This window comes from Sceloporus occidentalis, unplaced genomic scaffold (genome assembly GCF_023333645.1).
Source record: "Sceloporus occidentalis isolate IW3139 unplaced genomic scaffold, rSceOcc1.0.p SCAF_1, whole genome shotgun sequence".
Classification (NCBI taxonomy): domain Eukaryota; kingdom Metazoa; phylum Chordata; class Lepidosauria; order Squamata; family Phrynosomatidae; genus Sceloporus; species Sceloporus occidentalis.
In genome coordinates, this window is record NW_028316981.1 from 97,084,051 (window position 1) to 97,187,106 (window position 103,056).

The 103,056-nt window shown below is 40.4% G+C and overlaps 3 protein-coding genes and 1 pseudogene across 16 annotated transcripts; all 4 read right to left on the minus strand.

Annotated features, from left to right (window-relative positions):
* Positions 1–305: 305 nt before the first annotated feature.
* CUNH5orf24 (chromosome unknown C5orf24 homolog) lies at positions 306–21,605 on the minus strand. Of its 10 annotated transcripts, none has more exons than XM_089529848.1 (3): positions 21,345–21,605; positions 7,155–7,213; positions 307–4,885 (listed from the first exon to the last, which is right to left on the minus strand). In XM_089529848.1, exon 3 carries the CDS (start codon positions 4,880–4,882, stop codon positions 4,316–4,318), a length of 567 nt encoding a protein of 188 aa, XP_089385974.1. In that variant the 5' UTR covers positions 4,883–4,885; positions 7,155–7,213; positions 21,345–21,605; the 3' UTR covers positions 307–4,315. The 10 variants fall into 10 exon arrangements, with proteins under 10 accessions (XP_089386047.1, XP_089385963.1, XP_089386036.1 ...); XM_089529866.1 differs by having other exon boundaries at positions 7,155–7,252; XM_089529885.1 differs by lacking the exon at positions 21,345–21,605 and adding an exon at positions 20,143–20,820.
* A 2,694-nt stretch (positions 21,606–24,299) lies between these two features.
* LOC149321861 (uncharacterized) lies at positions 24,300–25,234 on the minus strand (annotated as a pseudogene).
* Positions 25,235–39,953: 14,719 nt separating this feature from the next.
* On the minus strand, positions 39,954–86,072 carry DDX46 (DEAD-box helicase 46). Of its 3 annotated transcripts, none has more exons than XM_089529943.1 (24): positions 85,955–86,072; positions 81,777–81,809; positions 80,462–80,650; positions 79,847–79,987; positions 76,221–76,317; positions 75,441–75,606; positions 74,569–74,720; positions 74,265–74,378; positions 73,525–73,690; positions 71,598–71,718; positions 70,931–71,106; positions 68,726–68,847; positions 68,360–68,438; positions 65,938–66,020; positions 62,684–62,848; positions 61,490–61,652; positions 61,199–61,392; positions 60,064–60,201; positions 57,263–57,412; positions 56,683–56,859; positions 48,693–48,911; positions 47,870–48,014; positions 42,093–42,166; positions 39,954–41,791 (listed from the first exon to the last, which is right to left on the minus strand). In XM_089529943.1, exons 1-24 carry the CDS (start codon positions 85,969–85,971, stop codon positions 41,744–41,746), a joined length of 3,129 nt encoding a protein of 1,042 aa, XP_089386069.1. In that variant the 5' UTR covers positions 85,972–86,072; the 3' UTR covers positions 39,954–41,743. The 3 variants fall into 3 exon arrangements, with proteins under 3 accessions (XP_089386069.1, XP_089386076.1, XP_089386061.1); XM_089529935.1 differs by having other exon boundaries at positions 39,955–41,791; positions 56,659–56,859; XM_089529950.1 differs by lacking the exon at positions 81,777–81,809 and having other exon boundaries at positions 56,659–56,859.
* A 2,411-nt stretch (positions 86,073–88,483) lies between these two features.
* On the minus strand, positions 88,484–102,718 carry CAMLG (calcium modulating ligand). 3 transcript variants are annotated; one of them, XR_016281739.1, is made up of 5 exons: positions 102,380–102,718; positions 98,684–99,135; positions 95,410–95,475; positions 92,583–92,697; positions 91,782–91,817 (listed from the first exon to the last, which is right to left on the minus strand). XR_016281739.1 is itself a non-coding variant. In XM_089530010.1 (4 exons), exons 1-4 carry the CDS (start codon positions 102,573–102,575, stop codon positions 91,626–91,628), a joined length of 906 nt encoding a protein of 301 aa, XP_089386136.1. In that variant the 5' UTR covers positions 102,576–102,718; the 3' UTR covers positions 88,484–91,625. The 3 variants fall into 3 exon arrangements, 2 of the variants coding, with proteins under 2 accessions (XP_089386136.1, XP_089386147.1); XM_089530010.1 differs by lacking the exon at positions 92,583–92,697 and having other exon boundaries at positions 88,484–91,817; XM_089530021.1 differs by lacking the exons at positions 92,583–92,697; positions 95,410–95,475 and having other exon boundaries at positions 88,484–91,817.
* Positions 102,719–103,056: the final 338 nt, after the last annotated feature.

The window sequence follows — 103,056 nt, forward strand, 5'->3', positions numbered from 1 at the left end:
TGGTGGTCACTTTCAGTCTGCTTTAAGAGGTCACACATGATACAGGAGTAGAAGAATAGCAGTGTTGGAAAGGATTTTGGTGGTGGCTGTGGCTGGAAAAGAGTAATACTATTGTATATCCGTCAGATGGGGGATAAACCAGAGAAAATAAATTAAATATATTTTTAAAAACTTTTTATAGATAGTAAAATCAGGAAAACAGGAAATTAGTATCTACATCATTTAACTGGTAAAAGAACAGGCAATTGTTTCTCTTCTCTCATGCAAAATGTTACTTGGAATCCAACAATCATATAAGAATATAAAACATGATAAAGTACTTGGTGTTTAGAGCAATTGCTTTATTAATAAATATACATCCATATGATGACGTAAATACAGATCATGAACACTACTCCATTCCCATACAGACAATTGCACACGAGTAGCTGAAGTTCATGGATTTAACATATACAGTATCTAATCAGACTTTTTACAGCAGAAGACAAGGTGTTGATATTTAATGAGCAATTGTTTCCACCAAAAATAACCCATTTCATGGGAAACACAAATTGTGGAAGAATAAAATATGGATGTGACCCATTTAAGGATAAATTTCTTAAAATTTAATAATGTTACTAACTTTCAAGAGGAAACTGATTTATACACTGCAGATTCTAAATGAGATACCTATTTGGAAACAAATTAAAAGGAAATGCTGCTTTAGTGTTTTCTGATGTGTATAATGATGTTTGAACTATGTTAAATATATTTATAATAAAAAGTATGTGAGTACAGGCAGAAATCAAAAGCTTTGACTGCAAGTAACTGTTTTGTATTCAGTAAGTTGCATTATACTTTACTGTACATACAGGAATGAAAAGGAGAATGACAACTTATGAAATACAGTAGGACTAAAGTTATTTCTACCACTCTGCCTTTCAAAGCCCTTCAAAATGTAAAATAATAATGTTCTGATATTAACTGCCTTCTGCACTGTAGATCAGGGAATTTTTCATCCCATATAACTCACTTTGCTTTGTTTGGGTTTGTTAAAGACTAAAAGAAATCTGAAATATAATAAAATTGATCCACTGCAAAACAATGCTGGATGTATCCTGACTAGTGACATTTAATATTAAGAAAACTGCAATACAAGAAAGAATCTAGGTTCATTGAAAGAAACTGCCAGTCTTTTTAAAAAGTGCTATTTTCAAACTAGTTAGTCCCTTTTGTGATTAAACTTTTACCAATGGCTGTGTCAAGATTATGAAAGTATCCAGTGCAAGACTTCAAAAATAATAGTTAGAAGTTATCTGGTTTGATAAGTTTACGTAAATTTCATTAGAAAGTGATTCATAATTTCTGTAGGTGTTTAATGTAGAGGCTTCAGTATTAATGCTTATGCTAAATGCTTTATCAAAAGATGAAATAAAAAAGCTATATTTAATCAAAGTAAAGCAAACCACAAGTCTGACATGTAGATTTTCTGAACCGTGCCAATACACATCAACAATCCTAGTTTATGAAGAGCAGAGCAGAGGTGAAGTATATAATATAAAATTATCATTTTGCTTTACAAATCATGTATTAATACTACAAGGAGAAAGGACATTCCTCCTCCCACTGCTCAATAATATCAAAGTATAAGACCTAACATGCTGTTTCAGTGTTTGTCATGACAAGAGACAGTGTTACAAAAAAAGAATAGCACAATGTATTCTGACTATATACAGGAGTAGCAAAAATATTTGAATATACCATTCAAACATCCCAGGTCCTTGATTTCTTTTCCCTCCTCCCCCACCCCCAACAGCATGGCACTTGTAAACCACAATAGAAGATAAAATGAACTGGAATCAGGAAATGCCCAACAGTGTTCTTCTGGCCTCAATAACAAAATCCAGGGTGTTAAACTGCCCTTGAGAGAAATGGGAAAGTGTTTGTTTTTCACAACTGACAACATTAGTCTTTTTAATGGGTGTTTTCCATCTGATAAAATAAGCATTATAAATGAGCATAAATTGCTTACATAATTTCATTATTTTCTTAGCATACTTGAATACATAATCCATTACATTAGAGCAACAATGCATTTAATGTTAACTTCCAAATGCTGCACAGCATCTCTGAGTAGATGCACATGTCAGAAGTAAAAGAAGAACAGCATGAGAAAGGAGGAGGTAAGGAGTAGTTACTCAGAGGTACACTGGTGACATGCAGTTTGCTCCTTGCCATAAATGTGTGCCATTCTTGTAGTTTTTACATTCAGCTGCTTTCCAAGACAGTTCAGAAAGACTCTGAAGCAGCCTTTTGGTTGGAAAGAAAAATATCGTGTAACAAAGAGCCAACACAATGTATGTCCTGAGGGTTAATTAGCTCACATTAGAACTGTGTGTGTCAAAAGTTGCACCACTGTGGGAAAAATTAATAACTGTCATACTTCCAAAGTTTCTTGAGGAAATATATATAATGAACTTCATAGCTTCAGCAAAAAACAACTTGATTTTACTAGCAGTTTAGCTGCCATTAGTTTACAAGAGTAAAGAGCCTTCCAGTACTGTTGAGGTTCATGGTTGCCAGTGCATACAAAGTCCCCCCAAAACAATTCAACACCTATTATAAAATACAGGATAAAGTCCAGCTCATTATGAGTTAGGCATCACTGGAACACCTGAAGGCTTGCTGCTTTTTTCCTGATAAAAAAGGCATGAAATGACATCCATTTCTTAAGTTGTCATTACTGAAATCAGAGTTGTCATCAAAATGTCAGCAGGCCACAACATTTTTATCTTACAAAGAAAAAAACAATACTGTTAATTTTAACCTCTCTAATTAACCTGAAAGATTTCTGGTCCCATGAATTTGTAATTATGCATCTATAGTCTCTCTCTCATTTGTATTTGAAGATAAAATTTTATTTTATTTTTTATCTATAACTATATGTAAACTTAGTTTCTGAATAGCTTTAATTCTAAAGAAATATTTGGAATATACTCAATAATGAGAGTTTTCTTCAATTACAATGTAATGTGTGTATTATACATTGTATTTCTTTCTCACACAAACATTTTAAAATAACAACACATACCCAACTCAATGTAGAACATTTATTTTAGGTGCACAAAATGTCAGAAAATGTATTTATAGTTCTGCACCTCCATGCATAGATGTATTCCTATAGTTTGTTATATATCTGGGGTCTATAAACACATCAAATTACAACTTGCTTGTGCATCAACTGTTTCATTTCCAATTATGAACCATGAAATGTCTTCCTTTGGTAGATATATGCTCTCTTAGCTACAGTATGCGCGATAAATAATAAGACTTCTACTAACTATATTATTAAAAATGACAAAATCCACTATCTGAAAGGTATAAATTTAAGCCACAACAAATATTTTTTAAAAACTGCTGCCATCTACGCAGATACTGTAAAGTCACTTGAAACTGATATATTTATGGACAGATTTTGGACATAATATACATATGTGTATGCCCAATGTCACTTAAATCAGCTGAGGTTAAAAGCACAAAAATGTGCATAATCTCAGTCACAATCGTCAGTATGCCTATACATTATATGCATATTTGATAGCACTTATCAGAATTTATTTGTGAAACATTTCAGACATTTAATTATTTGTAATTTGGTATGTGTAGTCTTAGGTGTATGTCAGTGTCCAATAGTTAGTATATTCAGGAGAACTGCCAAACTTTAATGGCAAAATAGCACTTCAAAATATGTACCAGGTGCTATATATGATTTTAAAAAAACTGAGTTACTTGAAACTGATAGCACTTCAACACAATGACTGCCTGGAATGACAACTTTTTTAAAAATATATTTTTGAAATTTTGAAATATCTACAAATATCTGAGGTCCGTGTTAAGTTCCAGCAACTGTGGAAAATTTAGTTTCTACTCTCTATTTAAACAAGGAAAAGGAAAAAAGAAAAGAAAAATACATAGCAAAATTTACAGAGCCATTATTAGTAACACAGTAATAAATGATTCATTTCTGTTCATCTACTTTGATATATTTTTGACCAACTCTTTATTGTGACTTTAAATAACCTAGGAGACAGAATTCCTCTATTTCAGTTGTTAACCACTTAACTAAAATGGACAATTTTGTCATTTAGAATATTAGTAATTATTTTCTGGAAACCAACAAGGGCATCACTGAGGAGTCCACTTGTAAACATAAGAAACATACATGATTATGATATGACATCTTAAAAAAATAAAATGGAAAAAAGAAAGTTATGGAAATGTTACAAAAGAAGTGAAAAAACGCCACTGAGGAAATGTCATCTAATTCCTCTTTTTTTCACTCAGTGGGTTGCTTGATTTTACTACTTGTTTCACCAGCAGCATGCACACCTCTGTTATGCACCACAGAGTAAGGAAAAGCTGCACTGCTATAAGTATAACTTAGATTGGCATGCCGTGATAAAGCTTTAATGCTACCTGGAGGTCTCCCTGGGCTGACTTTGTATCCTGCAGCTTTAGTTGTACCCAAGGGTCTACCTGGACTTGTCTTAAATCCAGCTGCTTTGGTGGTCCCCAGCGGTCTACCTGTGCTCGTTCTGTATCCCGCCGATTTTGTGGTCCCCGAAGGCCTTCCACGTTTACCAGACCTGTTGAGGTTTTTCTTCTTCTTTAGTTCATCTTTCGTCTCTATACTCCTGCCACTTGTGGTCTGCAAATGTGGCTCATTTAATGGATCTTGTCTCTGGCATGGAATTGGCTTGTGGCTGACCGTGTGACTATACTTAGTCTGTTGTGTAGAATATAAATCAAACTGATCAGCCGGTGTCCCGCTGTCATCATTAAGACACGAACTCTTTCCAGTCCCACAGAAAGGGGAGTTACCGCTTGCAACAGGATGCATCATTTTCTATCAAAAATAAATGTAAAAATTGAGACAGCTATATAAAATGAAGAAAACTTTCAACAGCAAAGCACTTGTTTGACTTAAGACTATAAATGTCCATTAAAATTAGAAAAATTGGCTCAGAACATAAACCAGTCTCTATAAAAGAAGCCCTTAGAAGCAAAGGTCATTCCAAATGTACACTATCAGTGTACATCTACCATCTGGATGACTGGTAATTGTATAGTTTTGCATTTATCCCTGAGGTAGTACAAAAACCTTTATAGTATCAGCACTAAAATAATTCATACTTTCAAAATGTGCAATTAATTGAAGGTTTCTAAATGAATATAAGTTTCGAAAATAATAAATACTTAAATACTTTTAAGGAGTAAGTGGAAATAACCCATGTGTGAATTACTGTAACACAATCACCACCACCACCATCATCCCCATCCTGCCTTTTCCCCAGTTTGGGACTCAAGGCAACTTGCAACAGATAAAAAGATAAACAAAGTTAAAAATTCTCAAAATATAAAAGTTAAAAAGTGATTAAACAATTATTTGTTTATTGCACTTATATGCCATCTTTCCCCCATTGTGGGACCCAAGACAGCTCACAAACAATCAAACAAAATTAGCTAAAGTATAACGATAATTACAATGATAACAATAAACACAATTAAAATATTGCCATTTTTAAAATCATAAACTAAACAATATACCTATCCGCACCATAAACTATCAAAAAATTAAAACCAGATAAAAACATAAACCATTTTTAAAAACCAGCACAACAAAAAAACACATAGAAATTCAGCATACTGTTTAATAATAATAATAAAATTTACTTTTATCCTGCCTCTCTGTGCAACACCACCGCACGTTTAAGCAGGATGGGCTTTGTACAATCAGTCCTCAAAGGCCTAATGGAAAAAAAGATCTTCATCTGTCTGCAAATAGACAGTAGAGGATGGCTGCCAATCCAATCTCTCTGAGAAGAGAGTTCCAGAGACTGAGGGAGCAAATGAAACAGCCATCTCCCATGTTCCCATCTGTGAAGGTGGTGGAAAGAAAGAAGAGCACCTCCAGGAGATCTCAAAACATGAATACAGGGAAAATACAGTCCTTCAAATAATGTGGATCTGAGCTGCACAGGGCTTTTATAGACTATGTAAATACCAGCCTAGTGACCATTTCCCACAGAGCATTTTCCGCCGTGGCCCCCAAGTTGTGGAATGATTTGCCGGAAGAGATCTGTCTCATTACCACCTTGGATGCTTTCAAGAAGGCACTGAAGACGGATCTCTTCCAGCGAGCCTATCCACCAAACCTGATGTAAAATTCTCACCTCTGTCAGTATTGTATGTTTTTTACGAAGAGTCGACCAGCTGTAATGTATTGATAGTAATGTATATATATTTTTATGCTATGTATTTAACATTGTTGAAATATGTTTTTATTGTTGAAATTTGCAGACTGCTGTAATCCCGCCTCAATCCGCAGGGAGAGGCGGGAAATAGAAATACATCATCATCATCATCATCATCATCATCATCATTATTAGTCAAAACCAACACTTTGAATTGTGCCCAGAAACAGATTGGCAGCCAGTGGAGATGTTGCAACAAGGGAATTATATGCTTCCTATAGCCAGCCCCAGTTAATAATTTGGCTACAGCTCTTTGGGCCAGCTAAAGCTTTGGAACACTCTTCAAATGCAGCCCCACACAAAGTATGCTACAGTAATCCAACCAGGATGTAACTAAGGCATGTGTCACCATGGCCAGATGTGACACCTCAGGCACAGCTGGAGCACAAGCCTTAACTGTGTGAATGCACTCCTGTCCACTAATGAAACCTGAGCTTCCAGGCTCAGGATTGACTCCTGGAGCAAACCAAAGATATAGACCTGTGTCTTTCAGAGGGAGGGTAACCCCATCCTGCACAGGCTAGATCCCTATTCCCAGATCTGTTTTTTAACTGACCAGGACCACATGTGTCTTCTCTGGATTAAGTTTCAAATTGTCTGCCCTCACACAATTCATTAATGAGGACAGGCACCGGTTCAGGACTTCTTTGGTTTCTTGTAGAAAGGAGTCATAAAGTCAGATGTCATCTGCATACTAAAGCAAACATAACTCATCTTAAGCAGAGCTCACCAAACTGCAACCTCAATAAAATATTTTTTTTCAAATTGTATAACAAAGAAGTGTATTGATAAACCTATACAGAAATTTCAAGGAAATTATTTTCCCACTAGGGTAAGGTTAGTAATAATATACAGGTATACCTAAGTTAACAAAGGAGTTGTGTTCCTGGGCTTTACTTCTTTAACAGCAACTTCGGTACCTGAGGTAGAAATAATATGGAAAGAGTAGGGATAGGTTCCTACACCACAAAACAAAACAAAACAAAACAAGAGCAATTGAACATGTTTCAGCAAACTCTTCATTCAAAATTAACAATACATACATGTAAAATGAAATCACCACCATCATATTAGTCCTGCATAAGTAAACAATAGCATTCTGAATCTTCTTGAATTGGCTGGTTAAAACCAGGGGTTCCCAACTTGGGATGTCTGCACCCCCAGGGGAGGCAAGATGGAATTTCAGGGGATGCGACAAAGGGTGGCTTTTGCTCTTGAGTCACAAGGCATTACTCAGTTCCCAGTGTGCTTTCAGAAGTGGTAGTAGGCGGTTGTGTTGCATAAATAGTAATCTTATTATTTATTTAATCAAAGGGAGAGAATTTTATTGTTCACCATACTTTACATTTTTTCCTGAATAAATTAGAATCTAACTACTTAATTTTCAGATTGGCATTTATGCACTGAGTTAAAAACTTGTTCAGTTTGCTCACTCAGAATTGTATGTGGTTCAATTTGCAGTTTAAAAATTATGAATTAAGACTTCTTCGTCTTTGATGTGATATTAGTTCTGTAGGGGTGTGAACATTAACCAAACACTTCCTAGGGTATGGCGCACAGAAAAAGTTGGGAACCACTGGTGTAACTCAAATGACTTTTTTTCAAAGGAAAAAAAAACCCAGCTCTAGACTTGGAAGAGAGCCCAAGGGCCATCCAGTCCAATCCCCTGCCATGTAGGAACTCTCAATCAAAGCATACCCAACAAATGGCCATCCAGCCTCTGTTTAAAGACCTCCAAAGAAGCAGACTCCACCACTCTCTGAGGGAGTGTGTTCCACTGTCTAACAGCCCTTACTATCAGGAAGTTCCTCCTAATGTTTAGCTGGAATCCCTTTTCCTGTAGCTTGCATCCATTGTTCCGAGTCCTGTTCTCTGGAGCAGCAGAAAACAAGCGTGATTCATCTTCAATATGACATCCCTTCAAATAGTTAAAACAGGGCTATCATATCACCTCTTCACCTTCTCTTCTCCAGGCTAAACATACCAGTTGCCTAAGTCATTCTTCATAGGACATGGTTTCCAGACCTTTCACCGTTTTACTCGTCTTCCTTTGGACGTGCTCCAGCTTATCAATATCCTTTTTGAACTGTGGTGACAAGAATTTGACACAGTACTCCAGGTGGGCCCCAACCAAAGCAGAATACAGTGGCACTATTACTTCCATTGATCTAGACAAGTAGTTCACAACCTTCCTAATGCCGTGACACTTTAATACAGTTCCTCATGTTGTAGTGACCCCCAACCATAAAATTGCGGTGCCTCGGTTCCTAAGACCATCAGAACTATGTGTTTTCCGATGGTCTTAGGCGACCCCTGTGAAAGGGTCATTCAACTTCCAAAGGGTTTGTGACCCACAAGTTGAGAACCACTGATCTAGACACTATACTTCTATTGATGCAGCCTAAAATTGCATTGACATTTTTAGCTGCCTCATCGCAGTGCTGATTCATGTTCAACTTGTGGTCTACTAGGACTCCTAGATCCCTTTCACACGTAGTCTCGTTCAGCCAGATGTCCCCTATCCTATATCTATGCATTTCATTTTTCCGCCCTAAGTGCAGTACCTTACATTTCTCCGTGTTGAATTTCATTTTGTTAGCTTTGGCCCAGCTAATCCTCCTAATTTGGTGTCATCTGCAAATCTGATAGTTATGCCCCCAATTCTGTCATCCAAGTAACTGATAAAGATGTTGAATAGCACTGGGCCCAGGACAGAACCCTGTGGCACCCCACTGGTCACTTCCCTCCGGGATAAAATCTGGTTTTTTTAAAATTGATTATTCATCCAGTTTCAGTTGCTTCTTTTTAAGCAGTTTATTTTACAGTGCAAGAAATACTATTCAGAAAAAAAATCCGTCAATTAATGTACGGTAAGTTCAACTAAAACAGCTTGCTTTATAAAAGCACTTTTAAAGAACAATTATTATTTAAGCAACTGGCCATAACATCTGAACTGCATTTTGCTACTTCTTTTGTTGATTTATTCCTATACCAGTGTAGTCCTATACTCCTATATATAGCCTACCAACCTGACAATATAATAATAATTATTGTTGTTATTATTATTATTTATATCTCGCTCCTCTGAACGATCGAAGCGGCTTACATTAAAATAAACCCAATAAAATACAATATCATATAATAACATTATAACCCTACCCCTCCCATCTGTAATAATAAAATACAATTAAATTATCAATTATCAAAGCAACTTTTAATAATCAAATAATTAATAATAATTAACAATAACCAGAGCAGAGGCAACTAGGCATTCATCAACAATCAGTCACAGATTGTTAGGGTACTTATCTTACTCTGGAAAGGCCTGCTGGAAGAGATGTCTTGACTGCCTTTTTGAATCAATCCAGACTAGTGATACATTGAATCTCCTACGGCAAGCCATTCCATAGCTTGGGAGCAGCAGACGAGAAGGTCCTCTGCATAATTGCAGCCAGCCTAGTCTTAGCTGATTACAGTAGATTTTTATTAGAGAACTTCAATTTGTGGGGCGGATTTATGAAAGAAGGCAATGCCATAGGTAGGCTGGACCCAAGCCATGAAGGGTTTTAAAGGTTATAAACAATACCTTATACTGTGCCCGGAAATTAATAGGCAACTAGTGAAGGGATTTTATTATCGGTGTAATATGGTCACCTCTAGATCTCCCAGTCACCACCCTGGCTGCCATATTTTGAATTAGTTGAAGTTTCCGGACTAGGTGCAAGGGTAGCCTATGTAGAGTGCATTGGAGATGTCAGGTTGTGAGGTTATCAGTGCGTGCATGATAATTTTTAGTTCCTCAGATTCCAGAAAAGGGCGTAGTTGGCGTATCAGCCGAAGCTAATAACAGGCACTCCTGGCCGTCGCATCTATCTGAACTGACATCTGGAGTGATGGATCCAGGAGTACCTGAAACTACAAACACAGTCCGTTAGGGGAAGTGTGACCCCATCTAGGACCGGTTGACAAACCTCCAATGCCGGATTTGGGCCCCCAACAACGAGCACCTCCGTCTTATCTGGATTCAATTTCAATCTGTTTTCCCTCATCTAACCCATTACTGCCTTAAGACATTCATTCAGAGGGGAGATGCCTTCTTCAGTTGACACTGCAGTCCAGGGTATGGAGAGATATAACTGAGTGTCATCAGCGTACGGATAACACCCTGCACCATGCCTCCGGATGACCTCTCCCAGTGGTTTCATGTATATGTTAAACAGCATTGGGGACAGGATGGAGCCCTGAGGGACGCCGAATTTAAGCTCTCTTTTAGACGAGCAACTGTCCCCAAGCATCACCATCTGGAATCTGCCCAAGAGATAGGACCAGAACTACTCTAACACAGTGCCTCCAATACCCAACCCCCTCAGGTGTTCCAGAAAGATACCATGGTCAATGGTATCAAAAGCCACTTAGAGATCCAAGAGCAACAGCAAGGTCACACTTTCCCTGTTGATGCTCAAGCGAAGATTATCTACTAAGGCGACCAAGACAGTCTCAACTCCATATCTTGCCCTGAAGCCACTTTGAAATGGGTCCAGATAATCAGTTTCATCTAAGACCGCTTGAAGTTAAACAGCAACAGCCCTCTCAATCACCTTGCTTAGTAATGGAAGATGGGAGACTGATCTATACTCTTAAACAAGGGATCTAGGGAGGGCTTTTTCAGACGTGGCCATACCACTGCTTCTTTTAAACAAGATGGAAAATAGCCCTTCCTAAGGGATGCATTTATAATATATTTCAGATGAGTTCTCAAAGCATCCCCTCCTTGGATGACCAGCCATGAAAGGCAAGGGTCAAGAGAGCAAGTTGTCTTCTTCACAATTCCAAGTAGTTTGTCAACATCCTCATACTCACAGATTCAAACTGATCCAGTTTAAACTTATTCACAGAGTCACTGGACACCTCACTCACAGCTTCTGCAGTAGTACTGGTGTCCAAACCAGCTCTTATCTGAGAGATTTTATCTGCGAAATAATCACTAAAAGTGTCAGTGAGCTGTAGTCGGTTCTAATAATGAGCTCTGGGGGGCGGTTACCTGCATCAGGTCCCTCACCACCCTGAACAGCTCTGCTGGATGAGAATTTGCAGATGCAATGTGTGCAGAGAAGAAAATCTTCTTCGCTGCACGTACTGCCTCTCCGTAGGAATCGAGAAATTGTCAGACAAGTGTCAGGTTTCTTGCCAGTAGTGCTCTAGTCGTTGTCCTTCCCACTTTATTTTCCTAAGGTCTTCGGTACACCATTGATTGTGGTTAGGAGCAGGTCGGAAAGGACACTTGGGAGCAATCATGTTGATTGCCCTAGTAAGATTATAATTCCAGGTATTAGCCAGGGTGTCAACAGGATCACTGGCAATACCAACCATAGTACCCTCCAAAGTTTTCTGTAATCCCTCAAGATCCATCAGCCTCTGAGGGTAGACCATTCTAATAGGGTGGATATTGGCTTTAGGTCCAACCCTGACCAAGAAATGGTCCATCCATGACAATGCGGTGGCATTAATTACCTCCACCAATGGCTATACCTGCTCGGTACTAAAGACCACATCAAGGATATGTCCTGCACAATGTGTAAGGCCAGAGACTAATTGGGATAGGTCCATGTTTGTCATGGATGAACTACCGAGCTGCACATGTCAGATTTTCTAAACTGGTCTCGAGTGGAATGTTGAAGTTACTCAGAACTAAAAGCCTGGCCGACTCCAACACCAACTCCAAGACCAGTTGGGTCAGCTCAGCTAGGGAGTCTGTTAGACAATGGGTTGGTCGATATACTAACAGAATCCCCAGACTATCCATCGTCTTCAGGCTCAGGTAAATACATTCCAGACAGGTATCCTGGTCAGTGTAAGATTGTCTCTATGGACTATGGCCACTCCACCCACCCCCCCACCCACTTCCCCTCACCTGCTCACTGACAGAGTACCCAGCTCGTAGGGCCTGGTCATAGTACTATCCTCTTCTAGGCAGTTCTCTGTAAAGCATGCCAGGTTGGCTTTTTCATCCACAAGAAGATCATAAATAACATGGGTTTTATTTTTCATCGACCTAGCATTGCACAGGAGCAGAGAAAGGTTCTGTAGGTGTTTTGGTTTGCACTCCAGCCTCCTCGGGATAGCAGAGTGAATGGAAGACAAGATTGATATTAAGCACTGATCTCTCCTATAATTAAATATAATTCCAAAAGTTTTATTGAAAGATGTCAATTGTATCAAAGACTAATAACCTTGGAGTGTTATTGTGAGAAGGCATTAAAACATGGTTGATCAAGCTTTCTAATACATAAATTATTTGTGTCACAGTGTTAATATTGCAGGAGTCAATATTAAAAAAAAGTTTAAACAAAAAAGCAGGCTTTTGGGTGTGTGGGTTTTTTTCCCCCCAATCCTGTTGAAACCATCTGAAAGCTTCTTTCAAAATGCACCCAGGGATGACTTTTGCTTTCTTCAGCTTCGTTTTAAAAAAAATATGTATATTTCAGTTTTGGATGCCAAACATACAGGTCTATGTTTTTTTTAAATGCTGCTAGGGAGTACTTGGAGATGCAGGCTGATTTCTCCTTTTCTTTCTGTTTTGCTGTTCACAAATGCGCAGTTAAGTATTCTGGAGGCAGATGGTTGTTACTTTGCCTGTTGTAGGCAAGTGCGCACAGCTACAGGACTGGTTAGAGCAGAATTCTCTTCTTTCCCAGCTCAAGCTTTATTGCACTGATTACTGCAGACAAATCGCTGCCATCTGATACCAAAAGTTTGTTTGTCCAGCCTCCTGTATCATGCTCTCAGTGTTGTTGCTGTTAAAAAACCTTCCAGCTAAATAGAGGACCAGGAGGATAGAGATGGAGTGGGCAGGCATTAAAAGACCTTGCAAAAAGAAACTCCTTTGTCTGTAGCATTGTGGCTCACAAAAATATTTATTAGAACATTATTCTATGAAAGCCGACTTGTAGCTAGGAAGATGATGCCATATTGGTTCACATCCAATATTTCCTGCTAAAAGAGTTAACTTTTTTCCAAAGCATAACATTCATTTAATGGTTTTAGCATTTGATTTAGAATCATAAGAGTTGAAAGGGCCAGCCAATCTTACCCCCTGCCATGCAGGAACTAACAATCAAAGCATCCCCAACAAATGGCCATCCAGCCTCTGTTTAAAAAACCCCAAAGGAGACTTCATCACATAGTAACTCAGGTGAGGCCTAACCAAAGCAGAATAGAGTGGCACTATTACTTCTCTTGATCTAGACACTATACTTCTATTGATGCAGCCTAGAATCATATTGGCCTTTTTAGCTGCCACATCACATTGTTTATTCATGTTCAATTTATGGCCTACTAGGACTCCTAGATCCCTTATACATGTAGTCTTGTTAAGCCAGGTATCCCCCATCCTACTGTATATCTATGCATTTCATTTTTCTGCCCTAAATGCAGTACCTTACATTTCTCCGTGTTAAAATTCATTTTGTTAGCTTTGGCCCAGCTTTCTAATCTATTTAGGTCATTTTGAATTTTCATCCTGTCCTCTGGGGTATTAGCTGTCCTCCTAATTTGGTGTCATCTTCAAATTTCATAAGCATGCCCTCTATTCTTTTATCCATGTCATTGATAAAGATGTTGAATAGCACTGGGCCCAGGACAGAACCCTATGGCACCCCACTAGTCACTTCTCTCCAAGATGAAAAGGAGCCATTGTTGAGCAACCTTTGGGTTCCGCTACTCAATCAATTACAAATCTACCTAACAATTGTATTGTCCAGCCCACATTTTACTAGCTTGTTTGCAAGAATATCATGGGGGACCTTGTCAAAGGCCTCACTGAAATAAAGATATGCTATGTCTATTGCATTCCCTTCAGATACCAATCTGGTAATTTTATCAAAAATAAAAAGAGATCAGATTAGTCTGGCATGACTTGTTTAATGTAGAACATGCCAAAGAGGAAAAAAGACTGGGAATTTTACCGTAGCACTAACAAATGCTCTGTTTAAGAAATCTTCTAGGCAGAGTAGCCTTCAAAGTAAGGCTGAACTCTCTCATGATGGAAGCCTCTCTTTTCAAGCAAAAGCTTCCATCAATAGAATAAGGAAACAATTTCCAGCTATTCTCCCTCCTCAGTGCAGTCCCTTCACCATCTCCCATCCTGTTCCAAATGGTCTCTGGAGCAGGGGCATGTGCGCACATGAGAATGAAACAGAAAAATCTGCAAAAATTATGTCTGTCCATGTTCCACTGAGGGATGGAGCCATCAATAAAGTCCTATGATCAAAGGAGGGGGAGTCATCATTTGATGCAATCTTTAATGTTTTATATTATCCTGGGAAGTGGTGATCCAGTTACTAGAGATATGATATAGCTATCAACCAACTAAAAGCACAAATACTTCAATTCCTATGTTTTTTTCAAGTAGCAAACCAGTTAGAATAATCCATCTTCAGCTATTTCCTGAGCAAAACTCCTATGTGTGAATTTTGTGCAGAATAATTTTCAAATTGCAAAGATTCATAGCAGTACAGGATACTCCTTCTCAGTTTCCCAACATTAAAAAATTATGTTTCTCAATCATTTTTCTAATATCCCTCCCCCCAAAAAATGCATCCCAACCAAAGGTCCATCCCTATCAAGATCCAGTTACATTCTTCTGCCTTCTTGCTTGATCTTTGGATGGATTACGCAGACTAAAATCTGTTCCATCTCTGTCCAGGACCACAAATACAGTGGCCAGATATGTCCTCTTGCTTTTGCTTCATCATTGGCTCTCCAAATTTACAAGACAGCTGCCAAAGATCAAGCAAGAAGGTAGAAGAATGTAAGTGGACCTTGATTTCTATCAAAGCCAACCATTTCTGGTAAGCGCAATCCTTTTTTTTTTAAAAAAAATGCTACCACAATGGCAGCAAATAAACTTTCTCTCTGTTACTACTATATTAGCAAAGTATCCGTGTGAAAAGCTATTGGTTTGATTAATCAGTAAATCAGTGCACACACCACATTGTTTGCTTGCTATAAATGGTTATCCATAACTTATAAACAGCCTCAGGACTGCAGCCTTAATGGTGACTGTATTATATACATAATGAGAGCTCATATCAATGTAGACTAATCATACAATTCTATGCATGTTTAATCAAAATTAAGTCCCACTGTATATTGTGTGATTTATTGCCACTTTACTTTGGAATAGCAGTGTCTCTGTGCAGGACGTCTAGTGACTCTGCGCAAGAATATCAGTATGCAAAGGGATCTTGCAACACCTTTGAGACTAGCTGAAAGATAGAAACTGATAGCACTCCCAATGCCTTTGAGGAAGTAGGCTCATCTAGGAAAGCTGATCCTACAAACTTCTATCTTTCAATTAATCTCAAAGGTGCTGCAAGATCCCTTTGAATACTGATTTTCCAGACTAACACAGCTATGACTTTGTGTAGGAATATGCAAGTGACAAAAAGGATTCTTCAAACAAACAGGATTTTAGAATCCCTGACCACATCATAAAGCTATCCAAATGTTAAAGCAGGTTTAGTTTCTAATAACTCAGACCAATAGCATCAGTAACATCAAACAATGCTCTAAGTCTTCACATTAAGACAACAACCTAAATCCAATGTAGTTACACATGATTAAGGCCACTGATATCGATGGACTAAAACATGCCTAACTCTACTTCAGGAGAGTTTGCTAACCTGAAGTAACAACAGGATGCTGCAGGATGTCACAAATGCTAAATAATACCCCCAACAAATGTGACATCAATGCTTCTTGCCATGCATACACATGAAATGCAGACACATGCATATTCGTTACATGTTACTGTAAACAGTTTGGAGTTTTATATGAATGTATATTATATATGTTATGTGCAACCTCCACGCAAGGTATCTGTGCCACTGTCAAGTGTATCATGCTTCCAGTATCTTTAGCCAGTATCTTCCAATATCCAGAACATAAGATATATCTAACATTGTGCATACTGACTTCCATTCTCTTTCATTATTCTTCCTAACACTACCAACCCAAATTTGCTCTGGAGAATCACTTTGCCACAAAATAAATAAATAAATAAATAAAATGCCAGGGACTGCAGAGGGGGAAATGCCATTTGTGGATGGACGCAGCAAGATTTCACAGCATGTTATTTTATTACTCTATAACTATATTAACTGCTGTGGGAAGAAAAGAGAAAGACAGAAGAGCTATGTAGGCCATTAATAGGAAAGGTATTCAAGTTGTTCTTTTAAATACCTCACTAATAATAAAATTGTACAACTTTATATTACTATTTGAAACCTGCAAGGAATAGCAGTAAACCAGATATGATAAAGCTAGAATTTTCAATGTGAAGTTGAAGGCTTTCATGGCCAGCATCCATAGTTTTTTGTGGTTTTTTTGGGCTATGTGGCTATGTTCCAGAAAGGTTTCTTCCTGACATTTCGCCAGCATCTGTGGCTGGCATCTTCAGAGAATGCTTTGCCTGGAAAAAGTTGGGTGTATATATACTGTGTGAGCCTGGGAATGCAGGAGTGATTTGCACATGTATTGTTCTGTGCTGATGGCCGGCCTCAGACTGGGAGGCTAATGCAAACGAGGATTAATGTCTGTTAACTGGTGATCATTTTCAGTCTAATTTTACACCGAAACAAATCCCATTGAATTCAATGGGGCTTATTTATGTCCGAGTAGACCAACAGGACTGCAGTATTAATTTACTAAAAATGTTTTCCAATTAGCAGCACATTTTTAATCAAAATATTCTGACTACCTATAAAAATACTTTTAGAAGACAGCAAGCATTTAAACAGGCATTTCCTCATTCTAATAAGAAGGAATGGCTCTTTTAAGATAATGCCTGCTACTAAATTGTGTGTCTCATTTAAAAATGTGTTCTAGATCAATCACTTCAAAAATGGAAGGGCTCTTCTCATTTGCACAAGGCACCAGGATGCATCAAAGCTTCCATACTGGAGGAAAGGATGAGGAAACAATACTCAGATTCATCATCACCACTTTTAGCTGACTCTCCTGCCTTTAATCTTGCTCCAAAAGGTTTCTCAGCCTTCCAAAGCAGTGTTTCTGGAAGTGAAGGGAGATCACCTCCAGTATGAGCTACTGAAAAGATGCTTATTGCTTTAGAACTCTTACTTTTATGCACATGCAAATTTACTCTATCAACTAATATTCATACAATTGATAGAGGTATTTAAACAAGGCATAGCTTTACAGTCTGTTGTCTTTCAACTTATTTCAGTAAATTTCTATGTAACCCTTGTGTATTTTGCATTTTTCTGGCAAAGAGCAGAACAAATGTTCTTTTAATAGTCCACCGGTTATATACTGCCTTTCTCCACTGATGAACTCAAAAAAAGCTGCTGCAGTTTTTGGCTTTTATCATTAAATAAAGGAACTGAAACTGAAGTTTGCATATTGCACTGTTATGGTGGAGATAAAAACAGCTTCCAGAGGGTCCCTCATAGATCACATGGATAACTCCATTGAAGTAACTAATCTAATGCAAAATGGGAAAAGCAAAATTTTAGAGGATGCCAAAAACTGTACTGTACTGTACTGAAATTCACATATAAAAATGCAGTATATTCTTACCTGTCTCTATATAGAAATAAGCTGAAGACCCCACTCTCTGTTTATTCAGAGTCCAAATTAACACAGCAGGTAGATGTACTGAACAGATTACTAGTGCAAATTTCCTTCTTAAGGACTTACTTAGAATTGAGGTTGCTGCTGTCACACTGTAGAATTAATGCAATTGAACATGGCTTTAACCTTCACTGTGCCATCCTATGAAATAATGGGATTTGTACAGTCCGTCCTCGCCTTACGCGGGGGATCCGTTCCGTATCCCGCCGCGTAAGGCAAATTCCACCTATGCTCGAGCCCCATTGGAAACAATGGGGCTCGTGCGCGGCAGCGCGGGGCGCAATGGGCGCGCACGCCCATTCAATTCAATGGGACGCGCGCGCCCATTCAATTCAATGGGAAGCGCCACCCCTTCCGCCCTGCGTGCGCCCCGCGGCTTGAGTGCGTATGCTCAAGGCCATGTATGGCGCACCCGCGTATGGCGCGGGCGCGCTGTACTTTGTTGTGGCCCCAAAACTCTGACAGAGAAGGCAAATATCTCCCAAAATTACAAATCCCAAAACTGCAGTGTTGAGCCATGGCAGTTAAAGCGGTGTCCAACTGCATTAATTCTGCAGTGTAGATGCAGTCTAGGCCTCACAGAATCCTATGAGATTTACTCGTAAATGTACATATATATTTTTGCAAGCATAGCTGTAATCAACTGAACTGTGTATACACTACTCCTACACAGCAGTATTAATTCAAACTACTGTATATGCTCATGTGTAAGTCTAGAAATTTTAGTCAAAAAATTGACCCCAAAACCCTGAGTCGACTTATCTGCGGGTCAAAGCAGGTACTGTATTTAACTCTTACAAAAAAAGAGTTAAATATAGCAAGTGGGTGGCATGAAAATAACTTTTCCTGGTGAAAAGCAAGAGTGTAATCTGTCCTGGAAGCTCTGACAGCTCCCTCCCTTCCATATATTTTCTTATCCATCCAGTCTTTAGGATGAGCACAAACAGTTATGCCTGCTGGATCTTATAAGTTTCTTTGGCATTGTTTTTCATCCTTCAGAGCAGTGATTCCCAAACTTTGGTCCTCCTGGTATTTTGGACCTCAACTCCCAGAACCCCCAGCCAGCTTGGCCAACAGTCAGAAATTCTGGAAGCTGAAGTCCAAAACATCTGGAAGATCTGCCAATCACTGCTTTACATTCTTTGTTTTACACTCCTAAGTTTTACCCTTGACTTATCCATGGGTAAAATCACTATTTTGGCCCCAAAATCTGACCTCGACTTATACATGAGATCGACGTATAGTTGAGTATATTTGGTAGATGTACTCAGCAGGTCTTATTAAATGTAGGTTGCATTTATCAAAATAATACCTAGTATTTAGCAATCAACAATCTCTTCATATTACCTATACATTATAAATATGTGTTAGTTTTACATATATGTATAAAATAATATAGGAAGAATAATACAGTTCATTTTCTTCTGGTGTTTCTTCTTTGCCAAGTGTTCTGGCAGTTATTTTCATGCCCCCCACTTGCTATATTACTGTTAGATACCAAGCAATTCAAACGGTCTTTCTATGGGGAAAAAACCTGGCCAGTATTCGCACCAGATTCCACCTGATTTGGAAGCTAAGCAGGATCATTTCCAGTTAGTACTCAGATGGGAGACTGTCAATGAATACCAGGAGCTGTAGCCTATATTTCAGGGGAAGGAACTGACAAAACCACCTCTGACTATTCTTTGCCCAAGAAAACCTTATGAGATCCATAGGGGTCACTAGAAGTTGACAAGTGACATGAAGGCACACGCACATAAAGTATGGTACATAGAGAGATCTTGCAGCACATTTGAGACTAATAAGGGGCTACAAGATCTCTCTACATACTGATTTTACAGACTAACACAGCCATATCTTTCAATTCTACAGAAAAATATGGGTTAATTGAACATTTCCGTTACATACGTAGTAATTGGAGAAAATATGAGACAGAGAGAGAGCGAACAATACTTCACAAGATGGAACAAAAATTCCTTGGAGGCAATGTTCATGAGGTGCAAAATGTGTCGCTCACCCGGCTACTGCCTGGCCACAGCAGTCACAAGGAGGACAAAAGTGACAGCCGCTTACCCAGTTCATCCCTCCTCCCATCCACCAGGGCCTGGCCAAGAGCACTGGCGCCTTGGCCTTCCTCCTGAGCCACGAAAAGGGCCTATTTAATGGATGTGTGTATATTAGGAGGGTGACTCATTACCAGCACTGGGGAAATTCAATAGATTGAGGGGCACAAAGGTGCGGGAGGGGGATATGAGCTTGGCCACCATCCCAGATCAGTTTTCGAAGCTGTCCGGCCTACATCCAACCTGCCTCTCCTGACTGAAGACACTCGGATGGTTATGTTAGCCTCCAAGGCGCTCGCTCCCTCCATTCCCTTTTGTTCATACCCAGCAGGACGGCCAGGAAGAGGAGGAGGAGGAGGAGGAGGAGGAGGGCGGGCGGTTTCCACCCCACTCTCCTTCCACACGCCTTCTGTTTATTCTGAGGGGACGATCCTGATCCCAATTTTCTGCAAAGGCTCAAATGAGGGACGGTTTGGGGAGGGCAGCAGCCGCTTGCCTTTCCAAATCTACTCTTCCAGGGGGGAAGGGGAAGGAAAAAAGTAGTTTCAATGTTGTCAAGTCACCTTTAGCAGCCAAGAAAGGAGGAATTAAGGGCTGGGAAGGGTCCCTTTTGCATCCTGGGGAAAGGGAAGATATTAAAGGACAATCTCCTTTCAGTCCTGCCCTTCCCCTCAAAGGAAGAAGAATGAAAAGGGGCCCCTCCTGTTCCCCTGATGGACCTAAGGAGAGAGAAGGGGTCCCACTCCGGCCCCAAGAAAGATGAAGCATCCCACCTCTGGCTCAGTAAAGAAAGGAGGGTCCCATTTCCACCCCAAGAAAGAAAAGGGGCCCCTCTTGTAAACAAGGAAAGAAAAGGGATCCCCACTTCTTCCTGAAGAAAGGAAATGAGGCCCCACTTCAATCCCTGGAAAGAAAGAGGGTCCTACTTCCAGCTGAGGAAAGAAAGGGGTCCCTCTGGAGCCCAGGGCAAAAACGGGGTCCCATGTCTGCGTCAGTAAAGCAAAGGGGGTCCCAGTTCTCCCCCAAGAAAGAAAAGGCTCTCTCTGTTGCCCGAGGAAAGGCCAGGGGGAAGGGAAGAAAAGGGGCCCCCCTCTCTGGAGCCCAAGGAAGGGAAAGGGCCCTGCTCCTGGCTCCCCACAGAGGCCCCAGACACTCTCCTTGGGCCGGCTGCGCCTGAAGGAGCAACTCCTCCTCCTCCTCCTCCTCCTGCGGCCCTTGGCCCTCCTGGCTCTGCCTCTGCCTCCAGGGCCCTGGGGGGGGAGGGAGGGAGGGAGGGGGCAGCGGGAGAGGCTCCATCTTGCCGAGGGAGGGAGGGAGGGCGTGGGGCGGCTCCTACCTGCGGGGTGCTTGCGGGGAGGGAGGGAGGCGGGAGCGGGGCCGGAGAGCTGGGCGAGGGTCGGGCGACGCCTGGCGGGGCGCTGGGGCCCCTCCCCGAGGCCTCCTTCCTTCCTTCCTTCCTTCTTCCTTCCTTCCTTCCTTTCCTCCCTTCCTTCCTTCCTTCTTCCCGGAGGACCGAGGAGGAAGGCCCAGAGAGATGGAACCAGACAGGGAAGAGGGGCAACAAACAGGGAAGGAGGGAGGGAGGGAAGGAGGGAGGAGGAAGCAGCGTCTATCAAGAGGAAGGCAGGAAGGCAGGCAGCCCTCGCGGCGGCGGAGGCGGCGGCGGAGGCGGAGGCGGCGTGCGCGCTCCTGCTCAGCGCCGCGGGAGCGAGCGGGAGCGCGCCCCCAGGAGGAGGAGGAGGAGGAGGCTTGGTTTTCCTGGAAGGAGGCGCGTGCGCGGTGGGCGGGGCCTGAGCCTCTAGTTCCGAGGAGACGGAGGAGGAAGGGAAAGCAACGGCCCTTGGGCAGCTGAGGAGGAGGAGGAGGAGGAGGAGGAGGGTTCCTCTTGTGGAGGCCCCTTTCCCCCTGGGTCACAATAGAAATACAAGGACAATTAAAGTATTAAGATAGAATATTATATTAAATAAAAATGGTATATAATATAATTTTATTTTTATGTTTTATTTTAATATTTAATATTTTATTTAATATAATTATTTAATAATATATGTCATATTAAACTATATATATATATAATTTAATATTTTATATAAAGCAAACACCTCAACTTCATTTTATACACACACATACATATGTATATGTATATATATACACACTTGCCCCCCCATATTTGCTAGGGTGAGGGGCAGAAGACCCCTATGACTATGGAAAAAGCACAAATAACAAAAACAATGCTTTATTTATTTATTTATTTGTATCCCGCTCTTTTCCCAGGACTGGGACTCAGCAGCTTCACAGCATTAAAAAACAAACAAACAAATAATCAAACAGTACAATTAAAAACATTTTTAAAATAAATAAATAAATAACGTACATTAAAAAGAATGATTAAACTAGTCCAGCATCCCAGCCTGTCCTTATAGCAATCCCTTAAGTGCCTTTGTGAACAGGTAGGTAGGTCTTCACCTGCCGGCGGAAGGCCATGAAGGAGGGGGCCATTCTGATCTTCCTGGGAGGGAGTTCCAGAGTCTAGGGGCAGCCACCGAGAAGGCCCTCTCTCACGTCCCCACCAACCGTGTTTCTGATGGAGTTGGGATGGAGAGAGGGCTTCTCCAGAGGATCTCAGAGTCCGGGCCGGTTCATACCAGGAGAAATGGTCTGCCAAATAGTCTGGACCTGAGCTGTGTAGAGCTTTATAGATAATAACCAGCACCTTGAATTGTGCCTGGAAACAAACTGGCAGCCAATGAAGCTGTTTCAACAGGGTCATTGTATCTGCCCCTGTTAACAGCCTGGCAGCAGCTCTTTGAATCAGCTGAATTTTCCGAACACTTTTCAAAGGCAATCCTATGTAGAGCCCATTACAGTAGTCCAAACGGGATGTAACCAAGGCATGTACCACAGTGGCCAAATCTGGCTTCTCAAGGAACGGGCACAGTTGGCACACAAGTTTTAAATGTTCAAAAGCACTCCTGGGCACAGCAGACCTGGGCCTCCAAGTTCAAAGCTGAGTCCAAGATTACCCCCAAACTGCGAACCTGTGTCTTCAGGGGGAGTGTGACCCCATCTAACACAAGCTGGATCCCTATTCCCTGATCTGTCTTCCAACTGACCAGGAGCACCTCTGTCTTGTCTGGATTAAGTGTGAACTTGTTTGCCCTCATCCAGTCCATTACTGAAAACAGGCACTGGCTTAGAATCAGGACTGCCTCCTTGGAGTGAGGTGGGAAGGAGTAGTAGAGTTGAGTGTCATCTGCATATTGATGACATCGCACCCCAAAACTCCGGACAACCTCTCCCAGCGGTTTCATGTATATGTTAAACAGCATAGGGGACAACACAGTACCTTGAGGGACCCCACAGGTCAATGGCCAAGGGGTCGAACAGGAGTCCCCCAGTACCACCAGGAAGGAATGGAGCCACTGTTGTTGAACAGTACCTCCAAGCCCCATCCCAGAGTGGCGGTCTAGAAGGATACCATGATGGATGGTATCAAAAGCTGCTGTGAGGTCCAGAAGAACCAACAGGGACACTGTCCCTCTGTCCAGTTCCCTGCGTAGATCATCCACCAAGGCGATTAAGGCTGTCTCTGTTCCATAGCCAGGTCTGAAACCAGATTGAAATGGATCTAGATAATCCGTTTCATCCAGAAACCCCTGGAGTTGGGAAGCCACCACATGTTCCAGAACCTTGCCCAGAAATGGTAGGTTAGACACTGGCCGATAGTTATTCATTATTGTGGGATCCGATTATGACTTTTTTAACAGAGGCCTCACAACAGCCTCCTTTAGGCATGATGGAATCCTGCCTTGTTGTAGGGAGGCATTGATTACTTCCTTTACCCACTCAGTCAGTCCCCCTCTGGCCTGTTTAATAAGCCAAGAAGGACAAGGGTCCAAGACACATGTGGTGGCTCTTACCTTTCCAAGGATTCTGTCCACATCATCAGGCTGCACAAGTTGAAAAATATCCATTAACACTGGACTGGCAGGAGCCAAGGTTACATCCACTCACACTGTATTAACTGTAGCATCTAATTCGGACTGAATCTGAGTGATTTTATCTGCAAAATGCTGAGCAAATTCTTCACAGCGAGCTTTTGAGTGGTCTGCATTTTCTACTTGAGGGTGAGTGTGTAAAAGACCCTTGACCACTCGGAACAGCTCTGCTGACCGGCTCCTTGCAGATGCAATGCTGGTAGCAAAAAAAATTTCTTTGCTGCCCACATTGCCAAAGAGTAGGCTTTCAAATAGGATCTAGCCCGTATTCGATCAGATTCACTCCGAGTCTTTCACCAACGTCGCTCTAGTCTCCTTCTCATTCGCTTCATCAATATCAAATCCCTAGAGAACCAGGGGGCTGGTTTGGCTCCACTCCGTGAGAGGGGACGCTCAGGAACGATTGTGTCCACCGCACTGGCCATTTCTCCATTCCAAAGGCTGGCTAGGGCTTCAACAGAATCACCTGCCAAGGTGACAAGAAACTCTCCAAGAGCCCTCAGGAATCCATCTGGATCCATCAGCCTCCTGAGGTGGACCATCCTAATCGGTCCCCCACCCCTGCAGAGGTTCTGAGTCCCAGTGAGTCTAAACCTGACCAGATAATGATCTGTCCATGATAATGAAACTGGAGAGTTCCACCACACCGAGATCATCACCATCCCACCCAGCACAAAAAACAAGGTCCAGAGTATGCCCAGCAGCATGATTAGGGTCAGATACTACTTGGGACAGGTCCATGGTTGTCATGGAGTCCATGAAGTCCTGAGCCACTCCTGAAAGGGAAGTCTAGCACTAATAGACGTGGAGATTCCAATACCAACCCCGAGACCACTCTGGTCAGCTCAGGAAGGGAGACTGTTGCGCAGCGGGGTGGGCGGTACACCAACAGAATCCCTATTCTGTCTCGGCTACCCAATTTTAAATAAACACATTCAAAACCCTTAGATGTTATGAGGGGGCATCTGGTCAGGGGGATAGAATCACAATATACAACTGCAACTCCACCTCCTCGCCCTCCAGATCTTGCCTGATGCTGCACAGAAAAATCCGGTGGGCAAAGCTGAGATAGATTAACTCCTCCATCCTCATCCAACCATGTTATACATGCCAGGTCAGCTTGTTCTTCCAGGACCAGGTCCTGAATGGCAGCTGTTTTACCATTCACTGACCTGGCATTCAGCAGCAGTAGCTTCAACCCAGGGAGACTGTCATCAAGGCTATACATACTATTTAGACTGGGAGACACCTTGGGGACCACAAGCACCCTCTTGAGCTCCCCTCTTCCTTGGTGTTTTAATTGTCTCCTCTCTCCGTATCTACCTCTGCCTTGAATGACTCCAATGGCTGCTCCCTGACTCTGTATATCCCCTCCTCCCTCAGGAAAAAGCATGCTTCCTATTAAATTGACAGGAACAGGAAAAGAAAAACAAAACAAAAAAGGACAGGTAGCAAATAAATCTGGATGTGGTCTGGTGAGTCTCCTGTAGAAGTCCCAGAAGAAAGAGGCTACTCCCTCCATAACTGTCATCTTCCAGCCTGTGAGGGAGAGAATAGGCTGGCTCAGCTCCATCAGGGCTAGCCTGAAAAAGAAGAACCCTCCCTCCAGTCCATCTGCCTTGGTCCAGGCCTCAGAGGGAGAGAAGAACTGATGGACCTGATTCCCTCTCCACCCCACCATTCCTTTCTCCTTTTGTGTCGTGTCTTTTTAGATTGTAAGCCTGAGGGCAGGGAACCGTCTATTATCCCCTCTGTTGTAAGCCGCCTGGATTCCCAGTGATTGGGCGGTATATAAATAAAACCTATTATTATTATTATTATTATTATTATTATTATTATTATTATTCCTCAGGCAGGCAAGGCAACTGTGCTGGATGAAACAGTGCCTGCTGAGTCAAGGCCCAGTCCTGAAAGGGCTCAGTCAAGAAAGGAAAGCAGAGGTCCAGGCAGCAGGAACAGAAGCCTCTTCCTCCCTAAAGCCTCCAGACAGAACCTGTGGGCCTCTGTCTCTTCCCAGATGTTGTCTCCTTCCCAGATGTTATCAGGGAAGGTTTGCTCTTCTCTCTCTCTGTTACCACAAGGTACAACGGATCTAATATAATCAGATGTTGTTGGACAGGGAAGCATCCCTGGAGAGAAGTGGCAGTTGGTTTCAGTGCCTCTTAGTCCCTTGGGGCTCAGATGTTGGCGTGTTCTCCCTCTTACTGGCTCTTCTCTCCCTCAGAGTCCACAGCAGTGGCAGTTGGCATGGAGGGAGGGTGCCTCACCAGCAGCTGGTGAGAGTTTTTTTTTACCTGAGAGAACGCCTCTCTAGGAATCTCTGGGTCCTCCAGCACAACTCTGTGGTCAACATCCGACAGACACTGACCATAGAAATGCACTGGAGGAGCTACAAAGGCCTAGCAGCATATTCTCTCTAGGAATCTCTAGGTCTTTCAGTGCAACTTTTAGTTAAAGTTGACCATAGAGTTGCAATCTAGAAGGACCTAGATCTTCCTAGAGAGAACATATGAATCAAATCCGTGAATAATTACATCTGCAAATATCAAAGCTGCAAATATGGAGGGATGAGTGTATATATTTTTATTGTAATATAATATTTTATTTTAATATTATAACTTTTATATTTAGTATTATATTCCTCTCTCAGCCTCACAAGAAGGCAATGGCAGACTCCCTCTCAAGAAACCTTGCCAAGATAACCCTGTAGCAGGTTCACATAAACATTAAAATACTCCCCGTATACTAAAAAACAAAAATCCATACACTAAAATGAGTTGTTTTGTTTTAATACTAAAAATAAAATTATACACAGTGGACCCTTGCTATACGCTGGGGTTTGGTTCCAAGATCCCCCCGTGGATAACAAAATCCGTGGATGCTCAAGTCCCATTAAATATAATGACATAACAAAATGGTGTCCCTTATAAAAAATGGAAAATCAAGGTTTGATATTTGAAATTCATACTTTTTTGGAACATTTTCAAACCATGGATGCTTGAATTCGTGTATAAAAAATCTGTGTATAAGAAAGGCCAACTGTACTTATTTCTGAAGTTTACTTTTAAAAAAAAGCTAATAGCTACCAAAGAAGAAGAAGAAGAAAACAAAATCTAAATCCATGTAACTCAAAACCAAATGAGTGTAAAATTGTGCCATAAGGACAGGAAAAGGATGGGACATGGATGCCCTTTTCCCTGTCTGATAGTCTAAAGAACAGGGTTCAAATCCTCACTCAGCCACAAAACCCACTGGTGACCCTGGTCAAGTCATCACACTCTCTCAGCCTCAGAGGGCAACGGCAACTGCTTCTCTGAAGAAAGCTGCCAAAAAAAAACAACAACAACAACAACCCGTGATAGGTTTGTCTTAGGGTTGCCATAAGTCAGAAACAACTCAAAGGCATACAACAAGTCAACACCAGCTCTTAGCATTAGGTCCAAAAACATATTCAGCCAGGGAAGAGGATACAATATTGGCCTAATAAATTTAACACACACTGCCAGCCTGTACTCCAGCTGCCATATTTTGTACTGACTGAAGTTTCCAGTGTGTTGTCAAGGGCAGCGCCTCATGGGGAGGCAGGGAGAGAGGAATGCATTGGGCCACAGAGGATATTTGCACCTTAAGTGAAGAGGATGGCTCTACAAGCTATGAAACTGAGCCTTTCTGACAGAGGTGATAATCACACTGTCCCCTAGATTTTATTGGATTACAGGTCCCAGCATTCCTCACCCTTGGCTGTACTTGAAGTCTGGAGGGTCACATTATCTCTACTCTTACATGAGAGGGAGTGTAAAACCTCCTTGAGAAGAGGTTGGATACCTCTCATTCACCCAGACGAAGCACCAGGATGCTGGGAGTTATTTTATTTTACAAGTAATTAATGGAAGTTACTGTCCCAAAGTACCCAGCTAGTTACCATGATATCTGAACATTTGACAAGTAATGTTGCTGTTGTTGCTGTTGTTGTGTGCCTTCAAGTCATTTCCAACTTCTTGCAACCTTAAGGTAAACCTGTCAAGGGGCTTTCTTGGCTAGATTTGTTTAGAGGAGGTTTGTCATTGCCTTCCTCTGAGGCTGAGAGAGTATGACTTGTCCAGGGTCACCCAGAGGGTTTTCATGGCCAAGCTGGGATTCGAACCCTGGTCTCCAGAGTCATAGTCCAACCCTCAAACCACTACACTATGGTTTTACTTTCCCATTTCTCAAAAGTAGCTAATATGTATCTATATATTCAAAGCCACATGAGTGCTGCAAGTTGCTGGTCTGCACTCTCTTCCTGTTCACTTTAATGTTACCGCATCGTCACCCCTAATAAAGCATGAAAGACCATTCAATATGCGATATTCGTCCTCCACAGTTTAAGAGACTGTACCCATAAGTAGAGAAGTAACTAAAACCTTAACACAGCAGAGGAAATGAAGTTGTCCCTTGTCAGGTTACAAACACCATGTGCTTTACTTATGCCTTTATTTGTTGGAAAGATAATACATGGCTATGTTTTGGAAGCTTCAGTCTATTGCTCTTCATCTAGTTCATTCTGATAGCTAGGCATTGATTAAGGACTTCCTCTGCCTCGTGATGGATCTAATGTGAAAGTAGCATACTGTAGCATTGTATTCTAAATATTCAGATATTCATTTAGTTGTTTCAAGCAGGCTGCATCTGCACTGCAGAAACAATCCAGTCTGACACCACTTTAACAGCCCTACCTCAATGCTATAGAATTTATGTTTAAAACATTTAGCCTTCTCTGTCAGAGAGCTCTAGTGCCACACAACAAACTACAATTCACAAGATTCCATAGCCTTGAGCCAGGGCAATTAAACTGGGGTTGAACAGATTAGTTCTGCAGTGTTCTTTTTCATCCATCCTGGTTTCTTGAGACACCTCCCATTTTCCCTCTTCATTGGAACTGTTTAAAATTGTTGCTTTAGTATCACTGCTTTAAGAAACTCCCATCCATCCTGAACTCACTTCTCTTTTACTGTTCCTGACCACAAGATCACACCCAGTATTTCCATAAGTTTACTAAAATCAGTCTTTCCCAAAGTCTAGAATGCATGTCTGACTATGCTTGGTTCCCTGCTTCCACTGTATAACAAACTCCAGAGAATCTGATCACTCCCACCCAAGGATCCTGCCTAAGAACGTGATCACTCTTACTTGCACCTCATTAACCACATCATCCTTGTTGCTTAGGATCATATCTAAAATAGATTATCTATTTGTTGCTTTTCCTACCTTCTGGATGATGAAAGTGTCTGCCAGGCAAGTGAGGAATTTGCTCAACCTTAAACTTTTGGCTGAGTTTGAATTCCAGCACGTATCAGGATAGTTGAAGACACCAATTTACTGCTACATCTCTCATTTCTGAGTGTGTGGTCCTCTGTTCTAGAAAGGCATAATCCAATTCTTCAGTGTGACTTGGGGAAAATCCCACAATATCATCCCTGTTGCTTCTCTTCTCTTTAATTTTTATCCAGATGCTCTCTTCCTGGACCTCTTCACAGGTGTAAACATCCTTGACAAATAATGCTACTTCTCCTCCCTTCCTGTTTGGCTTATTTCTCATTAAAATGTTATACCTTTCTATTACGAATGATGAAACTCACCCCAATAGTTTTCAGTGACACCTATTGTATCATATTTGCTTTGCTAGTTAGAAGTTCAAGTTCATCTTGTTTATTTCCCATGCGCTGTGCATTGGTGTATAGACATCTAGGACCATGGGACATCCCCCTGGCTGCCTAGGTAAAGTTTTTTCCCCCTCCTACTGTTGCGTCCTTGCACTATTTGCCTTATTCTCTATATAACAGTTTGGCTCTTATCTCCAACCCTTAATGAACTCCTGTCTCCCTCATAACTCAGTTTAAAGCCCTCCTGATCAAATTTTTTAGACAGTTGGCAACCCATCCCTTGCCAGAAGTCCCTCTCTCTTGCAACTGCAAGCCATGGTCCAAGAACCCAAATCATCTTCAGTGGCACCTCCTGGGGAGCCGGTTGTTCACATCTGCTATTTTCCTCTCCCTTCCTGGACCATGCCCTTCAACTGGGAGAAGACATGAGATGACAACCTGTGCACCCAGCTCTTTCGGCTTCCTACTCAGATGTTTGATCTTTGCACCAAAACTTAGAGGCAACTAAGCTTTCAAGGGTGCCATTTGATGACACAGGCTTCGACCCTCTAAAAGCAATGCTGCCATAGATGTATAAAGTCTTTAAGGTATTTCTAGGAGTTTTTGACATTTTGCACTGTCTTGATGGTTTGTCCTAATCTAGGCACTTCTGTGTTAATAGTGGAGAAAACGGTAGGATCAGGCTATTGGTTGTAGTTTGACAGTTTGTTGATTAGTGTAACTTTATTAGCTACAGCTAAGGCTATTGAGACACTGTCAGCTACAGATGTATTTTGAATTTACCTTCTGATTCAGGCATATGAAGGGTTAAACTCATTGGAAAGTCTGCCTTGCGACAATTTTTTAAATAGCATTCCCCTGACCCTCCTCTACAGTGCAAATAAGCATTCAGCTTTAAAGCTGATGTAGAGGAAGTCATTGTATGGATTTAAGAAAAAACTATATTGTGTTAGTATTTTCAACAAGGAAGACAGCTGCTTCCCAGCTGCCGTACATTACCCATAAGTAGCTAGGTACAGGCAGCATGAAGCAACTGAGCCTCTGCCGCAGCAAATAAACAATTAAATATTAATCTCCTGCACTTTTCATGATAATGCTTGCAAGCTGAATGGAGCCAGAGTGCAGTTCCCCCACTGTCTCTTCTTAAGAGAAGCTTGTTATAAAATGGATTCCTAACCTCTGCTCAACCCTTTAAAATGCGAGTTTAGAACAGGCAAACTGAATCAATGAGAATGCTGGACTCCTAATCTAGGATCAAAACCAATAAGGATTACATAAGTGCAAGAATTCTGAACATATCTTTGATAGCAGCAGCAAAAAACAACAAAACAAAAAACCTTCTTGCCAACATATCTATGCTTTTTAAAATTAAATAAGGCCCGCATTTATGTTACAATAGTGCTGCCTCTTCCCCCTTAGGTTGCTGTAATTTATCTGGAAATGAATCTGTTTAAATGCATGTTTACTTGTGTGCAAATTGAAAAGAATTCAGAAGTGATTTCCAAATAATAAGTCCAGGATTCGCCATTTCTAGTTGGAAGTAGATTTCATCGTGGGATTTCTTTCTGTATAATCACACTAGGCTAGAAAGCTACCAACCAATATATCTAATAATTAAATTATATAGCCACTAGGCTAGCACAGAAATGTTTTTATCTTGACATTCAGGCCCAGACTAGATATTATAAGAGATGAAGCTGCTGCCATGCCATATCACTTTTCCTTCTCTTTCCTTCAACAGAAGTATCATCTAGAGGAATATTAACCGTAATGGACATTTGCTCTCTCCCTACTCTGGTGTTGCACAATACAGTAATGTGAGGTGAGGGCAAGGAGACACAGTCATGGCAGTCAGCTGTTTGAATTGAGTTTTCAAAGGAGATGGGAAATACACCAGGTGGGTGTAGTTCCATATCTCTTAAGCACATCCATGTGAAGCCACATCTACTGTCCTTCTCCTATGATGGGGAAACTTGGCTTCACAATTGGCACAACAGCCATCAATAGTACTGCCCTGGTGTATGCCAGGGCTGATTTGCCAATTCAGCTGCAGTACTGCAAGTGCTGTTTGGTCATATCTAAAGCAGGTTCTGAAGGTTGAGCTGCCTGTCTTTCCTCTCTTTACATAATTTTTGTCTAGAATAACTGGGACTGTCTAGATGGCCACTGTTTTGCCCAGATAATTATTTAATTAGAGTTCTCAGATCTTCTTGCATTGCTGTGCAAGTGGTACACTGGTTAGGTTGTTCTGTGGAAGTGTTCAGACAGGCTTTTAAAACAGAGTGTTTTTAAAGGACCAGCTTGGGGTGTTATATTGTTTTAAACATTTTTTTATCTGTATTTAAACTGTATTTGATGTTTTAACATGCATTTTTTAAAATTTTGTAGTAATTTAATTCTGTTTTAATGTATTATTTTTGTATGTTTTAATTGTACTGTTTTTTAATATTGTAAGCTGCCCAGAGTCCCAATTTTGGGAGACGGGTGGGATATAAATAAATATAATAATAACAATAAAGTGACTGAATTCCAGATTTCTCAGATTTGTTTCATTATCAAGTGTTGAAAGAATGACAGGCAGGAAATACAGTGCTACTACAGGAAACCATGGCATGTCACAAGTCCAGCATCCAGCTAAAGATACTGAATTTTAAAGGTTTAAATAATTAGTGTTGTTTTTTTTAAAAAAAAGACTGTAATGTAGCCCTGTGAAAGAACACGAAAGTGCACATACTATACTTAAAACATGTTTGCCTTTGTTTCCAAGGCCATTTGTGTCATTGCATTTCATAAAACAATATGATATGGACTGGCCGTATGAATTGCCAGTATTACTGTAGCTGTGCGCTACTCAACCCAGCTAGAAGCCTTTTTCAAGTTGCCCTTTTGTTCCTGCTGTTCCACAGATGCTTCCTGTAAACAAGGTGACCAGAGGTCTTCATTTTCTAGGACATATCCTACATTTCAGCTTCTGTCCAGGAGAAATTCCAGGGTGTCCTCCATTCTGAGTAAAGCAAAGAAGCATGAATTTATGATTGTTTTAAACTTTTATTTGGTCATGTCCTCCATTTTTCTTGAATGTCATGTTGTGCAGTGCCTTGTCCTCCTTTACTGTGAGGACATCTGGTCACCTTGTTTTCACCATAACAATAAGGTCTAAGCCTTTTATTTAAAACACAAGGAAATAAATTTCTCCAGCTGACTGGAAGTAGATGCAGCCAGTCTTGAATGTGGCACTTAAAAAGGAAAAAGGAGTATCCTTCCCCCTTGGTTGTGTGAAGCTAGACAAGATAAATTGTTGAAAATGCTGTAGATCGTTGAGTAGTAGGATCTGTAGAAGCAATTTATTTTACCAAAACACACATCTTCAATACAGTTAATGAATGAGAAAGGGTTGAAATGACATAGGCATGATTTCTTCACCTATGTTTGTGATACAATAACATGGCACAGAGAAGCAGTATTAAAAATATTTCAAACCTGCTTTCATACTCCATAAGGATTTTGTTAATTATGTATGAGACTTCTTTCTGCCTCGCTGATTTTAATCTCTTATCGGTGGCCTCCCTTGATGTCTGCAGCGAAAAAGGCAAGCATTGCACCAAGTCATACCTTAGCAGAACATAGGAACAGGATTCTTATCCCTTTAAAAAGGTTCCCCTCCTGTTTCCAATAAATGTTTGATTTTTTAATAAGAATGTAATTTTCTAACTCTCTTCCCCTCACACTTGAAGTTAGAAGAAATGAGATACGGTACATGGAGCTTCTCTGGACAATTTGTTCCGTAACAAAATCAAAGGCTGCATCTATACTACAGAATGAATGTAGTTGACACCACTTTAAATGCCATGGCATTCTTGGATTTATAGTTTGGGAAATATTTAGCCTTCACTGTCAAGAGAGCTCTGGTGCCACAACGCACTACAAATCCCAGGAATCCATAGGATGAAGCCATGGCAGTTAAAGTGGTGTCCAACTGCATGAATTCTGCAGTGGCAGTAGCCTAACTCTAGGTGCTTCAACTTGCAGCAGGAAGGCTGGTCCTACCATTATACAGTGGGCCCTTGGTAGCCACTGAGGTTTGGTTCCAGGCCCCCTATGAATACCAAAATACGTGGATGCTCAAGTCCCATTAAATACAATGGTGTGTTGAAATGGTGTCCCTTATATAAAATGGCAAAATCAAATTTTGCTATTGAAATTTAAAAAAAAAAATAATTTCAACCCATGAATGGTTGAATCCATGGATAATTAATCTGTGGATATAGAGGGCTGATTGTATGGAGTGAGGCAGTTGACTCAAGAGAGCAGAGTACAATAGCAAGGTGTTGATAGAGCTACATGTAGAACCTACCTTGCACCTTCTGACTTAGCCTGCTGTCCTCAAATGTTGTTGTCCTGTCAGTAATGCAGAAGTAATATTCCAGCTCTTTGATGGTTTTTGTAAATGTAACCAGGCAGTATGCCATCTTGTTCATCCCCTCAGACAGCAGTGTCTAGAGTCAGTCCTGGCCAAGGAAGACAAATACATGGGGGCAGGGGGCATAATCCTTTCCCACTCAGCTGTAGCCAAAGTAGTTGGATTGGTATTTACTTCAAAGAATAGATTTATAATTTCCACTACCACTATCAGTCAGATTGTAACCTTTGTAGAACAAAGAAGGTGCACAACTGAATATCAGGTAGTATAGGAAACAGTTTGTCATGATACAGTACCTGTTTACAAAAAATATGGACCTTTCTGATTTGTATGCATCAAAAATGTTTCTTCTTGTAGCTTTTAACACATGCAGTAATTAAAAAAAAACTTGCTACCTCTGAAACCTAACATTTGTAGCATAGCAAAACATTTTGCTATGGTATAGCAAATATATAGTGCATGACTATGTATGTAGTATAGCAAAAGAATGGTGCATGACTATGTTATGATTTTCATAGCTCAGTGAAAATTTACATCTGGAACTTCACATCCAAAAACAATTACTGCGATTTTAAAGAGTATTCTGCATACTATCACCCTATTTATTCAATTTGTATTCAGAAATTATCATACAAAGAACAGGTTTAGACTCAGAAGGAGGAGTAAAAATAGGATTAAAGAACATCAACATTTTAAGATATGCCGATGACACCATAGTACTAGCAGGAAACAACACAGACTTGGAACAATTACTAAGGAAAGTCGAAGAAGAAAATGCAAAGGTAGGCTTACTGTTTAACATAAAGAAAACAAAAGTATTTACCATGGAGGATCTATATAAATTCAACCTAGATAATGGGGAAATCAAAATACTTAAGAGTCCCTATATCTTGGATCAAACATTGATAAGAACGGAGACTGCAATCAACAAATCTGAAGACTAGTAAGGGGAAGGTCAGCCATGAAAGAATTGTAAAGCTATACAACAGAGCACTAAAGTCAGAATTGTTCAAGCCATTGTATTGTTAAGGAAAAAGCAACATGGGATATACAGTGAATGAAATAAAACATGTATGTGAGAGTCAGGATGACTCAGCAGAAGCAAATAGAAGCCACACAGGTGTAAAAGGTAATGGAATTAACAAGTCCTAAATGCCAAGGACAGAAATGTAAAGTGGATAATTGAACACACCTGAGAATTGTTAAGTGGTCAAGGCTGAGATGATGAAATCATTAATTGTGGGTTGAACCAAGAGAACCAATGAGAGTGGATGTACACGCCCACTGGGTGGATACTGACAAGAGTGGGTGGTATTTTGCAATGACTATAATAATGGCTATGAATCCCAATGTATTTTGTGGGTAGGAGTGGTATTGGATAGTTTTGGAGCTGTATATAGTAGAATAAAGTAGATCTTTTATATAAGACTACTGAGTTGTCTGGTGTTTTGAGTGAAGATACAAGAGCCAGCTGGATCCTGAAGAAGTGTGAAGACTTCTGTGGAAGCAAGAGTGAGAAGGCTTGGAGAGTTTGTCAGGGTCTTCAGCCTATTCTCTGTAACTCTGCTGCTTTAAAGCAAAGCTTTAACCACTGGCCAAAACTGGTCAGCGCCGGTGCGTAACAAGGTGGTGAGTTCGAGCCAGAGGTGAAGAGCAACAACTCCCATCATCCCTGACATGTATTCCCTATTACCATGTACAGATGTGACAGCTGAAAAGTGAAGAGAGTTGACAGAAATGAAGTCAATTCATTTGAGATATGGTGCTGAATAAGAGTGCTGAGGATACCATGAACAACCAAAAATACAAATGGGTTCTAGAACAGATCAAGTCTGAACTCGCCCTGGAAGGGAAGATGACGAAACTGAGGCTGGCTAACTGGCCACATCATGAAAAGGCATGATTCACTAGAACACTGGTTCCCAACCTGTGGGTCAGGACCCCTTTGGGGGTCAAATGACCCTTTCACAGGGGTCACCTAAGACCATCGGAAAACACATATTTGTATGTGGCATTGAAAATAATTGTATGGTTGGGGGTCACCACAACATGAGGAACTGTATTAAAGGGTCGCAGCATTAGGAAGGTTGAGAACCACTGCACTAGAAGAAATAATAATGCTAGAGAAGGTAGAGGGAAGCAGAAAGAGAAGAAAACTGTATGCAGTGGCATCACTAGAGGGTGCCGGGGGGGGGGGTATAGACTGCATCCAGTGACACCTTAAGGAGCGTGACACCACTGGTCCTCAAACATCTGCGTTTTTGGCAGAAATGGGCTGTGGCATTTGTCTGTGTCTCTTTAAAATGCTGAAGACATGGTGTGAGTGGGGTGAGGTTCAGTGGGAGGAATCATAGAAACAAGTTGTAAGAGACCACAAGGGCCATCCAGTCAACCCCCTGCCATGCAGGAAATCTAAATCAAAGCATCCCTGACAGATGGCCATCCAGCCTCTGTTTAAAGACCTCTAAGGATGGAGATACCACTACACTCCGAGGGAGTGTGTTCCATTGTCAAACAGCCCTTACTGTCAGGAAGTTCCTCCTAATGTTCAGGTGGAATCTCTTTTCCTGGAGCTTGCATCCAGTTCCAGGTCCTGTTCTCTGGAGCAGCTGAAAACAAGCTTGCTCCCTCCTCAATATGACATCCCTTCAAGTATTTAAACAGGGCTATCATATCACCTCTTAACCTTCTCTTCTCCAGGCTAAACATCCCCAGCTCCCTAAGTCGTTCCTCATAGGGCATGGTTTCCAGACCTTTCGCCATTTTAGTTGCCCTCCTTTGGACACGCTCCAGTTTTTCAACATTAAAAAAATATAAAATTAGTTTAATGAAAAACTTCTTTAAAACATCACATTTTACCAAATGTTCACTTTAACAACATGAAGCTATGTATATGTAAATACATTTATTCTGTGCCTATGATACAGTAATTTAAAAGTATAATTTAAATTTTGCTAGTTGTTTATGTCACAACTATTACCATTAAATTCAATGACATAGGAATTACAGATTTAAGAATAAAATTACTACAAAAACATTATTTTTTTATCTATGGAAAAACGATATACAAATAAAAATTATTATTATTAAGGATTCTGTATAGTGTGGTATGAGAGGAGCTCAATGTGGGAGTGACACCATGAGTTACCGCACCAGGTGACACCAACCCTAGTGTCCATATCTGACCATATGCAAGATGGATAGATTTAATCAGGGAGGTCACAGGCCTGAATTTGCGGAACCTAAGAAGAGCAATGGAGGACAGGGGGCTTGGAGATGTTTCATACACAGGGTTGCCATGAATCAGGGCTGACTTAAGGACAGTTAACACACACCCCTTCTCATCTTCTTAAATCCTAGGCTGAAATGCATTCTTTCTGTCATAAACCAGGGTTAACTAAAAGTCAAAATTTCTTCTAGAAAAAAAATAACCTAGCCTTTAAGTACACAAGCTTGTTTAAGCAGATACCATATTTGGAAGCGAACGTAGTAAAAGAAAATAATCATAAGAGCAGCACATTCCATTTCAGTCTCATGACTGGGAAAAAGCAAGCAAGCAGACAAACTTGCCCTAAAAGGTGGAACAGAAATATTTGAAATAATAAATATGAAGCAAACACAGCTACTCATTCCTTTTCATCTGTTGGACTGAAATGCTAACAAACAGGCTTTATTCTACTGACAGTGTTTCTAGAGCAAAGACTAGGTGCTTTATGTAAGATGACCAAGGTCCTGCCAGGTTTACAATCTTACGCAAGACACAGGAGAAGAAGGGACTGGAAAAAAATGAGTGGATGTGTGAGATTCATTAGAAAATGTTAGTGTGAAGTTGTTTAAAATAACCCACAGCTTGGAAAATGTAATGTAACTCCCAGAATGGTCATAATGGATGGGGCATTCAGAGGGATGTTTGTCCAAACAGTAATCTTCTCAGGCTGTGGAAAAAACCATACCTCACCATTCAAATGTACTTCCTTTGCTTTAATTGAAGAAAATATTAATAGTCCTATAAAATATGAACAATAAAAAATGGGAAGTAATTCACAGGCCTTTCCTGAATAAAAGCCCGGCCACAGAATGACTGCCCCCGCATCATGCATCAGCCCACCGCTGTCCTCGCTGTATTTTTTATTGTGTTTTTAACAGATGTTTTAATTGTAACTTGTTTAATCCTGTTTTAAGGGGGGGAATTTGGGATATAAATTTGTAAATGTGGATTTTAACGTGTTGTAAGCCGCTTTGATTGTCCTGTCACAGAAAAGCGGGATATAAATAAGTTTTATTATGATTATTTTATAAAAAAATTCTGAACAAGTCAAACATTCAAGCAGACAAGTAAAAGGGTAAACAAGGTATAGAATGGCAAAGTGTTCCAGTGGTAAGAAGAATGGTGGGAATAAGTGAGAACTGATGGATAAAGAAAATGGGGAATGATGTACTGTGTTTTAGAGGAAAATGGTAGTAGATGAGTAAAATGTCTGAAGGGGTCTGGATATAGAAGAGAGTAGATATACAAGTGGGAATGTAATAACGAAGGTCTTTCAAAGCTAACAGAAGAAATTTAAATAGAATGTGAGAAGAGGAGTTGGTGATTTATCAGTATCTAGAACCTGAGTGACTAATGAAGGTGATCAGACCTTACCCATAGCTTTATCAGGCTTAGTATAAAGAGACTGCACATAACATAGAATAAAAAGCAGTGACACTGACCATGTGATATTATTTTTTCTGTGGTAACTTTTTTTAAATCCATACCAACGAAATCAATTTTTATGATATAATTATTGTACCTTTCAATATACCCATAATTTGCTTTAAGTAATTTGGCTGAGTCGGGAAATTCTAACCTACCTCTTGCACTGAAAATATATCTGTGTGCAAAGCAGTTTCAATTTATTTATAGTTACTTATTTGTTTATTTACTGTATTTATACCCTGCTCTTCAGCCAGAAAGACTCTCAGCATTTTAAAGTTGCTAGATTTGGATTGTAGGCAACTATGTCCACTCCACTGACTGAAAATAGAGGCTTCTATGAGCAGAAAGTTGGCAAATTATCATTTTCTTCTGCAGACTTCCCTACCCTCTGTAGATGTGTGGTGAGCACATGGTCTGCAGAGGGAAGAGCCAACAAAAATTTGTTTCCTCTGTCCTTTCATTCATAGGAGCTGCCACTGGATCAAAGAACCTTCCATCAGCAAAGAGGACACATTCGGATAGTCCTTAGAGCTGTTGTTTTTGCAACTTAGGGTTTGACACTGGTGGTTACTTGCACCCAACTTTCCTGTTTACATGTAGTAAAAATGCCTAGAATTCAGAGGCATGTTAGTCAGGAAAATCAGTATGCAAAGGGATCTTGTATCACTTTTGAGGCCAACTGAAGAGAAGTTGGAAGCATAAGCTTTCATAGACTTGAGCCAACTTCCTCAGATACATGGAGTAGAGTGAAAAGTCTAGGGACAGACCTATCTAGCGATCTGTGCATGGGAATATCCATAAGAATGCAAAACTTTGTGGGTGTGGAGATGAGGTGATATGTTCAGTTTTAACCATGGCCATTGGAGAAGACAGGAGGAAGGATGTTGCCAAAAGCCAAGTTGAATGGATAACCATAATGGGTGTACTGGGATGTAGTGTGGGAACCAAAGAGAAGACATGATGAACTGGCCAAGACAGCCCACATGAGACTGGGTGTGTGTGTGTGTGTGTGTGTGTTAGCTAGTGTTATGTTTATGCTAGGAAACCATTGTCTCTGTTCAACCCACTACTGATAGACTGCAGTTTGTTGATATATTCCAGTTCTGCTTAGACTAAAATACCAAAGTCTGTAAGCATGTAAGCACGACAAACCTCTTAATGTTTTCAGAAAAGGAATACACAATGACTTTTTATTTTATGAGGAAGTTAGAAAACACTTATATCATGAAATTGTTCTTTACAAAGTCCTGTGTTAATTCTAAAAGTTACAGACACGGTAAGATTTCAGTTTTTATACAATGAAACATCTCCATCATCATACCTGCTCCAATCAGTTGCAAACACAAAGTTTTTCAAACAAAATTTTGCTGCTGTCCCATTCTCCCACTCCTTGAATGAATGATTACATCACTTTGAAATCAATTTAAACTTTAAAAACCAGCTATGGTCACACCACATGGCAAGATGGCATTTTTAATAGACAAAAATTATACCAGAATATATAATATAAATAATGTTGTCACATTGCACTGCTGTGTCTGCCCCATAGACAATAAGGGCAAAAAACAAATAAGAATGTGTTAGGGATGGACTGATTGAGACTCTGAATCTGTCTAGTACAAATAATTCTCACTTCCTGATTTGGGGGAAAATACACCATCCCTGGTACTAATATACTTACTTTCTTATTGAAACCAACAGGAGAAGAAAAGAAAGAGAAGAAACAGAGAAGGAATAGTAACAGGGGAATGGGTAGATGGAGGTAGGTAGGTAAAAAGGTGCTTCTTATTCTTTTCCTGGCTAGCACCAGGCTATCAGAGATGAAGGGGAATAGTTTTTCCACTATGAGGGCTCCCTTTTTCAGAGAAATGCTTTATAAATGTATTACACGTAAAACCCAATTTATTTAACTCAATACACAAGGTATGCATTTAAAATGGAATTTTGCCCCACAGCATTGAGCATTCTATAAAAATTTTCCAAAAAGGAATTTTCTTCTCCAATTATTGCCAATGTTTGCATATACAAAACACCAGCTCTGGAATATATTAAAAACAGAATTACAGCATTTTGGGGAAAAATATCCCTTGAATTTTTGTGTGGATACCAATCAGAAGTGTGAGTTGTGGAGAGTTATGCTGCAGTCTGAGATCAAATAGTGAGCCAGCATATCAGGAACAGAAATGGTCAACTAGACTACTATGTTCCAAGTGAATAGTAGCCACCACTACTAGAGATGGGTAATCAACTTATTATTTACTTGTAATCTCACAAAGAAAGCCTGCTAGTAGTGGTATATTTAAACATACACCACACATATAGACTATCTGCTTGATTAGTTCTGTATTTCCCTGATGAAAAAGATTTCTCATGTTATGGAAGTGCACTTTTTCTCTCATTAAATAACTTTTATTTTTGGCTGACTCCTAAAATCAGTCATTTATAGAAAAACAACTCTGATTTCTCATTTTGCAGGAAAATATACAGACATTACATTTTTTCTTATTGACCATGTGCATCAAAGTCCATTAAGAGTTTTAAATCCTCAAATTTTCCAGAATCCATTTTTTTGTTCCAAAATTTGTAGTGTTGGAAGATCATAAATCTCTTAACGATCTCTGGGAATGGGAGAAAATAAGATTTTTCTAACAATTGAGGGAGGAAAACACATATTTAGTTTTGATATACTTTTCCCCATTATTCCAGAATGTGAGCATGGAAGAACTATAACTTCAGGCCCCTGACTACACTACATTTTTTCAGGAACACTTTATTAAGATTGTTTAGAATGGAAAGCATACAAATTGACACAGTTTAATCATTCCCTCCTCCTATGAGTGGAAAATGTTCCCCCGCAAAGTGTTTTGATCTATAAAAAAAAATCCAGCATGACATTTTAAAAACATAATTTACATATAAGCAGTGTAAATAGTAAAGATCAACAGAACACGGGTTCACACATAGACTTGCTTTCAATATTTACAAAACTTTGTATCTTCCTTTGTTGGTTGGTTGGTATGAATTTTGCTGTAAAAAAAAAAGAGAGAGCATGCAGTTAATCACATGTAGTTGATAATGTACTATAACATTATAAAAATAGAAACCAAAGAACATAGGTTAGACATAGAGTTCTGTGAAGAACTCCATGAAATAGGGGAGAGGGAGCTGTACTTTGCACAGATTCCTTAATTAGAATGCTTTATACCCCTGAAAAATCTGTTTACAATAGCTGATAAAGCCTCAAGAAACAGTGTATGAGGTGCCACTGGAGTCTAAAGGAAAATAACTGAAAACTCCTACATAAATTATGAACTTTTATTTCACTTACCAATCTGATTAGCTCTTCTTTGATAAGCCGAGTGATTTCTGCCTTTGCTTTCTGTACAGCCAATTCATTGGCACCTTTAATTAGAAAAGTAAAAAAAAAAGAAAAGAAAAGAAAAGAAAAGGAAAGAAAGAAAGAAAGAAAGAAAAAATAAAACATTTACATGTGTCAGCAATGCACAGTGATGAAGCTTAACACAGGAGACTACTGAAGCAAGTTGTAGCTGTGGCAATAATAATTCAATAATGCATTTTATAACCCATAATTAATAAACACCACACTGCATTGTATTATATAATCCACAACAAGTTATTTTGTAGCAGGGTGGAATGGCTTAAATCAAACCAATCCTATTGAAAAGAGACAGATTTAAAGCAATGGTTATATCAAGTTTCTCATTTGCAGTTCAGATACGGTGCGCCCGCACCACGCGCGGACACATTTTACGCAGCTTCCAGCTTATGCGGAAGCTGCGCGGGGAGAAAAACAATGGCACACATGCGCCACACCGCCACATGCACGCACCCTATTATTTCCTATGGGGCTTGAGCATAGGTGGATTTTCACTTTCGCGGAGGGATCCGGAATGGATCTCCCACGTAAGGAGAGGGCCCACTGTACTTCCCATGCAAAAATGGATATTAAGTGTTTGTTCAAACAGGAATACAAACTGGAAATTATAAAATGGGAGTGTTCAGCTGATAAACAGTGGAAGGCAGTAGAACTGGGAGAGAAACAATTCCTCTCTCCATTGCAAACCCATGTACCACACACAAGACTGGCTTGGAAAACCTCAAACTACATTTTGGGCAGTGTGGAGAACTTAGCAGAGTGAGTAGGGGGAGAAAATTATGCTGTGTCGACAAGTAAAAGACTTCATGTAACCACTGATTTTACAACTAAAGCATATTTATCTAATGTATTTGTTCCTGGGCCTTTTATACTGTTTGAAGTAGCAAAATGTTAGCATTTTCCAAATACATCAAGACAACTAAGCAAGATCATTTATTTAGACAAGTATGCCTCATCTACTGAGTAGATCAGTATTTTTAAGATGTAAGTACCTACATTTATTTGTTGCTAGATAAAATAAATATCAAGAACTTGAGAATTAAGTAGGCCCCAGAGCTCAGATAAAAGTATAGATATGTTATAGTCATCATATTTCCAATTAATAATAATAATAATGTTTATTTCTATCTTCCCACCTCTCCCAATGGATAGAAGCGGGATCACAACAAGATTAAAATTACAATTACAGCATTAAAACCACAGTTAAAATAAAAGCATAAAAACATAAGAGCCTAAAAACATTAACGGGGGCAGCTGGTCTCGTTCAATACTAGTGGTCTTCATAGTAGGTCAGGAGGATAAGCGCTGCGGAAGAGCTCTGTTTTTACCGCCTTCTTGAAGTTTTCTAGGGATGTAACAAGGTGGGTCTCCTCTGGGAGTCCATTCCAAAGTCTAGGGGCAGCTATGCTGAATGCCTTTAGGGAAGTAGAAACATGTTTGGATGCTGGTATCTCCAACAAGTTCTTCCCACTTGTTCTAAGAGTGCGGGGCAGATTGTATAGGGAGATGCGTTCCTGTAAGTAACCCGGACCCAAGCCATGTAGGGCTTTAAAGGTAATAACCAACACCTTGTATTGTGCCCGGAAGCTAATTGGTAGCCAGTGTAGATCTTTCAAGATAGGTGTTATATGGTACTAAGATAAATGATCCCCTGAAAGGTCTAGATCCCAACAAGTACAATAACCTGCCAATCCTCTGGCCAGAAATGTCAAAAGCATAACAATATACTGCATCCAGATTTAGGCTCCACAATTCAAAAATGATGTTGACAAGCTGGAGTGTGTCCAGAGGAAGCTGACCAAGGTCTACAAACCATGCTCTATTAGGGAGCTGGGTATGTTTAGCCTGGAGAAGAGAAGGTTAAGAGTTGGTACAATAGACCTGTTTAAGTATTTGAAGAGGTATTGGGTATCCTCCGTATTGAGGCGCAAGCTTGTTTTCTGCCTCTCCAGAGAATAGGACCCAGAGCAATGGATGGAAATTACAGGAAAAAACTATTCCAGCTCAACATTAGGAAGAATTTCCTGACAGTAAGGGCTGTTCAACAGTGGAACAAACTCCCTCGAAGGGTAGTGGAGTCTCCTTCCTTGGAGGTCTTTAAGCAGAGACTGGATGGCCATCGATCGGGGGTGCTTTGATTCTGTGTTCCTGCATGGCAGGGGATTGGACTGGATTTTGGTCTCTTCCAACTCTATGATTCTATATGCAGCACATAAAGATTTCACACAATTTATAATGCTTGCCGTCAAGTCAGCAGGTATTTTCCATGTCTTCCAGCTGAGGTATATTAGGTGGCTTTGCAAGAGAGGGCTTTGACTTTAAAACTCCTTTGCCCAGAAGCTCTGGTTGGTTCTCTCCACTCCTGCTAACTCAATGACAATTCATCATGTTGTTGCTTTAGTTTATACTTTCCAGTGTTATGTTATTTTATACTGGTTGATAGGTGTCTTAGGAGGATTATTTTTGGACTAAAAAGCAAGATAGCATTTTAAAAGATATCATCATTCATACTGATAACAAACTGCCAGCAGAAAGGCAACCAAGTTAGAAAAAAGAACTGCTTAACATGAAGCCTTTGTTTGTCATATGGAACAGATGAAACACTAAGTGTGCACTCAATTGTAATGTCCTTATTATCTGGAAGCCCTCACTTCCAGTACAATATCTGATACTCCCTGAAAGTCTTTAACACGCTGCAGGAGAAACCTTCCATGTCATTGGAAGGGTCAGCTCTTAAGGTCCAGTGAACTCTCAAACAGGAGACCATAACTCTTCCCTCTCCTCTTTTACCACATTTATAGCAGCAGTCTATACAACCACTTATTACAGATGGGAGGCTGAGATGAAGGCAGGTTTACTGAACATTTATTTAAAAATTCAAAGCTAAAGGAAGATTTCTTGTTCACTCAGCAGCTGTAATTCTGTACAACACTCATACCCCCCAATCTTATTCTGAGTGAGGTATACCAAAATTTCAGTGGACATAGAAATATATTTTCTACATATGATCTGACTGTTTTGTTGTTAACTGCACTCAAGTTGAACCTGGCTCATGGTGACCCTGTGAATGAGACATCTCCAAGACTCTCTGTCCTCCACTGCTCTGCTTAGGTCCTGTAAATTCAGGCGCGTGGCCTCCCTGATTGAGTCTATCCATCTGGTGTGTGGTCTACCTCTTTTTCTATTACCTTCTACCTTCCCGGCATTATTGCCATTTCTAATGAGTCATGCCTTGGTATGGCCAAAGTATGACATCCTCAATTTGATCATTTTGGCCTCTAGGGAGAGTTCAGGCTTGATCTATTCAAGGACCAATTTATTTGTCTTTCTGGCTATTCACAATATTCTCAGCACTATTCCCCAGCACCACATCTCAAACGAGTTGATTTTCCTCCTATCTATCTTTTTTCACTGTCCAATTCTCACAACAATACATGGTGATGGTGAATATTTGGATATCACAATAAATGCTAAAAAACTTACTTCCAAATTAATGGTGGATTCCTATTTATCCCAGTGGGACTGGGAGAAGATTGAAAGAAAACATGGTTGGCAGAGGAAAATGAGGATGGTCTCTCCTTAGCTAAAGCAACATATCTGCTTCAGCAGCAGGGTCAGCTCAACAGGAATTAGGCCTTTTTCAGGGGATGGGAATACTGTGATCTGTATCAACCCCTGTTGAGAACAGTTAAGAAGGTGCCTAGGATAATCAATAAGCAAGGCACTGATTCTTGTCTGGGTGCCAAATGCCTGTGGGGCCATGTGTAGTCCTGAAGTGCTTCCAAATCTAGGAACCCATGATTTTACTGCTATTTTAATTTGTTTTTCTGAGCATTAGTCAAATAAGGCAGACAAAATAGAATCATGCCTGCTGTGCTCACACAAAGATGAGGGCCTTGTTTTGTGACACCTTTAAAATGCCAATACTATTAATCTTTACTTTCTCTTCTTGTAGTGAAGAAACACTGCAAATCTTTTTAGACATTCAAGCTGTCAGAAGGTCTGAGGACTAAGGGGACCACATGGCAAATGGCTGCAGTTGTCTGTTGGACAGATGAGCAAAGTAGCTTTTGGTTGACTGACAGAGAGGTAGATTGCAAACTTGATTTCACAAGCACAAGGTGTTAGGAAACTACCACTGTAACTAGGCCCTTCCTTTTATACATCACCAAACAGGTTATCAAGGGTTTTGGTACCTCAGCAGCAGCCTTTCTTTCTGATAATGATTTTGGAGGGTCTGATCAGCAGTACACTCTGTGAATGTAGCCGGTCAAGCAAAGGCCTCATCATGTTATTCTTAAAGCAATTCACTAATTATGCAAATCAGGAAACATGTAAAATGACTCTCAGTTGTAGGGTTTTGTAACCTTGCCATAGAAGTCCCCCCCATGTGGTCAGGTTTGTGTCAAAGTTAGTAATGCTATAATAATAAAGCGGATCCTTTCCATCCATAGGGTTTTGGTTCTGCTGCCCCCTATGGATGGCAAAATATGCAGACAGTCCAGACTCATATTATTAAATGGCAAGAATGTGTGCGCAGATGCATCAACATGTTCATGTGGATATGCTGCTTTTGAACAATATGAAATGTGGCAGCCCATACACAGCCAAACCCACAGATCACCAGCCCACTGTATGCTGACTGAGTACAGGAAATCATTACATTTTCACTTCTACCAAAAAAAAAAAAAAAGTAGGATACCATTCCCAGTTATGGAAACAACAAGCAATATGTGTGAACTCATAAAACCACAGAATCATAAAATTGGAAGAGACCACAGAACTGTGGAAGTAAATCTTTTCACAGGAATACTATTCAAATGGTTTGTGTTTGTCTGACATAAAAATATCCTAAGTGGTATTTATTTCACCCCAACTGAACTGTACCCAGTACTGCCCAAGTCCACACCTAATATTTCTGAAGGGGTCTCATGAAGCATAGTGTCTGCCCACACTCTTTTACCTCAGGAGTCTTACGAGTAGGGCTCCCATGCCCCACTTTCCCTTTAAACTACAGAAAACTTAGTAGCAGTGTCTGTCCTGGTTTCCTCTTTTATCCCATTTGCAGTATCTCAGAGCCAAATCCTCTTTGCTAGCTGAAATGGTAGAATGGTATGGTCCAGGTCTACATCTCATGTACAAAAAAAAGGGGGGTTCCCTGGAACCATTTGTTTTTCCAACACCCACCTCAATTCCTTTACCTCAGGAATCTTATTTAGAGAGTGCTCTATCTTCCTTCCTTTTGAAAAATATTAGAAATCTTAGCAGTAGTGGCTTAGCCTACACCTATTTTCTAGCCCCTTTAGAAAATTCCATCTTTTCCAAAGGTGAGTTATAACAACCCACGTTTTTTCTTTTAGAAAACTCTTCATTTGGAATATGGCCCTTCCTACTTTGGATGACAATCAAAAACACTGTCAAATTCTGAAGAGTCTATAATAATGCCTGGTAAATTATAGCCGTCCTGTTTTGCCTGAAAGAAGCTTACTCTTTAGAATTTTAATTTCAAACTAGCCACTGTACTTGGGAGACAACTTGACACCTGAACAAATTTTAAGAGGTCTAGCATGATGTCTTGATGAGATATGGCTGCCTAAGACACAGCAGCATCCTGTTATATATATTACTCCAGAGTGATTCTGACATGGACATTTTCTAGCATGGTTCTATGAGGAAGTCTTTTAGTGAAAATTATCAATAATACTCACTCTCAATGGCCAAATAAATTTTTCGTTCTCCTTCCTTGGGCTCTTTGCCTGGAGGAAAGTATGTTCCTCTGATTGTAATGGCAGCTTCAGAATATTCACTTATTCTGTGCAGTGCTTCCTTTGATGTTACCTTCCACCTAGCAGTCTGCAAATAAAAAGGAAAAGATCTCAAATATTAAATCTAAAAGAAATTAAGCAAGATGGTTTCACAAGCTGCTGCACAACAGAGTCATCACATATCAAAAAGGACAGTGTATGTTATTTTTGTTTTGAACTCTCTAGAAATTCATTTTGGGTGATTAAAAAAAGGAAAATATTTGATTATATATCAGAAGTATGCTACAAACCTATTACAGAAAGACCTCAATTTGATTCATGTGTGAGGTTTCAATACCAATTGTTTCCAATAACATTTGTAAAGTGCCTTTATTGAATTAAAGAGATTTTTTTTCTCTGATAAATGGCCAGAAAATTGTTACTGTGTCTCATTACACTAACAATAGTGTGTGTGTGTTTTAATTTGAAGAAGCCAAATTATAACAATCAAACAAATGGCTGAGACACAAAAATTCTCTAACTGGATCAAAAATATTACTTGATAGCAACAGGAGTAACCCAAATGAAAATAGTTACAAGGAAGCAACTACACAATTGTAGGAATGTTAGGCATAGATATACAAGAACATGCACAACAGGATCAAGAACATGTGCTACAGAAAAGTCCTGGTGAGCTAGGAATATAGTGCATACCAAAACTTTTGAACTACAGCCCCGTGCTATACACAGCCATTCAAATATGATTAAACAAATAAATAATCCTTGCCTGTGGGAAATCATTGATCTCCAGTTCTTCCTCATATCTTTTAAAAGATTCATTTTGTCCCCCTTCCTGTTTCTCCTCCTCTTGTTTCTCTATTGGCACATAATTGAGCTTAGCATTGATCTTCTCTGCCAATTGCTCTGCAATAGTCTTGGCCGATACAGTTGGAGCCTGAATAGTACCTCCTCTCAGGATAGCATTCGTAGCTTGCTGCATCACATCCTGTAATAAGGTATTTAAAATAAAAACAAAACCTACTTTCAGAAACTATTGTTGCACAAGGTAATATAATGATAAACATTGGACTTAGGGTCTACTTAGTATACAAAGCAAACTAGCTCTGATGTTACCTCTGAGAGCAGCAAAACTAGACCACAATTTACATATATGTAAAGAATTTTAGAGTTTCTGCTTTCACACTGAATTATTTCACAGATCACTGTGTTTTAATGGTTTGATTCCCAAGCTTGCCCTCTTGTGGTTTTTTTAAAAAATTATTTTTAATTTTATTAAATTATCTTAACATATATACAAACAGTGTTACATAAAAGCTTGCCCTCCTGTGAAAGCCAACAAAAAGGGAAGAGAAGGTGACATTGGTCAGTTCCGTCTATTCCCTTACACACCCCAGCACTCTATCTTTGCTATCCCAGAGGATGCCCTAACCCTCTGGAGCACGCAACATGCAGTGGGAAAGGGGAAACAGTAAAAGTTGTCTCTGGTTCTCTCCCTACTAATGCTAGTAGAAATATCTCACAAAACAAGTTCTGCTCATGGGAAATTCAGAGGCAAGTATCTGTGTATGCACTAATTGTTTTTATCATCTATTAAGAGAACCCCCAACAGCCAACTTTCATTTCTGCATGAGCTACTTGCTGATCTGAGAATAAAAAACAAAGGTTGAGATGACACAAAGGTGTTATCACATGATAATTACAAAGAGTCATCTGGCCCATCATGTCATCCCAGGAAGGCACAGCATTCAGGCAACCCTAACCTAAGTGGTAGAATTCAAAGATACAGCTATGTTAGTCTGGAAAATCAGTATGCAAAGAGATCCTGTAATACCTTTGAGACTAACTGAAAGAGAGAAGTTGGTAGCATGAGCTTTTGTAGAATTGAGCCTACATGCATCTGAGGAAGTAGGCTCAGGTCTAGGAAAGCTCATGCTAGTAACGTCTTCTCTCTTTCAGTTAGTCTGAAAGGTGCTAGAAGATCTGGTAACCTAGGTGTTATGGTTATAGCAAAACCAAACAATTCTGATATTCACAGTAAAGTCTGGAATCATGTATAAAGTTATCAGAAATTTGGGGCTTGTCATGTAACCAACAGAACTGCCACAATTAACACTGCAGATAAAAACCACTGCTGTGAGCATCTACAGATCAACGTGTGGACTATATTCTGTCTTTTGTTGGGGTATGTCCATGACAGCTTAACAGTGGCATAGTTCTCATAACAATTGTGATCTAATTCATCAATAGATCACCAGGTGGACCAATGTCTCTCTGAGGGAGAGAGTAGGCTGGCCCAGTACCATCAGGGGCTAGCCTGAAGAAGAAGAGCCCTCCCTCCGGTCCATCTGCCTTGGTCCAGGCCTCAGAGGGAGAGAAGAATGCTGGACCTGATTCCCTCCCCCCTCACCATTCCCTTCTCCTTTTGTGTCGTGTCTTTTAGATTGTAAGCCTGTGGGCAGGGAACTGTCTGTTATCCCCTCTATTGTAAACCGCTCGGATTCCCAGTGATTGGGCGGTATATAAATAAATAAAATAAAATAAATAAAAAACTATTATTATTATACACAGGGATGTGTGTGTATGTATACATATATGTGTCCAAATATGAAATGGTGTATTTGTCCTGTGTGTGTGTTTTAAACAAATAAAATGGCACAAGGCCATTTCTCTATGCATTTTACTGCTTCCAGTATTCTTCTCCCCATTTTAAATACTGAAGCTGAGGTGAAAATAAGAGTATTTAGAAGCGGTGAACAACAAAACACAGGAGAAGCTTTAGGTCTTATTACCCACACACTCTCCAAATCCTTCCCACTCTGCATGTGAAAATGGCAGACACATGCATAAACATGTATGCTCCTCCACTGTGTCTAGTTTAAGTAACAAGACTTAACAATGTAGACAAGGGATTATGTTTTGCAAAGAAGTGCAGAAGGTGAATCATTAGCAACCTCTTGCCCACTGTTGTGCATGTTTGTATCTATATTTTTAATAAAAATAAATTAAAAAAAATATTTATATTGCCCCACCTCTCCCTACGGATTGAGGCAGTGTTACAACCTGATAAAAACATACAGTGCAATCATAAAATATAACAGTTCCAATAAATACATCCAGTTCCTATAAATACATCAGTGGTTAAATACAAAGAGTCTTCTTCAAGGGGAACGTCCTAATCAAGCTCAGGAGGGTAGGCCCGCCGGAAGAGCTCTGTCTTGACTGCCTTCTTAAAGGCGTCTAAGGTAGTGATAAGACGGATCTCTTCCGGCAAGCTGTTCCACAGTTTAGGGGCAGCAGCAGTAAAAGTTCTTTGGGAAGTTGTGTGCAATCTGGTAGATTGTATTTCCAGCAGATTTTCCCCAAATATTCTGAGAGTGCGGGGCAGACTGTGTCAGGAGAGGCGCTCCTGCAAGTAACTCGGGCCCAAGCCATATAGGGCTTTAAAGGTAATAACGAACACCTTATACTGCAACCGGAAGCTGATTGGCAGCCAGTGGAGTGATTTTAAAACAGGAGTTATATGGTCAAATCTGGAAGTACCAGTGACCAATCTGGCTGCCATATTTTGAACCAGTTGAAGCTTCCGAACTTGGCACAAAGGTAGCCCTATGTAGAGCGCATTACAGAAATCAAGACGAGAGGTTACCAGTGCATGTACTACTGCTTCAAGGTTTCTCGTTTCAGACAGGGGTGCAGCTAGCGTATCAACCAAAATTGATAACAGGCACTCCTGGCTGTCGCGTCAATTTCAGGTGACAGCTGTAGTGACGAGTCCAGGAGCACTCCCAAGCTGCGAACTTTGTCCTTTAGGGGGAGTGTAACCCCATCCAGGACAGGTCGACAAATTTCCTTCCTTGGGCCAGGGGTACCTATCGCTAGTACCTCCGTTTTCTCTGGATTCTGCCTGAGTTTGTTTTCCCTCATCCAGTCCATTACCAACTCAAGGCAGGAATTCAGAGGAGAGGTGCCATCCTTAGTCACTGCAACAGTCGGAGACATAGAGAAGTAGATTTGGGTGTCATCAGCGTACTGATAACACCGCACCCCATGTCTCCGGATGATCTCTCCCAGCAGCTTCATGTAAATGTTAAACAGCATGGGGGACAGAATGGCGCCCTGAGGGATGCCAGATGTCAGCTCTCTTTTTGAGGAGCAGCTGTCCCCCAGCATAACCATCTGGAATCTGCCTGAGAGGTAGGAACGGAGCCACAGGAGCGCAATGCCCCCAATACCTAACTCTCTCAGGCGTTCCAGAAGGATACCGTGGTCAATGGTATCGAAGGCCGCTGAGATGTCCAAGAGCACCAACAGGATCACACTTCCCCTGTCGATGCCCAGACGGAGATCATCGACTAAGGCGACCATGGCTGTCTCAACTCCGTATCCCACCCTAAAGCCACTTTGAAATGGGTCTAGATAATCGGCTTCATCCAAGACAGTTTGGAGTTGGGTGGCAACTGCCCTTTCAATCACCTTGCCGAAGAATGGTAAGAGGGAGACCGGTCTGTAGTTATTTCGAATCAGGGGGTCATGGGAGGGTTTTTTCAAAAGCAGTTTAACCACTGCTTGTTTAAGTTTTTCCAGAAATTTTCCCTCCCTGAAAGATGCACTTAAAGAAATACTGAGTGTGATCCCATGGTCAACAATACTAAAAGAGAAGGGAGTTCAAGATGGATGGGAGCTTCTAAAAAGGGAGACACTGAAGGCACAATTTCAAACAGTTCCAGTGAGGAAGAAAAATGGGAGATGTCTCAAGAAACCAGGATGGATGACTAAAGAACTTTCAACTGAGCTAAGTTTTAAATGGAACATGTATAAGAAATGGAAAAATGGGGAAATCACCAAAGAGGATTTCAAACAAATAGTGAGCCTGTGTAAGGGTAAAGTCAGAAAAGCTGAAGCGCAGAATGAACTCAGGCTTGCTAGAGAGGTTAAGAACAACAAAAAGGGCTTTTTTGGATATGTCCGCAGCAAAAGGAAGAAGAAGGAAATGGTAGGGCCACTGTGTGGAGAAGATGGCAAAATGCTAACAGGAGACAGAGAAAAGGCAGAATTACTCAACACCTTCTTTGCCTCAGTCTTCTCAGAAAAGGAAAAGGGTGCTCAACCTGAGGATAATGGAGCAGAAGACAGATTAGGGGAATTTCAGCACAGAATAAGTAAAGAGATAGTACAGGAATACCTTGTTAATCTAAATGAATTTAAGTCTCCAGGACCAGATGAACTACATCCCAGGGTATTAAAAGAACAGGCAAATGTAATATTGGAGCCATTAGCAATAATCTTTGAGAACTCCTGGAAAACAAGAGAAATCCCAGCAGACTGGAGGAGGGCAAATGTTATCCCCATCTTCAAAAAGGGGAAAAAAGAGGATCCAAACAATTATCGTCCAGTTAGTCTGACATCAACACCAGGAAAGATTCTGGAACAGAGAGTCTCGTGAACATCTAGAAAGCAATGCCATAATCACAAAAAGTCAACACGAGTTTCAGAGAAAGAAGTCATGCCAGACAAACCTTATCTCTTTCTTTGATAAAATTACCAGCTTGATAGATGAAGGGAATGCTGTGGATACAGTATATCTTGATTTCAGTAAGGCCTTTGACAAAGTTCCCCATGATATTCTTGCAAACAAGCTTGTAAAATGTGGGCTAGACAAGGCAACTGTTACATGGATTTGTAATTGGTTGACTGACCGAACGCAAAGGGTGCTCAACAATGGCTCCTTTTCATCCTGGAGAGAAGTGACCAGTGGGGTCCCACAAGGCTCTGTCCTCGGGCCAGTTCTATTCAACATCTTTATCAATGACTTGGAGGACAAAATTGGGGGAATACTTATCAAATTTGCAGATGACACCAAATTAGGAGGAGTAGCTAATATTCCAGAGGACAGGATCAAGATTCAAAATGACCTGAACAGACTAGAAAACTGGGCCAAAGCTAACAAAATGCAATTTAACACAGAGAAATGTAAGGTACTGCACTTAGGGCGGAAAAATGAAAAACACAGATACAGGATGGGGGACACCTGGCTGAATGAAACTACGTGTGAAAGGGATCTGGGAGTCCAAGTAGACCACAAGTTGAACATGAGTCAACAGTGTGATGTGGCAGCTAACAAGGCCAATGCGATTTTAGGCTGCATCAATAGAAGTATAGTGTCTAGATCCAGGGAAGTAATAGTGCCACTCTATTCTGCTTTGGTCAGGCCCCACCTGGAATACTGTGTCCAGTTCTGGGCACCACAATTAAAAAAGGACATTGAGAAACTGGAGCGTGTCCAAAGGAGAGCGACTAAAATGGTGAAAGGTCTGGAAACCATGTCCTATGAGGAATGACTTAGGGAGCTGGGGATGTTTAGCCTGGAGAAGAGGTTAAGAGGTGATATGATAGCCCTGTTTAAATATTTGAAGGGATGTCATATTGAGGAGGGAGCAAGCTTGTTTTCTGCTGCTCCAGAGACTAGGACCCGGAGCAATGGATGCAAGCTGCAGGAAAAGAGAAAAGGTTGGACTGGATGGCCCTTGTGGTCTCTTCCAACTCTACGATTCTATGATTCTATTCTATCCTTACACTTCCAAGAAGCTTGTCCACTTCATCGGTATTTACAAACTCAAATTGATCCAGTTTAACATAGTCTGCGGAGTCACTGGATACCTCTCTTGTTGTTTCTGTTATAATGCCTATGCCCAGATCACTCCTTATCTGAGAGATTTTATCTGCAAAAAAGTCATTAAATGCGTCACAGCAGGCTTTTGTTGGTTCTAAAAAAAGGGTTCTGGGTGGGAAGTAGTTGGGTGAACTCTTTTACCACCCTGAACAGCTCTGCTGGATGAGACTGTGCAGACACAATGCGTACAGCACAGAACCAGTTCTTTGCTGTATCCATTGCCACTCCTTAGGTCTTCAAGTAGTCACTGTGGCGTGTCTTGCCAGGTAATAACTGATGTTTCCGCCAGCGGCGCTCTAGTCATTGCGCAGTCCACTTCATATTTCGAAGGTCTTGGGTGTACCATGGTTTTCTGTTAGGAGCGGACTGGAAAGGACCCTTGTGAGCGATAGTGTCTATGGCCCTGCTAAGAGTGTCATCCCAGGTATCAACCAGGGCTTCGACAGAATCGCCGTCATTCCCAACCATATAACCCTCTAGGACCCCCTGGAATTTAGCCGGTTCCATCAGTCTTCAGGGGCAGACCATTCTAATAGGCCCTCCATTCCCGAGGGGGATCTGGGTAGTTGCTTCAGTCTGACTTTGACCAGGAAATGATCCTTCCATGACAGGGCAGTGGTGGAGATCACCTCGGCCCACGGATATTCATGATCCGTACTAAAGACCACATCAAGTGTATTACCCGCATGATGTGTAGGACCCGAGACTAATTGGGACAGGCCCATGGCTGTCAAGGAAGTCATGAACTCCCGAGCTGCACCTGTCAGATCTAATGAGCCAGCCTCGAAGGGGATGTTGAGTTCCCCCAGGACCAAAAGCCTGGGGGACTCCAGCACCAGCTCTGAGACCAGATGTGTCAGGTCATCCAGGGAGTCTGTTAGGCTACGGGGTGGACAGTAGACCAAGAGAATCCCCAGACTGTCCCTAGCCTTCAGGGTCAGGTAAATGCACTCAATATGGTCCGTTTTCCAAATAGGTTTCCTGGTCAGAGTGAAGGTGCTTTTGTGGATGGTAATAAACACAATCAAAATTATATGTAAAACAGTCCTGCGGATCAGACTAAAAGCTTATGTAATCTAACATTTTGTTTCCCACAGTGGCCAATCAGCTGGCTAAGGGAAGCTCTAAGAAGGACATGTGGCTGTTGTACCCCACTGACCAGAAGCTAAAGAGCCGCTGATTGAAAGCTGCCATGGACTTGTTTGCACAATTTGTCTTTGACCAAAGAAGAAATAATTTATACAGTATTTAAAAAATGATATGTAATCAATCGCTTCTCAAGATAATGGTGTATGGTATCTATCCATACAGCAATTGAACTGTTTTTTTAAAGGAAAAAAAATAATGTAATGCATATGTGAATATCTGAATTGGGATATTAACTACATACCTATGTCCTTACACATTTAATAATGACTGTTTTTGAACAAGCCAACAACCATTCACATAAAAAAAATCTGTTCAAGCAGAAATATCATTTGCCCTCCAATCGAGTGACATGTGTGCAAATCAAATGTTTGTTAGACCTTCCTTGGAGATGGTTAATTTAAACTGAGATATTTCTTTTACACTATGGCCGATTACTGGTGTGAATATTTTAAATTTCTGCATCAACAGTGGCATCAAAAACATTGCTAACAAATACACAGTACAACTTCAACTATTTGGACCTCCCATATGTAACTGCTATCTGTGTCTTAATGTACCCATTGTCTTTCTACTAACCCATCAAATATTTTAACTGTGTTGATCTAAAGTGTACTCCTCCCATGGGAATTGTTTGTATAGCCCTATACACAGCCATTGGGAAGAACAGAAATTTGTACTCGTTTCATAAATAGGAATTACACATAATTTGGACTGTGCAAATTCAGATGTTTTAATGCAAATCAAACCTGACATATATTAACACTGAGCTATATAAAGATATCTGTATTCTTCCCCTATTGTTAATATTTATGCATTTTTGGGGTGTCCAGATAATAAAATTGTACTGTATAGTCAGCAAAAACATAGCATTCAATATAAGTATAAAAATATTTTCTTTGTAGAGAAAGGTGACCTTAAATTGAAAAGAGACCAATACTTGTGCCTCGGCTCCAAGATTCCTCTGTGCATTGATTCTCAATGCCAATCTTTTAGCAATCTCTAATTTTTCTGCATTTCCTGCTGTTGGGGCAGGAACATTAGATGTCCCACCAGAAGATGCCATGTCCTTCACTCTTTTCTTTGAATTGAACATGCTTTCAATCTGCTCATCAATCTATTAAAAAACACACAACATGTAAGTTAAAATGTAAGGAAATATTTACAAAAATAAATAATATTTGAAAGGATTCAAGTATCTGACTGGAATGAGTGGTGTCTACTTCAAGTATTATACTTTTACTTCATTTTGAATGAAGACACTCATGGCTTTCACTGCAAACAATAGTTACTATTTCGGTTTAACATAAACATAAATTAAGAGCAAGAAGGTATGTGATTTCAGAAACTTTTAAATCAATATAAAGGAAGTAAATTAGTAACCAAATTGCTACCATATATTTCAGAATTTTTTAAATGAAATCAATAAAATTCATAAAAACTGAATCACAATTCCATAGGAAATGCATGTTTTATATATTATGTGAAAAACTAACTATAAAGCAATTTTAAATACTCACATCAACAGCTGTATCTTCATCATCTGAATCCTGCAGGCCAAGTGCAGCTTTTTGTAGTTTCTTTCGTTCATTTGCCAAAGCCTCTTCTGTTTCATCAAACTTGAATCCTTTACCAGAGAATCCACTGCTCTTTTTAATTGTCTTCCCTTCCTAATAGAGATATATCCTTGTTCAGAAATCACTCCCCACACATAAAAATACTTTAAGAAGACTGAGTTTATAAACATTTACTTGTAAATATTTCAATATCTGTTGTGTAGGGTATTCTATTTTAAATGGTAAGAGTTCATCATTCCTTTAAAAAGTGCTGCTACACACCAAAGCAATAAATACAAATATAAAGACTCAATTTGCCAATGAAAAAAATTAGATTATTTAACAGATATTGGATATATTAACATCAAGGAGCGGAACAGACTGCCACAAAGGAGCAGCTTGAAGTTTCTCCTGAGAAAGCTGGATTGGAGCTGCGGCAACTGCACACTGTGGCCCCAATCCACCTTTCTGTCAGCTCAAAAGGAAGTGGCAAAATGCCACTCTTTTTTGCACCAGCAAAAAGCTGGCTTTTCTTGTCCCGCTGCGGCTTTACGGTGCTCCGGTGGTGCACGGCACACTGCACCACCGGAGCACCTGAAAGCTGACTGCCATGTGGGCAACTGGGCAGTGTGAAGTTGGCTTCCAGGCATCATTGGACCATGTGTCGTGTGTACGCCATGCCTCCCAAGATGGCTGGAAGCCAGCTTTTCATGCCAGTCTGTACCGGCTCTATGTTTGTATTTCAGAATTATAAAGTAACATTCATCCAAAAAAGGTTGTGCTGCATCTTCAAAACAAATCCATTGATTCTTGTGCTTTTCAGACTATTTCTCTCCTCGTTTCCCATCTGTGAAGGATCAAAATGGCAGACTCCAAGTCCATGAAAGGGTAGGGATGAGTGTATTCTCATTCTGATAATTTGGGGCTTGAATCTACTATAGTGTTTAAAACAATTGGTTGTATCCAAAAAGCCAGAAGCAGAAGGATATACTGTATAATAAAAGAATTCAAACAGTGTTATCTACAATAGACTGGTTCCAAAGCTGTTTTCCTATTTCCATATGAGCTAGCAGAAAAGTATCTTCTGACTTAATTTTCAGGACAAGTGGATTATTTCAGCAGGAGAGCAAGAGTTTTGTGACAACTTTTAAACTAGTAGATTTATTTTAGCATGACCGTTGTGGATTACCGTCCACTGCCTCAGATGCCTAGGGTAAATATCAACACTTGAAGTACCTAAGCACATTGTAGGGAGTAAAAACAGAAGAAAACTGGATACAGCAAATGGCATATTACTGTTGTTGGCCATTTAAAAAATGGCATAAACATACTGGCATTAAGGAAGGCAGTTAAAAATGCTTCTTGTTGTGTGCCTTCAAGTCGTTTTCTGACTTATGGTCACCCTAATAGCAATAGCAAGTACATTTCTATACCGCTTATCAATACACTTAAGCACTCCCTTAGTGGTTTACAATGTGTAAGCTAATTGTCCTCAACAAGCTCCCTCCATAACTGTCATCTTTTGGACTGTGAGGGAGAGAATAGGCTGGCCCAGCGCCATCAGGGCTAGCCTGAAGAAAGAGGCTCCTCCCTCTATAACTGTCATCCTTCGGCCTATGAGGGAGAGAATAGGCTGGCCCAGCTCCATCGGGGATAGCCTGAAGAAAGAGGCTCCTCCCTCTATAACTGTCATCCTTCGGCCTATGAGGGAGAGAATAGGCTGGCCCAGCTCCATCAGGGCTAGCCTGAAGAAAGAGGCTCCTCCCTCTATAACTGTCATCCTTCGGCCTATGAGGGAGAGAATAGGCTGGCCCAGCTCCATCGGGGATAGCCTGAAGAAAGAGGCTCCTCCCTCCTTAACTCTCATCCTTCGGCCTATGAGGGAGAGAATAGGCTGGCCCAGCTCCACCTGGGCTAGCCTAAAGAAGAAGAGCCCTCCCTCCAGTACATCTGCCTTGGTCCAGGCCTCAGAGGGAGAGAAGAATGCTGGACCTGATCCCCACCACCACCATTCCCTTCTCCTTTTGTGTCGTGTCTTTTTAGATTGTAAGCCTGAGGGCAGGGAACCGTCTATTATCCCCTCTGTTGTAAGCCACCCAGATTCCCAGTGATTGGGCGGCATATAAATAAATCCTATTATTATTGTTATTATTATTAAGCTGGGTACTCATTTTAGCAAACTCAGAAGGATGCCAGGCTGAGTCGACCCTGAGCCCCTCCCTGGCTGATATTGAATTCACAACCCTTGTGGTTTGTGAGTGAGCAGCTGCAGTACAGGCATTTAACCACTGCGCCACCAGGGCTCAAGGTGGGTAAGGTGACCCTGTTATGGAGTTTTCTTGGCAAGATCTGTTCAGGGGAGGATTGCCTTTGCCTTCCTCTAAGGCTGAGAAAGTGTGATTTGCCCAGGGTCACCCAGTAGGTTTCCATGTCAAACGAGGATTCAAACCCTGTACTCCAGTCTTAGGCCAATGCTCAAACCACTACAACACACTGGCTCTCTTCTTTTTCTTCTTTTTCATATAAGTTTGTTTCAGCAGTTTATTACATCTGAACAGTAATAACCACAAGAAAGTGTTCATTTTTTTAGACTATCCTCACATTTCTCTAATAACACTCCAATGAAGATGTAAATTAACCTATTGCAGAAGAACAGCTTGCTTCCTACCTTATACAGGTTATAGTAAAACTATGCCCCAAAAATGTTCACACAAACAATTTTGCAATTTAGATACACAAGCTGAAATCAAAAACAGATGACTTACAGCCTTCTGTTGATCTTTGAAGTCAGTCCACAGCTTCTCCAGCTCAGGAGGAACTGGAGTACTCGACAACTCCAAAGCTTTGATTATGTCTCCAGCATAGCGTGCCTGATCTTCAGTTATGAAAGTATATGCGTACCCCTGTGAATAACATATTATAGATATATTATGTATCATCTAAATTTGACCTCCAATTCTTGCTGAACTTCTGATATTTTAAAGAAAAATGTGTTCAAAAGAAGAGTGTATTGACTATTCAGTGTCAAATGGAGCAGTCCTAGCAGCTTCTGTGTGAAAAATGAGAAGATAGAGGAGCTCTGCTGGCCTTGCGTTGGCAGACATAAAAGAAATGTGCTGGAGGAATGGAAGGCTATGGATCTTATGGATCATTCTAAGTCTTTCCAAGGGACCACAAAACTGTAGCCTAAATTATTCAATTCAAATAATTATTCAGTTACTTAGAATTCTATATGTTTATAAATAAAGCATTTCAAATCTGATTTTTCTCTCTCAGTTTTGGATATAGGAAATTTCTTTTTTAAAAATAAAAATTTAAAATTAACTTTATCAATATAATGTATTCCTATAGTATGCGCAGCTACTTGAACTCAGTTATGTGCTCTGTTCTGAAGTTAAACATTTCAGCAGTCATTACAGTTGTACAGAAACAGTAAAAGAAAATATGTTCCAGAAACTGAGACACACAGCAGTGGAAGGCGGAAATGGACAAAAATAGCTTCCTCCCTTTGTGCTAGGAAGTACTATGGGTGAAAATTTGATGCATACCAAAAGGCAGTATCCAATGAAGGCAATCTGGCTGGTAGAACAGTGGAAAACACTAGAATTCAGAAGAGAGGCAATCCCCCTTCCTGCCAGCCACACATATCCAAAAACAAGGCTGGAAAGTCATCCAGTCCCAATTAATACACAGTGCTGAAGGCTCCAAGAGGTAGAAGATGTAGCTCAATGATTTAAATTAGTCATTTTCTTGGTGGTTTAGATTCAAGACCTTAAATCCTTTGATTAAAAAATATATAATCCACCTGTAGCATTAAACAATCTCACCTCCCACAAACAATATACCATCTTAATCAGACTAGTTTTATGAAGTTAATGAAGAAAAGGATTGTTTACACACTTTGTTTCCTGCTCGTCCAGTTCTGCCTGCCCTGTGCACATAATCCTCATAATGATTGGGACAGCTGTAGTTGATTACAAGCGTAAGATGTTTTACATCAAGACCTCGGGCTGCTACAGATGTGGCCACAAGAAGTTTGCATACTCCACTCTTAAAATCATTGATTATACTGTCTCTGTCATACTGGTCGATACCTACAAAGGGCAACATATAGTAAGGAGGTTAAGCAATACTTCATACTTAATTATTATTCTAATTAAATATTTAAAAGTCCTGAAAAGTGTCCTCCACCTCCATGAAGTGACAGGCAAGGATAAGAAGCTCTCATTAAATCTTTCAGCAATCCATCAGCATGTTCTTGTTTATCTACAAAGATGATGACAGATCCCTTTTCTTGAAAGTGTCCTAGTAATTCAAGTAGCTTCAAGAATTTGTTCTCTTCCTCTATCACAATCTGAAAGAATAACACAATTCAGAGAGAGCATATCAGTTTTTTTAAAAAACAAATAGGTCACATTTTAAAAAAAATAGATCCCAATTAAACTGGCAGGAAGAAAAATACTGATGCAGTCTATAACAAGCACATTTGACTTCAACCCCTGCAGCCTAAGTTTCCATCACAAGCCTGTGAATCTTATTTTAATTTTTAGAAGGCAAACTGTTACTGCTTTGCCAGGAAATCTACAGGGGCAAATAATAAATGGGACAAGGCTCTTCTCTATTTCTCTTACCTTTTTTGAGGGAGGGAGCAGTCAATATGTTAACTAGCCAAGTAGGACACAGTTGTAGAACTACCATTGGCCAAGATTCCAAGAACCACTCAGATTCAAGTAAAGGATTATGCTAGCCCACAAATTACTTCTGAAACCAACCTCTTTCAAAAACAGCTTGCCCTGGAACATTAAAAGACTACTCTTCCAGATGGTAATTCTTGAGCCCCACACCTGAAGTAACTTCACAGTATTTGAAACCTGGCCCTTGGCTCCATAACCAATAAATAGGAACTGAATGCACTAAGAGTCACCTGCTCTGATTAACTCCATATCCCATAATAAAAAGATGCATTCTGGCACAAAAGTGTAGCAGTGCTAGCTTTAGGGCAAAGTTTCAGGTCCTGTCTCATCAATCACAGGACCTTTCTGACCATCACATGAGTTTACTAACACAACTCTTCTTACACTGCAACAGCAACTCTCAACACCAAGAATAAGCTTGTGGTGTAAGAAAAAATCTTACCACCACAAGACATCTGGGTCAGCCTATCCAATCATACAAGACAAAAGTAAACATAAGCACTTTGTTTGCCATTTCGTAAGCATAATGTATGTTACTTAAGTTTACAAAAGTTCTGTAGCATAATTCTGTCTAGTTTTACATTAGAACTTTATAGTTCTGTAGCATAATTTGGAGGAGAATCTGCCCTGATAATTTTGCCTGTAGCCCGTCTTTTGACTGCTGTCACCAAAGCAGCACATCCAAACTTACCACATTCTGCTCCACATCAGAACAGACGACACTCCTACCACCAACCTGGACCTCAATTGGCTTACTTAGTATTCGACGAGCCAAAGCCTCCATGGCTCTAGGGAAGGTAGCAGAGAACATAACAGTCTGGCGATCAGGTCTTACATTGTCTACAATGCGCATAACCTGTTGTGAGCAAAAAATTAAAATTAATACCAAAATCCTTTTCATTTTTAAACAATCCTGGTATACATTTGACAAGAGATTAAAACACTCCCATCTTTTGGTGGGTAATAATGATAAAAATAATAATAATGACAACAATTATTATTACTATAGCCCGCCTCTCCCTGGAGGATCAGGGCGGGTTACAATAAAAAATAAAACACAGTAAAATAATAACACAATCCCTAACCCACAATTCAAAATACAACAGCATAAAAATCAGTTATTAAAATCGCATTAAAAATTACAATAAAATTTCATCCCCATTACAATGAGGCCATATAAGGGAGAGTCAAGGAGGCACAGTTGTGGGACAGTGGAGAGGGCCCATGTATTAGTCTGGGAATGCCCGCCGGAAGAGATCCATCTTGATGGCTTTTTTAAAGGCCTCAAGAGATGTTATGTGATGGATCTTCTCCGGTAGGTCATTCCAAAGTTTAGGAGCGGCCGATGAGAAGGTCCTCTGGGTAACCACAGCAAGTCTGGTGTTCTTAGTCTATAGATAATTTGTCCCAGAGGACCTGAGTGTGCTGGGTGGATTGTATGGAAGGAGACATTCCTTTAAGTAGGGCTTTAAAGGTGATTACCAACACCTTATACTGTGCCCGGAAACTAACTGACAGCCAGTATAAAGATTTCAAACTGGAGTTATATGGTCACCTCTTGATTTTCCGGCAACCAACTTGGCTGTCATGTTTTGGATTAACTGAGGTTTCTGAGTTAGGTACAAGGGTAGCTGCATGTCGAGTGCATTGCAGAAGTCCAATTGAGAGATTACCAGAGCTTATATTACTGTTTCTAGGTCACCCGTTGCCAGGTAGGGTCGTTGTTGGCATATCAGCCGAAGCTGATAACAAGCGCTTCTGGCCATCACATCTATCTGAGCTGTCAACTGAAGGGATGAGTCCAGGAGCACTCCCCAACTACAAATGCAGTCCTTTAGGGGAAGTGTGACCCTGTCTAGGACCGGTGAACGTATCTCCATACCCGGTTTCAGGGTTCCTATAGCAAGTACAGTGGACCCTTGTTATACGCTGGGGTTTGGTTCCAAGATCCCCCGTGTATAACAAAATCCGTGTATGCTCAAGTCCCATTAAATATAATGACATAGCAAAATGGTGTCCCTTATGAAAAATGGAACATCAAGGTAAATTTATACTTTTTTTGAACATTTTCAAACCGTGTATGCTTGAATCCGTGTATAAAAAGTCCGTGTATAAGAAGGGCCGACTGTACCTCCGTCTTATCAGGATTTAACTTTAGTCGGTTTTCCCTCATCCAGATCATTATCGCCTTAAGACATTCATTGAGAGGAGAGATATTATCTTTAGTCACTGCTGCAGTCTGACACATAGAGAAATATATTTGGGTGTCATCAGCGTACTGATAACACCCTGCTCCATGTCTCCGGATGATCTCGCCCAGCGGCTTCATGTAAATGTTAAACAGCATTGGGGACAGAATTGCTCCTTGAGGGACACCCAATCTGAGTTCCCTCTTGGTCGAATAACTGTCCCCAAGCATCACCATCTGGAACCTTCCCGAGAGGTAGGATGTAAATCACTGCAGCGCAGTGCCCCTGATACCCAACTCTCGCAGGCGTTCCAGAAGGATACTGTGGTCAATGGTACTGAAGGCTGCTGAGAGATCCAAGAGCACTAACAGGGTCACACTTCCCCTGTCCATGCCCAGATGGAGATCATAGACTAAGGCAACCATGGCAGTCTCAACTCCAAATCCTGTAATAAACCTGTTTTGAAATGGATCTAGAAAATCAGCTTCTTCCAAGACCACTTGGAATTGATTAGAAACTGCTCTCTCAATTACCTTGCTTAAAAATGGTAAGAGCGAAACTAGCCTGTAATTATTTTTGTCCAGGGGATCAAGGGAAGGTCTTTTGGGGCCAAAAATATGGATTTTTCTATGACCCGTGGATACGTCGAAGGTGTGCCCTCCTCAGTGTCTCCCTCACTGGGCTTTCCTCGCAAAAGAAGCCCAGCCAGGGAGAGGCTTTTGGGCGATCGCGCGCCCTCCTTGGCGTTTCCTCAGCCAGGCCCCTTCGCTGAGGAAAGGGCCTCGGCCAGGAGAGGCTTTGGGGAAGGCGATTGCCATCCCCGGCGTCTCCTCGGCAGGACTCCCTCCCCAGGGAAGGGGCCTCACCCAGGAGAAGCTTTGGGGAAGGTGATCGCCGTCCCTGGCATCTCCTTGGCAGGGCTCCCTCCCCAGAGAAGGGGCCTCGTCCAGGAGAGGCTTTTCAGAGGGCGATCGCTGTCCCCGGCGTCTCCTTGGCAGGGCTCCCTCCCGAGGGAAGGGGCCTCATCGAAGAAAGGCTTTTCGGAGGGCGATCGCCATCCCCAGCGTCTCCTCAGCAGGGCTCCCTCCCCAGGGAAGGGGCCTCGCCCAAGAGAGGCTTTTCGGAGGATGATCGCCGTCCCTGGCATCTCCTCAGCCAGGCCCCTTCTCTGGGGAAAGAGCCTGGCGGAAGAGAGGCTGCAGGGCACGCGATCATCTGTCTCGCTGGGCTTTTCCCGTTGGAGGGAGCCGAGCCAAGGGGGGGGCTGCGGGGCAATCGGTCACCTTTGCCTGCATCTCCCCAGCTGGGCTACCTCTTGCAGAGGTAGCCCATCTGGGGAGAGGCTCGGTCAAAGTACTGCACTACCCCATAGATAAGTTGACCCGCGATTTTGGACACCATTTTGGAGCAAAAATTTCTCGACTTATATTCGAATATATACAGTATATTACAACCAGTTTCCTTATCTGCATGTGGCTTTGTATCTAGCCTACTGAACTTGTAGCACGTTGCAGCACAGAGTAAAATATGCACTAGGCAGGGACACGGATCTTTTTGTTTCGGATCCCTTGACACTTCTGCTACTTTTGGCAATCGTATCAAAGGTTTAAATATATTGGTTATTTGACAAGCACTTTTTCCTGAGCAACCATCAATAGCAGTAACATAACAGAAGTCAAGAATTTTTTTTTTACTTTAAGTACGTTCTTAGTCTTAAATAAAATGCATGAACAGTTTAGCAACCTCTCTTTCTTACCTGAGGCTCAAAGCCCATATCAAACATTCTATCAGCTTCATCAAGAACAACATACGTTACTCTCCGAAGATTTGTCACCCGACCTATGGAAAGGAGAGAAAAAAAAAGGGACGCAAAAATAAATCTACAGCTATTTCCCCTCAAGAACAAATGTAAATAAAAGATATATATTCTAACTAGCATCTAAACATTTAAAATTGTATTTATTTTAGAAAATAAATGCACCAAAAGCCTTATCTCTTTTTCCATTAACAGACATTTCGGCAATTGGGTACTGATGCATAAGGCCCATTATTTTATCAAACTCTTCTTTTGCATACCAGTACAGGGACAGAAGAACCTGTAAAATTCAGAAAACAGCCCTCACCAAAACACATCATAAAACTAAGACTGAGGTGAAGCAACGAGCCACATCAGCCATTATCTGTGAACGCCACCTAGAAAAAAACATATTAGAGATTACAGCGCATGTGTGGAAAGCAAAGTTCAACTGCTAATGGAAGTACTCTTAACAAAAGTCTCCAACCAGATTATACTTTGAAATATTTATAATGGAGTGGTTTAAGCAAACTGAAGGCAATAATGAGAGTTCTCTGATTGATTTCATCAGTAAAATATGTCACAATGATGGAATCTGGATAGAAAATTAGTAATGTGCACATAATATATTCTATACTTACAAAAGCAGTATAAAACTTAGAAAATAAAACCAACCATCCCAACTCCAGTGGCATCTGGACTCATGAACAATATGTCTTTTTGTCTTAAATAATAGTCTAAATTCAAAGAATAAACTAAAAAGGTCAACTAAAAGAGATTACCTGTTAAAGGCACAGATACAAAATGCTGTAAAACTATCCTAGAACAGTTGAGAATGGTACTGCAGCAAGTCTACACTACGTCTTTGATCCCCATTATGTGTGCAATAAATTCCACTCTATCCTCGGTGCTTCCTGTCCTCTTCCTAACACTGTACACCAGAGATGAACAACTTGCAGCCCTTCAGATCTTGTTGGATTGCATTCTCATCATCCTTTGCTATGGTGGCTCAAGACATAATGGGAACTACAATCCAATATTGGGAGGGCCTAAAATACTCCCCTCGTAGGTGAGCAGGAAGCTGCATGCAACTTAACATGGCAGATGACAGTTGAGACAGGGAGTCAGAAAAATGCACTCAGCCCACATGTGTGGAAAAGATAATCCCATGTAGGTGTACCTTTTTTAAAGCAATACCATCTGTTTAATATCTTGAAAGAGGACTTACGGGATCTTTTCAAAATCTGACACGGATGTCTGTGTCACTTTAGTTCTTAAAGGGTCTAGAAAGAGGGCAAAAACTAAACCCACTCCATCGACTCTGAGGAAGTTTAGGTATACACTGTAAGCTAATAAAACAGAGAATTCTTTAAACAGCATAGAGAAAAATGAAGTATTCTGCCCTAGTTTCCTTCCAGGTGATATTCTGTACTCTAAGGGACAAATCACATCCATTCCACCCAGTGAATATAGGGGAGGGAGCAGTTTCATGGCACGTCGGTTTCCTCTATTAGTTGGATTTATTTAGTTAGACCTGACTGGAACTATTGATGTCAAGAACGGGAAACTAAATCTGCATGAGAAAATACTGCTTTAATGATGTTTTTAAAGTAATTTAAGGTGAATAAAAGAAAGCTTTTCTTCTTGGACGTCTCAGTGCACATATAGCATGTTAATATCCTAAGACTAAAAACATTTTGGAAACATTTTCATTACTTATTCAACTCCTAGAAGTGTACATTACTTGGGAACAGCATTGTTGCACCTACCTCTGACAGCTTAATCTTGAAAGCCCAGTTCTATAATTCTTGAAGGGACTTTTTCCACAGAAGTTAAATGTCAACAGTTTAGTAGAGGTTTTGAAGTGCAATATTTAAACAAATTATCAAACACTATTTGAGAAGCATGCACATGGCAGTAAACAACATTTTAAAGCTGTAATATCTCATTTAATTTATCCATATTAAATAGGAAGACTTTTAGTTATGAAACACCTTTCATTTTTTAAAAATGTTCCCCTCAATTTAGAAAGATAAAGCTAAATTTCTTTAGCAAAAAGGAATAAATCATTTGTTGAATAAATGTCTTCAAGCAACAAACAGGTAATGTAACTTCAATATAAGTGGAAAAAACAGAAGTTTTTCTAAGCAAGCCAATTCAGAAATTCTGGTATAAATTCAAAACGGATGTATTTATTCTAAGAAATTCTTCACAAGCTATTGTCCTTCAAGTATATTTAAATCCTATATCAAAAGGCAATGAGCAGAGCCATTTTATGACAACAGACCACATTAGATATCACAGCTTCAACAGACACTTGAATTCCAAAAGCAAGTAAAGAAGAGCTGTCATGTTTATTTAAAATCAAAAAGTCTCTTCTTACCATTATTGGCTGCTAACATATCAATCATACGGCCAGGTGTGCAAACGATTACTTCAGCACCCCTTTTCAGTTCAGCAATCTAGTGAGGAAAAAAAGCAGAAGAAATTATTAAAGATTTATAATTCTTGATCATCATGCACTGATGTAGGAGCTGGACAGTGTGTGTGTGCATGCATATGCAGAAGTGGACAAAGCTTGTTATGGTATATGATCAAGGTTCTAATTTTGCTTCTTTGGATCCAACTCAGCTTGTGAAATTGCTCAAAGCTACTGAGTTTGAAAGCTAAAGAAAAGGATTCCAAACCATCCATATGCTAGTAGCAACATGAGCCAAATGATGAGAAAAAGATGGAAGAGTTTAAATACCTGTTCACTTATTCCCGTTCCTCCATATACACACACCACTCTAACTCCAAGAGTCTTTGAGAACTTCTTACACTCCTTTGTAATCTGTAATGCCAGTTCTCGAGTAGGAGTCATAATGACCGCTGAAAAGAACAAAAATTGGAATTGTAATCACAAAGTTACTGTACCTAAAACACCCCTATGTAGAAGCAAACCCCAATTGCAGTTTCAGTACAACTGTTTTCCAGCCAGCTGTGCTTAGAATACATGTATAGAAACATTTCCATTCATAAAAGAAATGTGGAAACTAATGACACTACTCCCTTTATGAAGAAACAGTATTTTATGTAGTTGTAGTTCTGGTATTTTGAGAAAACAGAATTTTATATGCAAATAGGAAACATATCCAGCTCTGCCCAGGTTGCTTACAGAGAAAAAAAGCAGTTTTCTGAAAGAGTTACTATTCAATCCCAAATTTGCACAAAAAATGTTTGTGATGTCAGCTTAAGCGTGCTCTATAATGCTGAAAAATAAAACAAAGAAAAAAACTAATAATTCAAAGTGTATTTGGAAGGTAGTTAGTGCGTGCCTTCAAGTTGTTTTGGACTTATGACAACCCTAAGCTGACTATAACATGGGGTTTTCTGGAGCTGAGTGTGTGTGATTCACCCAAGGTCACCCAGTGGGTTTCCAATGTAATCAGCAAATGAAGCATAAAACTGGATTCCATTTTGGACTCAATAATTTGGTGACTTCTGTGATCAGACATGTGGATTTTTATAGTATAATAGTGAGAGCAAACATGGTGTAGTGATTTCACTGTTGGAACTCTGACATTGGGAGACCAGGGTGTGAATCCTCCCTCAGCCATGGAAACCTGCTGGATGACCTTATCTAAGTCATAATCTCTCAATCTCAAAGGAAGGCAAGGGCAAACCCATTCTGAATAAATTCTGCCAGGAAAAACCCATGGTAGGCTCGTTCTACATCAAAAATGACTTGAATGCACACACCACCACCACCACCACCACAAGTATAAGATAAAGATATTTTAAATTATACAGTACAACCAACATGTCTGTAGGGGATACCTTGCACAGATATATGAAAGCATGGATAACAGCAAACCCCAGGCTGGGTAAGACTGAGAGGGAGGTAGCATTACCACCTGGTTCCTCCTTCCCTCTCAACCTGTGAGACCTGTTCAGTTCCCCTCATGCCCCTCTCCATGCTCACTGGTTCAAGGATGAGGAGGATGGGGGGCTGCCCCCTAGCTGTTGCTGCCCTCTGCTTTGTGTAGCTGCTAGCCAGCCAACAAATTCTGCCTCAGCCATGCTCAGCTTGCCACTACCCCCAGCTCATGCTTCTCCACCAAGGAAGGAGATGGACACTCCTTCCTCAGCTGAGAGAGATGCAGGGGACCCACCTACATGAAGCTGTGCACCTCATTCTCACATGTAAAAACAAAAGGAAGGCCAGCTGGCCAGGTGCAGCTGAAGCAAATGCTGCTGGTCAGCTGACTGCTAGCAAAAGGGGGCACTGCAGTGCGCCAGGCAATGACACTGCTTCTCTCCCTCCCTTGCCACCTTGAAAGAAGAAAGATGAGGAAGAAACCACAGACACCGGCCCCATGGATATAGGGGTCATACTGTAATACAGATTTAATAATTACTTAAAGCTCTTTGCCCTCTCCAGCTTTATTGGCCCAGGAGAGGCAATATCTTTATTGTGTAAGCAGTATCTATGTTGTGTAAGCTTGGATAAATTTATGATCCAAACTCAAGATTTTTAACTCCCCACACAACCCCTCCTCTAGAACCACATCTCTACAATATTAATAGTAGGCAGGGGTGCACAACCTAGGACCCATAATCTCCAGTATGTTTACTACCACTGCTAAATCTCTCCCACCAATTTCTCACCAATATCAAAAGGTCACTTTTTCTTCACTGCTGCTAGCAACAAGAAAGAGCAACCTGTATCAGGACTGCTAAAGATTGTCATAGAAATTGCTCTTTCCTCACTGGGAAGAGTGGCCTCTGTTTGGTACACAAAAATCTGTGCATGTATATATGTGCAGTCCCCAAACCAGCACCACATGTTGACCTAGGTTGTGCACCTCTTTTTGAGAGCTCATTCAGTTCAACTTTTATTCACTAAAAATTAATCTACACACTGGAATACCACGCCATCAAAAAGAAATATTGTGATTTGTGTCATCTGTACCTATTGGACCTTCCCCTTCTTCTAATGGTCTCTGGTCCATAATGTGTCTGAACATGGGCAACAAAAAAGCAATAGTCTTTCCACTTCCAGTTTTAGCGATGCCAATTAAATCACGTCCACTCATAATTGCAGGTATAGCTTGGGCTTGGATAGGAGTGGGCTTTTCATACCCATGCCTTAAAGAGGAAAAAAGAAGAAAGATCTTAAGAACATGACAAATACATTTCTGAGTCTACTGATAATTTACACAGCCTGAATATTAAATACAATGAAAAACATTACTTAACAATTTTATGATTAGTAAACTAGTGATACATTAGAATTAGGCCAAGATCCTACAGACTTTCAGCACAGCATAATTATATACCAGCAGTTACTTTGGATCCAACAGATATTCAGCTTAGGTTCACCTGAAGAACACTTTATGCAACTATTTTGATACTAGTATAAGGCCTCGGCAGGATTCTAGCCAATGTTCTTTGCAACTATTCTTTCATCTTGAATTATATGGTTTGTAGAGGAATTTCTTATAGCTTCTAAACAGCTGGTCTACAGTAATTGTATGTTGTAAATACTGTAATGTGAGTCATAAAATAAGGTACTAGTCCAGGATACTGAGTCTACATCTTGAAATGGCAAGCAGCATTTGCATATATTGCTCACTTACTTTTTCAGGGAATTCAGGATTTTCATAGATATACCACATTGCACCCAAGTTTTGATTGGCTTGGGACATCCTTTACCCTTGACAGTAATCCCTTCCATTTCCAACCGATATGCATTCACCTCTGCAACATACAACATTAATTAGTAAAAAAAACATAACTTTTTCACATTAGTAGCTGCACCCTTGTAATATGTTCTATATAAACAGAACAATTATTGACTATTGCAGTTTCCTTAAAAACATGCTAAGATTTGATAAGCTTTCTATATGACAACCATGACTATTGACTAGCTATACAGATTCACATACAACTGTGGTAGAAAATAAGAAACCTCAAGAGAACTCTCAATTTTTTTGGCTTATACAGCGTTTTCATACTGCTTTGCTCTCCCAGTTCCCTCTACTTCTTTCCGTCGATGGTGTCTTTGCTGACTTTCCAGTCAAAGACGCAGACTAAGAGGAAGGTACTGTGCCTCTGGGACAAAAAAAAAATGCAAAAATGAAGCACTTAACAGAGTGATGGAAAGACGCTTCTGCATGGCTCCATCAATCAACCGGAAGAGATATGGAATCTTGGAATGTTTAAAAAAAATCTAATCAGCCACTACCATGCCTACCCCTGACTGTGGCTCACAACTGATTCCTCCTGTGAATCAACAGTTCACCACAGGAAAAAGTTACTCATCACTGACATATAACACTTCTATTAATTGCTCTCTCCTTTCTAAAATAACACATCTCTCCTAAGGTATTTTATCAACATTCATTTGAAATGTGGCAATTCTGAAACCTGAGTTGGTAGCCATAATATTCTACAGTGTAACTATATAGTTGAGGGCTACAAAAAATGAATAAAACTAGTGGATCCAACTAAATGATACACTTTTGTTCTCATTGCTCTTGCTCCGAGAAGCCACTGTTGTTTTTTTCTTAAGAGTCTCTGGCCACTTTGGAATGGAATGGGGAAAAGGAAACAAGGAATCATTGTGGGCTAATTCTGCAAGGAAGCTGTATGTACACATTACATCAGAAATGGACAAAAGGCAATATTCTGTTACTGGATTGCAGTCCCAGTAGGCCTAGTCAACATAGCCAATGGCAAGGAAAACTAGTAGCTGCAAGTGTGGGTAGCCACAATTTGTTCACCCTTGATGAAGATCCCTACTGTCGCCACCTGGGCAAAGGATATAAAAGGCTGTTGCTGATACGAAAGGGCCCTCAGTTTCACTCTCTGCTTCACACATTCCCATGCTATTTCCTAAAATGGTGGGCATGCCCAATTTCAGATTCTTGCCCTTATAGTTGAGAAGACTCTTGCAAAAGAGCAGAAAGTGTCTAGTCAACTCTCAAAAAGACCAAGCAAGGCTAACGAGGATTTCCAGAAATCACCAATTCATTGTTTGGCATATTTACTCATTCCTTGTGACAGTAGATAGTCTAACAAATTGGAAATTCCTAAAGGCCAACATCCTAAGCAGTGTAACATTCCCCATCTTCTATTACAAACTTGCATTTCTAGAAAGTAATGATCCCAAAAGCAGGCTCTCTACAATAGCCTCCAAAGCAAACTAAGAAAAAAATTAAGAAAATGTTACAAAGACACTGGCTTCAATCCCTTTCACAAAAAGAACATCCCTTTCATAAAAAGTCATTCTTTTACAAAATGCTGATCAATCCACATGACGTTGCAGATGCTGCTCACAGGAAAGGGAGCTCTCTGTACAGACTCTCGTGTTGTCCTGGAGGGTCTTTGTATTCTCCAGACTGGATTGGAGGTAGATATGTACAGAAGAAGCTAGAACTGGGGGAACAATTCCTCTGTAATCCGTTCTATGAATGGGAGATTCCATGAGAAATCTGTAGCAGAATCTCTGTACCCAATGAATAGACTTTAATTCGGTTACTTTTCAATTGTATTACTCATTACCTTCTTGGGTCATTTTAGCTAGTTCTGGAACTTCAACATAGAAGTTTTTCCTGTATGTCTCATATTCAATCTTTCCATGATCCACTGGTTCCAGCAATTTCCTATGTTTGGTCTGATAACCAGTCAATGCAGTCTGAAGATCAACTTCTTCCTCTTCAGAGGAATACTGTTCAATTACAAAATAATGAAGTTCAACATTAACAGAATGTAATGTTCACACAGAATCAGCCTTCTGTTGAGCACATGTATCTCACCTTGAATGCTAGACTATGAATTACAATCACTTAGTGTTAAACTAAGCAGCCTTAATGTGGCTTGTCTCTTTGTTTGTTTTCAGGAAAATATTAGTGAAGGATGTAGCAATATACCATCTTCTCCCAACTGGTGCCTTTCATATCATTTGGACTGTAACTCCTACCAGCCACAGTGTGAGAGATAATGGGAATTCAAGTTAAGTTTCCAGAACTACTGACTATACTGCCCAACAATGTAACATTCCTTTCACTCCATTTTCACATTCTGAAAAAAATAATCTATATAAAATGTATTATAAAATATAAGCATACACAAATTGCACTTAATTTTCACAGCTTCAAAACCAACATTTTAATTATTCTTACAGACTGGGCATCCTAATACTATTAAGAGTACTTGCCACAGTTAAAAGTATTTTCTACCATATGGCCTTTTCAAGTGGGACTTTAGTTGCTGAAACAAATAATGTAATGCATTTTAATTACCTCCATTGCATCTTGATCATTCACCATGAGTTCTCCTTTTTTCTTTTCTGTTTCTGGAGATGCTTTTTTGGTTTTCACCACAGTTACTACTTTAGTAACTGTTGGGCCAGATTTCTTTTAAAAAAAATTATCATAATGGTTAGAAACTGTACAGAACCTAGGTTTGTCTAATACAATTCCATTTAACCAATGATATGAATCATCCTTCCACACAACTCTATATAACACTAATTTCAATCCAATGTTTTTCAGAATTCATGTAAATTCCTAATTTAAAGACTGAACAGCAATAAAAGTGATTTACCTTTTCACTTCCACCTCCACCTTTGACACTTCGCATATTAAATTTCTTGACCTCTTCTTTTACTTCTTCCATATATGCATCTAATGGATCTAACTCTTCATCCTCAATCTCATTACCTTCCTTTTCCCCTTCTGCAGTTTCTTCATCATCATCTAATTGAAACAGAAAACTTTTTAGTCATGTTTAAAGCATTTTGGAATACAGTCAGCTATGGGCATATAAATCAGACATTCACAGATAAGTTAATTAAAATGTTTCTGTAAGATTAACGACTGTAAAAACACTGTCCAAGAATTTTCTACATAATCTCATTAACTGTATTTGGAAGCTCCTACTAAATACAAATATTTATTTGTTTACATCTTGCTTGCAAACTACTGCTATCGCATCATGGGAATTTCACAACTTTCTATAGTTTAGAAGTTTATCTAGCTTATTCAGTTCAAGTCCTCTTCCATTCAGCCAATCCTAAAGCAACACAAACCAAACATAGCAAACTACCACAAGCTTCCACTAAATCATTACATCTCTGGAAAGGCAAGCTTCCCCACCTTTTCTACAATTCATTATCTTCTCCTTCATTTTGATACATTTGCATTTCCAAAGTCACAACTTCAGCAAAGCTCTGGGACAGAAAAGACTGGTCCTCCTGATTTACCTTCTTTGAATCTCTGTCCCACAACCTTGTGCAGGGGTGTAGTCCAACATCAAAACCTTGGCTATAATTTTTCTTCCCACATTCTCTCCAGAACTTAAAAACTTAGTATATATGAAACAGAGTGTTATAGAACCTTCTATATCCACCCTGGGACACATCAAACAACATACAAAGCCAATTTTCCCCCACAATAAATTAAAGAAGAAGTTAATACCATCATCATCTTCTAAGCTCCACTTCTTCCCCTGTTTCATCTCTTCAATTTCTTTCTTCAGTTCTCCTATATTTTCCATAGCTTTCTTGCGTTGTTCTTCTCTCCACTTCTCTACTCTTTCTTTTCGTTTTCTCATTTCCTCTTCTAGCTTGTTCTGATCAAAATTCTATGAGAGAGAAAAAAAAGTGTTCAAATGAAATGTGATTTTTGTCAAAAGTTGGTTGCAGAACCAACCTTTGCCATGCCAAAGCAAGTACACCAAAACATGGTTACTTGGTACATCGGACATCATCTTAGGACACCTGAGCTTCCCTCCTGACTGGAAAAGAACAGTAAAGACATACTGCAAGCATTTTGTTACACGCTGCAGTCTCTTTTCAGAAAAAAGAGCAAACACACGCCGTGGCCCCATTCCGGCCAAAAAAGGAGTGGATAAGATCCATTCTTTTTTTGGCCAAGGAAAAGCAGGCTCTGTCAACCCCACTGCAGCCCAATGGCAGCTTCGTTACGCTCCGGCAGCGTGGAGCCTGAAAACACCATGCTACCAGAGCATCATGAGGCTGCCCATGTCTGAGCAACTTCAAGCCAGCTCCTAGGCATCATCTCAGCATGCGACATGTAAACGCCACACACCAATGACACCTGGAAACAGGCTTATTTCGCCCGTCTGTTCGGGTCCTCAGTGAACTGTATGAAGATTTCAGAAACAATGAATTATGTCTGTTATTCAACAGTTAAGCTTTACAATGGTACTAGATATACATTTACAGCTAGACATACGTTTACATCTTTATCCTTTTCTTCTTCCTTGTCCTCTTTCTCTTTTTTCTTTTCTTTGTTAACTTCCACACCTTCTACCTTTTCTTTAGAGCGTGATCTGAAAGGAAGCATCAAGAGTTGTGTATGAGTGACAAAGCACTTCAACTTGCCTTGTGTGGCAAAAGTGGAGCAACAGGAACTATCATGCTATTAAATACAGGCTTTGATCTGCCACAACGTTGAATGATGGTTTAGCATTATCTGAATGAGCTGAGCTTCAAGCTCATTAGCTCCTCATTCTTCTGGCACAATTAAAAAAGACCAGAAATGATCACTTCTATTTTTAATCAACTGCAGTTAAAACATTTCTAAGTTATGCAAATTACAATTAGTCTTTCATTTCACAGAAAAAAATGTGAAATGTTGAGCCTGTGAGGATTCTCCGTGTACTCTGCAAAAAAGTATTCTCCCCACCTTTTCCACTGAGTGGATGGCATACATTGTCCCTAAGGAAGTTGAAAAAGTAATTCATGTGTGCCAGTGAGAAGGGGGAAGGATTATTTATTTATTTAATTATTTCACTCATACCCCACCTTTCTCCCAAAATGGAATTCAAAACAGCTTACAATATTTTAGAAAAACAAAGAACATCTAAAACATTTATTACAAAAGTTTAAAGAGAATTAAGTATCAGTATTATTAAAATATGGTTAAAACAGTTAAAACATATTTATAACATACAAAGAGTTTCATTAAAATTTTAAAAAATTAAAATTACATCACATCATGTTACATACACACATACACAGACACACACACCACAACTCTATAATTAATATTCAGAGGGCCTGTCTAAATAATAATGAGAAGAGAGGGGAGGCTAAATGGATCTCTCGCGGAAGGGAGTTCCAAAGCCTGAGAGCAGCCATGGAAAGGGATATCTCATGAGCCCTCATCAACTGTGCCTGGGAAACTGTTGGCACTGTGAGAAAGCCCTTTTCTGCAGATATTAACACACATTCTGGCTTATATAAGGAGATAAGGTCTTTCAGATAGTCTGTACCCAAGCAGTGTAGGGCTTTAAAGATTAAGCTTCAAAAACCACATTCCATATGCCCTTAATGTCTTAATGCCAGTTAAAGAAAATAGGATACATCATGCTACTGTTGCCTCTTTGGATTCTAACTCTAATCAACCTGCAAATGTTATCACAAAACTTGCATACAACTTTCTGGATTCAATTTTGTTCTTCTCCGGATGACAGAACACTTACTGCAAATCTCATTTCCAGAACACTTAAGAATAATACTGTAATACTTCCAGTGTTTTTTTCCCCACACCTCCTTGAAGGTAGGGATTTTTTTCAAATCAACTTAAAAAATGAATTCCTTTTTTACTAAGCGATTTAGCACTTGCTTTAGAAGTATTAGGATTCTCTAAGGAATCACTTGATGGCTGAAATAAATGTTCAAAAACACACACCTTTCTTCTGCCACAATCTAAAAAGAGTTGGCTTCAACATGAAAGCAATTTATCATATTTATTATGGATTTTTATTATTCCCACCTCTTCTCCCACAAAACACACACTAACCCATAGTAATAAACGTAAAAATCATTTTGGTTAGTAAAATCCATGGAACTATTTTAACAAAAACCATATGCTTGTCTTGAGTGAGAGAATTTATTTTACTTAACTTTTCAAACATGACTGTTGTGACTTTAAAATAAAGTTGATAAAACAACCTAGTCAGATACGTATTTCAGTTATTGTTGCATATTTTAACTATATAAACTGATTGCATGCTGTCTAATACTTTATATTAAAACCACCTGTTTTTAATTTTCAGAAAATAGATTTACAGAATAAATGGGATACACTGAGCCTCAATCAAACTAGGGACAGCACTCCAGAAGTCTCACAGGAAGTTTTAAAGGTTAGTTTTAGTTTCTGAAAGGCCAGAGAATGAGTGTCATTTTCCTGCAAGCTCCTAACAAAGCAGTAGACAAACCCAGCACAGAGCAGTGTGATCAATCCATGCCTAGGTAACATATAAATTACATTCCTAGTCCTGTGTTAGCTCTTCAGTGTACAACCTTAGATCTCAAATAGAAAAATTAAATCTATCTCCCCTACAGCACTCTTTTTACAAATAAACCTGATATGGGTTCTTACTAAGATAGTTGGTTACATAAGTCTTTGATCTACTTGGCTCTTAGTTGACTCTCTGAAGTGCATGTTTATGTATGTGGCAAAAGAATGCAGGAAGGAAAAAGATGGTTTTTTATGGCCAAGAATGAAAGTAACACTGGCAAAGGGGAAAAGCCCCATCAAGGTACTTGTGGTGGATCTAGTCTACTTTATCAACTGATGGTAGAGGGGCTGATGCCAAGGATATATCCTTACCTGAACCTTCCTAGTGAAGAATGCAAAGGAAGGAGTCAATTCCCGCATGAGGCAAAGGCATTGGTGTACGTGAGGGTGAGTCAAACTGATACATATATGTCCTCACTCTCTTCTGTCTGTGTGATTCCTGCAGCAGGAGCTGCCTGACAGGCCTTAACAGCCATCACCCATACAAGGAAATAACGGTAGCAGTTTTCATTCAGTTGCATGCAACTGGCAGAGTGAAAAGCCCCATCAAGGTGCTTGTGGTGGATCCAGTATACTTTATCAAATGATGGTAAAGTGGTTGAGGCCAAGGACATAACCCAAGGATTCATATACCAGGGATTCACCATTTATTCCCTCACTTCCAACCACAAAGCTGCAGCTAAGCCTTCTCTCTCCTCCTCCTGCGAATCCTGCTTCTCTCACATTCTAGCACAGAGCTAGTCAAAGAGTGTTTGTATGGTGCAGTCAGAAGCACGAAGAGAAGTCTGGACAAGGTTTGTTGGTGGAGACTTTGGGCTGGGGAAGCACTAACATACTTATGCTCGCACAAGGAGGTATCAGGTACCTCTTTGTGCAAGTTGTTAAAAAGTCCAACTACCTGAAGAACTGGGGGCTATATGAACATAATGCCCCAACTGGATTCAGGTCCATATACTGTATATTATTCCCCAGTAATGTAATTTATTTTTAAAAAAGAGTTTCCTATCTGTGTAGTTGTCATTCAAGTCTTTAATATTCCCATGGTGATTTCCAATTCATCTATTTAGGCTTTCTTAGAGTTCTGCCTAGCTGTGGAAGAGTTTTACAGACTAAAAATTATACAAAAATAATTTCTATATAAAATATGGAACTATATTTTGGTTTCTCAGTTATCAGAAAAATTTACAATTCTGCATTTCTGGAATGTTTCCAACCATGCTATCTGCACCACTACTGTATAATCAAACAACATTTAGGTAACATTTTAGGAATATGTCATTGTTACTTTTTTCTGGGTGTAGTCAACTGACTACTAACAACAATGAAAACAGATGTAAAGAGATGGCTGAAAAAAACACACTTACATTTTCAATAAATTTATTAATGTTAGATTCGTTCTGTTTATGTGTACATTTAATTAATCATTTTCTACATTAAATTTACTATGACTTCCAGAATAAAATGAATGTTTACTTTTTACAGCAACATGACATAAATATGAGTATTCTATTGGAGTACTCAGATAATATAAAAGGCATTAGTATGTTAGATACCTGTCTTCCACTTTCTTGTTCTTGCCAGGGCTGGAGGATCGAGACCGTCTCCCTCGGCTTCGGCTTCTAGATCTTCTTCTCTCTCGACTACGTGAGCGTCGCCTCTCTCTGCTCCGTTCCCTCTCTCTACTTCTTGAGCGCCTATACAGAAGAACACTTTGAGTATTACTTTAAATAAAATCTTTTTCTGGTTTGAAGAAATATCATTAATCAAAAGAGTATGTAGGAAATACAGTGTGCCCTTGGGCTTACACGGGGGATCCATACCGGACCCCCCCCCCACCCATGTAAGGCAAATTCCGCATATGGTCAAGGCCCATTGAAAACAATGGGGTTCATGCATGTGGCATGGTGTGTATGCCATGGGTGCGCATGTCATTTCCTCTTCCATCGTGTGGCTTTCAGTGTAAGCTGAAAGCCTATAATCACTTCAGTAGAAGTCTATAAGAAAAAGGTGTTCACCAATGGAATAAATATTAAGATCAATTATTACATCTTGTCAAAAACTTGAAACACTAACTCAGGACACTATAAGCCCATATTTTTCAGTAACAGGCAACCTCTGTTATCAGATAAAATATAGCACAAAGCATACATTAAGAATTTCCTGCTTACCTTACACGCTTTCTGTCACGAGATCGGGATCTCCTTTTATCCCTGCTTCGTGACCTCTCACGCCTGCGATCTCTTTCCCTACTTCTAGAACGTCTATCATCTCCACGTTTCACTCTTTTGTCAGATGGAGAACGACTCCGTGAACGACTACCAGAGCGCCCCCGTGAAGAGGAGCGCTTTCGATAATGCCTGTGGTGGTATGACAACAAAATTGTCAAAGTATGCAACACAGAAAAACAGTGTGAAGTTGTCACTGAGTTTGTTTTCAAATAACACAACATTTTAATAGTGTTTTAAAAGGATTTATCTATAATTAACTGTAGAATTAGCTTGGCTGATATTCAGTGCCACTACAAAGTCTTTGCCCCTGTAGTTAATTTAAGACAACATGCTGAAGTTGTTTGGTTGTTGTACTAGGACAAAGGAGGCTGAGATTAAATCCTCACTCAAACATGAAACTCGCTGGGGCAATTGTTTTCTCATAGATTCAACTATGCTACAGGTTGCTTCAACCATGAATAGGAAGGCATATGCTACTCTGAACTTCTTGGAGGAAGACCAGGCTTACTACGTAATAAATTAACTAAATAAAGCAGTTACAATATATAATTCATGATTTGTCAGAGAAATGACAATGGAATTTGGGTGTTTTCAACCCCTATTACTTTTTAATTTGAAGTATTTTCTACCCGGTGGAAGCATGGCTCAAGGCAAAGCAGCATAACAACAATGGGGGAAAGCAACTGAAGATGTGATGGTGCAAGTGACAAAAGACCAAAGCAAATTATGATTACCAAACATTATCTAAATTAGCATGAACAATCAAGTTCATTAATATACAAAACACATGTCATTCAATACCCAAATAAAGGCCACCGCAACTGAAAAATTTAGCCAAAGTTAGTAAGCACAACACACAAAGAAATCCCATTTGGGGTGAAAGCAGGGATATAAATAAGTAAGTGAAGGGACGAAATAACATTGCATCCTTTTTTATATTTGCCCAAAACCTTTCCTGAAGAAACTGAAAATATTGACAAATAGAGGTCTGTTGTTTTGTAGTTTCACAGAAAACTGGCCACTTTTGATACAGTAAGCTTTCTTTGTTATAATTGCACTTCACCTTGAGCATGGAACCACCACAGAGTGCTGAAAATTGAAACCACTAAAAAACCCAGTGATCATCTAAACTGGACCTCATACAAATATACTGAAAGAGGTAGAAACCATTTGAGTAAAGCAATCGCTCACACAGTACATTTATACTTAGAAATTTGTGAGATCAAAAACTATTATTTTAAATAGATTAACTCACTGTTTTTGTTTGGACAACTGTTGCTTTGTTGATCTAAGAAAATGAGAGAGATAGGTAAGTGAGGTGGTACCTTCTACCAAATCAGCTTCTGATACCAGCATGAAACCTTTCAAAACTTGCTTGAAACAAATGGGCCATGTTCATGACATGCAATGCTGGGATTTCCCTGTATATTATAAAATCATATTTATTATGCAAACTATTACTGATTTATTATGGAAATACCTAAACAGTGCACCATGCCAATCAAAGTTTTGTTTTTAACTACTGGCTTAATGTGGGAATTCCTTTGCCTTGAGGCCAGGCTCCACCTAGGGGGAAAAAACCCATCAAATTGTATAAACTGTGTCAGAAGTACCCAAGGAGACAACAGATCTAACAGCCAAGATTGTTTTATAATCCGTCATGAATATCAAATCAAAAAATACATACACTGTTCATTACGCAAAAACAGGACATATATGTATTTTTACTTCTATTCCACTTCAGCATATATACAAGCTGAGAAATAATCACCTGGTTGTATGCATTTTAAGGTGAAGTGGAGTTTTAAAAACATTTATTGTCCACACAGAAGATAGAGCATGTGTTTTAAATTCAGCTTTTCATGTACACCTATAAGAAACAAACAAAAAAGGGGGGAAATTGTAATATTCAGCCCATTTTTAAGTGGGCATGGCTCAGATCTTTGCCTCTCAAAAACCTAATCTGGGGCACAGGAAAATATACTGGGGGCATAACAAACAAAAAGGTATCACTATGAAATCTCCAAAATCACTGTAAAGATATTCTCAAAAGGAACAAGTATGGAACAGCCATTATGTTAGATCCAGATTTAGGAGCAACTTCCTTGACCGACAGTAACTGATTCTCTCCTCTGACACATACACATCCATCCTACACAAGACATCAGGTGATTCAGATGAATGGCATAGGCTGTGGCATAATAAGAGACCCCTGAAAATTTAGCAAACATATACAATACACACAAACAGATATAAATCTGGATCCAGCCCATGGAGCACCAGCCATGGCTCCTTCCAAGGTCGCTAAAATGAGTACCCAGATTGTTGGGGCAATTACCTTACAGTTGTAAACCGCTCAGAGACTGCTTAGTTCAGTATGAAGCAGTATATAAACAAAGCTGCTATTGCTATGGCTTTTTTTAGTTAGAATAAGCTTCAGCTGAAAATCCATGTTTGTATCCAATAATGATTAATAAGAGCAACCAATCTCTACAGTGTAAAATAATGATACACTTAAGTTTAAAAGAAAAGAAAATTTGAAGCTGCCCTTGTAATGTTTTCTGTACTTTAAACTTGAAGCTAATGTGCACAACCAAGTTCATTAAAAATACTTTAAGATTAGTTTCCAACTTGGCAACAGTTTGGGAAACTTGAATAAATAATCATCCCTTCTTATTTATGGATAATTATGATATACAGTACTAATAATACATAACCGTTGAGGTCAGGCAAACAAATCTACAAGTCTAATCTGCTAAACTAGGGTGCATAGGAACCATGTGGCATTTAGTGATTACAGGTTGAGTCTCTCTTATCTGAAATGCCTGGGACCTGAAGTGTTTTGGAGGTTTTTTTTTTGGGGGGGGGGGTGTTGCTAAACATGAAATTAATATATGTTCCTTATGCCTGAAGGTAATTGTATACAATTCTTAAAAATAATTTTGTGCATGAAACAAGGTTTGTGTACATCCAGCCATCAAAAAGCAAAGGTATCATATCTTAGCCATCCATGTGGACAATTTTGTTCTTTAACATTTTGGATTTCAGAATTCTGGATAAGGGAGACTTAATCTATACTGACAACTGACCTGCAACTCCCAGCATTCCCCACCACTGGAATTGCTATCTAGGACTAACACAAGTTGCCATCCAACTTCTGGAGGGCCATGTGATTCCTACTTCTGTGCTAGACAAATGCTGGAAATGAATGTACAGAGCAACTCATGTCAGAATATGTGGGAAGCAACAGGAAATTCAAAAATGTCAAATAGATCACATAAAATTTATCACAGCTGGTTTCTGAATTTGCATTCCAGTTATATTATATAACATTTGTGTACAAGTGCTGAAGTACATCCATGATACCAATCTGTGCTTCTTTGAAGGTGTTGTATCTGAGGGGAAATAGGATGTCCCTTCCTCAACTTTGGATGCATCTGCAATGCACAAATAATGCATTTTGACACCACTTTAACTGCCATGGCTCAATGCTATGGAATTCTGGAAACTGTCATTTGCTGTGGCACCAGACCTCTATGTCAGAGAAGGCTAAATGTCTCACAAAACTACAAATCCCTGAGGGAATCAAGCAAGTGGAAAGGTCAGAGTAAGTGAAGGAAGCAGAGGAAGAGGAAAGAGAAAGGAAGGGGGAAGAGAAGGTAGAAGGAGGAAAGAAGGAGAGTCAGATAAATTGAAGAAGAGAAGGGAGAAAGAGAGAAAGAGAAAATAAAGGGAAAGAATCAAAGGAAGATGAATAGAGAAGATGGTGAAGAGCCTAAGATAGTTTTTAGTTTTAGATGTGTAGTAAGTAATTGTTTGAGATTGTATGTGTAATGCTGATTTGCCATGTTATGTATATGTATAATAAGCTAATAAACATATTTTTTAAAATACTGCAAATCCCATAATCCCATAGCATTGAGCTATAGCAGTTAAACCGGTGTCAACTGGTGGGTTATTTCTGCAGGGCGATGCAGCCCTTAGGAACACTCTGAGCTACTGGAGCAGTGTGGTTTGTGAAACGGGGGGCTTGACTGCTGGGATGCAGCCACTTGCAGGAAAGAAAGACACACCTGCTTTCAAAGGGCATAAACAGGGCATAAACCTTGGCATCTCTGACCGCCTGAGACTACTTTCCCATTAGCTCATTCTGATGACTGCCAGTTTGTGGAGAAAGTAGGTTTAGACATGGAGGTGGGGGGGAGTTCTTCGTTGGCGCAGGATGCCCTGAATCACCCAGGGAGAACCAGAAAGAAACAAGAGGAAGAAGCAGGTGTGGAAAACGGTCTCCCTCCCCAACTCTATTGAGTGGGTTAAACTGCCACCGGCGTTGATGTTTTAATTAACAGGTGGCATAGGGGTGTGAGTGTTGGACTAGCCACATTACCGCACTAGGCATTTGTAGGGCAGCTATTCCACTTTAATTGCCCTGGCTGCCTCCTGTTGCATTCTGGGGTTTGCAGTTCAGTGAGGCCTAAGAGCTCTCTGGCTGAGAATACTAAATGCCCTTTTGTTAAACTGCAAATCCCAGAATGCAACAGTAGGCAGCCAGGGCAGTTAAAGTGGAATAGCAGCCCTATAAGAGTGTGCTGGGGTAATCTAGTCAAATTCTGGAGACCAGGGCTTGATTCCCAGCTTGGCCATGACACCCGCTGGGCGGCTTTGGGCAAGTCACGCTCTCTCAGCCTCCTCAGGGGAAGGCAAGGGCAAACCTCCTCTGAACAAATCTTGCCACGAAAGAAGACCTGTCACAGGGTTGCCATAAGTCAGGAACGACTCAAAGGCACACAATGACAATAATGACAGCAACCATCAATGGTAAAACGCTTCCACTAAATCCATGCATTACAAAGTGGCTTCTTCCCAGAGACATAGGTATATATTATATCCAGCTCTTTCAGCTCAGTTTGCCTTAACTTTTAACTAAACAGCAGGCTCTCTGACGACTGTTTCATGGTTTTGGGGAGGGCTGGGATTTGGGATTCTTTACCATTCTGAACTTTTTTATTCTTATGATACTTTATTATTATATTTTGTTATGTAATCCGCCTGGATTCCTTCGGGAAAAGGCGGAATGTGATTAATTACATATTATTGTTATTATTATTAATGTTATTCTACACTTTACTTACTCTGTTGATTATTTCATATTGCTAGTGTTCCCTTCTTACTTGTGGTTTTATGATCGGGAGGGAGGGACGGAGGGGGGCCATTGGGAAGTGTGAGGTTTCACTGCGATCTGTACTTCAGCCTCGCCCCTGTTCTTGTATTCCGCCTCGATTCCTTCGGGAAAAGGCGGAACATAAATACCCCTTGGCCCTGCTCAAGATGGAGGACGTTTCTTCCTGGGCAGGAGGCGGAAATGGAGGACGCGTCCTGGGAAAGGAGGACGTGCCCCAGAGCCAGCCAGCCAGCCGCCCCCTTCCCTCTCACCTGGACTCCCGACCCATGGCGGCCCCTCAGGAAACAGCGGCCTCCGCGCTTAAGCCCTGGAAGCGACGAGGCCAACGGCGGCCATTTCCTAAGGAGAGAATAAACCGGAAGTGAGCCGGCCTACGCGGAACCGGAAGCAGGAAATGAAGGCGGTACCATCGCCGCCGCCGCCGCCACAGCGCTTCCGGAACCAAAGCACCAGCGGCCCCTGGCGGCCGGAGGAGCGAACTGCACCCAATGTCCCTGTCCACCATCCCTGCTGTGCATCCTGACTCCCAGGCAATGATTGCAGCCCCATCTCCTCCTCCTCTTCCTCCTCCTGGACAGCTGCAAGCCTGGATGCACACCCTGCTCCTCCTCCTTGTCCCAAGGCTCCGAAGGGATGCTTGTGGCTGTGCAGGGCTTTGAGGGTTGTGCTATGACGCTGGAGACTCTTCTGTTCCCCATTCTCTTCTGGAAACCCAGGTCACACACTCCCAGCCTCCTCAGGGGAATAATAACAGTCATCTGAAGAGGCCAGAGAGGCTGGAGAAAGGTCAGGAAGAAACTCTTCTAGAAGATGGCCACAGAGCCCCCCGAAAAGCCCACAAAAAGCCATGGATGCCGGCCATGAAAGCCTTCGACTTCACTCCTTTGGATTCATCCAAATACCATTTGCTGGGGAAGACTTGTGTGTGTGTGTGTAGTTACTACTGAACTGCTTGAGAGGCTTCCCAACTGGTTAGAAGCAAAGCCTGGACTACATGGGCCTTCGGGGTGAGGTAACACAGGTTTGCTCAGAAAGCCCTGTCATAAGTTCACCTTAGGGTTGCCATAAGTAGGAAATGACTTGAAGGCAAGCAACATCACCACCACACAAGACAGTCTTTCTTATGTAGGGGATCCATTGAAATCTATAGACAAGAGGTCTTTCAATATTAGGAATGTCAAAAGCATGGAATCCCCAGAGTCATGGGCAGAAGCAAAGGTTACTGTCAAGTAGGTGAGTGCAATAAGAGAAGACAGCTCTTGTTTTTGGTGAGCTTTTTGGGCTATGTGGCCTTGTTCTGGAAGAGTTTATTCCTGACATTTTGCCAGCATCTGTGGTCGGCATCTTCAGAGGATGCTGGCATGGGATAGTGGGGTGTATATGTGTGTGTGTATGTATACACATACATACATACATACACACACACACACACATACTGTATGACCCCATCACTCTCTGAAGAGGCTAACCACAGATGACAGTGAAACGTCAGGAATAAACTCTTCCAGAACACAGCCACATAGCCTGAAAAACCCACAAAAAACTATGGATGCCAACCGTGAAAGCCTTGGACTCCACATAATGCAGCTGTTGCTCTCCTACCCTGACTATGATCTTTCCACAGAGTTTTCTTTGGCCACTGTGTGAAACAATATGTTGAGATCAATAGCTCTTTGGCATGATGCATCAGAGGACTTGTTATACAAACCACACATCCCATGAAACTAAATAGCAACATCCTAAAATATTATGCATGTTACCACTTTATTGTATTGTGCTTGTCAGAGCAACCAGTATGTTCCATCTGAGAGGACTGGGGAAAGTTTGATCAAGCACATAAAATGCACAGATATAAGATGGGGGTCACCTGGCTGAATGAGACTACATGTGAAAGGGATCTAGGAGTCCAAGTAGACCACAAGTTGAACATGAGTCAACAGTGTGATGCGGCAGCTAAAAAGGCCAATGCAATTTTAGGCTGCATCAATAAAAGTATAGTGTCTAGATCAAGAGAAGTAATAATGCCACGATATTCTGCTCTGGTCAGGCCCCACCTGGAATATTGTGTCCAGTTCTGGGCACCACAATTTAAAGAGGATGTTGAGAAACGAGCGTGTCCAAAGGAGGGTGACTAAAATGGTGAAGGGTCTGGAAACCATGTCCTATGAGGAATGACTTAGGGAGCTGGGGATGTTTAGCCTGGAGAAGAGGTTAAGAGGTGATATGATAGCCCTGTTTAAATATTTGAAGGGATGTCATGTTGAGGAGGGAGCAAGCTTGTTTTCTGCTGCTCCAGAGAACAGGACCCAGAACAATGGATGCAAGCTACAGGAAAAGAGATTCCACTTCAACATTAGGAGGAACTTCCTGACAGTAAGGGCTGTTCAACAGTGGAACACACTCATTCCTCGGAGTGTGGTGGAGTCTCCTTCCTTGGAGGTCTTTAAGCAGAGGCTGGATGGCCATCTGTGACAGGGGATGCTTTGATTTGGATTTCCTGCACGGCAGAATGGGGTTGGACTGGATGGCCCGTGCGGTCTCTTCCAACTCTAGGATTCTATGATTCTAAGCAGGTAGTCTGCCACTGAGCCAAAACTTAAATTTCTTCAGGTCTGTTGTAACTTATCTCAAGTGTCACACATTTCTAGACATGCAGCTTTTTACAAATGGTGAAATAACCTTAAGAAAACTGGACATATTGGTAAAATATTTGACACCCCGTGCAGCCTTTGAAAATGCAGTACTTTAGTGTCAAACTAAAAAAAGAATGACAATAAATGTAAGTTTAATAAATTTATTAGTACCAGCATAGAAATAATTATATTGAAGAACATACATGGCCACATGAGTTTATTACATACAGGAGCTCCAGTTTTTCCAAGAAGACATAAATAGAACACTTTCTGACTATTCAGCAGTTATTCCAGCCTATATTTCACTTTTCATGTTGAGACTAGGGCAACATAGGAAACTTCCATGCTCCAGAAATTGCGGGTTTTAATTAAGAAAAAAATCTAATTGGATCTTAGAGTCATATCTCTCTTTGTGTGTGTCACTCTTTAAAAGTACATTTGAAATACAGGACTTTAGATGCAGGCTAATTATAATAGCGTTAACTTGGACAATGAGACTGTTAGGAGTTATGAAGGGCTCAGAGCACTTTGGAGATTTCTGTGATTAATCTGTGGAAGCCATTAGGCACACAGAATTCTCCATTTCAAAGTTTGGATGTTTATCCATTATCTTTAAATAAGACTTTTTAATATGACAGAGATATAACAAGACCTTAATGAGACCTCAGTATTTGGAGAACATAACATGTACAATTAAAAGCTGACCACGTTACTGTAGTGAAAAAATTTATTGGACAGACCAAAATATATCAAGGCCAAAATCTAAAGAGGAAGGAAATATTGGCATAGAAAGAACCCAAATTCAAAGACAGGTTTTAGTACATTTTCAGGTCTGTGGGTTTTTAAATGCTTTTTTTTTCCAATGTTGCTTTTTAAAAATGAATGCAGTCTTACCTTGTTGTGGCAAAACTGTGAGTTTAAGTCTTTTTTTTATTAATCTCACTACAAGACACATTTCTTATGTAACAGATGTAATCAGAACAGTGAAATTCAATTCAATTTTATACAAGATTAAAATTATAGTCCAGGAAAGTTACCAAAACCCCCATTTACCACTAGTTAGGATCTAGTCTTCTGTTGGGAAACAGGCAGTTTTGATTCCCAGCAGAAATACCACTAAAAAGATGAATAATTTTAGCCTGTAGAGGTTTGACACTGGCTAGGTAAGAGTCAGGTGGCACACAGATTCATTGACTCCATGGTGGCATGCCAGTTTTCAAAACTGTTTAGTTAGGCTATTTGGACATTAGTTCTTTCTATGTCAAGAGACAATGGAAAATTCTTAATCTGTTAGAAGTTAGAAGTGAGGTGTACAATTTATAGAGCACTAGCTGTTTTTGGACTGCAACTCCCAGCATGCCTCACCATCAAATGTGCTGCCTAGGCTGATGAGAGTTGCAGTCCAATATCATCTGGAGGGACACACATTGCTCATACCTACTTTAGAATAATGGCAGCTAGACCATAATGGTCTGATTCTTCAATTAACCCTTAATTGAAGGGTTGTTGTAACACAGGACTACATGCTGGCCTTGTGATGGGCAGCAGTTTCTGTACTGTTTTGAACAGTGATGGCAACAGTCATGCACCCCATTGGAGTAGATGAAAATAGGAAAATGTTCTTGCACAAGTAAAAAGATCTGTGCGTGCACACTCTCTCAATTTTTGTTCAGTGTTATATCTGCACCTGCCCTTGCTTCAATATGACTTTATCACTGAAGAAGATAAAGAAAAAAAGTATCAATCTTTTCATTATGTACAGCAATTATGATTTACAAAAAGGACTCCGAAAATGTGTGGAGATAACTTCCTTACCTGAAATATAAATACATAAAAGACTCTCCGTTAAAAGCAAGAAAAAGTATGTTACTGACCACAAGACAGAAGGATTCAGCAGCATAAATTATCCCACTGATCTCAATGATAAAAGCTTCAAGTAATTGTTTCTGGTCTTGTTATAAGAACCTATTTGCAGTACACCTTTTAAAGTCTGGATTGAACATAGAAATTCAATATGTTCTGTGCTATCCATCTTATAAACTAGAATGCATACAAGGCAGTGACTGAAACTGGGGTCAAAGATTAATTTTTAATGTACAAAGCAACCCTCTTTCTCAATTACAAATAAATGTAAGATTTCCTAAAATGTCCAGGCAAAAGAGGCCAAACTCCATATGCACATATCCTTAGGAAGAAAATTACCCTACAATGAATTAAGAACAACTATGTAAATTTTGGGTCTATGGATCGTAATAAATAAACAACAACAGAGTCATAGATAAAACTGACACTGTTAAGTACAAAAGTCTAATCACCGAAGAGCCGTTTTTAACTTGCAGTGTTCACTTAACACAGCACATTGCATTAAACCATATAATAAACAATGTTTGGATTCCTACTCAGGTGAAAAATGCATGTTCAGTGGTAACACAAACTGCAATTCAGTCTTTTAAGATCTGGAATTCACATTTCCAATCAGTCCTTCCCAATTGTTATAAAAGAAATAGAACATTAACACCTTCATGAAAGGAATTAAATTATGAACTACACCAAGCTTAATTCTGGGGGCTGATAGTGTTTTTGTCTGAATATTCTAATGGCTAAAAAATTATGAATGGAGCTGTTTAAAGTAATCTAGAAGTATGAATAGCCCCTAGAAAATACCTCTGGGTGGATCCAGAGTACTTTTTTCCATGAATAATAGGTCTGCTTCCTTTCACAAGAAGGGACAGGACTCCTACTAGAGGATATGGGGAAGAAGCCATTTATACTTATTTCCTCTGCCCTGAAAATCCCCTTATCCCTTTTACAGTGTTCCAGAAGGTACCCCCAATCTCCAGGGCAGATTTCAGAGAGCACACAGTAAAATGGAATTGGTAGAAATTGTTCCTCATCCTTTTTGCAGCAGGAGCCATGTCATTAAACATAAAGTTATTGTGCCAAGCACAAGACCTCAGTTGTCCTCTGTTCTCACACTAAGAAACCAGAGAAAAAATCACAACTGAAGATGATGCCTTGAACAAGGGGAAAGAAGGGAAATAATCTAGTATAACAGAAGGGCTCTGCACTCGGAATGATATGTATATTCTGTATCTAAGACATCGTGCACTGTCTTCAAACAGTAGTAATTCAGCTTCAGCGCTGGGACCATGCCCTTCTCTTCAGAAGGGTGCTTAGGCTGCACAGAAACAAGTAAGAATGGGATAACCCTGTTTATATATCCAGAGACATGTTCAAGAACAAAATCAATGCAGTCCTGTCGAAGTCACCACACTGAGTTCCACCGCTATCAAGGTACTTCTGAACCAAAAAAAAGAAGCAGTTCATGGCAGAAGATGAAAGTAAAGAAATAGACACAAAGGTCAGTAAAAACATCCCCCATTTTGCTGTAAGTGTCCATGGAACGACTAATCACTTCTGCAGGGATACCAGAGAGCAAAAGAGCAGCTGTTAATACTGTAGTCTTTGTCTTCTTTTCACTCTGTATAAGAAAGAAGGAATGAAAGATTACTTCCAGATTTACATAAGCACATTATCACAGTTTTAATGTGTTAACTACAGAGTGCCCATACAGGTAAAGCATGTATCAACAGGCACGCTATAACATACTCTACCACAGATCCCTTATGTAAGCCGCCTCAGTGGTGCTACACAGAGAAGCGGGATATAAATAAATTTTATTAATATTATTATTAAACCTAACAGAAACCACTAACATATTTTCTTATAATCTTGACCTTAGGTTTCTGCTACGATGGGCTCCTCTTATGCTCCTATCATTTGTTCTTGCTTACAAATTAGGCATTTGTTTTATTTTATTTTCTACATCAAGCAAAGGTTAAATGACTTTATTATTATTATTATTATTATTATTATTATTATTATTTTCTGTCAGACTTTTATGAATTAACTCTGGGGAGCTTTTGATGGTATGCCGTTTTATAGTTTGCCTTTTATTGACTTTTAAATAGTTTTAACTGTATATTCCCTTAATTTTTAAAACACACATAGACATTATTGATTTTCTATTTTATTTTTTTTTCATCTCTGTTTTTACTGATTTATAAGCCTCCTTGAGTCCCACTGTTAGGGAAAAGGTAGGATAAAAATAAATACATCAAACTAAAGTGATGTGGTAGTAAACATAATTCTGAGCCAAAGACATCAAATTATCACATAGAACAAAAATTAGTAAGATGCTTTTCTTTCTCCAAAGTGTTATAACACATGTATCAATTTTCTATACCACTGAGGATTTTTGTCATCTAATCCATTTGATAATTCTCCCATGTTTATCCAACACAGCTAGGCCACAAGAGCAGAGATGATGCAACAAAAAGTTAGCTGAAAATGTCACTAGCCTGAAACAAAGAAATATGACATGTGATCAATACACTATAGCTGGAATTCTAACTACACTTTCTCAAAAGTAAATTAATCTGGGTAGGGTGTATATCTGAAACGCTTCATTGAACAGCGAAATATTTTTTAAAGGGGAATGGGTTCATATATCAATTTCTAGACATACATGTAAGGCAACAAAGTCAATATTTCATACTAAAATTGTTTAAAAATGTCTTCCGCAAAGCTGAAGAGACTGCTTATAAAGACTGTACTATAGGCTGCATAAACAGCAGACAATTGATAAATTTATTGTTAAGGATTTTGGTTTTAATTTACAAACCAATTGCAGCCCAGCAAACCAACTGCAATTGATTTTAAATTACCTAAAAGGAACTTATTTATTCTAAGAACTGATTTACTGTAAGAACTGTTTGTCAGTGGAACAGATTGCCTGAGGTGGGGTGTGCAGATTCTCCTTCTACAGAGGTCCTTAAGAAGTGCTGTATATTCCTGTGTGGCAGGGGGTTAACTAGATGGTCCTTGTGGTTCCTTCCATACCTAAGATTCTCTTATATGTATGAGTGAAAATGAGTAGACTTGCTTCCAAACTAATGTATACATGATTAAGCTGTGTCATGAAAATGAGTCATGAAAATGTCAATATAGGTTGAGTATCCCTCATCTGAAAATCTGAAATGCTTGAAAATCCAAAACTTTTTCATGAGTGCCTAAGATAGTGACACCCTTGCTTTCTGATGGTTCAGTGTACACATCTGTTTCATGCAAATAATTATTTTAAAATGTTGTATAAAATTAGCTTCAGGCTATGTATATAAGGTGTATATAAAATATAAATACACTTTGTGTTTAGACCTGGGTCCCATCTCCAAGATCTCATTATGTATATGCAAATATTCCAAAATAAATGAAAAAAACAAAAACAAAATCCAAAGCATTTCTGGTACCAAACAGTTTGGATAAAGGATGGTCAACCTGTACCATAATATTTTACAGAGTTAATAAAAAACAGTTGATCCAACATTATTTTACACTCTGAAACTGTGTAATACATTGTCTGATGTTTTATGCAGTTTCCTGAAGAGCAATTATTTCCTTTTCTGAATGTTTCATACCTAAATGCCTATTCTGAACTGGAGTAAACCAAACACATTATTTCCATACTGTTACTCTATTATTCCTCTTGAATATTCTTCTTTTTGTCTTTGGTTGATTTTTTTTATTTACAGGGTTTATATCCTGCCTTGCTCCCAAAATGGAATTCAAGGGGGCTCAAGCATTCCATTTTTCCAACAAAGCTGTCTGCTTCACTGGTCTCTTTTAAATAAAGCAGCAGCAGATACATTTTTATTTACTTTTTTGGTAAGAAGACTTTTCTACATGTTTCACATTTAGGACTTCTAGTTCTTTAGTCTTCTATATTTAAAGCTATGAGAAATGAATGACTAAGAGTTGACCTAAGATCTCACCTTTTTTATGAACTCCACTTATAAACCCACTATAACAGAGAACAACACACATATAAGTTTCCCTCCACAAAAACCCTGTTTCTTTTCAGTAATCATGATTTACGGCTGAAACAGACAACCCTAAAGGGGTTCTGACTGCTGGATCAGGGCTGCGGCAACCACATGCCATGGCTCTGATCTGGCATTTTGTCGCCCAAAAAAGAAGCGGCAGAAAGCCGCTCCTTTTTTGAGTTGTCAAAAAGCCAGCTTTTCTGCCGGCTTTGCAGTGTTCCTGCTGTGTCCGGTGTATAACTGCTACGCTGCTAGAGCGCCACAAAGCTGCCTACTGTGCAGTCGGGTGGGCAGATTCCTGACGGCTTGGGAGCATGCATAGTCTAAACAACACATCCCCCAATCTGCTGCAAAGGGGCTGTCTGTTTCACCCCTATATCAGTAAAATGGATCAAAGCCCACCAGATACATCCGTGAATTGTGTCAAGTTGATCAAAACAATCTAATCAACAGTTCACAATTTCTTACTTGGATTTTTGTTGCTCGCCAAATCTTACCACCAATAGCAATAGCAATAGCAATAGCAATAGCAAGTACATGTCTGTACCACTTATCAGTGCACTTAAGTACTCCCTAAGTGGTTTACAATGTGTAAACTAATTGCTCCCAACAAGCTGGATACCCACTTTAGTGACCTATGGAAGGATGCAAGGCTGAGTGGACCCTGGAGCCCTGTCTGGGATAACAAACTCACAGTCTTGCAGCTGTGAATGGCCACAATACTGGCATTTAACCACTGTGCCACTTGCTTCTTTCAAATAAAGTTATGATCCTGGAAGATACAGCTATAAAATACTGCATATTTTGTTTTAAAAGAGAACATTATTTTTTGCTATGGCACCACCAAATTTCAGCAGCGCAGTGACAAATGCACTGGGGGTTAGGCAGGCCCTTTTACTCTGGAAGGTAAGCCTCAGGTCTAAATCCAAAGAGAGCCAGAAGCAGCACAGGAAAGGGGCTTAGAGTGGCTGACATCTATGTAAGAGCAAGACTGACAAGTTAGCTTGAATTACACAGCAGAAATAAATTCCCAGTAAGGCTCACCCTAGATATGTGTAGAGAATAGCACATGACAAGCTGTAATGTCATTAGCTATCACACTGTTTATGACCTGTAATCCAAGAATATTCTAGAAGTTCTTTGCATCTGTTTTAGAGGTGGAGAATGCTTTTGTTCTAAAACAATTCTTACCTTTGGGAAATACTTGGACAGCCCCATATATGCAAGTTGTAAGGTAAGAAAGGGAGCAAATATTGACTGTGGAAAGAATAAAAATTTATATGAATTAGAAAGTAGTAATGACGAGGAGTCACAACGATGAATACTTTCAAAGAAAGGTTTATGTGTGTGAAGGATTTCAGCCAATGCACTGGAAAATCTAAATGTTTCTAGCCTAATGTTTGGGTTTTTTTCCCTATATTTTAAAACTTCTTGTGGTCTGACTCTCTTTTTGGTTGTATAACACTGGAGAAATCATGAATTGTTCCACACAAGAATATTTTAAGCTACAAACTTTAGTGTTATCCTTAAGAATTACTACTTGGGGCAAGCCACTGTGGAAAACTGGACAAACTTGTGGGATAGGACAAAATTAAAATATCTACTTAGCTATGAACTCACTTCATAGAATCATAGAATCATAGAGTTGGAAGAGACCACTAGGGCCATCTAGTCCAACCCCCTGCCATGCAGGAAATCCAAATCAAAGCATCCCTGACAGATGGCCATCCAGCCTCTGTTTAAAGACCTCCAAGGAAGGAGACTCTATCACCTTCCGAGGAAGTGCATTCCACTGTCGAACAGCCCTTACTGTCAGGAAGTTCCTCCTAATGTTCAGGTGGAATCTCTTTTCCTGTAGCTTGCATCCATTGTTCCGGGTCCTGTTCTCTGGAGCAGCAGAGAACAAGCTTGCTCCCTCTTCAATATGACATCCTTTCAAATATTTAAACAGGGCTATCATATCACCTCTTAACCTTCTTTTCTCCAGGCTAAACATCCCCAGCTCCCTAAGTCGTTCCTCATAGGGCATGGTTTTCAGACCCTTCACCATTTTCGTCGCCCTCCTTTGGACACGCTCCTGTTTCTCAATGTCTTTTCTGAATTGTGGCACCCAGAACTGGACACAATATTCTAGGTGGGGCCTGACCAAAGCAGAATACAGTGGCACTATTACTTCTCTTGATCTAGACACTATACTTCTATTGATGCAGCCTAAAATAGCATTGGCCTTTTTAGCTGCCGCATCACACTGTTCACTCATGTTCAACTTGTGATCTACTTGGACTCCTAGATCCCTTTCACACGCAGTTTCATTCAGCCAGGTGTCACCCATCCTATATCTGTGCATTTTATTTTTCCACCCTAAGTGCAATACCTTACATTTCTCTGTGTTGAATTTCATTTTGTTAGCTTTGGCCCAGCTTTCTAGTCTATTCAGGTCATTTTGAATCTTGATCCTGTCCTCTGGGGTATTAGCTATTCCTCCTAATTTGGTGTCATCTGCAAATTTGATAAGTATGCTCCCAATTCTGTCATCCAGGTCATTGATAAAGATGTTGAATAGCACTGGGCCCAGGACAGAGTCCTGTGGGACCCCACTGGTCACTTCTCTCCAGGATGAAAAGGAGCCATTGTTGAGCACCCTTTGGGTTCGGCCGGTCAACCAATTACAGATCCATTTAACAGTTCCTTTGTCTAGCCCACATTTTACAAGCTTGTTTGCAAGAATGTCATGGGAAACCTTGTCAAAGGCCTTACTGAAATCAAGATATACTATATCCACAGCATTCCCTTCATCTACCAAGCTGGTGATTTTATCAAAGAAAGAGATTAGGTTTGTCTGGCATGACTTGTTTCTCTGAAACCCATGTTGACTTTTTGTGATTATGGCATTGCCTTCTAGATGTTCACAGACTCTCTGTTTAATGATCTGCTCCAGAATCTTTCCTAGTACTGATGTTAGACTAATTGGACGATAATTGTTGGGATCCTCTTTTTTCCCCTTTTTGAAGATGGGGACAACGTTTGCCCTCCTCCAGTCAGCTGGGATCTCTCCTGTTCTCCAGGAGTTTTCAAATATGATTGCCAATGGCTCCGATATTACATTTGCCAGTTCTTTTAATACCCTTGGATGGAGTTCATCTGGTCCCGGAGACTTAAATTCATTTAGATTAATAAGGTGTTCCTCTACTATCTCTTTACTTATTCTGTGCTGAAATTCCCCTATTCTGTCCTCTGCTCCATTACCCTCAGGTTGAGCACCCTTTGCCTTTTCTGAGAAGACTGAGGCAAAGAAGGTGTTGAGTAATTCTGCCTTTTCTCTATCTCCTGTTAGCATTTTGCCATCTTCTCCACGCAGTGGCCCTACCGTTTCTTCTTCTTCCTCTTGCTGCGGACATATCCAAAAAAGCCCTTTTTATTGTTCTTAACCTCTCTAGCAAGCCTGAGTTCATTCTGCGCTTTAGCTTTTCTGACTTTACCCCTACACATGCCTGCTATTTCTTTGAATTCCTTTTTCGTGATTTCCCCCTTTTTCCATTTCTTATACATGTTCCGTTTCAAACTTAGCTCAGTTGAAAGTTCCTTAGTCATCCATCCTGGTTTCTTGAGACACCTCCCGTTTTTCTTTCTCACTGGAACTGTTTGAAATTGTGCCTTCAGTATCTCTCTTTTGAGAAACTCCCATCCATCCTGAACTCCTTTATCTTTTAGTATTTCTGACCATGGAATCGCCCTCAATACTTCTCTAAGTTTACTGAAATTCGCTCTCCTAAAGTCTAGGATGCGTGTCTGACTATGCCTGGCTTCTCCTTTCCACTGTATTACAAACTCCAGGAGAACATGGTCACTTCCACCTAATGATCCCACCACTTGCACCCCATTAACCAAGTCATCCTTGTTGGTTAGGATCAGATCTAAAATAGCTGACCCCCTTGTTGCCTCTTCCACCTTTTGGACCATGAAATTGTCTTCCAGGCAAGTGAGGAATTTGCTAGACCTTGAGGATTTTGCTGAGTTTGACTTCCAGCAAATATCAGGGTAGTTGAAGTCGCCCATCACTACTACATCTCTCCTTTCTGAGTGTGTGGTCATCTGTTCTAGAAAGGCATCATCCAATTCCTCAGTCTGACTTGGGGGTCTGTAGTAGACTCTCACTGTAACATCCTTGTTGTTTCCCTCTCCTTTGATTCTTATCCAGATGCTCTCCACCTGGCTTCCATGATTGATGTCCAGGATCTCTTCACTGGTGTAAATATCTCTGACATATAGTGCTATTCCTCCTCCTTTCTTGTTTGGCCTATTTCTCTTAAAAAGGTTATACCCCTCTATTTCCACATTCCAATCATGAGACTCATCCCACCAGGGATGACTACTTGTGATAACTGGAATTGCAACTACAGTGTTATCAGTAAAACAAGCAAGTGGGAAGGGAAAAAAACAGCAGTTTGTTTTTTTTTTTACTTACCAGATATTTGCACACAAAGGCTCTAACTCCAATGGCAAGGAGTACACAACCAACTAATCTAAAAATGCGGAAGGAATCAAATTCCTCCATTGCATTTCCATTTTCCTGGCTTGGCTTCTCACTCATTAGCTGGTTTCTTAGCTTCATTGCTTCATCAAATCTTGACAAGTACTGGTCTAAGCCATGGCGAGGTGTTCGCTGAGGAACTTCCATCAAATCCCCTCTGCTGCGCTGCCGGAGCTCACTTGTGCCATCACTACCAGCTTCAGGAGATTTGCTAAACATGTCCTTTTTCTCTCCCTTGTGCTCCCCTATGCTGCCTGCATGGTCAGCTGTTCCTGCCAAACTGCAGACAGTATCCCCAAGCACAACCCGCTTGGAAACAGGAACTGGAAGAGGACTTGGTTTATCTGATTCCAGTTTAAGTTTAGCTTCTGAGTGGCTGTCATCATCTGAAGAAGAAACAAAATGAAAGAAATGAGACATGCCAAATACTTTAGGCTGAGCTTCAAGGTTTGAGAGACAAAGGAGCTGTGGAACTAAATGTTTTAAGGAAAACAAGCATCAAACAGAAATAATATATACCTGACACACTGAAGTTATGGTACCTCTACTCCTAGGTCTTTATGTGCTCTTAGAAAGGCAGAAAGAACCAAGATGCCTTTGATCCAGCAGAGCTTTTCTGCTGGTTGAGGGAGGGAGAAGTTGATACTTGTTGACTTCTCATCCCTTGCCAGTAGCTGGCAAATTCTTGAAAATGTGTGTAAGTGGGTTAGGCAAACCACTCAGAAAGGTAGGAGTGGCACTTGTGGCTGTAAAGGGAGTGGGGAATTGATGACTCCCCTTTTCTGCAAACAGAAGCATTCTGAGGGAAACTCCACTTGGGAGACAGTCCTGCTGGTAGAAATAAAAACTCTAGATCCAACTCAGAGTCTCCCCTTGCAGACCTGAGTCTATAAAAACGCTTCTTGTCAAAGAAAAGAAGAGCACTTCCTTTATAGCTTTTGAAAGGATCCAAGACTACAAATTCAGCAAACAGTTGACAAAGCTGGTCATATTACTTGTGTCTTATTGCTAGTTTAATTTTTTTTTATTGCATATTTAAGATGGGGTGCCTTTATCAATGTCTTTATTTTTGTAAACAGCCCAGAAGAAAGTCATTTGGATCACTCAGATTAGTCAGGCTCCCAGAGGTGACAAATTATGCTCATTGCTAACCTTGCCAGCTACCGCTAATGACTGAAGTGAAATATTTAATTGTTTGGTTGCTTTTATTATTTTATTAGCTGTTTTACTGTATTTTATTGGTATATAAGATACCTTTGGATTTGTGATTTTTTGAGATATCAATTTGAATTTAAGCTTTCTTATATTGCTTAGTAGTAGGAACACGGAACAAAAGAAGCTTGTCCTAGATTTGATGTATAATGATTTCTGGTTCACCTAGAAAATGCAAAGGTTTTGTGTGTTTTCAGTATGTACTTACATACATACAGTACTTACATACAGTATGTACTTACATATAATAAATATAACTTAGCCAGACTTGCATTAACTCACAAGTTTTTTGCCTAAGTCAAATAGATGAAAACAGAGAAGCAGTAATGCAACCATAATGTTCTTTGAACACCAGATTCTGCATATTATACAGTTGGAAACGAAATGCAATTAATTTATAGTCAAGGGAAAAAAACACTAGGAAGACAAATCAGAAATTTCATTTTTAATATTTAAGAAGTATTAACTATATTTGCTTGCACTCCTATTCTGCCAAGTGCTATGGCATATTCATTAAAATACCCAGCCACATGCTGTTCAGAAGCATTTATACAATCCATTAAAAATAAAAGTGGACCCATTAAAAATTCAGACACACTGCCACACTCCCAGGGGAGCCACAGATGTTTCTAGTTGTCAGCTTTCTTTGGAGGATGACTAATGTCCATGAGTGGCTAGAGCTAAACCATCAACTCCACTGGGCCCTCCACATTCGCTGGGCTTAAGGGCACAGGACACCCTGGAAAGTGAGAAAACCACAACTAAAGAAGCACTATGTTTTACCTGAGAGAACACTAACTCTAGGAACACCTATGGTCAACATCTGTCAGAAGTCAGTAACAGAATCATGCTGGATGATCTACAAAATGCCTAGAGAAGTGTTTTCTCTAGTAATGTCTAAATCCTCCAGTGTAACTCTAAGGCCAACAACCTCCAGAGGCTGTGCTGGAGAACCTAGATCCCAAGAGCAAACACTTCCCTAGGCATTTGTAGATCCTCCAGCACAATGCTATGGTCACCTTCTGGCAGATGTTCATAAGAGTTGACCACATAAAATAATAGTAATAGAGGAGTGACTTAGCAGGACATATGAAGCACCAGAAGACCTAGAGACTCCTAGAGAAGTGTCATCTCATGTAAAAAAACAACAACCAAGTGTTTTTTTACTTGTGTTTTCCCCACTTCCATGGGTGTACTGCACTCCTAACCCAGCAAATGTGGGTGGCCCATGTATGCACTTCATTACATACAAGACCTCTTTACTGAGACTTTGAAAGCAGAGAGATATGTGACGGCATGATTTTTTATGGTGGTTCTATGCTGATTTATTGATCTATTTACCCACCTACCTACCTAACTTTGGAAATGAAAGCAGATGACTCTAACTTAACAAATAACTACAATCGTAGTAAGAGAGGGGACTCTAGTCTTGGATGTGGAAGAGAGGAGAGGGCAGTTCACAGGGCATTCTTGGGCAAACAGTGTGGCTGGTGTAGAAAGGATGGATGGCACACCAACAACAGAACAAAGTAAACCTCCTTGGCTGATGGTTGAGGAAACAGCCATGATATTGGCAGTGAATCCTAGAACTGCCTCCTTGCAAAATTGTGAAGTGCTACTTCTCTTCCTGCCTTTAAATCCAAATTGGAAACTTTTTTGTTTTCTAAAACCTTTGAAATTCCCGATTAACGCTTTGTATTTTTACTTTAACTGATTATCCATACTATGTTTTATTTTGCAGTTTCTGTTTCTGTGTGTGGCTTTCTTTTTTTTGCATTGCATTTTAGTACGATCTTGTATTTTAGTATTTTATGTCATTGAAATACCGTATGTACTCGACCATAAATCAACCTCATCTATAAGTCGAGGTCAGGTTTTAGGGCCAAAACGATGGCATTTGCCCTGACCCAGCGTGGGCCGGGGATGGGCTGAGGAGGAGGAGGAGGAGGAGGAGGAGGAGACCTGGAGGCTCCTTGGGCGGGTCTGAAGGCAACCTGCTCTCCTCAAGGAAACAGTGCTGACTGAGGGAACACAAACGAACACAAGGAATGACAAGTCTCAAGCTTAATCCTGTGGGCTGCGTCCTCTGAGCCTGGCTTGCCTCCGCCAAATGCATCTGAGGAAGTAGACCTTGGTCTAGGGAAGCTGGGGCTGCCCATGCCTTTCTTCCAGGGAGCCTCAAAGGGGCGACTGCAAGAGCTCTCTCTGGAGTCTAACTCCGAACCTCCTTACAGGAGCCCTAGGGGCAGCAAAGGGCTGACACAAACAACAATAACAGATGGTTAAATGATTAAAATTCAACCAAAATCCTCATGGCGTTAAAGCGCTGCCAAGCCGGGCTCTCTCCCCGGTGTGGACGCAGCCTCGGTGTCAAGCGGGACTTCCCTGCTGCAGGGGAGGCTGAGAGGTGGCCCTCACCCGCCGCCTTGGGCCGGTGGAAGCCCATGATGCGGTTGATCCTCTCCTCCGAGTTCATGAGCAGCTTCCTCCGGCGGATCTCGGCCCGGCGCTGGGAGGCTGTGAGCCCCGAGCTCGGCGGCGAGGAGGGGGAGGCCGCCATGCCCGCGCCGCCCTCGGCGTCTCCTTCCAGGGCAGGCTCCGGCTCCGGCTCCATCCTGGTCGAGCCTCCTCTGCTCCTGCTCAGGCACACAATAGAAGAAGCACCCGGGCCTTGCCCTGACAGCCGCCTTCTAACGCGCAGGCGCCGCCCGCCGCCATTTTAGGTGCCGCCCCCGGATGGTGAAGTGGAAGGCGACATTTTGGGTGAGGGCGAGAACGCCGAGAGCTCAGCCAGACTGTGCCCTTAACAAAGATGGCGAAAGGAAATGGCGAGCGCGGGAGGGACAAAGGGGGCTGCTTCAAGGGAGCGCGCAATGACGTCACTCTGCTCTGCCTCACAATCGCCTCCAGGCACTGCTGGGGGATGCGTCCGCGCTGCAGAAATAATCCAGTTTGGCACCACTTTAACTGCCCTGGCTCAATGCTGTGGCATCCTGGGAACTGTAGTTTGTTCTGGCAGCAGCAGAGCTACACGCCTACACCAAAACTCAACTGCCACCGTTTAGAGATTTGTAGTTTTGTGAGACATTTAACCT

What these genes read in the sequence shown, in the direction of transcription:
- CAMLG (XM_089530010.1), bottom strand. Translation starts at nt 102,575, where the DNA reads ATGGAGCCGGAGCCGGAGCCTGCCCTGGAAGGAGACGCCGAGGGCGGC. An exon ending in CCACCGGCCCAAGGCGGCGG is followed by an intron (nt 99,136 to 102,379) that starts GTGAGGGCCACC and finishes TTTCTTCTTCAG; the next exon opens with ATGATGACAGCCACTCAGAA. An exon ending in CCTTTGTGTGCAAATATCTG is followed by an intron (nt 95,476 to 98,683) that starts GTAAGTAAAAAA and finishes TTCTTTCCACAG; the next exon opens with TCAATATTTGCTCCCTTTCT.
- CUNH5orf24 (XM_089529837.1), bottom strand. Translation starts at nt 20,039, where the DNA reads ATGGGAGGAGGGATGAACTGG. An exon ending in TGGGAGGAGGGATGAACTGG is followed by an intron (nt 4,886 to 20,018) that starts GTAAGCGGCTGT and finishes TATTTTTGATAG; the next exon opens with AAAATGATGCATCCTGTTGC.
- DDX46 (XM_089529935.1), bottom strand. An exon ending in GAACGGGAATAAGTGAACAG is followed by an intron (nt 68,439 to 68,725) that starts GTATTTAAACTC and finishes TTTCCTCACTAG; the next exon opens with ATTGCTGAACTGAAAAGGGG. An exon ending in CTGGACGAGCAGGAAACAAA is followed by an intron (nt 60,202 to 61,198) that starts GTGTGTAAACAA and finishes TGTTATTCACAG; the next exon opens with GGGTACGCATATACTTTCAT.